The 121,896-nt window shown below is 40.9% G+C and overlaps 2 protein-coding genes and 2 pseudogenes across 10 annotated transcripts; 1 reads left to right on the plus strand and 3 right to left on the minus strand.

The window, feature by feature from the left end:
• Positions 1-22,471: 22,471 nt before the first annotated feature.
• SLC22A24 (solute carrier family 22 member 24) lies at positions 22,472-49,082 on the minus strand. Of its 2 annotated transcripts, XM_007526365.3 has the most exons (10): positions 48,485-49,081; positions 45,553-45,656; positions 40,748-40,902; positions 40,480-40,648; positions 37,918-38,041; positions 35,504-35,619; positions 29,526-29,740; positions 26,249-26,357; positions 24,677-24,880; positions 22,472-22,634 (listed from the first exon to the last, which is right to left on the minus strand). In XM_007526365.3, the coding sequence occupies exons 1-10, from the start codon at positions 48,884-48,886 to the stop codon at positions 22,580-22,582; spliced, it is 1,653 nt and encodes a 550-aa protein (XP_007526427.1). In that variant the 5' UTR covers positions 48,887-49,081; the 3' UTR covers positions 22,472-22,579. The 2 variants fall into 2 exon arrangements, with proteins under 2 accessions (XP_007526427.1, XP_060032334.1); XM_060176351.1 differs by lacking the exons at positions 22,472-22,634; positions 26,249-26,357 and having other exon boundaries at positions 24,795-24,880; positions 48,485-49,082.
• Positions 49,083-56,768: 7,686 nt separating this feature from the next.
• On the plus strand, positions 56,769-121,627 carry LOC103116469 (organic anion transporter 7-like). Of its 8 annotated transcripts, none has more exons than XM_007526366.3 (10): positions 56,769-57,547; positions 59,363-59,466; positions 66,314-66,468; positions 66,574-66,742; positions 67,453-67,576; positions 68,090-68,205; positions 75,796-76,010; positions 80,892-81,000; positions 81,952-82,155; positions 83,277-83,780. In XM_007526366.3, the coding sequence occupies exons 1-10, from the start codon at positions 57,146-57,148 to the stop codon at positions 83,335-83,337; spliced, it is 1,659 nt and encodes a 552-aa protein (XP_007526428.2). In that variant the 5' UTR covers positions 56,769-57,145; the 3' UTR covers positions 83,338-83,780. The 8 variants fall into 8 exon arrangements, with proteins under 8 accessions (XP_007526428.2, XP_060032357.1, XP_060032360.1 ...); XM_060176374.1 differs by lacking the exons at positions 67,453-67,576; positions 68,090-68,205; positions 75,796-76,010; ... (1 more) ...; positions 81,952-82,155; positions 83,277-83,780 and adding exons at positions 107,500-107,623; positions 110,462-110,595; positions 111,859-112,073; ... (1 more) ...; positions 115,458-115,661; positions 119,806-121,627 and having other exon boundaries at positions 56,798-57,547; XM_060176373.1 differs by lacking the exons at positions 56,769-57,547; positions 59,363-59,466; positions 66,314-66,468; ... (5 more) ...; positions 81,952-82,155; positions 83,277-83,780 and adding exons at positions 98,993-99,465; positions 103,681-103,784; positions 106,964-107,118; ... (5 more) ...; positions 115,458-115,661; positions 119,806-121,627.
• LOC103116468 (cofilin-2-like) lies at positions 61,231-61,733 on the minus strand (annotated as a pseudogene).
• LOC107522699 (solute carrier family 22 member 25-like) lies at positions 92,239-93,050 on the minus strand (annotated as a pseudogene).
• Positions 121,628-121,896: the final 269 nt, after the last annotated feature.

The following is a 121,896-nucleotide window of genomic DNA, read 5'->3' on the forward strand; positions in this document are numbered from 1 at the left end:
TCTGTCTGTCTATCTATCTATCATCTGTCATCTGTCATGTTGCAACCACATCCAATTCACTTTCTGGAAAACTCTCTGGATTCTACTCCCAAGTGCTTCCAAAGGCAGGGGGCATGTTTGTGTACATTTCTCAGTCAGTAAGGAGAAGTTGTAACCTGGGCAGAGTTTGTCTTGCTCAGATCTTGGCTTGCTTGACCCCCTTTATCTTCTTTTTACCACTTTATAGGACTTTCTCCAGTCTGTTCCAAGGTAAGTGACCTGCCATGGGGTTGAGCAAACAGCATGTAACAGTTATGTAAAAAGATTTTCATGTCTGAGGCTCTCAGGTCCCAGGCTCAATCCCCAGCACCACCATAGACCAGAGGTGAGCTGTGCTCTGGTCTCTGTGTCTCACTATTTCTCTCATTAAGATAAATACAATTAGCAACTGGTAGCACAGCTATATACAAGATGCTGGGTATTATACCCCAAACCCTAACAAAGGGACTTTTCAAAGTTAACCCAATCACCAAATAATGTGATGATAACATTAACTATCCATTATCTTCTTGAACCCTAAGACAGCAGGAACCTTACATTTCCACTATAGAGCCTATATTTCCCCCAGTCCTGGAACCTTAGGGTGCAGCCCACTTTCCTGCATGCTTCTCTCAATTCATATCAAATAATATTGCATCCGCGGATCATAACCCAATCAACGCAACAAGTGCTACCCCAGCATGCTTCACTTCAGACTGTGTCCAGAGACTTCAGGTGTGGACCCTTCAGCTTCATCACTTGGGTGAGACCTTTCTTTTCATAGTATTCTCTAATTCCATTCCAGGTGTTCCACTCCCCGATAAAGTCCCCAAACCTAGATATAGTCCAGGTCTCCTGAGATAGAGCATATGTTCACACATGCCCATAAACTAGGGAAAAATATATACCTGAAAGCTGAAGTACACAAGAGCTTGTAGGGAATACCCCCCAACTCTTCATCTGCACTATTCTAGTCTTTAGGTCCATGGTCGTTCAACAATTTGTTTGGCTTTGTATGCTAACTCTCTTTTCAGCCACCAGGTTCCAGATGCCAGCATGTTGCCGACCAGACTTCCCTGGACTGACGACCCAACCAATGTGTACTGAGCTCCACTTCTCCAGAGACCCATCTTACTAGGGAAAGAGAGAGGCAGACTGGGAGTATGGATCGACCAGTCAATGCCCATGTTCAGCAGGGAAGCAATTACAGAAGCCAGACCTTCCACCTTCTGCAACCCACAACGACCCTGGGTCCATAATCTCAGAGGGATAGAGAATGGGAAGGCTGTCAGGGGAGAGGATGGGATATGGAGATTGGGTGGAACTGTACCCCTCTTATCCTATGGTTTTGTTAATGTCTCCTTTCTTTTTTTTTAAATTTTTTAAAATTTATTTATTTATTTTTCCTCCAGGGTTATTGCTGGGCTCGGTGCCTGCACCATGAATCCACCGCTCCTGGAGGCCATTTTTCCCCCTTTTTGTTGCCCTAGTTGTTACAGCCTCGTTGTGGTTATTATTGCCATTGTTTTTTTTTTTATATTTATTTATTCCCTTTTGTTGCCCTTGTTGTTTTATTGTTGTAGTTATTATTGTTGTTGTCGTTGTTGGATAGGACAGAGAGAAATGGAGAGAGGATGGGAAGACAGAGAGGAGGAGAGAAAGATAGACACCTGCAGACCTGCTTCACCGCCTGTGAAGCGACTCCCCTGCAGGTGGGGAGCCGGGGTTCGAACCGGGATCCTTATGCCGGTCCTTGTGCTTTGCGCCACCTGCGCTTAACCCGCTGCGCTACCGCCCGACTCCCTATTATTGCCATTGTTGACGTTGCTTTGTTGTTGGATAGGACAGAGAGAAATGGAGAGAGGAGGGGAAGACAGAGAGGGGGGGAGAAAGATAGACACCTGCAGACCTGCTTCACTGCCCGTGAAGCGACTCCCCTGCTGGTCCTTGTGCTTTGTGCTACATGCGCTTAACCCGCTGCACTACCGCCCGACTCCCTCTCTTTTTCTTTCTAAAACATTTCCTTGGCCTTCAACTTTACTTGTCTATTGTCCACTCAAGAAAGTTCAGTCTGACTTTCATTATCTCAATTTTGTTCTCACTTACTTTGATTCATACACATACTCAGCCTTTCTTTCTTTCTTTTTTCTTTTTTTATTTAAGAAAGGATTAATGAACAAAACCATAAGGTAGGAGGGGTACAACTCCACACAATTCCCACCACCCAATCTCCATATCCCACCCCCTCCCCTGATAGCTTTCCCATTCTCTATCCCTCTGGGAGCATGGACCCAGGGTCATTGAGGGTTGCAGAAGGTAGAAGGTCTGGCTTCTGTAATTGCTTCCCCGCTGAACATGGGCGTTGACTGGTCGGTCCATACTCCCAGCCTGCCTCTCTCTTTCCCTAGTAGGGTGGGTCTCTGGGGAAGCAGCGCTCTAGGACACATTGGTGGGGTCTTCAATCCAGGGAAGCCTGGCCAGCATCCTGGTGACATCTGGAACCTGGTGATTGAAAAGAGAGTTAACATACGAAGCCAAACAAATTGTTGAGCAATCATGGACCCAAAGCTTGGAATAGTGGAGAGGAAGTGTTAGGGAGGTACTCACTGCAAACTCTAGTGTACTTCTGCTTTCAGGTATATATTTTGCAGTAGTTTATGGATACGTGTGAACATAAGCTCTCTCTCACAGAAACTGGTGTATATCTAGGTTATGGGACTTTGTTAGAAAGTGAACTACCTGAGATGAAATTAGAGTGTACTATAAAAGGAAAGGTCTCACCCGAGTAATGAAGCTGAAGGGTTGTCATTCCACACGTGAAGTCTCTGAGCTAAGTCAGAAAGATAAAGATGAGTATAGGATGATCCCATTCATGAACAGAAATTGAGTAAGAAGATCTGAAAGGGAAACTAAAAGCAGGACCTGATCAAATTGTAAGTAGGGAACCAAAGTAAAAACCCTGTGGTGAGGGGTAGATATGCAGCTTCCTGGGCCAGTGGGGGGTGGGAGTAGGTGGGAGGGATGGGTCACAGTCTTTTGGTGGTGGGAATGGTGTTTATGTACACTCCTAGCAAAATGTAGACATATAAATCAGTAGTTGATTAATATGAGAGGGGGAAAATCAATTGTATGTCTCAAAGTTTTTCAAAACACAAACTGAATCTTTTTAATATATAGGCTGTGTATTTGATATGCGGACTCTCTGAAAAGCCTAGACCAAGTAGATTAGAAGCATCCAATAGCACAGCTATATACAAGATACTGGATACTGTACAGCAAACCATAACAAAAGGACTTTTCAAAGTTAACCCAATTACCAAATAATGTGATAATAACATTAACTATCGATTGTCCTTTTGAACCCTAAGACAGCAGGAACCTCACATCTCCACTATAAAGCCCCTACTTCCCCCAGTCCTGGAACCCTTGGATAGGGCCCACTTTCCCGTATGCCTTTCCCAATCCATATCAAATAATATTGCATCTGCCGATCACAACCTAATCAACGCAACGATTGCCACCTCAACATGCTTCACCTCTTTCTTTCTTTCGTCATCCAGGGCTATTGCTGGGGCTCGGTGCCTGCACCATGAATCCACTGCTCCTGGACACCGTTTTTATTTTTTCCCCTACTTTTGTTGCCCTTGTTGTTGTTATTATTGTTATTACTGCTGTTGTTGCTGTTGTTGTTGGATAGGACAGAGAGAAATGGAGAGAGGAGGGGAAGACAGAGAGGGGGAGGGAAGGATAGATACCTGCAGACCTGCTTCACCGCCTGTGAAGTGACCTCCTGCAGATGGGGAGCTGAGTGTTCAAACCAGGATCCTTATGCTGGTCTGTGTGCTTTGCATCATGTGCGCTTAACCCACTGTGCTACTGCCAGCCCCCCCCCCATACTCAGTCTTTCTATACATTTTTCCCCCTCCAAACCCTTACCCTGTTTGGGTCACACTCTCCTGAAGCCCCAAGACCATAGACACAGTGGTGAGCTGGTCTGACCCAAGAGTCCTCCTACTGACTTGGAGCAGATTCTGCACAGTGAGTTTTCTCTGCCCAGTGCATACATAAGTCCTAACATAATGATATGAGCTAATGGAGTATAGAAGTGTCTTAGAGGGCTTCCCCTGTGACCAGGGGAGTACTTGTGCTCATCCAAAAATGAACTTAGGAATGACACAATTCCAACAAGACAAAATATAGCCATGAAAGAATTCCCCCCCCCCAGGTACTGCCAGCCATTTCTACACATTCTTAATCCCTTTATTTTCGGTTATTCTGTTCTGTTCTGTGTTGAGATCTTCTTACAAACACATCACAATCATATTATAAGCACATATGCTGAAGATAAAATTTTGGGAATTTCCCTATCAGGTCCACAAACTCAGAGACTTTTTTTGCTCCGCTGGGTAGGGCATGGAAGTCCGAGGCAGAAAGCAATTTTTCAGAGAGTGATGCTGTCTCTCATGTTTCTCCTTCTTAGCTTGCCATCCAGGAATTTCACTTTCAAGGCAGGTCAAATGGTTGTGTTGGAGGGCAGTTTAGGGAAAACTACACAACTCCTTCCTGCTGTACTCTGCAGGAAGCTGAAAGAAAGGCCTAAGGCAGGCAGGGCCAGAAGCACATCCTGTCCCAGCACTCACTTCCTCCCTGCCCACAAAGGTCATATAATACAAATGAAGACAGGTATGAGAATATGGAGAACAAAGGCTGAAGCACATCCCTTGAGCGTCCTGCTCTTCCTCTGGAGAGATTTTAAAACTTGAAAGACCTGGAAGCTCTGGACCTGTCATCTATCTATCTATCATCTACCTATCTATCATGTAGCGATTATCTACCAATCATGTATCGATCATTTATCTACCTACCTATCATCTATCTATCTATCTATCTATCTATCTATCTATCTATCTATATATTCATCTATCTATCTATCTATTCATCTATCTATCTATCTATCTATTATTTCTTGGGTCTACACACCTACAGGGCTTGTATTTTCCTCTCCTTTTTTGTCTTTAATTTCTTTCAATAAATGCTCATGATGGTCACTCTGATTTTTCCAAGTAGGAGACAGTCTAGAAGCCCATGGGAGGGAACTGGGGAATGGCCCCAGTTAACAGCGCCTCTCAGCTCTCCCCCTTCAGCAGTTACACTGTCTATGCTATTGCACATCTGGGCTTGGCTCATTGTCTGTGATCCTGCAGCTCCCTCCAGTGGCTTTTCTCTGTGGCTTGTTCTCATTGCTGCTCAATAGAGCTCTGGCTGACTCACAGACAAGCCAGGAATATATAAAAATATTTACTTATTTTATTAATTTGTTATTATTATTATTTATTTTTTGAATAGAGACAGCTAGAAATTGAGAGGGAAGGGGGTGATAGAGAGGGAGACAGAGAGACACCTGCAGCCCTGCTTCACCACTCGCAAAGCTTTCTCCTTGCAGGTGGGCATGGGGGCTTTGAACCTGGGTCCTTGAGCACTGTAATGTGTGCTCAACTAGGTGGGCCACCACCTGGTCCCCTATTTATTTTATTTTAATGAGAGAGAGAGAGAGAGAGAGAGAGAGAGAGAGAGCAGAGCATTGCTCAGTTCAGTCTTATGGTGGTGCTGGGGGAGTGAACTTGGGACCTTGGAGTCTCAGGCATGAAAGTCTTTGGCAGAACCATGATGCTGTCTCCCTAGCTTGCCAGGAACATATATTGCATAGAGAGAGAGAAATTGAGAGGGGAGGAGAGAGACAGGGAGAGATACAGGAACACCTGCAGTATTGCTTCACTGCTTGAGAAGCTTTCCCCTTGCAGGTAGGGACCAGGGTCTCGAAACTAGGTGCTTTCTAATGGTGACATGTGCTCAACAGGATGTGGCACTGTCTATCTGGCCTGAATACACACTTACTAAGGATTTCTGCTGTTCTCAGCCAGGTCCAGGGTCCTCTGAGCTGTTTTGCTGGCTGTGGCAGCCACGTGAGCTATCTCTGCATCAGCGTGGCTCAGCCTGGCTATTTCTGGAAGCCCAGGGCTATGAATCAGCCTACTGTCGTGTGGGAGATGACCAACACTCCTTTGTAGTCTCAGACTTTATTTTTGGTCTGGCTCATCAATCAGGGTCTTTATCAGAGAAAGCAGCTTAGCAAATCCAACACCAGGACTCCTCCGGCTGCTTTCTTGTCCTGATAACTATAATTTTGGATCTCATTCTAGGAGCTGAATATCCTAGGTTGGTGTATCTCAGATTCTCATGTGCATGTGAACTGACGCTGTTAAAATACAGATTTTGATCCCCAAGGTAGATGGAGAGCTGAGATTATAAACACCTTTTAATTTTTTATCTTTATTCATTGGAATCAGAAATCAGGGAGATAGAAAAAGAGACACCTACAGCACTGCGTCACCACTTGCAAAGCTTTCCCTCTGTGGGTGGGGACTGGGGGCTTGAGTCTGGGTCCTTGTACATTGTAACATGTGCACTCAACCAGGTGCACCACTACCTGGTCCCAACACCTTTTTTATTTTTTAAACTTTTTATTAGTGATTTAATAATGATTAAGAAGATTGTAAGATAACAAGGTTACAATTCCATATAGTTCCCACCACCAGAGTTCCATATCCCATCCCCTCCATTGGAAGTTTCCCTATTCTTTATTCCTCTGGGAGTATGGGCAAAGATCTCTATGAGGTGCAGAAGGTAGAAGGTCTGACTTCTGTAATTGCTTCTCTATTGGACATGGACATTGGCAAGTCGATCCATAACTTAAGCCTTACAAACAATTTTTATTTCAGGTAAATTAAACTTTATTGAAAACAAAACATGTTAGGAGAGAGAGAGAGAGAGAGAGAGAGAAAGAGAGAGAGAAAGAAAGAAAAAGTGTGAGATTGACTTACATATTGCTCACATGGTAGTCCCAGAAAGAGCAAGAAAGAGCAAGGGAAGAGATTGTGGTCAGGGCCAAAGCACCAGAACGCTCTTAGGCTCTGGCTTTTAAATCAAAACCCTGTTTACACCTTCTAAACCAGCCCTGTAACCACTAAGATGTCTGCATGGTACCTTCCTCCTTCAGCATTCCAGCCACACCTGTAACCACTCCCATTTTTGGATGGTGCCTTTTCTTACTCAACATCCCTCCCACCCCCAGTATGGAACCAAAATTCTTTTTGGGATGTTGAAGGACGGAGCTTCGTGCTTCTGTAACTGCTTCCTGCTGACAATGTGGGCAGTTGCCTGGTCAATCCATACTCCTAGACACACCTGTGCTGTCCCTAATATTCCCCTAGTAGGGTAGGGCTCTGGAGAGATGAGGTTTCTGGACACGTCACCATGTGGTCATCTGAGTAGGGAGGTCAGGCTGGGGTCGAGGCAGCATCTGGGACATGGTAGCATGTGGAAGCTTGGTTTTTCATGAACTTGTCACAGCTGTAGTCATTCATTTGTGACCAGCAAGAAATACACAAGACCAGGACAAACAAAAACTTGTACCAAGTTAGAAGTGTACTTGAACTAACTAAAATATCTTTATATATAATTTTAGAAGGTCTTTATTACAAGTAGGTGTACCAAGGTACTATCTTAGGTCAATACTCAAGATAATGACATGATAAAATAATTACCACCTCTTTAGTATGATTTTAAGGCCGCTTAAACAATTTAATCACAATTATTAGAACTTAGTTTACTGCTAGAATTTTAGCTTTTTAAAAAATCTTTATTTATTTATTTATTTATTTTGAATAGAGACAGAGAGAAATTGTGAGGGGAAGGGGAAATAGTGCGGGAGAGAGGCCGAGAGACACCTGCAGCCCTGCTTCACCACTCATGAAGCTTTCCCCCTGCAGGTGGGGACCAGGGGCTTGAACCCAGATCCTTGCACACTGTAATGTGTGCGCTCAACCATGTGTGCCACCACCTGGTTCCTTACTGCTAGAATTTTAGTAATTCACTCATTTATAAAGCTAACACAAGTTTATTTACTTGTTTACACTCTTATTTAGCTGTGTTTTATCTCTCATGTAACACCCTTGGAGGGCTATGACTAAGTCAGGGTGGATATAGTAGACTAGTATTAGATTTTTACATTTTAAAACTCTGATATGGCAACTTAAGAGTCAGTAACAGAAAAAAAATTACAGTACAGTAAATCTCATATAGTTGCTTATGTGTGGAAAAAAATCTTAAAAAATTTTTTTTTGCCTCCAGGGTTATTGCTGGGGCTCAGTGCCTGCACCATGAATGAATCCACGGTTTCTGGAGGCCATTTTTTCCCCTTTTGTTGCCCTTGTTGTTGTAGCCTTGCTGTGGCTATTATTGTTATTGTTGATGTTGTTCATTGTTGGATAGGATAGAGAGAAATGGAGAGAGGAGAGGAAGACAGAGAGGGGGAGAGAAAGCTACTCCCCTGCAGGTGGGGAGCCGGGGTCCTTACTCCGGTCCTTGTGCTTTGTGCCACATGCACTTAACCTGCTGTGCTACAGCCCGACCCCCAGAAAAAAACAAATCTTTTAAGTTCTTTCATTTTATACCAGTTTAAAATATCTCTCTTTAAAAAAAACTCTTCTCTTTAGACTAAATAATTTCACTCAATGGAAATGTGACAAATGTTAAGTTTTGTATGAGAATAGAAATGCACAAAACAGCCTTAATTAAGTCTTAAGATTGAGACACATCTTAAGTGGGAGTGACATACTTCCCTGGTGAAAAAGATAAATTCAAAAAGAAAAGAGAGAGAGAAAAAAATCAGACTGTGGGAGCAGTTTACTTAGAATACACACCAGTGCTGGATCATACACAGATCTCTGTATGGGAAACTAAATCTAGGCTGGGAAGTTACCACATGCAACTGAAGAACACTGATTGAACACTTCAGACTTTAAAACTTTTGATGAAGTTATACTTAGACACAATTCATAATTACCTTTTATTCTATACATTTCAAAATACAGGCTTTTATGGCATCTAAACTAGATATAAGAGCTTTAAAACAATCTCTGGAATTTCTACATTAAAAAACTCAGAAGAAGTGGGCAGAAGATATAAATAGACAGTTCTCTAAAGAAGACATACACACGGCCCACAGACATATGTGGAAATGCTGCAATTCATTCATCATTAGAGAAATGCAAAGTAAAACCACACTGAGATTCCACCTCACATCTGTGAGAATTGCCTCCATCAATAAAACAAGAGAAGAAAAGTGCTGGGGAAGGTGTGGAGAGAGAGGAAGTCTACTACACTGCTGGTGAGCGTGCAAATCAGTGCAGCCATTATGGAGAATATCCTTAAGCAAATACAAATGGAAATACCTTATGATCCAGAAATTCTACTACTAAGCATATACCCAAAAGATATAACAACACTGACTAGAAGGGACATATGCACCCCATGTTTATAGCGGTTTTATTCACAATAGCAAAAACTTGGAAACAACCAAAGTGCCCTTTTGAACAGGTGACTGGATAAAAAATTTATGGGACATAAACTCCATACAACATTTTAAGCAATACACAAGCCATGATTTTGTGTTCTTTGGGATAAAATGGATGGAATTGGAGAAGATGATTCTTAGTGAAGCAATTAAGGAGGTGAAGGACAACTACAGAATGGTTTCACCCTTGTGTGGAATATAGAGAACTGAGCATACAAATGTGAGAAAAAAATCAGTCTGTGTTGGGAGTCGGGAGGTAGCACAGTGGATAAAGCACAGGTGGTGCAAAGTGCAAGGACCGACATTTAAGGATCCTGGTTCGAGCCCCTGGCTTTCCACCTGCAGTGGGTCACTTCACAAGTGGTGAAGCAGGTCTGCAGGTGTCTATCTTTCTCTCCCCCTCTGTCTTCCCCTCCTCTCTCTATTTCTGTCCTATCTAACAACGATGATATCAATAAAACAACAATAATAACTACAACAATAACACAACAAGGGCAACAAATAGAACAAATAAATAAATATTATAAAAAGAGGAAGCTTCATGAGTGGTGAAGTAGAACTGCAGGTTCTCTCTCTCCCTCTCTCTCTCTCTCTATTGCTCTATTTTCCCCTCCTCTCATCTGTCTTTATCCAATAGTAAATGAAAAAATGTTTTTTTAAAAAAATCAATGTATGTCTAAGACTGTGGGAGGACTATGGTGGTTATCTATGGGACTGGGGACTGGACACAGACCTTTGGTGATGGGAGTGGTGAGAAAAGAAAAAAGAAAAGGTGATATAGTGACGATCTACAATATTCTTCAGTATTAATTGTATTTTAGCAGTGATTTTTGAAACATAAACATTATAAGTAAAATCTACATTTGAAATAATGCAAAAATTTTTGCTTTTACAGTGGAAATTTTTTTTTTGGTAAAAAAAGATGAAAAAAATGCAAAAAAATAGACCCGGAGGTGATTCAGTGGGAGAGCACAGGACTTGCAAGTTTGAGTCTGAGCTCTGACACTACAGTGCCAGACTGACTGATGCTCTGGTTGTCTCTTCCATTAGTAAACTAAACAAATCTTAAAGAAAATAATTGAAAAACGCAGTGAAAAGCCAAATGGCTGATATTAGTAGTTAGACAGTTGTACACCTAAATCATGAAAATAGATGGTGTTTTCTTTCCACTGCAGGTGTGGGTAGAATTAATTCTCAGCCAATGAAAAGGCAAATTGTATGTAATTATTTTTGTGTTTTCTTCTCAGAATTTGTGTTTTCAAAGTACTTAGGACATCTGGATATGTGTTATGTAAGAATGTTGTTTAGATAATTTCAATGAAGATCTAGTTAAAATCATCTTGAAACCAATTTGCAAAATTACTATCATTATCATTCTCCTTATTAACTTGTGCTTCAACACCAATCTCTTCAATGCTTTCTGTACCATTAGTCAATTATGTGCACAAATTAAACAAGGTATGATTAAGGATAAGCAAGTTAAAAATTCTAAGCATATTGGAAACTGTCACATCCAGGAACCTACTAGATCATGAACACAGTCGTTTGCTCTTGACCAACTTTGTTGTTCTTTTCTCCCATTAAAGATACATTCAGAAACCAAAAACTGTCTTGTTAATTACACAAGAGGGAAACGAAAGTAGGTTTCCAGCTTTAGACAAAAGTTGAAATGACAGTTTTCCCTCAAGCTAACCCTGGAGGGATCGAAGAAGCTAGACATCCTGGACAAGCCCCAGTATGACCAGAGAGAAATCTTTGAGTAGGCAGAGGGGACTAGGACATAAACTGGGAGCCAGGGGGCCCAGGTTGTGGTGCACCTGGTTGAATACACATGTTACGATGCACAAGGACCTGTGTTCGAGCTCCTGGTCCCCACCTGCAAGGGGGAAATTTTACGAGTGGTGAAGCAGTACTACAGGTTTCTCCTTACCTCCATTCTCCTCTATCTCCCCCTTTCCCTCTTAATTTCTGGATGTCTCTATCCAATAAATAAATAAAGATAATAATAAAAAATAAAAAAGAAAGTCTTAAAGAACAAACAAACCAACAGTAGCCAGGGGGAAAAACACTCTAGATAACTTATTCCTCATGTGTCATTTGTTTTTCTTTTAGGGGAGGTGGGGGCACAGATCATTACTTCATCTTTTGCTATCTTACTGCCCTTCCTCAAACTTTATTGAGAAGCAGTCAACACGAATCACTGTGTAAGCTGAAGGCTTACACCACACAGTGTGGTCATTTGATGCCTGTCACCCACAATAAGGTCGCCATCTTCTCCACCTTATACAAACTCTCTTGTGCTACTGTTGTGATGACAACATTAAAGTCCTATTCTCACAGTGACTGCCAAGTGTACAATACTAGTCCTATAGTTTCCCTGGGACTTATCTTCTCCCTGGATGCTTGTATATTTTGATCCACATCTTCCCACTTCACCCCCCCCCCCGGCTGCTGGTAACTACTATTGTATTCTCTGTTTCTGAGTCTGTTTTTTCAGATTTGCACATATGTGAGATAACACAGCCTTCATTTTTTTCTTTGCCTGCTTTATTTTACTTGGCACACTGTCCTCGAGGTTCTCTCTTATTGTAGCAAAGTAGCAGGATTTCCTCCTTCTTGTTCTATGGCTGAATAGTATTCTAGTGTGTGTGTGTGTGTGTGTGTGTGTATGTATATATTTTGATTTTGTTAAATATTTTATTTTATTTCTTTATTGGGTAGAGGCAGAGAGAAATGGAGAGGAAAGGTGGAAAGATAGAGGGAGAAAAAGAGACACCTGTTGCACTGCTCTATGGCTTGGTCTCACCATGAGCTGGAGCTGATGGGCCTGCTGTAATATAACTAAAATAGGCCTACTAATTATCTACAAAACAGAGACCCCCAAATATTCCTCTGCACTATTCCAGTATTTAGGTTCATGATTTCATGAACAACAATTTGCTTGGCTTTATATGTTAACTCTTCTTTCAGCCGCCAGTTCCATGTGCTACTGTGATGCCAACCGGACTTCCCTGGGAAGACGACCCCACCAATGTGTCCTGGAGCTCCACTTCCCCAGACCCCTGCCCCACTAGGGAAAGGGAGAGGCAGGCTGGGAGTATGGATCGACCTGTCAACGCCCATGTTCATCGGGTAAGCAATTACAGAAGCCAGACCTTCCACCTTCTGCATCCCATAATGACCCTGGGTCCATACTCCCAGAGGGCTAAAGAATGGGAAAGCTGTCAGGGGAGGGGATGGGATATGAAGTTCTGGGTGTGGGAACTGTGTGGAGTTGTACCTTTCTTATCCTATGGTTTTTGTAAGTGTTTCTTTTTTATTAATAAAATTATAAAATAAAAAAACAAGGAAATCATAATTGGGAGCTACTCTCTGCCCTAGTCCAGCTTTCTAGTCCTATTCTCAACTCTGACACCATCTTCCTAGACAATAATTTTAGTCCACCTGCATGCTAGCTATCAGGCTCGGGTGAGAATTAAAGTCATGGGCCCATTAGAACATACTTAAAATAGACTTCTTAGCTTCTTCTTACAGGAAGACCTCTAATTTCATCTAGTCTATTCCTACCTTTTGGTTCTTGTTTATTCAACAATTTGCTTTATATTTTACTGCCTTTCAGTAACCAAGTTGCAGATGCTACCATGATGCCATCTTGACTTCCCCTGGGCAGACCACCACACCAACTGTGTCTTAGAACCTCACCTACTCAGACCCTTACCCCACTATGAAAAGCTAGAAATAGTTGTGGTTATGGATTGACCTGCCAATGTCCATGTTCAGTGGAGAAGCAATTACAGAAACCAGAACTTCCACCTTCTGCTTCCCTTAAATATTTTTGTCCCAGTGATCTAGAGGTGGCACAGTGGTTAAGACATTGGACTCTCAAGAATGACTCTCAGTCACTGGTAGCACATGTACCAGAATGATGTTTGGTTCTTTCTCTCTCTCCTTCTGTCTTTCTTATTAATAAGTAAATAAAATGTTAAAGAAAAGATTTTTGGGGGTTGGGTGGTAGTGCAGCGGTTTATGTGCACGTGGTGCAAAATCCAAGGACCAGTGCAAGGATCCTGATTAGAGCCCCCAGCTGCCCACCTGAAGGGGAGTCTCTTCATGAAGCAGGTCTGCAGGTGTCTATCTTTCCTCCTCTCTGTCTTCCACCCTCTCTCCATTTCTCTCTGTCCTACCCAACAACAATGACACCAATAACAATAACAATAATAATAACCACAACAACGATAAAACAACAAGGGCAACAAAAGGGGAAAAAAACACCTCCAGGAGCAATGGATTTGTGTTGCAGCCACCGAGCCCCAGCAATAACCCTGGAAGAAGAAAAAAGATTTTTGTTCCATACTCCAAGAGGGATAAAGAATAGGGAAGCTTCCAATGGAGGGGATGGGATATGGGACTCTGGTTGTGGGAACTATATGGAACTATACCCCTGTTATCTTACAATCTTGTTAATCATTATTAAATCACTAATAAAAAAAAAGGAAAGAAAGAAGAGAGGGAGAGACAGAGAGAAGAGATACATTGACCCACCACTCCTGAAAATTCCTCTGTTCGCCCCTAGGTGGAGCCCAGGAGCTTGCCCACGGTCTTCATGCACGGTAATGTGTTTGCTCTACCAGGTGAACTACCACCCAGCTCCTAGTTTTGGGGTACCTCATCTGTGCCAGTGCTTGTTGTAAAAACAGTGACAAACAGAACATGGTGAGTGTTATTAATGGTCTCATAGTTCGTGGAAAGAGAAAGAGTAACATCCAAAGTGCTGTGTGTGCCATGCCATGACAGAATTCACGAATCAATGTTTAGTGCTACCAAAGAAATAGCACAAAGCAGGAACATCTTCATGGTAGAGAAGAAATTTCAGCCAGGTGTTGGAGAGTGAATAGATCTGCATGAATTAAGAAGGGGGTAGGTAGGGTTTTGGGATCCTGATGCACGGTGGTGGGAAAGGACCTAAATTAGGAGTGAGAGTGTTTTGCAAACATCTACCACGGGGAGATGAGAAACCGTACTCAAGTTTCAGTAAACCATTAACCCCCAACAAAATGGTGAAAGAAAACAACAACAACAGCAACAACAAAGAAGAGATAGGTAGGATTTGATGGTGGTAAGAGATGGTTTCTGGAGGAGTGAATAACAAATGACCATGGATATAGGAATGGAGGTTCACTGAGGATTCACCACATATTCTATGTGACTAGAGAGCAAAGGACTTGCATAATTGGAGGAGAGAGGATTTATAAATACACTGTACATCTATGTTCATAGCTGTACCATTTGTAATAGCCAAAATCTGGAAGCAACCCAGGAGACCAACAACAGATGAGTGGCTGAGCAACTTGTGGTCTATATACACAATGGAATACTACTCAGCTATTAAATATGGTGAATTCACCTTCTTTACCCCATCTTGGGTGGAGCACAAAGATATAATGTTAAGTGAGATAAGTCAGAAGCAAAAAGATGGATGAATATGGGATGATCTCACTCATAGACAGAAGTTGAAAAACAAGATCAGAAGGGAGAACACTAAGCAGAACTTGGACTGGAGTTGGTGTATTGCACCAAAGTAAAAGACTCTGGGGTGGGTGGCGGGCAGGGTTCAGGTTCTGGAACGTGATGGCAGAGGAGGATCTAGTGGGTGTTGAATTGTTATGTGGAAATGTTACACATGTAAAAACTATTGTATTTTACTGTCAACTGTAAACCATTAATCCCCCAATACAAAATTAAAAAAAAACAGAAATAAGAGATTGGGACTTTATTCTGTGCATTAATTTTTTTAAAAACTATCTTTATTTATTGGATAGAGACAGCCAGGAATTGAGAGTGAAGAGGGGAGATAGATAGACATAGAGAGACACCTGCTACCTTGCTTTACTACTTGAAAGGCTTTCCTCTTGCAGGTGGGGACCAGGACTTGAACCTGGTTCCTTGCACATTGTAACATGCACTGTCAGCCAAGTGTGCCACCACCCAGCCCCCTATCCTGTGCACTTTAAGTCTTCATCAGTTTCATCATTAGTTTCTTCTAATCATAGTCAGAGTAGAACACAGTCAGTTCTAATGAAGATTCTGTTCAGTAAATTATTCAGAGGTAGGAGGTTCCAAATTCAAGCTTGAAGGATCATTGCTCTAGATCATGGATTGATCATGGGATTTCTTCTGTAAGGTGTAACAAGTGAATTTTTCATACAGTAAGTAATTTAGGACTTACAGACTACGAGGCTTCTGTGTAGGCTCTTATGAAACAAGAGACAATGAAAAAAAAAAAGATCTAAATTCTTGGGTTGGAAAAGCTCAAATTTTAGTAATAGCAATTGAGTTCCAAGAGTTTGTAATATGGGTTTACCAATGAGAATAGAAATCAGAAACAGAAGGATGAATATGGGATGATCTCACTCTCAGGCCGAAGTTGAAAAACAAGATTAGAAAAGAAAACACAAGTCGAACCTAAAATGGAATTGGAGTATTACACCAAAGTAAAAGACTCTGGGGTGGGTGGGTGGGTGGGGAGAATACAGGTCCATGAAAAATGATGAATGAAATAGTGGGGGTTGTATTGCTAAATGGGAATCTGGGGAATGTTATGCATGTAAAAAAAAAAAAAAGGAAGAAGAAGTAGAAACGCAAAGCAGAAATTGACTGAGTTTGGAGTATGGCACCAAAGTAAGAAAGCAGAAGTATACTAGAGTTTGTAGTGAGTACCTCCCTAATACTTCCTCTCCACTTTTCCAAGCTTTGGGTCCATGATTGCTCAACAATTTGTTTGGCTTTGTATGTTAACTCTCTTTTCAGTCACCAGGTTCCAGGTGTCATCAGGATGCCAGCCAGACTTCCCTGGATTGAAGACACCACCAATGTGTCCTGGAGCTCAGCTTCCCCAGAGACCCATCCTACTAGGGAAAGAGAGAGGCAGACTGGGAGTGTGGACTGACCAGTCAACGCCCATGTTCAGCGAGGAAGCAATTACAGAAGCCAGACCTTCCACCTTCTGCAACCCTCAATGACCCTGGGTCCATGCTCCCAGAGGGATAGAGAATGGGAAAGCTATCAGGGGAGGGGGTGGGATATGGAGATTGGGCGGTGGGAATTGTGTGGAGTTGTACCCCTCCTACCCTATGGTTTTGTTAATTAATCCTTTCTTAAATAAAAAAAAAAATAAAAAAAAATAATAAAAAAAAAGAAAAAAAAAGAGAATAGAAATCTTTAAAAATGTAGAAACATTTTAAGGTAGAAACAGAGAAGAAGACAGAGAGGGAGGGAGGGAAAGAGATAGAGATAGAGATGAGAGAGAGAGAGAGAGAGGAAGAGAGAGGAGCTTCCTTTAGTGTGGTGGGGGCCAGGCTTAAACCTAGCTTGTATGCTGGCAAAGCAACACTATCCAGGTGACCTACTTCACAGGCCCAGAACACACACACACACACACACCACACACACACTCTCTCTCTTTTGAGATAACATTTCACTTAAATAGAGTTCAAAGTTCGTTCTAGTGATTATTAAACTTAATTGTAAATGCTGTTTATTAAAGATGATCTGTAATAAGACTTTGCATATTTCATCTTAAAATGGTCTTTTCCCCCCACACAAGCAAGTACTGCTAAATATTGATATGAATCTATGAGTCTATGGTATTAAATGAGCATATTCATTGCTTGGAAGGCATTTATAGAATACTATTCAACCAGCCTCTTTTGATATTAGGTTTGGTGGCAACTCTATGCTTAAATATAGGATTCCCCTTAGCATGGCAATGAGGTATTGAAGATGCAGCTGAGCTGTAGTTTGAGTTCATCTGCTGAAAATTCACGTGATGAAATAATGCTGGCTTTAGGCTTTCATGTTTGCTGGTACGGAAAGTGTTTAAATCAGGTTGGCACTTGTGGTGAGTCAGCCAGTGTTACTTGTATAAGAATCCCTCTCCTTTCACTGCCCTGTGAATTCACCTATAAATGATGCCTCACTTTGTACTTCTAGGTCGAATGGGTGAAGAAGCCCTGTCAAGTCTAGAGGACAAGCCACTTTCCAAAGACATTTGGTGTCTGATAATGGAGGATGGTTCTTCTTCATTCAGAAAACTTTCATTCTTGGGTCTGTGCTCAAAGACCTGTAGTGAAAGATCCGACTAAATCCATAGACAAACCTTGGTCAAATTAGTAGGTAGCAGAGGGAATCTAGCTCAACACTAGCACTTGACAGATTCTAGCACTTGACAGATTCAAATATAAATATATATTGAATTTTTTATATTATCTTTATTTATTTATTGGCTAGAGATAGTCAGAAATCAAGAGGTAAGGGGGAGATAGGGAGAGAGAAAGAGAGACACCGTCAGCCCTGCATCACCACTTGCAAAGCTTTGCCCCTACAGGGGGGGACTTGAACCTAGGTCCTTGTGCATTGTAACATGTGTGCTTAACCAGGTACACCACCATTTGGCCCCAATAGATTAGAATATTTATGTAACATTCATCATGATGAACAATAGAATTACTGAGCATAAACATTCTTATTTATTTATTTATTTATTGCTACCAGGGTTATCACCTGCACTTTGAATCCGTGACTCCTGGAGGCAGCCATTTTCTTTTTCTATTTATTTATTTATTTATTTTCCATTTTGTTGCCCTTGGTTTTTAAAATTATTGTTGTAGTTATTATTGTTGTTGTTATTGATGTTGTTGTTGTTAGGACAGAGAGAAATGGAGAGAGGAGGGGAAGACAAAGACGTGGAGAGAAAGATGGACACCTGCAGACCTGCTTCGCTGCTTGTGAAGTGACTCCCAGGCAGGTGGGGAACTGGGGGCTCAAACTGGGATCCTTACACTGGCCCTTGCATTTTGCCCCACGTGTGCTTAGCCCGCTGCGCTACCTCCTGACTCCCAGCTATTTTCTTTCACACACACACACACACACACACACACACCCTTTCTCCTTTCTTTCTTTCTTTCTTTCTTTCTTTCTTTCTTTCTTTCTTTCTTTCTTTCTTTCTTTCTCTCTCTCTCTCTCTATCTCTCTTCCTTCCTTCCTTCCTTCCTTCCTTTCTTTCTCTCTTTCTTCTCATATGATAGAGACAAAGACAAATAGAGAAGGAGGGGGAGAGAGAGAGTGAGAGGGAAAAAGACACCTGCAGCATTTGTGAAGCTTCCCTACCCCACTCCCATAGGTGGGCATGGGACCTTGAACCTGAGTCCTCGAACAGATTAACACCAGGTGAGCCACCACCTGGCCCCACTGAATATAAGCTTTAAATCTATTTTCATCACCTTTGAAAATTTTTCTAACTCATTTGGTTTTGGGCTCATTGATGTTTTATAAGCTTCTCTGTACAACATCTTAGCTATAGTGTACTTTGTGTTGTGTCAGATTAATGTTTTACTTATTTGTTTGAACATATTATTGCCTTGTCCAATGGACAGAGATTGGAAGGATTTTGAGGAATGTGAACCCCAAAATGTAGATGATTTTGAAAGAGTGTTAGCAGAGATGTTACTTAATGATACTTTGGTTAATGATACTTCTGGTAAGCACTCATAAGAAAGTGAAAAGATAGTTAACATACAAAGCCAAACAAATTGTTGAAGAATCATGTACCCAAAGGTTGGAATAGTGGAGACGAAGTGTTGGGGGGGGGTACTCACTGCAAACTCTAGTGTACTACTGCTTTCAGGTGTATATTTGCCTTAGTTTATGGATATGTGTGAACATATGCTCAATCTCCTGGAACCTGGTCTGTATCTAGGTTTTGGGACTTTGTTAGGAAGTGAACCACCTGGGATGGAATTAGAAAATACTATGAAAGGAAAAGTCTCACCCGAGTGATGAAGCTGAAGGGTTGTCGTTCCACACCTGAAGTCTCTGGACACAGTCTGAAGTGAAGCATGCTGGGGTGGCACTCGTTGTTGCATTGATTAGGTTGCGATCAGCGGATGCAATATTATTTGATAAGAATTGGGAGAAGCATACAGGAAAGTGGGCCCTACCCTAGGGTCCCAGGACTGGGGGAAGTTTAGGCTCTATAGTGGAAATGTGAGGTTCCTGCTGTCTTAGGGTTCAAGAAGACAGTGGATAGTTAATGTTATCATCACATTATTTGGTGATTGGGTTAACTTTGAAAAGTCCCTTTGTTAGACATACAATCAATTTTTCCCTCTCTCATATTAATTAAATAGTGATTTATGTGACTACAATTTAATAGGTGTGTACAGAAACACCATTCTCATCACCAAAAGATTGTGTCCTATCCCACCCCCCCTCCCCCCGCTGGCCCAGGAAGCCGCATGTCCACCCTCCCCCTCACCACAGGGTTTTTTACTTTGGTGTCCTACTTTCAGTTTAGTCAGATCCTGCTTTTAGTTTCCCTTTCTCATCTTCTTGCTCAACTTCTGTTGATGAGTGGGATCATCCCATACTCATCTTTATCTTTCTGACTTAGTTCACTTAACATAATTCCTTCTAGCTCTGACCAAGATGGGTCAGAGAAGGTGGGTTCATTGTTCTTAATAGCTGCATAGTATTCCATTATGTATATATACCACAGCTTTCTCAGCCACTCATCTGTTGTTGGGCACCTGGGTTGTTTCCAGGTTTTAGCTATTATGAATTGTGCTGCTATGAACATAGGAGTACACACATCTTTTTGGTTGGGTGTTATGGAGTCCTTGGGGTATATCCCCAGGAGAGAAATTACTGGGGCATATGGAAGGTCCATGTCTAGCCTTGTGAGAGTTTTCCAGACTGCTCTCCACAGAGGCTGGACCACCAGGTTCCAGATGCCATCAGGATGCTGGCCAGGCTTCCCTGGACTGAAAACCCCACCAATGCGTCCTGGAGCTCAGCTTCCCCAGAGGCTCACCCTACTAGGGAAATAGAGAGGCAGACTGGGAGTATGGACCGACCAGTCAATGTCCATGTTCAGCGGGGAAGCAATTACAGAAGCCAGACCTTCCATCTTCTGCATCCCACAAGGACCCTGGGTCCATGCTCCCAGAGGGACAGAGAATGGGAAAGCTACTGGGGAGGGGATGGGATATGGAGACTGGGTGGTGGGAACTGTGTGGAGCTGTACCCCTCCATCCTATGTTTTTGTTAGTGTCTCCTTTCTTAAATAAAAAAAAAGAAAATAAAAGAAACAGAGAGACACCTGCAGCCCTGCTTCACTACTAGCAAAGTTTTCCCCTTACAGGTGAGGGGACCGGGGGCTTGAACCTGGATCCTTGTGCACTGTAACATGTGCTTAATCAGGTGTGCCACCACCTGCCTGTGCCACCACCTGCCCACCCCCACCCGCTCCAGTGATTTTCAAATTAAAAAAAAGAAAATGAGGAAAACCATTCTAGAATAATAGTAAACAACTTATACCCACCATGGCTTTTTCCTAGGGAGTCTAATGCTTTCAGGTGTTAAATATATCTGACCCATTTAAAGTTGACTTTTGTATATAGTACAAAGGATTCAGTTTCATTCTTTTGTCTATGGCTATCTGGATTTTCCTGTGCCATTTATTAAAAGATTGTCTTTACTGCAAAAAAAAAAAAAGAAAGAAAGTGAAAAGATGGTGTATTGCACCAAGTAAAAGACTCTGGATTGGGGGTGTGGGGAGTAGAATTATGTGGAAGATTGAGAAATGTTACACATGTACTATCTACTTTATTTTACTATAGACTGTAAACCATTAATCACCCCAATAAAGAAAAAAAATAAAGTGAAGAGAAAGAGAATGAGAGAGAAAGAGGGAGAGAGAGAGAGAGAGAGAGAGAGAGAGAGAGAGGCTACAGTACCAAAGCTTCTTCCAGTGAAATGGGGACTTCAACCTGGGTCGAACACACTGCAAAGCAGGCACCCTTCCAGGTGTTTATCTCTCTGGGCCTGTCTCATCACTACTACTACTTCTCCTCTTCCTCCTCCTCCTCCTCCTCCTCCTCCTTCTTTTTCCTCCAGGGTTATTGCTGGGGCTCGGTGCCTGCACTATGAATCCACCGCTCCTGGAGGCTATTTTTTCCCCTTGTTTTTTTATTATTATTGTTGTTATTGCTGTTGTTGTTGGATAGGACAGAGAAAAATGGAGAGAGGAGGGGAAGACAGAGGGGGACAGATAGATAGACACCTGAAGACTTGCTTCACTGCCTGTGAAGCAACTCCCCTGCAGGTGGGGAGCTGGGGCTTGAACTGGGATCCTTAAGCTGGTCCTTGCGCTTTGTGCCACATGCGCTTAACCCGCTGCACTACTGCCCGCCCCCCTGTCTCATCACTTCTATTCTACACTGTTCTGGAATTGGAAGGAAAAGGGAAAATTAGTTGCCTATGACAAGAACTAGCATAGTAGTTTGGACAAATTCCGTAAGTGTTTGTTGGATGAATAAATGAACAGACATTACATGGAAACTTTCATTTTTTCCCTCTGCCAACAGGGTTATTGCTGGAGTTTGATGCATGCACAGCTCACTGTTCCTGGTGACCATTTCTCCCCTTTTTATTTATCTTTGATAGAGAGATACAAAAAGATCTATAGACACCTGCAGCACTGCTTCACTGCTCATGAACTGCCCCCATCCTTGCAGGTAGGGGCTGTGGGCTCAAACATGGGTGACCCCATACATCGTAATAATGTAAGTGCTTTATCTGGTGAGATAAATCTGCTATTCTTTTATTATCTTTATTTATATTGGATAGAGACAGAATTCAAGAGGAAGAGAGAGATAGAGAGGGAGAGAGACAGAGGGACACCTGCAGCTCTGCTTCACCACTTGCAAAGCTTTCCCCCTGCAGGTGGGGACTGGGTCCTTGTGCACTGTAACATGTGCACCCAACCAAGTGCTCTACCAACTGGCCTCCCCACCCGCTATTCTCTTACAACTACTGTTACCTGGGGCTTGAACCTGGGTCCTTGTGCATTGTAGCATATGCACTCAAACAGGTTTGCCACAGTCCTGCTCCACTTTTGCAATTTTTTTTCTGAAATCAAAATGAATGTTGTATGCAACTACTTACTGAAATAATTTTGGGAGATAGAACTATAGTCACAAATAGTATCCACACATCCATTTTATTTCTAGCAACTTTTGCAGTTATAAAGGTGTAACATTCACCTCCTCCTCTGTTTTGCTATGATTGTGATTAGCTCTTGGGGACTCCTTAAAATTGGGTTATTTTCATATCTTCTTGCCTTATTTTTCTTGATTCTCTTGTACTGTGAAAAAAAAAGTAAAAAAAAAAATCAAGAGACACACAGAAAAGATCTTGTATATACACAACATAATACATAATTCATGCCTTCGAGGGCAAGATGGTCTTTTAACCAGCAGTTTTGTAACCCAAGGTCTCCTATATAATGACACAATCATGCCAAAAAAACCTCAAAGACCTCATATAGTTAGGAAAGCAGTTTTGAATGTTGTTGCTCTCAATAGTCTCTCTCTCTTTTCTCCAGGGTTATCGCTGGGGCTCGGTGCCTGTACTATGAATCCACTGCTTTCCTTTAGTTGTTGCTGTTGTTATTGTTGCTGTTATTTTTTTGTTGTTGTTGGACAGAGAAATCGAGAAAGGAGGGGAAGATAGAGAGGGGGAGAGAAGGACAGACACCTGCAGATCTGCTTCACTGCCTGTGAAGCGACTCCCCTGCAGGTGGGGAGCCGGGGGCTCGAACCAGGATCCTTGTGCCGGTCCTAGTTCTTTGCACTATGTGCACTTAACTCGTTGCACTGGTGCTCCACCACCCAGCCCCTTCAATATTATCTCTTAAGGCCCTTGACCAAAGACATTTTAGGGAAATAATGGAGAACTGAACATTCAAGGATACTTACTTATTTTTCCTCATTTTCAAACTCTTTTTCCTGTGTCCTTAATTCCTTCCTGACTCCACCCCCCACCCCCCACCCCCAACTTCCATGACTTGTGGCAGAAAATTTAAGTAAGTTCTGTAGGTCTCCCAAAGATCTGCTTTCTCTAGACATGCTATCATATTTGCAAGAAGGAGCTTGTGTAAGGCTGATGGTCTCCTCCCTTTCTTCCTTCCTTCCTTCCTTTCTTTCTTTCTTTCTTTCTTTCTTTCTTTCTTTCTTTCTTTCCTTTTTTCTTTCTTTCTTTCTTCCTTTCTTTCTCTCTCTCTTTTTAAACCAGTGTTGTTTGGATTATGTATGGCGATGATGTGGATTGAACCTGGGACTTCAAAGCTTCAGGCTCACATGAAAGTCTTTTTGCATAACCATTACACTACCTTGCAAGCCCCTTCTCACCATTTATCAGGTAATCATTGGGACAAAACTGTGGGAGATGAGAATGGATCTTAGCAGTTTTTTTTTTTTTTTGCCTCCAGTGGCTGGGGCTTGGCACCAGCACTAGAAGTTCACCATTCCCTATGGTCATTTTCTCCATTTTTTTCTTTTCTCTTTATTTTACCCAACAGGAGAGAGAGAAATTGAGAGGGTGAGGGAGAGAGAAAAAGAGCCACCTGGGAGTCGGGCGGTGGCGCAGTGGGTTAAGCGCACATGGCGCAAAGCACAGGGACCGGCGTAAGAATCCCGGTTGGAGCCCCCGGCTCCCCACCTGCAGGGGAGTCGCTTCACGGGCAGTGAAGCAGGTCTGCAGGTGTCTGTCTTTCTCTCCCCATCTCTGTCTTCCCCTCCTCTCTCCATTTCTCTCTGTCCTATCCAACAACAAAGCAATGTCAACAATGGCAATAATAACCGCAAGGAAGCTGCAACAACTAGGGCAACAAAAAAGGAGGAAAAATGGCCTCCAGGAGTGGTGGATTCATGGTGCAGGCACCGAGCCCAGCAATAACCCTGGAGGAGAAAAAAAAAAAAAAAGAAAAAGAGCCACCTGCAAACCTGCTTCACCACTTGTGAAGTGTCCCTGCTGCAGGTGAGGAGTGGGGGTTTGAACCTGGGTCCTTGCACATTGTGCCATCTCCCTCTTAGAAGATTTTTGAAATAAACAACCAGAAGTCTGAAGCAGAGAACAGGCCCGCCAATGACAAAAAGGGACCCATCTTTAAGGTTTCTGCTACTAAGCCTACTGGGGCTGAGTGGCCACTGCCATCTAGGCTGCCCCAGGAAGGGTTGGACACCATGGTGAGAAGGGGGTGAGCCTCAGACTCAGCTGCAGGGAACATAGGGAAGTGGCCCAGGTCTGAGCTTGCAGGCCATCCCAAAGGGCCCTGGCATCTTCCTTATCCTAGAATTGTCACACACATCCCTTCCCCATCCTGGTGACAGCTCCAGGTTCACTCACTCGTTTTCCATATCTTGGATGGTGTTAGGGAGAGGACAATCCTTGGTTTCAGGAAGAGCTTGGGAAGCAAGGCCAGCAAGGATGCAGATGACTCCATAGATGATCCAGGGCAGGTGGAGTGAGTATACCCCTAAGATCATCACCAGGGGAGCCAGCGCTGCCCCTGTCCTACTGGTCAGTACTTGAATTCCTCCGGATGTCAACCTGCGGGGACAAGTTACCAGACAAAGAGAACGCTGCCAAAAAGTTCTTAGTTCACATTTTCATTTAATTAATTAATTAATTAATCAATCAATTTTTTTGGGGGGAGCAGGGACCATATAGCAGAGTCGCTAAAAAAAATGTGTGTGTAAAGATGGATTTGACTTTAACTGGACATGGGCTACCCAAACATGGATCTTGACAGCAAGCCACAAGTTTTTCCCTTCACTATTTATTAATTCCTCTTTGATAGTATCTTGTTGGCCACAACTTTTGTTGGCCACTGCTTTAACCATAAACTTCATTGTTAGGAAATAGTGGTGTCTGGGAGTCGGGCGGTAGCGTAGTGGGTTAAGCGCACTTGGTGCAAAGCGCAAGGACCAGCCTAAGGATCCCGGTTCGAGCCCCTGGCTCCCCACCTGTAGGGGGGTTGCTTCACAGGCGGTGAAACAGATCTGCAGGTGTCTGTCTTTCTCTCTTCCTCTCTGTCTTCCCCTCCTCTCTCCATTTCTGTCTGTCCTATCCAACAACAACGACATCGATAACAGCAACAACAATAACTACAACAATAAAACAACAAGGGCAACAAAAGGGAATAAATATTTTAAAAAATCTTAAAAAAAAGGAAATAGTGGTGGCCACAGCACTGACCTTGTAGGGTGGTTCCTGGGACCAAATTAAGGATTGCATGAAAGGACCAGTCACAGGACCAGCTGTAAAGTCATCTTTAATGATTATTGATTATCGGGAGTCAGGCGGTAGCACAGCAGGTTAAGCTCACGTGGCCCAAAGCGCAGGGACCGGCTCAAGGATCCTGGTTCGAGCCCCCCGCTCCCCACCTGCAGGGGAGTCGCTTCACAAGCGGTGAAGCAGGTCTGCAGGTGTCTGTCTTTCTCTCCCCCTCTCTGTCTTCCCCTCCTCTCTCCATTTCTCTCTGTCCTATCCAACAATGACGACATCAACAACAATAATAATAGCTACAACAACAATGGAAACAACAAGGGCAACAAAAAGGAAATAAATAAATAAATATTAAAAAAAGATTATTGATTATCAACTGCTATCTTACTTTTTAGGTTTTTTTTTTTTTTAAGACTTAGTTATTTATTTGAGAAAAAGAAAGAGAGAGAGAGATAGAGTCGAATTGTCATTCTGGCCCATGAGATACTGTGGACCAAACTTGGGACCTCCAGCTACAGAGTCCAACATATTATCTACTGCCACCTCCCAGACTATCGGTATCTTAATTTTCATTGCAATTTATCCCTCTAATGATTACAGAGTTTCCATTTCTCCCCCATTCTCCACCAGTAGATTTCAGTTTGTTCAGAGTCCCGTGGAATTAAACAGATAATCATTACATTCAGGTACCTGAGTATCGTGGGAATGAGTTCATTGTGATGAAGACAAGCAATGATATTAATGATAGAAATAACACTGATTCCAACAGTTGCTAAAACTGCACACGTGGACGGCATTTCTGGAGAGAGGAAGAGCCGTGAGAGTCAGAACCAAGTCACTAAAGAAACCTGATGCTTCCAACCCCGCCACCCAGTAAATAATCTGGTCCCATGTTACTGTGAAGAGATTCTGTTGGAAGGATCTGTAAGGATGAAGACACGGTAGAGAAAGAACTTCATGCCAAAGATTCTAAGTGAGAAATGGAGACAGGGCTTCAGTATGGAACAAAAGGATTCTAAGTGAGAAATGGAGACAGGGCTTCAGTATGTGTGAATGGTTCCAACTCCCTTCATATGTTTGAGTGTTTGAGGATGAAAGGGAAAACTTTGTCCTAAGAGTCCATGTACATAACTTATAGAACATAGAACAAATCTGTGAACAGTATCTGAGGAGTTAATGTTTTTTTTTTTTTTTTTTTTTCTCCAGTCTCTGGGGCTTGGTGCCGGCATTACAAATCCACCATTCCTGGCAGCCATTTCTTTCTCCCTCCATCATTAAAAAGAAATTTAAAATCACCTTTATTTATTAATTAGATAGAGAAAGCCAGAAGATGAGAGGGTAGGGGGAAAGAGAGAGACAGAGACACACCTGCAACTAAATGCTTCACCACTCACAAAGATTTTGCCCTGCAGGTAGGTGGGGACTGGGGGCTTGAACCTGGGTCCCTGTGCATTGTATCATGCATACTCAACCAGAAGCACCACCACCCAGCTCCTCCCCCATGATTTTTTATTCAATAGGGCAGAGAAATTGAGAGGGGAGGGGAAGACAGAGAAGAGAGGGCTGGGGAGACAACATAATGGTTCTGCAGAAGAACTTTCATGCCTGAGCCTCTGAGGTCCCAGGTTCAATCCCCAGCACCACTATAAGTCAGAGTTGAGCAGTGCTCTGGTCTTTCTCTCCTTGTATCTTTCTCATAGTGCATCTCTTTCTTTCTCTTTTTAAAATTTATTTATTGGGGAGTTGGGCAGTAGTGCAGTGGGTTAAGCACACATGAAGTAAGGCATAAGGATGCTGGTTCGAGGACTCAGCTCCCCACCTGCAGGGGAGTCGCTTCACAAGCTGTGAAGCAGGTCTGCAGGTGTCTTTCTCTCCTTCTGTCTGTCTTCCTCTTCTCTCTCTATTTCTGTTGGTCCTATTCAACAATAACGGCATCGATAACAACAACAATAACTACAGCAACAATAAAAAACAAGGGCAACAATAAGGGAAAATAAATAAATAAATATTAAAATTTATTTATTGGGGGATTAATGGTTTACAGTTGACAGTAAAATACAATAGTTTGTACATGTATAACATGTCCCAGTTTTCCATGTAACAATGCAAATAATGGTGCACCCAGGTTCAAACCTAGAGCCTCATGTCTGGTAAGATGTGGATAAAGAATAGGGAAGCTATCGAGGGAGGGGACTGGATATGGAGCTCTGGGGCTGGGCAATGTGTGGAAATGTGCCCCTCTTATTCTATGGTTTTGTCAATATTTCTATTTTATAAATGAAAAATAATAAAAAAAGAAATGATAGCACCTGAAAAAAAAGATGTGTGTTCTACTAAGTGGACTATATCCTGGACCTATTCCTTGACATTTTCAAGATAAATGTTTATGAAGGTGTATGTATTGATTTGTTAGCAAAAGACAGCCAGACCATCACTTCCCCACATGCCAAACCCACTAGGTCCTCCTCTGCCATCCTATTCCAGGACTTGAATCCCCCTCCCCCACCCAGAGTCTTTCACTTTGGTGTACAGTGTATCTTTTTTAAATTAAATTAACAAGTAAATAATATTTTTCTTTTATTTTATTTTTTGCCTCCAGGGTTATTGCTGGGGCTTGGTGCCTCCATCATGAATCTACTCCTCCTGGAGGCTATTTTTTCCCCCCTTTTGTTGCCCTAGTTTTTTTTTTATTGTTGTTGTGGCTATTATTATTATTGTTTTTACTGATGTTGTTGTTATTGGATAGGACAGAGAGAAATGGAGAGAGGAGGGGAAGACAGAAAGGGGGAGATAAAGATAGACACCTGCAGACCTGCTTCACTGCTTGCGAATCAACCCCCCTGCAGGTGGGGAATATGAAGGGAAATAAGCTCTAGAGTTACAACAACATCAGTTACAATTCAGGACTCAAAAAAAAACACCTAGCATTCAAACTTCTGTTTGGAAATAACAAGTAACATCATACTAGGAACCACTGAGACTGAAAATTTCAAAAGGTGCTTTTGCCTAGTGCATTGCTGGTTGTCTCTTTGTTTTAATTACCTTTCATCAACTAGAGAGAGAAGTATAAGAAAATGAACAAAGGTGAATCACCCTTTTACCCAAATGCTCATTATGAGGAATGTTTTAATCTTGAACACTTCAGTTTTTATTTTACATGAGAAGTTTCAGAGCAAGCCAAATACATCTGGCCAATTTTGGATTTTGCTGGGTGGCAAGAGAGGTATTCTGTATTCAATTCAAGCAATATAGTGCGTTGAGAGGGTAGAGGGCACAGAACTCTGGTGGTGGGTACAGTGTAGGACTATATACCCTTTAACCTTACGATCTTGGAAACCACTATTCATTTCCAACAAAAAGAAAACGCTGAGGGAAAGTAAGAAAAACAAACAAACAAACAAATAAGAAACAATACAGCAGAGGGGGGGTTGGGATAGTGATAAGAGTATTTAAATGCATGAGGTCCAGGGTTTGATCCTTAGTACTGCATGTAAGGAAGTGCTGTTCTGGCTCCCTTTTGCTAACAAATCAATTACACACACCTTCATGAACATTTATCTTGAAGATGTCAAGGAATAGGTCCGGGAGATAGTCCAGGCAGTAGAACACATATCTTACTGGGCATGAGGCCCTAGCTTTGAGCCTGGGAGCACCATGGCTGATGGAGTGGGATAGCAGTACCTCCTCCCTTCTCTCAGAATATGGGCCCCAGGTCACATCAGTTTGATGGGGTTTACAGTCAACAATATTTATACACCTTTCCCATATTTGGGAGCAACTCCTTACTTTGCAAGGCTTAGTCCCTCCCTGATTGTTATTCAAAGTATGATCAGTTTGAAAAACCAGAGGTTAGGTTTGTTCTCAAGAAAATCTTAGGTGTAATTGGCACTGATGTCCTATCTAGTCTTACCGTGGATGTAATGATAACATGCAAACTTTCCTCTCCCTGAGTTTTTGTCTTTCTCACCTTGGAACAAGAAGGCAATGGCCAGAAAGCAAAGTCCTGATGTGAAGAACAATAGTAGCTGGCTTGTTCGGCGACCAATGTGGTTTAATGCTGGATAAAAAACACATCTGCTTGCCAGGATGACACTACCAAAGAGAATTTGGGCCAAGAAAATACTTTTTCCAAAGTATTGCACGTTGAGTGCCAGACCATAGAAGGTTAAACCAGTAGCAAATCTGGAATGAGTAGAAGTAATGACATTACATTGTAGAGGGTGTAGAGTTTAAGAAATGTTCTGTTTCCTAAGTCAATTTTTAAAGTTGGTGGCAATCAGTTCATGACTACAGGGGACCTGCGTTCAGTGTTAAGAAGGAAAGGTGCATCCCATTTCATGGAACATTTTCTTTAAGGCAATGACCTGATCTGAAATGAAATCACTTTTATTATTTTATTTTTGCAAAACAAAATATGTGGAGTTGTACCCCTCTCTTATTCTGTGGTTTTTGTCAGTGTTTCCTTTTTTTTAAAAAAAATTTTTAAAAAATATTTATTTATTTTCCCTTTTTGTTGCCCTTGTTGTTTTTCATTGCTGTTGTAGTTCTTATTGTTGTTGTTGTTGATGTCATTGTTGGCTAGGACAGAGAGAAATGGAGAGAGGAGGGGAAGACAGAGAGGGAGAGAGAAAGACAGACACCTGCAAACCTGCTTCACCACCTGTGAAGTGACTCCCGTGCAGGTGGGGAGCTGGGGGCTCGAACCGGGATCCTTACTCTGGTCCTTGCACTTTGCGCCACCTGTGCTTAACCCACTGCGCTACCACCCGACTCCCCAGTATTTCCTTTTTATAAATAAAAATTAAAAAAATGGAGTTTTAATAAAATATTATTTATTTAACTTTTTTAAAAATATTTTTTTATATTTATTTTATTTATTTTTCCCTTTGTTGCCCTTGTTGTTTTATTGTTGTGGTTATTGATATCGTTGTTGTTGGATAGGACAGAGAGAAGTGGTGAGAGGAGGGAAGACAGAGAGGGGGAAAGAAAGACAGACACCTCAGACCTGATTCACCACTTGTGAAGCGACTCCTCCTGACGTGGGGAGCCAGGGCTGGAACTGGGATCCTTAGCTTTAGTCCTTGAGCTTTGCGCCACGTGCACTTAACCCACTGTGCCACCGCCTGACTCCCTATTTATTTAACTTTAATGAGAGAGATATAAAGGAGATAGAAATAGAGAATGAGAGGAGTCGGGTGGTAGCACAGCAGGTTAAGCGCACATGGCACAAAACGCAAGGACCGGCATAAGGATCCCGGTTTGAGCCCCCGGCTCCCCACCTGCAGGGGAGTCACTTCACAAGTGGGGAAGCAGGTCTGCAGGTGTCTGTCTTTCTCCCTCTCTCTGTCTTCCCCTTCCCTCTCTATTTCTCTCTGTCCTAACCAACAATGATGACATCAATAACAACAACAATAATAACTACAACAACAATAAAAAACAACCAAGGAAACAAAAGGGCAAATAAATAAATAGATAAAAGAAATTCATCAGATAAATATTAAAAAGAATGAAATAGAGAATGAGTCACTACAGTAGCTCTCATCTCTGGCTTATAGTGGTGTTCAGGGATTGGACCTGGGACTTAGGAGTCTCAGGCATGAAAGTCTCTTTGCAGGGGGCATGGTGGTAGCACAGTGGGTTAAGCACACATGGTGTGAAGTGCAAAAACTGATGTAAGGATCCCGGTTGTTGGAGGTGAAGTCAAGTCTGCTGTCTGACAAGGCCTGGGCAGGCTGGGACTGCCTGCAGAGCGGGAAGTCCTGGACCAAACTGAAGCTATTCATCCTTTTGTAAAGACCTTCTTACTACAATATCAAAAAAGGGGAAATGGTGGAGGTGAAGTCAAGTCTGCTGTCTGACAAGGTCTGGGCAGGCTGGGACTGCCTGCAGAGCAGGAAGTCCTGGACCAAACTGAAGCCATTCATCCTTTTGTTTTCAATTACATCAGTAGTTTGAGGACTCATTGGCTATATTGGAAATATACAAATATTACCTGGGGACAGTAAAAGGAGATCCCCAGGGGAAGTACATAGTGACAACAATTATGGCAGTGGGTGTAACGAGACTAAAAAATGGCCTAAGAGCAGAAGCTGCTACACTCATTAAAAGACTTGCAGAAGAAGAGCTATTTGCTCCACAGGATGTCACCACCACAGCTCCTCAATTGGATGGACTCAGACAAATAGTAGAACCATGGGTTCTTCCCATGGCACAAGGGCCTCCATGGTATGTGCTTACTTTATAGCAGACGATTTCTCTAGGTTGACAGTTTACTAGATATTATAAAAGGCTTGATATGAATGATTTAGTTAGAACCGTTCAAGAATGGGCTAAGAAGGAAAGCTATTAGATTGAGTTCCAGGAAGGAATGTTGATTCACACAGATGGTCAAAACAGGGAGATGGTCAAAACACAGATGGTCAATTCAAGGTTCAAGGGAAGAGTAGGTTGTCCTAAACCAATGTAACTTTCAAGGGGAGATTAGGCTGTCCCAGACCAAGGGAACTTTCAAGGGAAGATTAGGATGCCCCAGACCAAGGGAACTTTCTAAGGAAAACATACCTAGAATAATAATAATAATGTTTGAGGTTATTTTTGCTGATGTTAATAAAAATAATCTTGCAAGATGTCAACTGCAGCCATTTTTTTCTTTCTACTTTATTGTTATTTGACAGGATAGAGAGACATTGAGAGGGGAGGGGGAGATAGAGAGGGACAGAGATAGACACCTGCAGACCGGCTTCATAGCTCATGAAGCATCTTCTGTGCAGATGGGGAGCTGGGGGCTTGAATCCAGATCCATGTGCATGGTGATATGTGGACTTACTGAAGTTAGACATTGCTGGCTGCCCTGTCTAGATGCTTTACTTGTTGATAAAAGTAAGGAGTTAAAATCCTTGACTGTTGAGTGGTCGGGGGTGGGGTAGTGCACCAGGTTAAACGCACATAGGAGCCAAGCAAGAATCCTGGTTTGAAGCAGGGGGGTTGCTTCACAAGTTGTTTCCTCCCTTCCCTCTCAATTTCTCTCTGTACAAAAACAAAAAAAAGACCCTGAAAAAAAATGGCCACAGGAACAGTGGATTCATCGTGTGGGCACCAAGCCCCAGAATGATATAAAGTCCATCCTTGCTTCTTGCTGCTGCAAGTCTATTTTACCTGATGTGAGGATAGCTGTCTCCGGTTTCCTAGTTGCTTTTAGTATTGATTTCACCCTTTTCCTTGGAGTCTTTGGTTATACTGAGAACTTAGATGAGTTTCTTGGAGTTAGCAGATAGCTGGGTTTTGCTTTTGAATCTGTACTGCTTGCTACTCTGCCTTTAAAAATGTTACTTCTTCTTTTTTTTTCTTCTTCATTCTGTCTTTTGATTGGTGAGTTCAATTCACTCAGGGTAATTATTGGTATATAAGTAATTCATTTGTTATGTGTTTTAATTTAATTTATACTTTTTTTTAAAATTGCCACCAGGGTTATTGTTGGGGCTCGGTGCCAGCACTATGAATCCATTGCTCCCACTGGCCATTTTTTTCTTTTCTATTTTATTGGCTAGAGACAGTGAAACTGAGAGGGCAGGATAGATAGAGAGGGAGAGAGAAAGAGAGCAACCTGCAGATCTGCTTTACCACTCATGAAGTGTCTCCCTGCAGGTGGGGAGTTGGGGCTCGAACCAGGATGCTTTTGTATACATGATAACATGTGCGCTTCACCAGGGTGTGCCACCATCCTGCCCCCACAGCTTTATATCTTATCTGAGTGTTTTATATTCTCTCTCTATATGTCTGGTTTTCTCATTCTTTTAACGTGTATCTTGAGACCTTATTTTGGTATCTATTTGGATTTCATTCATGTTTTCTCATGCCAGCAGGTCTTTCCTGGGAGCCATGGGCTAGAGTTGACCTATAGCAGTAATTCAGTCTTCAAACAGGAGGCACGGGGAGGGGTAAGTTCTATAGATTTAAGTTACCTCCAGGGCTGTGAGCAGGTGCTGTGGATTGCTGTTGTGGATGAGTGTGGCTGCTGGTACCTGAGAGCTACTGAGTGCAGAGTTTACCTGGCCTCCTAGCTATTAATTTATTATTTATGAAAGACAGCTACAAAGAGAAAGAAAGATAGTTAGCTAGCTAGCTAGCTAGATAGATGGAGACAGAGACCAAAACCCCATTCAGTTCTAGCTTACAGTGGTGCAGGGAATTGAATCAGGGACCTCAAGAGCTTCAGGCATAAAAGTCTTTCTCAGAACAATTATGGTCTTTCCCCAGACCCCCCCTCCCCCGCCCCAGTGTTTTAAATTGATCTTGCAAGTTGGTGCCCCCTTTTCACTAGCACAAGGCTTGCACGGGGACCCTAGACCCATGCCTGCTAGCTTTGTCTCCATTCAGAGAAACAGTTGCCCCCTTTCCTGCTTCTTTGGCTGATGTTTGCCATGTCTGTAAGAAATGCAAATCCTGGGGGCAGGGTGGTAGCACAGCGGGTTAAGTGCACATGGTGCGAAGTGCAAGGACGGGCATAAGGATCCTGGTTTGAGATCTCGGTTCCCCACCTGCATGGGGGTTGCTTCACAAGTGGTGAAGCAGGTCTGCGGGTGTCTATCTTTCTCTCCCCCTCTCTGTCTTCCCCTCGCCTCTCCATTTCTCTCTGTTCTGTCCTGTCCAACAATGATAACAACAGCAATAACAACAGTGATGGGCAAAGAAAGGGAAAAAATGGCTTTCAGGAGCAGTGCATTTGTGAAGCAGGCACTGAACCCCGGCAATAATCCTGGGGGCAAAAAAAAAAAGCCACCAGGAGCCATGGATTCTTAGTTCTGGCACTGAGGCCCAGTGATAGCCCTGGAGGCCAAACAAAAAAAATATACCCCAGTCCTGGTCATTCTGTCCTTCAAAAAACTAGGTCCTGGGAAGAACAGTTTGTATTTAACCCTTTACCTGTGTATCTTGGAGCCAGATCACCTGATGGGCTACCTGCAGGGTCCTGGAGGTGATAACATTCTGTTAATTTCTTTCCACTTGATTCTAGCCCGAGAGAAGGATTACTCCCAAGCTGGATAGAGGACCCCGTTTTCAAGGAAGGTATTGACTTAGCAAAATTGACCAACTCCTCTTCCAACCAGGGAAAGTCAGTCCCCTTGGGAGGTGCCATGACAGCTGAAGAAATCAGATGTGGTGTGTCTCCTCTTTGCTTTGTCTCTCTCTCTTTCTCTATCTGATTGAATCTCCTTATAACGCAGGGAGTTCTCGTCTAGAAACCAGGTTCTATCCTTGAAACCAGGTCAATAAACAAACTTTTCAATAAGTGAGGAGCCACCCATAACTGGTATTAGATGTCATCGCTGCATCATTTATAACACTGGAAATACATTTAAAAATGAATATTCAGTAGTGTACCTGTATATCGTACTGTTGTGAAATAGAGTGCTCTCGGGTGCACAATAAGGTACAAATATACAGAGGAAAAACATGAGTACAGTGTACACTGGCCAAACTGTGGGAAGGAGTTGAAATTTAGAGTGGTAATGTGAGACGGGATGCTTGAAGTTGTCTTAGTGCCGCCATTTTTCAAGGCCAAAGCTCTCATATCACAATACTGATCTGGTGTTTTTTTTTTTTTTTTAATTTTTCTTTAGAGAACTGTTCAGCGCTGGCTCATAGTAATATTGGGGATTGAACTTGGGACCTTTGGTACCTTAGGCTTGAAAGATGTTTTACATAACCATTATGCTATTTTCACAGTTTCCACAATACTGACTTAGAAGAGAACCAATCACAAAATGAGGACTAGACATATTGGGATTTCTTAAAATGTAGCACTTAAGGAATACCCTTAAAAAATCATTTCCCCTCTTCATCAGACACTAATTCATTTTCCAAGGTGCTGGTGATTATTTTCCAAGAAGAAATGGATTTGCATCTTCTGTATTTTCAAGTTCACCATCACTAAGTGGTGCTTACCTGAGAAGCGATGTGAAACAGACTCTTAGACGTAGTTTGGGTGCACGGAATAACTCAAAAACTGATATTTTGACCTGAGGTGTATCCAACTCTTTCTGCATGGTGGACTTCACAAACTTAAACAACAACAATAGCAAAAAAATAATGATAAGGTTTTTAAGAGAGGGTAAAAATTTCTAGTATAGTGGTACTAAAGGGTATCATACTAGAGGGTAAATTAGGATTACTATTCTCTATCATCAAGGACATTTCCACTGAGTGGAAGTATGGATAAAAATAATTAATCCCAAGTCCAGGGGTGGGGAGAAATGAGAACTCAGAGAGCAATTACATAGGGACAAGGTCAGTTTCAATATTGATCTGATGGGATGTCAGAAACACTGACAAAATTATCTACATGGTAAATTGGAGTCAATAAGGTAGTTTAAGGGCTCACATTTTCTTTTCTATCCAGGGAACATGAATAGAAGTTTCTTTTCCTTGTTGGAATAGGAGTTTGTGTACCTTTCTAAGTCAATACCTTACTGAAAAGCTGGATTGCCTCTATGGTTTGTATTGACCAATAATCATTCTTTAGGTCTGGAGTGTGTGAAGTAGTTGCTTCACAGGCAGTGAAATAGTTCTGCAGGTGTCCCTCTCTCTGTCTTCCCTTCCTCTTTCCATTTCTCTCTGCCCTATCTGACAATGATGACATCAATAACAACAATAATAATAACTACAACAACAATTAAAAAAAAAACAGGGGCAACAAAAGGGAAAATAAATAAATATAAAAAGTTTTAAAAAAGGAACAGAAAAATAAAGAGAATGCTATTAGAATAAGATTATGAACAGGAAAGGCAACGTTTAGTGGTTGGAAAGGAGTTGGTTTTAGGGATGTACACACTGGTTTGGATTTTTTTTTTTTGTCACCAGGATTATAATTAAAGTTTGGTGCCTACATAACTTCATCACTCCTAGTGAGCACTTTTTTTTTCATTTGATGGAGGGTGAAAAAAGAGAGGGATAGAGAGGGGAGGCGAGGGGAGAAGAGAGGGAGATAGAGAGGGAGATAGAGAAAAGTAGAGAGACACTTGTGTATTGCTTCACCCCTCTCAACAGGGCTAATTAAAAAAAAATTGCCAACCTGACTTCCTGGGCGATGACCTCACTAGTGTGTCCTGGAACCCCACTTCCCTAGAGCCCTACCTCACTAGGGAATGATAGAAACAGGCTAGAGGGCTAGAGGGTATGAATTGAACTGTCAATGCCATTTCCAGTAGAGAAGCAATTACAGAAGCCAGACTTCCCACCTTCTGCACCCCATAATGATCCTGGGTCCATGCTCCCAGAGGGAGAAAGAATAGGGAAGCTTTCAGTGGAGGAAATGGGATATGGTGGTGGGAATTGTGTGGAATTGTTCCCCTCTTATATTTTTTTTCCTTTTTGTTATCATTTTATTATTGTTGGTGCTTATTTTTTAAAATTTCTTTATTGGAGAATTAATGTTTTACATTCGACAATAAATACAATAGTTTATACAGGCATAACATTTCCCAGTTTTCCATATAACAGTACAACCCCCAATAAGGACCTCATGCTTTTGTGTTCCCCTCTTATCTTACAATCTTGTCAATCATTATTAAGTCAACAAAATCATTAAAAAGATCTTTTTTTTTTATATGGACAGAAATTGAAAGGGTATGGGGAGAGGACAGAGAGAAAGAGATATCTGCAGCACTGATTCACTGCTTCCCTGCAGGTGGGAAGCAGTGTCTCCAACCTGGATTCTTGCATATGGGAACATATGTGTCACTGACCAGCCCACACCCCCACATAAAAGGTCTTGCTCTGCAGAAAACACGACCTCATCACAGCAAGAAAACAGGTGGTCAGAGCAGTTCAGTTCTGTCCATTCTTTCTCTGGATACCATTTTTAATAAAGTCTGTCTGCAGTGGTCCGACGGGAGCGCAACGAGTTAAGCGCAGGTTGCGCAAAGCACAAAGACCCGTAAGGATCCTGGTTTGAGTCCCAGGCTCCTCACCTGTAGGGGAGTGGCTTCACAGGCGGTGAAGCAGGTCTGCGGGTGTGAGTGTCTGTCTTTCTCTCCCCTTCTCTGTCTTCCCCTTCTCTCTCCATTTCTCTCTGTCCTATCCAACAAGGATGATATCAATAACAACAACAATAATAACCACACACAAAAAAAGTCTGTCTTCACTTTTTTCTAACTTTGCTTGGATGATCTTTCACTCTTCCCACCCCACACAAATCACAACAGTGACTCCGTGGGGACACCAATATGGAAGTCCCCAGTCACAGTATTCTAGCTCTGATCAGGCAGTTACCACAGGAGCCCAGGCTAATGTGATTGGTCAGAACAATCTTCCCTCCATCCCAATAAGCAATACCACCCATCCCTTGCTTCCAGATTTACCTCAAAGGTCAGGTTCTCTTCAGCATGAAGTCTTCCATTGATGCGCGCAGCTCTTCTGAGTTCCTTTACGCCTTCCTCTATACGGTTGCTAATAATTAGCCACTGTGCAGACTCCACCAGCTTCCTGATGAGAGATGACAAGGCAAATGCAGGGAATGCTCAGTTCTCTTGCAAATAAATCTTCAACCTGAGGGAAGTCTGGCAGTAGTGCAGCATGTTAAGTGCACGTGATGCAAAGCGCAATGGCCAGCTGAAGGATCTCGTTTGGAGCCCAGGTTCCCCATCTCTAGAGGGGAGTCACTTCACAAGCGGTGAAGCAGGTTTGAAGGTGTCTTTCTTTCACCCCTCTCTGTCTTCCCTTCCTCTCTCCATTTCTCTCTGTCTGATCTGTGAGGTTAGAGAAAAAGCCCCGAATATTGAAAACAGCCGTTAACCCGAAATCAACTGTTCCATGTTCTGTGTGGGTATTTCCACCTGTACCCATCCTGTGATAACTATAAAAGGTGGGATGAAAAATGATTATCGTCACAGACTCTCCCCTTGCGTGGAAGGAAGGGTGTCTGCGGCCCAAGCTTAAGCTTGCTAATAAAGGCTCTTGTTATTGCATGTGATTCTGGTCTTCTTTGCGTGAGATCAGGACTCGAACCTCTGGGCATAACGCTATACAACAACAACTACAACAATAAAAAGAAACAACAAGGGCAACAAAAGGGAATAAATAAATAAATATTAAAAAAGACTTAAACCTGAGATCCCTTTCTCCTTTCATCTAATACAGGCTAATACTTAAGTTTCTTTCTTGAAAGAAACTCATGTTCTCATTAGGAAAAGCAAACACTGGGAGAGAGTCTGACCAGGGGACACGACTGGGGATCCAGACAGCGTATTCTGAGTGGGAGCAGCACCATCACTTCCAGCCAGACATATGGAACAAAATTAAACAAAAACAAAACAAAAATCATCATAGTAGATTTGGGAGGTTCCTTATTTTTACAACACCCTTTTAATGATGTAAAAAGAATGATAGTGAATTTAGGGTCATCTTTTGTATTATTTTTTCTTAAAGAAGGGCTTCCAGATTATGCAAATGTCTGCCCTATAAACTTGAAACTTATGTAAAATGATGTATACTGAAAGAGAGAGAGAGAGAGAACACTAATGTACCACTCTGTCATATCTGGTGCCAGGGACTAAACTTGGGACCTTATCCTAGTAAGTTTTGCATGCAACAGAGTCCTTTTTAAGCAAAACTGCCTCTATAACTGTATCAATTTCTTTTAAAATGAGAGATTTATTTGATCATCTAATAAGTGTTTGTTAAAAGTAATTATAGAGAATACATAGTAATAAGTAAATGAAACATATAATTCATTTACATTTCAGTATTTACATTCTGGTATTGATATGAAATTTTAATACCATAATTTAATATTTTGCAAAGGACACAATTCAGTGTTTTTAAAATATATTTACAATATTCTATACCTATTCTAGACTACCTTTTTTTTTTTTATCACCCTCTAGAAACTCATCCAGGGCTGGACAGATAGCATAATAGTTATGCAAAATGACTTTTTTTTTGTAATTTTATTTATTTATCTTCCCTTTTGTTGCCCTTGTTGTCTTTTTATTGTTGTTGTAGTTATTGTTGTTATAGTTAATGTCGTCGTTGTTGGATAGGACAGAGAGAAATGGAGAGAGGAGGGGAAGACAGAGAGGAGGAGAGAAAGACAGACACCTGCAGATCTGCTTCACCGCCTGTGAAGCAACTCCCCTGCAGGTGGGGAGCCGGGGGCTCTAACTGGGATCCTCATGCCAGTCCTTGTGCTTAGCGCCACCTGCGCTTAACCCGCGCAAAACGACTTTTATGCCTGAAGCATTAAAGATCTCAGGTTCAATCCCAGCACCTCCATAACTCAGAGCTGAGCAGTATTCTGGTAACAAAACAAAACAAAACAAAACATATTCTCATTCATCCTTTCTTCCAGTCTATGGAAACTATTTATCTACTTTCTTTGTCTATAAATTTGTCTATTATACCTCCTAAAATGTAATTTTTGTGAGAGTGGAGGTATATAGTACACTTGTTATGCAAAGAGACTCTCATGCTTGAGGCTCCAAAGTCCCAGGCTCAATGTCCTGTACCATCACAAGCCAGAGCTGAGCAGTGCTCTGGTTAGCTAAAAAGGTAATTTTGTGTCTACTTATGTTGTTACACATGTCACTTTTTTCTGACTGATTAACATTTTGCATTTAGTGGATGAACACTTCAGTTTTTTCCACTTTGGGGAGGTTATGAATAAAGTTGTTATACAATTTGGGATGTTTTTAACTGCAGCAACTTTAATATAAGGTATTGGAGCTGGAATTACTGTAGCTTCTGGCACCAGAAGATCCAACCATGAGATTTTTATCTGCTGAAATATATATATATATATTTGTGTGTGTAATCACATTTCCAATGATTTTTGAATTGAAATTGTGTCCTATGACAACTACCTCCCCTCCTCTGTCCTTGTTACAGTCTCCCTGATAGGTGAAGAATACAGAGATTGTTCATACCTGGAGACCAAGAAATTGACAAACAGGGGAACAGAAAATATGAGCATCAGTGTGCGCCAGTCTTGAATGGCAGAAGCCAGCCCTCCGAGGAGGATTTGTCCTGCACTGCAGACATTTAACATCAGCATAGTTACCAGAGCTCGTGACTGGGGCTGTACCCACTCCAACACTAGGAGAAAAACAGACCACAGTGGTAACTTCAGATCCAGGCCATCTCAAGGTCAGCTAAAGATACAGAGACAAGCCAAGTCTTAAATTATTGACTTACTCAAAGCACAAGAGTTTGAAACAATCACAGTGATGCAAAACCCTGCCAGAAACCGCAGTGAGCTGTAGATGAGGAGGTTGGGGGCCATGGCTGCACTGGTACCTGTGATGGCCAGTTGGAGAATACTCAATCTGAGTCCCAGCTTCCGTCCAAACCTAAGAAATATTGAACCAGATTATTCCTCCTCCTCCTCCTCCTCCTCTTCACCTTCTCCCCCTTTTCCTGCTCCTTTCTTTTTCTTATTTTTAAATGTGGTGCCTAGGAGTGAATTTGGGGACCTTATCATATATGATAATACCCTTGCCAACTTTCCTCCTTGGCCAAGTACTTTTTAGATGAGTGATTTTATCAAGGATAGAATCTACTTGCTATCATTGGCACCTAGCTGTACCTCTTTCCTGAGTGACCTCTCCCATGGTCATAACCATAATAATCTCTTCATGATAATAATAGCCAGCCTTGACTTCTGTAATTTTAATACCCATATATATACACACATCTAACCAAATCTTCATATATTTAGTTAATGGACAACTCCAACTAAAGGAGTCAAAACAGACATCTTGATTTTTCTCCCAAAGTTCACTTGTACCTAAGTCCTCTTCCGTTTTGTATAGTAGCACAATCTATTCATTTACATGAGACCAAAAGTCTGTATTTCCTTTTACATATGTTCCAATAGTGAAAAATAGTCTGAAGTGCCAAGTTTTATTTCCCAAGTACATCTTATCATTATCAAGACTAACTTTTACATTTACACTATCAGCTCTCCTCCAGACAATCTCACTAGCCTCATCGACGGTTTCTGCTATCCTTCTAGGACAATGTATGGCCTTTAAAATTTATGTTATCAGCAGCTGGGGCCCTAATCAGGGAGTCCTGAGATTCCCAAACAGACATGATGGGCCTAGAACTCAAATAAATCCTGCTCTCCATTGTTACCAGCCATTTCTATCAGGAACAACAAAATAGACCCCTTTGTGGGCCCCCATAGGACCTTACCCTCAACTTGGATCAACAATGGTAGAGACTATTCCACCCTCTGAAGGGAGGCTGGACAGCATACACTATGCTACACCTGAGGAAGATGGGTCGATACTTGGGCAGCTTGGAATGTTCCTACTCATGACCACAGAATGTGAGCTCAGATCTACAGGGATGCAGAAGTCACACAGGCTCCTAAGCTAATTATGGGCCCCAGATCACATCAAATCAGTGGGGTTTACAGTCAACAATATTTATACCCCTTTCCCATATTAGGGAGCTACTCTCTTCCCTGATCCAGCTTTCTGGTATTTTTTCCAGCCATGACATCATCTCCCTAGACAATAACTGGGATCCACCATGCATCAGATTTCAGGCAAAAGCAACAACAAAAAAAACCCACTAGTATAGCTACTGGCCTTTTGAAATATAACTAAGATATGCCTACTAGCTATCTACAAAATGGAGGACCCCTAAACACTTCATCTGCACTATTCCAGCCTTTAGGTCCATGATTGTTAAACAATTTGTTTGGCTTTGTATATTAACTCTCTTTTCAGCCACCAGGTTCCAGATGCTAGCAGGATGTGACTAGGCTTCCCTAGACAGACAGCCCCACCAATGTGCCTTGGAGCTCCACTTCCCCAGAGTCCTTCCCCAATAGGGAAAGAGAAAGAAAGGCTGGGAGTATGGATCGACCTGTCAATGCCCATGTTCAGCGGGGAAGCAATTACAGAAGCCAGACCTTCAACTTTCTGCATCCCACAATGATTTTGGGTCCATATTCCCAGAGGGTTAAAAAATAGGAAAGCTATCAGGGGATGGGATGGGATACAGAGGTCTGGTGCTAGGAAGTGTGCGAAGTTGCAGATCCTTGTGCTTCATGCCTTGTGCTCTGCACCATGTGTGCTTAACCCTTGCGTGCTAGTGGCCGCCCCCCCCCCCCCCCGCCCCGTGGCTATAGTCTTTTCTTGACTATTGCTGAAGATAAGAACACCACTTTGGCATATGTGGCACCAGTAGTGATTGGGACCTCATGCACACAGGTCCTGTACCTCACTACTGGGTAACATTCCTGGTTGTTCATTTTGCTATTTGTATTTAACCATGATAAACTCAAGTAACACTTTATTACATTTTTTTTTTTTTTGCTAAGGCTACCAAATGATATTGGGATAAGAAATATCTATGCATAAAATATCCCCTTAGTGTCATCATGGGACACATACTTGGGTGACATTAATGCTTCTTTTTTTTTAAATATTATTTTATTTTATTTTTTTAAATTTCCTTCCTACCAGATCACTATTTAATTCTGGCTTACAGTTGTTGCAGGAAATTCAGCATGCAACTTCAGAGTCTCAGGCTGAAGGTCTTTTGCATAACTATCATCCTGTCTCCCTAGCCTTTAGAGACTTTATGTCCTCCGTAGAGCACCACTCCAGCTCTGGGTTATGGTGGTGCAGAACCCAAGACTTCAGAAGCTCAGGAATGAAAGTAGTTTTTGCAGAACCATTATTCTATACCTTCTCACCCTTCAAAGACATGTCACCCTACATTCTTTTTTTTTTTGATAGTTCCTTTTTAAAAATTTGTTATTTATTTATTCCCTTTTTTTTTTTCCTCCAGGGTTATTGCTGGGCTCAGTGCCTGCACCATGAATCCACCGCTCCTGGAGGCCATTTTTCTCCCTTTTTGTTGCCCTAGTTGTTGCAGCCTCGTTGCGGTTATTATTGCCATTGTTGACGTTGCTTTGTTGTTGGATAGGACAGAGAGAAATGGAGAAAGGAGAGGAAGGCGGGGCGGGGGGAGAGAAAGACACCTGCAGACCTGTTTCACCGCCTGTGAAGCGACTCCCTTGTAGGTGGGGAGCAGGGGGCTCCAATCCGGATGCTTATGTTGGTCCTTGCGCTTTACGCCATGTGCGCTTAACCCACTGCGCTACTGCCCGACTCCCGTCACCATACGTTCTTAATATTATTTGCTTCATACTATAGTTAGTTGTGTATTAACAACCAGGTCACAGCAACAATGTATTACTAGACATTCAGTGCTTCATTGATACACAGCCCATAGATTTTTATTATGATGTGTTGTTGTGACCCTAACAGGGTTTGGGACAATTAGCACAGGAATGATGTCAGCACACTCACAAGAGAGTGTGGGTGCAGGGACTATATAAAGGAGGACTGGTAGCAGCTCACTGTCTTGATTGGATTACCTTCAACACTGCACTCTCCTGTTGGTGTGGCACTGGATTGATTCTGATCTCTTCACGTGGTGGTCTTGGGTAGCTTAGTTGCGGACTTTGGACTTTTGCCTATTTTCTAAGCTAGACTTCTCCCCTCATGTTTACAGTGATTTTTATGAATAATCCTCTCACACTTGTTTAACCTTAAACGAAGCCACATGCTATTTTACAATGATTATTACTCATTACACATGTGGATCTAGATTGCAGATTTGAAGTCATGATGTGCCTAAAATTGTCTATCTACACTTGTCTCTCAGAGACCTCATAGGGCTTTCCTGCTACCTATTGCATGAGGGAAAATTTCTTGCAGAAATGTTTGAGATAGTATCTGAAAAATGAGTGTAAAAGGATCCTAGTTCCAGTTTTCAGCTCCCCACCTGCCGGGGAGGGAGTCAAAAGTCTACAGGTGTCTATCTTTCTCTCTTCCTCTCTGTCTTCCCCTCCCCTCTCAATTTCTTTCTGTCTGCTCCAACAACAACATTAGCAACAATGACAACAATAATAACAACAACAAGAACAACAACAATGTAAAAAAAGATGGCTGCCAGGGGCAGTGGATTTGTAGTGCAGGCACTGAGCCCCAGCAATAACCCTGGAGGAAAAAATTTTTTTTTTTTTTTTAGCCTCAATGTGGTTTACGTAGCTCGGAACATTGACAAAGTCTGTAGCACTGTTTCACAGATTTACTCTTTCAAACACGTAGGTGGTCTCAACATCGAAATCCTTTCTTTTCCTTGCAGTGAAATAACTCACTTATAGACCTCATTTCTTGGCACATCCTCTGAAAATTCCTTCTTGAAACTTCCTGGCATCTGATTTGGATGTCTTTTTTTTTTTTTGGATCATCTTTCACTTAATGCGACAACTGGAAATGATGATGCTTAGTGAAATAAGTAAAGAGATGAAAGTCAGACACCCAACAGCTTCACTTATAGTGGAATCTAGAGACTGGATACATGTGAACAGAAGAAGGGCAAGCAAAACAGAAGCAAGTAAACTTGCTTTTAAGACTTGTGAGAACTAGGGGGGTTTATCTTGGGAGGTAGGAGGGTGGGATCTAGAACTCTGGTGGTGAGTGTGTTGTGGAACTATACACTGGGACCATATACTCTTGTAAGCTAGTATTAATCACAAACAACAAACATAAAAAAACAATTGGACCAGGCAGGAAGGTGGCTCAGCAGTGTCCTGCGTACAGTACATGAAGTCCCGGCTCCATTCCCTGTTACTCCATGACTATCTCTCTCTCTCTCTTTGAAAAAAATATTTTATTTATTTATTAATTAATGAGAAAGGTAGGAGGAGAGAGAGAAAGAACCAGACATCACTCTGGTATATGTGCTGCTGAGGATTGAACTCTGGATTTCATGCTTGAGAATCCAGTGCTTTATCTATTGCGCTAACTCCCGGACCACACTTCATGAATCAATCTCTCTCTCCCTCTCCCTCTCCCTCTCCCTCTCCCTCTCCCTCTCCCTCTCTCTCTCTCTCTCTCTCTCTCTCTCTCTAATAAAGCAATGAACACAGTGGCTCATAAATGCCCAGAAGAAAGTGAGGTGATACTCACCTGTCTGAAAGATAACCATACACAGGGGATCCCAGCAATGCCCCCGTCATAAGTACAGACTGAACCACAAGTCTTAGTGACTGAGATTCACATACCAGCTCCCACTGGAAGAGAAGCAAAGCAGCACAAGTTTTAGAAGAGTTTAAACCCTATACCGGAAACTCATTTCAGACTTTTACATACAATAAATACTATCTTCTGCTATGTGAGCTCTGCCTCCAATTTTTTTTTTCCGTGCCTGCACCACAACTCCACTGCTCCTGGAGGCCTTTGCTTTTCTGTTGTCCTTGTTGTTTATCATGGTTGCTATTATTACTGTTGTTGTTATTGCTATCGTTGTTGTTGGATATGATAGGAAAGAGAGAAATCAAGGAGGGGAAGACAGAGAGGAGGAGAGAAAGACAGACACCTGCAGACCTGCTTCACCGCTTGTGAAGAGATTGGGGAGCCTGGGACTCCAACCGGCATTCTTAAGCCAGTTCCTTGTGCTTTGCTCCATGTGCGCTTAACTTGCTGCGCTACCACCCGGCCTCCCCCTGCCACTTCTAACAGCCTTCCTCCAGTAACCCACACTTTAAACATTCTGAATTGAGGGCTGAGAGGTGGCTCACTGGGTAGAGCACACACGGTACCGTGCACGAGGACCTAGTTGGGGATCCTGCCTTCACATGAAAGCACCTGAGAGGGGGAGCTTCCCTAGTGCTGGAGTGGTGCTGCACTGTCTGCTTCTTTCTCTGTCTCTCCTGCTCTATCACTGTCTGTCTCACCTTCTATCTGAAAGGAAAAGAACAGTGACTTCTGCGAGTGGTGGAATCATGCAGGTACCAAGTCTCAACAGAAACCCACAAACACCTTTCTTTTTTTTTGAATTTTTTTCTTTTTAATTATCTTTGTTTATTAGATAGAGACAGCCAGAAATTGAGAGGGGAGGGCGAGATAGAGAAGGAGAGAGACAGAGAGACACCTGCAGCCATGCTTCACCGCTTGTGAAGCTTTCCCCCTGCAGGTGGGGCCTGGAGGCTCGAACCCATGTAGTTGCACATTGTAACATGTGCGCTCAACCAGGTGTGCCACGCCCGGCCCCACAAACATCTTTCTGATAGCCCTAGAGCTTTATCTAGATTTCCTACTCTGGGAATCAGTTTGTATTTTCTTCCTTACTTTTTAAAACTGGTTTTTACATCAGTATCAGATTTCAGGAGTATTTTATTTTCTTTAAAATATTTTATTAGTTATTTTTAATGAGAGAGAGAGAGAGTACTACTGAGCTCTGGCTTATGGTGTCACTGGAGGTTGGACCTGGGACATCAGGGCCTCAGGCATGACAGATTTTTGCACAACCGTTACGCTATCTTACCAGCCCTTCAGGAGTGCTTTCATTTTCACACTTAATGCATGTAAGTTACTACATTCCCGGTAAAGTTCTATGTCTCTCCCAACCAACACTTTCCTTTCTTTCTTCCTTCGTTTCTTTTTTTCTTTCTTTCTTTCTTTCTTTCTTTCTTTCTTTCTTTCTTTCTTTCTTTCTTTTTCCCTTTCCTTTAGTCATCTATACTTCACATATGAGCAAAAACATCTGGTAGTTGTAGTTTTATATCTTTGCTTATTTCACTTAGCACAATACAGTATGACTAAGGCACTTTGTCCTGAATTTTTGGAGATGATATCATAGTTCTTCCTTTCCAGTCTCTGGACATCAGAGTATTTCAATGAGTATTATGAATCACTGAACTAGGTTAACAGTCCTAAAAAAAAAAATCAAGGGGCTGGGAGGTAGCACAGCAGGCTAAGCGCACATGGTATGATGCACAAGGAGCCACTGGTTCCCCACCTGCAGGGAGGTCGCTTCATGGGAGGTGAAGCAGGTCTGCAGGTGTCTACCTTTCTCTCCCCCTGTCTTCCCCTCCTCTCTCAATTTCTCTCTGTCCTATCCAACAACAACAATAACAATGGCAATAATAACAACAACAAGGGCAACAACAACAAAAAAGGGAAACATCCCTCCAGGAGCAGTGGATTCGTAGTGCAGGCACCGACCCCCAGCAATAACCCTAGAGGCAAAAAAAAAATTAATATATATATCCTAAGGAACCAAACACACCCACCCAAAAAGATTTTCATGTATCTATGTTCATAGCAGCACAATTTGTATTAACCAAAACCCGGAAGCAACCTAGGTGTCCAACAACAGATGAGTGGCAGAGCAAGTGGGATACTACTTCGCTATCAAAATGGTGACTTCTGTTATGCATGTACAAACTATTGTACTTACTGTCGACTGTAAAACATTAATTCCCCAATAAAGAAATAAAAAAATGGTAACTTTACCTTCTTCACCTCATCTTAGATGGGTCTTGAAGCAATAGTATTAAGTGAGATAAATAAGAAAGAGAAGAATGAATATGGGATCATCTCACTCATAGACAGAAGTTGAAAAACAAGATCAGAAGGGAAAACACTAAGCAGAACTTGGACTAGAGTTGGTGTATTACATCAAAGTAAAAGACTTTGGGGTTGGGGGGCAGAGTTTGGGTCCTGGATCATGATGGCACAGGAAGACCTAGTGGAGGTTGAATTGTTATGTGGAAAATTGAGATATGCTATGCATGTACAAACTATTGTATTTTACAGTCAACTGTAAACCACTAATCCCACAATAAGGGAATTAAAAAAAATTTCTAGTCTTTATTCCCAGGTTAAATGTTGTGATAGCAGGTTTATGCTTCACATGATTCATTTATTAACTTCTGTGCTAATGCTGCTATTTTAATGTCACCGTACAGATAATAGATGACTGTCTGCTCAAGGAAAGAAGAAAGGGCTGACAGCACTACCGATCTGGGAACTAAATGTATTAAGCAAGTCCATTGTCTGTGTGTGCCTTGGACACTCGGATCACATCTGAGTAGAAACTATAAATGGACCTTCTTACCTCAGTCACAATGGTGGAAGAGAAGGTGCTGCGGTCATACACCCAGCCATCCACACAGGGCTCCGTGTCCAGCTCTGTCACATTGGGAAAGGTGCCATTCTGGTGAAGGAGCTGCCACTGGGGGTGGATGAAGCGCCGGCACTTCTCTGGCCTCAGGCTGGAGTCCAGGGGGATGGAGACTCTCAGGAGGTCCTCTTGGCTGAGGGTCCCAGTGTCATTAGCTGAGATGGTGTCATTGTCAAGGAGGTGAACCCAGCAGCGGTGAGCAGGGATGGCTGCTGTGAAGTTCTCCAGGAACAGATGGGGGTACATTATGATTATAGTGGTGCAAAGGAAAACTATCTGAAGGATCTGGAATCTCCCCAGGTTTCCCACTTGATCCAGGAGCTCTGCAAAAGCCATCTGGGCTAAACAAATGTTCTTCAAGAGGGGGCAGGATACCTTTTTCAAGAGAAGTTCAAATGGGAAAAATATTTCCTCTCAGGAAATTGCAGCCAGTGCCTTGGTTTTGCTGCTACTTTCTCCTTATCACCCTCTCTTACTGCCACAGAGCAGGTATAGGAGTTGCTGACAATATTGTTGAGTTTATGCAGTTAAAAAGCTTGAGAAGACTCACAGGTTTACTTATTTGTCAGGGATTTTCCAGCCACTGACATTTAAGAATGCTTAATGTGTTACTCAGGGAATGAAGCTGACCTTTGAAGCATTAACATTACTAGAAGATTGAAACATGTTTCAAAAGGTGGGAGGGAGGAACAGTAAGGGAGGGTCAGGGATCTAAGTCTGTATGGTAGAACAAGATGATGGTTTGCTTGAGCTTGAAATGTACTTATATCTATCTTAGGGAAAAGGCAGCCATCACACCAGCTTCCACTTTGACTTACTGAAAGCAAGAGGATTGTATATATTGATTATTTTATTCTAAAGTCAGCACTAAAGAAAAATGATTTCTTTTTTTTCAAGAGAAATATCATAAAAACAGCTCAAAGTAGCACAGCTATGTACAAGATACTGGGTACTGTACAGCAAACCATAACAAAGGGACTTTTCAAAGTTAACCCAATTAACAAATAATGTGATGATAATATTAACTATTGATTGTCTTCCCTAAGACAGCAGGAACCTCACATCTTCACTATAGAGCCCCTACTTCCCCCAGTCCTGGCACCCATGGATAGGGCTCACTTTCCCGTATGCTTCTCCCAATCCATACCAAATAATATTGCATCCGCCGATCACAACCTAACCAAAGCAACGATTGCCATCTCAACATGCTTCACCTCAGAGTGTATCCAGAGACTTCACGTGTGGAATGACAACCCTTCAGCTTCATTGCTCGGGTGAGACCTTTCCTTTTATAGTACACTCTAATTTCATCTCGGGTGGTTCACTTTCTAACAAAGTCCCATAGCCTAGACGTACACCAGTTTCTGTGAGAGAGAGCGTATGCGCACACGTGTCCATAAACTACTGCAGAATATATACCTGAAAGCAGGATTACACTGGAGTTTGCAGTTCCAGATGCCACCAGGATGCTGGCTAGGCTTCCCTGGATTGAAGACCCCACCAATGTGTCCTGGAGCTCAGCTTCCCCAGAGACACACCTTACTAGGGAAAGAGAGAGGCAGACTGGGAGTATGGACCGACCAGTCAACGCCCATGTTCAGCGGGGAAGCAATTACAGAAGCCAGACCCTCTACCTTCTGCAACCCTCAACGACCCTGGGTCCATGCTCCCAGAGGGCTAGAGAATGGGAAGGCTATCATGGGAGAGGGTGGGTTATGGGGATTGGGTGGTGGGAATTGTGTGGAGTTGTACCCCTCCTACCTTATGCTTTTGTTCACTAATCCTTTCTTAAATTAAAAATTTAAATAAAAAAAAAAAATAAAAAAAATAAAAAAAATAAAAAAAAAAAAAAGAAAAAAAAAAAAACAGCTCAAAGAAATCATGGCTGAAATGTTCTCCACACCAAAGAAATATTCAAAACATAGATATCCAGGAAGCTGAATGCACAGACAACAATGACAGAGACCCCAAGTGACTAGACAGACACAGATTTAGAAAAAAAATGATGGAGAGGGAGTTCAGAAACTCATTATGAAATCAATTCAAGAAACTAAAGTTAAGGTTCAAGAACTCAGTGATCATTTTACTAAAGAATTACAAAGTCCAGAAATAAACAAACAAACCTACAAACAGAACTGCTGGGCTTAAAACACATTTTGAGTGTAGTTTAGGTTGAGGTAAGAGACCTCGAAAGTAGACCTATCTAGGTGGAGGAGGAGAGAATCAACACTAATAGACAAAGCCACCACACTCTGTGAATTTAAAACTGTTGAAAGGGAAGGTTTAGGGGAAAATGAAGCATTTCTCAAGCAAAATAGCACATTTCATCAAAAAAGACGAACACTAGAGTTATTGGGATCCCCGAGGAAGGAGAAGAATAAGAAAGAGAGAGAGAGAGAGAGAGAGAGAGAGAGAGAGAGAGAGAGAAAGAGACAGAGAGAAAGTAGAGGACATATTCAAAGAAGTTTTAACAGAGAATTTTCCATACCTGAGCAATGTTCAAAATATAGAAATCCAAGAATGTGAATGCACACCTAAATTCTTGAATCCAAAATAACACACACCAAGACACATTACTGTCAAACTACCAAAAACCAGAGACAAAGAAAAAAATATTGCTGGCTGCCAAGGAAAGGAAGAAAAATAACATACAGAGGCATAACAACCAGACTTTCAGTAGATTTCTCATCACAAACTCTAGAGGCAAGGAGGGAGTGGAATGGTATGTTCGAAGTATTAAGAGTTAAGAATTGCCAGAAGAGTATGGATCGACCTGCTAATGCCCATGTTCAGCGGGGAAGCAATTACAGAAGCCAGACCTTCCACCTTCTGCATCCCATAATGACCCTGGGTCCATACTCCCAGAGGTATAAAGAATAGGAAAGCTGTCACAGGACGGGATGGGATATGGAACTCTGGTGATGGGAATTGTGTGGAGTTGTACCCCTCTTATCCTATGGTTTTGTCAATGTTTCCTTTTTGTAAATAAAAATTAAAAAAATAGTTTATGCTGGGGGCCAGGTAGTGGTGCACCTGGTTAAGCACTCACATTACAGTGCACAAGGACCTGGGTTCAAGCCCCCAGTCCCCACCTGTAGAGGGAAAGCTTCATGAGAGGTGAAGCAGGGATGCAGGTGTCTCTCTTCCTCTCCATCTCCCCCTTACCCTCTTAATTTCTCTCTGTCTCTATCTAATAGTAAATATACAAATAAATATAAAAAAAGTATTGTGGGGTTGGGTGGTAGTGCAGTGGGTTAAGCACACATGGCACAAAGTGCAAGGACCAGCCTAAGGTTCCCAGTTTGAGCCTCAGGCTCCCCATCTGCAGGGGGTGGATTGCTTCATAAGCGGTGAAGCACTTCTGCCAGCGTATATCTGTCTCTCCCCCTCTCTGTCTTTCCTTCCTCTCTCTATTACTCTCTGTCCTATCCAACAACAATAACAATAAAAACAAGACAACAAAAATGGGAAAAGTGGCCTCCAGGATCAGAGGATTCGTAGTGCAGGCACCAAGCCCCAGCAATAAGCCTGGAGGCCAAAAAAATTTGCTAACCATAAAATCTGTATTCTGCTAAATTATCCTTCAAATATGAGGGGGGAAAATAAAGATCTTTTCAAACATTCAAAAACTGAAGGACTTTGCCACTACCAATCCTGCCTTGCAAGAATCACTGAGAGGAGTCCAACATGAAAAGAATAGGCAAAGGAAATCCTAACTTAGACATAATAAAGACCTGAAATACCTTAAAAGATAGAGCATCATAAGTGGTGGATGCTTTCCCTCAATAAAAAGTGAATTTGGGGGATCTGGGCAGTGGCGCAGCGTGTTAACCTCACATGGTGGAAAGCGCAAGGACCAGTGTAAGGATCAGGTTCGAGACCCCAGCTCCCCACCTGCAGGGGAGTTGCTTCACAGGCGGTGAAGCAGGTCTGCAGGTGTCTGTCTTTTTGTCCCCTTCTATGCCATCCTCTCTTCTCTCCATTTCTCTCTGTCCTATCCAACAACAACGACAGCAGTAACAACAACAATAACTACAACAAGGGCAACAAAAGGGAAAAAAAAGTGAATTTGGTCAAACAAGAAAATCTCAAAGTAAATCATACCACATAGATATAAAACACATAGAATGAAAGTATAGTATAGAAATATATCTCTAGTTTTTGATAATTTTGGCTTCTTTCACTCTCCCTTTCTTCGCCTCCAGGGGTTTGGTGTCAGCATTACAAAGCCACAGCTCCTGGCAGCCATTTTTTCTGTATTTTTTTTTCCTTCCCATTTTATTGGACAGGACAGAGAGAAATTGAGAAGGGAGGGGGAGATAGAGAGGGAGAGAGAAAGATAGACACTTACAGACCTGCTGCACTGCTTGTAGACGTGAATATATATATATATATATATATATATATATATATATATATACATACTTATTTATTTTTAAAATTTTATCATTTAATGGGGGATTAGTGGTTTACAGTACAGTTGCTGACAGATGGGCACAAATTCTCATCTCCTCATATGTGTTTGCAAAAACACTCTCACCGCCAGCTTAGTTTCTCCTCCACCATCATGTGCCAGGATCCTAAAGCCCCCTCCCAGCTAAGCTCCTCTTTGTCCTCCCTCCCCAGAGTCCTTTGATTTGGTTCAATACACCAAACCAAGGCCAAACTTTAGCCTGTGTTTTCCCTTTCTGCCCTTGTTTCATAAGTTTGACCTGTGAGCCAGGACATTCAGTGTTTATCCTTCACTTTCTGGCTTATATCACTAAACATGATTCCTTCAGGCTCCATCCAAGATGAGGTGAAGGAGATGACACCATTCTTACCAGCTGCGTAGTAGCCCATTGTGAATATATGTATCACCATAACTCTCTTAGCTGCTCCTATCTGAACCTGTGCTCTGTAGCTCTGGCTTATGGTGGCTTCCAGGGATAGATTAAATCTGAAACCTTCACTGCCTGTTTTTGGTTCCTTTGTGTAAATTACCCTTCAGTACCATTTCAAGAGAAGGACTCCTTCACAATAGATTTAGTGCCACTCAGGGGAACTGTTCCTTCTATTTTTCTCTTCGAATCTTCTACAGCACAGTGAAGGGTGCATCTTATGACACCAGAGAGCAATTATTTACTAGCTTGACTCACTGTATTTCTGACCTCTGGACTATAAAAACATGGTCTGAGGCTATCACAGAAAAACTCCACCCACCAAGTAAACCACTGGATTAGCCCCTTACCCTCCTTGATTACTCACTCTGCGCCCCCCCCCCCCCATTTTAAACAACCTAATTTCAATATGAATCTGTGGCTTGGTTTTGAAAAGAAGCAAAGCAAAACAAAGGGTTGTGCCATATTTAGCTTGCTTCAGTCTAATTCTGGATTGGTTTCATTCACACCTTTCATCAGAATTTTGCCTGCAGACACCAAAATATTTGTCTGCTGTTCTTAGCGGAGCAAATTCATGATGACTCACTTTTGTGATCCAGAAATTACTTTTTCTGGAAAAGAAGTCCGCTGCCTATGTGTCAAGTTTATTTTTGCTTGCAGAGAATCAAAGTTCAATGCTACTTTGAGGGCAGTTTTTACAAAGTAGACCTTTCTTCCTTCCTTCCTCCCTCCCTCTCTTTCTTTTCCACCTTGAGTTTTCTCCCTCCTTCCCTCCCTTCCTTCATTCCATTTGACAAGACAGAGAGAAATTGAGAAGGGAGGGGGAAGATAGAGAAGGAAAGATAAAGATAGACACCTGCAGACCGGCCTCACTGCTTGTGATATGTCCCCTTCCCACCTCTGAGCAGATGGGGAATAGGGCTTAAACCTGAACCCTTGCACATGGTAAGTACCTTAAACACAGAGTGAGTTGTCAGTTCTTAGCAGTAGCCCAAGCAAATATTTCTGTTATTTTAGTGAAAACTGTGACCTAATTGGTACCAAAGTGCCCTGGCAAAACCTCTTTGGTGACTCTGCTGCGTTGGAGGTGGGGTTCGTTGAGCAGATAATAGGCTCAAAATCAACATTAAGTTAATTGGATTTGGTGAGAAGCAAATTTTCTCTCCCCCATTGCATTTATTTGGAGGAGGCAGATTTAGCCTCTTACTGGAGACCAAAGCTGTTCAGCTCTGCTTGCCTTTCATAGCTCCCAGATCAAGTTGGCGACCTGGGGAAATTGCAGATTCTTTATTAGTTTTTTTTTTCATCATATGCTCAAATTTACAGCATCTCCTCTTATTTTTTATACTTTTATTTTATTATTGGATAGAGATAGAGAAATTGAGAGGGATAGAAAGGAAAGAAACAGAGAGACACTTGTAGCACTGCTTCACCACTTGTGAAGCTTTCCCCCTGTAGGTGGGGACCAAGGGCTTGAACCTGGGTCCTTGTGGACTGTAATGTGTGCACTTAACCAGGTGCACCATCACCTGGCTCCTGCATTTCCTCAACTACTGGGGAATTTACTTGCAGCCATCCCTTGTCAGCGCAACATCCCACTTCTTTGACAATGGCAACATATTTGCTAATGACACTGGGACTTTCAGTCAAGAAGACCTCCTCAAAGTCTCCATCATCCTGGACTCCAACCTGAGGCCAGAGAAGTGTTAGTGCTTTGCTCACCTCTAGTGGCATCACTTCACCTGAATAGGCTCTTCCCTTCCCTTCCCTTCCCTTCCCTTCCCTTCCCTTCCCTTCCCTTCCCTTCCCTTCCCTTCCCTTCCCTTCCCTTCCCTTCCCTTCCCTTCCCTTCCCTTCCCTTCCTTTCCCCTTCCCCCTTCCCCCTTCCCCCTTCCCCCTTCCCTTCCCTTCTTTTCCCTTCCTTTCCCCTTCCCTTCCCTTCCCCTTCCCCCTTCCCCCTTCCCCCTTCCCCCTTCCCTTCCCTTCCCTTCCCCTTCCCCCTTCCCCCTTCCCTTCCTTTCCCTTCCTTTCCCTTCCTTTCCCTACCTTTCCCTTCCTTTCCCTTCCTTTCCCTTCCCTTCCCCCTTCCCTTCCTTTCCCTTCCTTTCCCTTCCTTTCCCTTCCTTTCCCTTCCTTTCCCTTCCTTTCCCTTCCTTTCCCTTCCTTTCCCTTCCTTTCCCTTCCTTTCCCTTCCTTTCCCTTCCTTTCCCTTCCCTTCCCTTCCCTTCCCTTCCCTTCCCTTCCCTTCCCTTCCCTTCCCTTCCCTTCCCTTCCCTTCCCTTCCCCTTCCCCCTTCCCCCTTCCCCCTTCCCCCTTCCCCCTTCCCCCTTCCCCCTTCCCCCTTCACCCTTCCCCCTTCCCCCTTCCCCCTCCCCTCCCCTTCCCGTCCGTCCCTTCTCTTTTCTCTACTCGCTCTCTCTTTCTTCTGTTTCGATCATTCATTCATTCATTTTTTTTTTTTTTGCCTCTAGGGTTATTGCTGGGGCTAGGTGCCTGTACTACAAATTCGCTGCTCTTGGCAGCCACCCCCCCCCATTTTTGTTGTTGTTGTTATTGTTGTTGGATAGGACAGAGAGAACTTGAGAGAAGAGAGGAAGACAGAGGGGGAGAGAAAGATAGACACTTGCAGACCTGCTTCACTGCTATTAGAAATGATGGATTTGCCTTCATCTCATTATCTTCGGTGGAGATTTGAGGGAATCATGTTGAGTAAGGTAAGCCAGAACGAGAAGTATGAATCTGGGATGATTTCATTCATAGGCAGAAGTTGAGAATTACGAACAGAAAGAGGAAATACAAAGCAGAACTTGGACTGGCTTTAGTGTTTTGCACTGAAGCAAAGGACTCGGGGGCGGTTCGTTTCAGGTCCTGGAGCTTGATGGTGGAGGAGGAGCCTCGGCTAGAGGTGAAAGTGTTTTGCAGAAAATTGAGAAATTTTACACATGTATCAACATGTGTATTTACTGTAAACCATTAATCCCCCAATAAAATAAAATAAAAATAGACCTTGACTAAAACTTTGATATGTTCCTAGACAAACACAGAAAAAGTCCCCACAAATGTTATCCAACACGTCAAGAGGCTTGTAAGAACTAAACACATCTGCAGTGCCACTTCATGGCTAGTTGTGACCTGCAGGAGACAGTCACTCAAAGGGAAGAATTGCGCCATATTTCCTTGCTGTCATTGAACGTAGACCATTCTCATGAACTTTTTATTAGCTCTTTTTCAAAGTTCAATGCTATGCAAGCAAAGCTTTTGCCATCAGTCCTAATCACAGGCAAATCAAAAGCATTTTCCATTTGCATCTTAAAAATGATATGGTCTGGAAAGACTACAAAGACCATAGCATGTTTGTTAGTTTATTTACAGAGAATGTAGGGATCAAAGTCCCTTGCTATTTCTGGGTCTAGCTATCAAAAAAGAAGTTCGGCAGAGTAGAATTTGCAACGGTTTTACTTTTCAACTGCTAGCTATATCTCCTCACTACCTCTGCAACTTTAAAGAAAACAGCTGCTTTCCTGAACCCCAAAACAACGCGGAGAAACAGCATCCCCAGGACCCTCAGCAGAGGCAAGGCAGAAGCCCTGAGGTGAACCTAGAGTAACATCTGCACACACCAGGTGGGACACACTGGATGAAAACATTTTGCCACTTTGAATTTTTCTAGCTACAGTAACTTTTCGTCATCTTGGGGATCATCTCTTCGGCTCTGATGGGTTTTAATAGTCTCTTGAGTCTAGTTGGAGGCCTGGGGAAATTCCAGATCCTTCAGATGATTTTTATAGGTGGTTCTCTCCTCATAGTGTACTGTCATATTTTACTGGAGAACTTCACGGCAGCTGTCCCTGCTCACCGCTGCTGGGTCCACCTCCTTGACAATGACACCATCTCAGCTAATGACACTGGGACCCTCAGCCAAGAGGACCTCCTGAGAGTCTCCATCCCCCTGGACTCCAGCCTGAGGCCAGAGAAGTGCCGGCGCTTCGTCCACCCCCAGTGGCAGCTCCTTCACCAGAATGGCACCTTTCCCGATGTGACAGAGCTGGACACGGAGTCCTGTGTGGATGGCTGGGTGTATGACCGCAGCACTTTCTCTTCCACCATCGTGACTAAGGTGAGAGGGCCCATTTACTTCTTAAGATTCCTTGACCTGGGTGTTTAGAGAAAGCACAAGTAACGAACATGCATCTAGCTTTAAGTCACCGTATAGTGCTCATCCCACAATTTTTCAATAAATACAACTGGTTCTCTCTTAAACATCAGGTACTCTCATATCCTAGTAGACTAATGAACTAGAATATAGATGTGAGCTTTCTACTATTTCCTTCCTTTCTTCCTTCCCTCCCTTCCTCCTTCACCTCTTTCTTTCCTTCCTTCTATTCTCCTTCCTTCTTTTCTTTTTTTAAAAAAATATTTATTTATTTATTTGTCCCCTTTTGTTGCCCTTGTTGTTTTATTGTTGTAGTTATTGTTGTTGTCATCATTGTTGGATAGGACAGAGAAATGGAGAGAGGAGGGGAAACAGCGAGGGGAGAGAAAGACAGACACATGCACACTTGCTTCCCCTGCAGGTGGGGAGCCGGGAGCTTGATTCGGGATCCTTATGCCGGTCCTTGTGCTTCCTTCCATGTGCACTTAACTTGTTGGGCTACCATCTGACTCCCTCTTCTTTTCCTTCCTTCTTTTCTCTCATTTCTTCCTCCTTCTATCCTTCCTTTATTTCCCTTTCTTTCTTTCTTTCTTTCTTTCTTTCTTTCTCTCTCTCTCCCTTTCTTTCTTTCTTTCTTTCTTTCTTTCTTTCTTTCTTTCTTTCTTTCTTTCTTTGTCCCTTCCTTCTATCTTCCTCTCTTTCTTTGCTTCCTTCCTCCTTCATTTCTTTATTTCCTTCTTCCTTTCCTTTATTTCTTCCTCTTCCCTCCCTCCCTCCTTCCTTCTTTCCTTCTTCCCTTTCTTTTTTTCCTTCTTTTATCTTCTTTCCAGAACACTGGAGAAGCTCTGGTTTATGGTGGTGCGAGAGACTGAACCTGGGATTTTGGATCCTCAGGCATGAAAGTCCTCTTTTTCCACAGAACTATCATGCTATCTCTCCTGCTCTGAGCTTTTTGTTCTGACTTTTATTCCTAGAAAGATGAAAGGTTAAACAAGCCATTTGTGAAGCATGTTAATGATGTGTTAATATTGTACAAGTCAAGAATGCTCAGTTTTGCTTGAAAACTAGGGATATTGATTATACCTCCACTATGTCCTAGAGTGGTCATAGAAGAAGGTCAGGAGTCAGTAAATTTTTAAAGCTCACCAAATGTTTGCTGGCTGTGGCCATGGTCAAGAACCAGTTAGTATGGAGTCAAAACAAATTAATAAAACCAATAGGCAAAGGGGAGGCATCCCAGATGCGTAAGCTGAGATCTGAGTGATAAACAGAGGTCAGTGGAGGCTGAGCAATGGCATTCCTGGTTAAGTGTACCTTGTACTAACGACAAGGACCCACACAAGAATCTGGGTTCAAGCCTCCACACTGCTCCCCACCATGCAGCAAAACAGGTCTGCAAGTGTCTAACTTTCTCTCTTCCTCTTTGTCTCCCCCTCCTCTTTCAAATTCTCTCTGTCTTATCCAGTAAAAATGGGGGAGGAATGGCCACCAAGAGCAGTGGATTTGCAATTTAGGCACTTACCCTAGCAATAATCCTGGAAGGAAAAACAAACAAATAAACAAAAGACAAATCAAAACAAACAAACAAACAAAAAACCCCCACCACCACCCACAAAAAACAAATATCAGTTAATGCAAAAAAAAAAAAAAAAGGAAACTGGAGAAGATGGGCCTTAGATATGGAAAATTATACATCGCACAAGTCATTTTAATCCAGTTTCCACCGAGTGGCTATAAACTGTTGTGGAATTCTCATTTATTAGTTCCCTTCTCTTGCAGTGGGACCTGGTATGTGAATCTCAATCACTGAAATCAGTGGTCAGATTTATTTTCATGACTGGAATGCTTCTGGGAAGCATCGTTTTTGGCCAGTTATCAGACAGGTGAGTGTCTCTGGATCATGGCTCTTTTCACCCAGTTATTTTTCTGAACTCATGAATCATTCTTCCATTCAGAGACACTCAATGCAAACTGATCTGTTTGGGAGATGCCTTGGTTCTCAGGGGTCTAGGAGCATAAATAGAAGATTATAGAATGGTGAGTGCTGTTCTGTCAGCTGTAAGCACTCTGTGGGGAACATAGAAACAACATTTCTACCAAGCCTCTCTCTCTCTCTCTTTCTCTCTCTCTCTCTGTGTGTGTGTGTGTGTGTGTGTGTGTGTGTGTAGGGTATTTCAAGACAGCACTTAGAAGAGCTTCTACTATATGTAGGTTAGGAAGAGAAAGAGTTATATGGGAAGAGAGAGGAAAATGCTTCATGATGGGTGTGGGTGGGGTTCAGCTTATTTTAACACACACACACACACACGCACACGCACACGCACACGCACACGCGCACACACACACACACACACACACACACACGTAGGCTTTAACTAGATGGCCATGTTTAGTGCCTCCTCAACTATTTGAGCTGAATGCTTGTGGATTTCCAGAGCCCGTTTACTGTGTCCCTGTTGCCCAAGTAAGTCTGTTGTGGACATAGCAATGTGTCCTGGCAGTGCAAAGAAGAATTATTCCAATAATCTCAATCTTTTTCTCTCCTCTTCCCCCCCCCCCTTTTTTTTCCCTTTTAAGAGGATATGCAGGTAACAGAAATGAACACTAAGTACTAGGATAAGTTGATGACACCATTAACATAACTTACTTGGCATTCCTGTTGGGAGTGAGGAGTTAAATTCATTACAAAAAAAGTGCTCTCCATGCATAGTGTCATATCTTTGCTGCCACATCACAAAATAGGTTTACCAAGGCAGGTGAGGTGTCCAAAAGCTTGAGCCTCACAAAACTGTAATCAAATGCAACTATAAATAATACTGAATAAAGTTTACCATCTGATCAGTGGATAATACTTTCAAGGCATTCAGTTAGCTTACCCTTTGCAGTTATCTAAGCTATTCACATTGATAATCACATTCATTGTAGTGCTCGCTTCAAGGAAGGCATATAACCAGTCATTTTGGTTAAACTATGATGGGAAGGCACTCTTTGGATTCTATATAAAATTAACAGTCTAATGGTAATGACTGATAGACTGCTTATGTGAATGTTATTTCCTTCCTTCATTGTGTTGAAGGACCCAGTGGGAAAAAGAAGAAATAAAATACATGAAAAACACCAATACTATTCCAATTGACAAAGTTGTAGAAACAGAAGCTTCTTAGATCCAGATGGCATTAGACTGTAATTTTTTTTACATATTAATTTTACCCATTGGTCTGTGACTTTCTTGTGGTTAGAACATATATATATATATATATGTATATATGCATATATATACATATATATATATATATATCGCCTCCAGGGTTATTGCTGGGGCTCAGTGCCTGCACCATGAGTCCACTGCTCCTGGAGGCTATTTTTTCCTGTTTTTGTTGCCCTTGTTGTTTTATCTTTGTTGTGATTATTATTATTGTTACTGATGTAGTTGTTATTGGATAGGACAGAGAGAAATGGAGAGAGGAGGGGAAGACAGAGAAAGGGAGAGAAAGACACCTGCAGACCTAATTCACAGCTTGTGAAGTGGCCCCCCCTTGCAGGTGGGGAGCTGGAGGCTGGAACCAGGATCCTTACTCCGGTCCTTGTGCTTTGCTCCATGTGCACTTAACCCACTGTGCTACTGCCTGACCCCATAGACTGTCATTTTATAAGGGGTTTCCTTCAAGTGAAACTACGACATCGCCTCACAGTTTCTCTCCCAGTGTTGAACAACCCTTTACGTCACTCAATCCATTTACTTGCCATTCATGTTTAATATCTGTAAATTTCTTTTTAATGGTATCTTTCGAGCTAGAGTAAGTCATCTTGCTTTTTTAAAGGTGAACTCTCAGGGGCCCAGAATGTAAATACCAGGCTTTCCTTCATAGACTCTTTTGTTTCATATGTGGCATTGCACAAAGCTTGTAGGCAATTATCTAGAGGTAGCAACTTCACAAAAGGTGTGTAGGGGTCCTCTACAGTATCACCAGTGTAACCCACCAAGATCTGCTTCGCTTCCTCTACAATTATTTGTCTTTTGTCTTTGCATAAACAGAAAAGAACAGCTTTCTTTCTTTCCTTTAGATCTCCTCTTGTGTAGAAGATTTCCTTACATTCATATCATTAAACCTTTGATGATGTTATCATTCACTGTTACTCCAGAAGCCATAGTGCCTGTGGCTGTGGAGATTTTTTTTTTTTTTTTTTTTTTTTTTTGCAAAAGCAGTTTTTTAAAAGTCATGGGACATACACGCAATGGAATACTTCTCTGAGGTTAAGGAAAAGACTATCAACTGTCTTTTGGAAATAAATGAATGGGACTGGCAGTGATTATGCCTAGTGAAGTAAGTAAGGAAGTGGGGGGACAACTATATGATGATTTCACTCAGAAGTGCAGGACAGAGAATTGAAACATGTGAAAAAGAAAAAAAAAATATATATGTAGTCAACCCATAGCTCTCTTGGGAGAAGTATGGTGGTTACCCTCAAGGGGATTTGGTGTAGGAATGGTATGGAATTGTAGCCCTATTTTCTTATAATTTTGTAAACAACCTATTATTTATTTATTAATGAGAAAGATAGGAAGAGAAAGAGAGAGAGGAAAAGAACCAGACATGTTTTTGGGATTGAGCTCATGATCTCATGCTTGAAATGCCAATGCTTTATCCACTGCACCACCTCCCAGACTACTCAGTCAGCTTTTTAAAGGTAAGCTTTAGAATCATGCAATTAATGCAATCAATTCAATGACAACTGCTGTCCTCATGTGCAGTGTTAGAATCTATACCTGCCAGTACCACTGCTGAATTAAACAGTCAACCAGTCTCTTTCTTCACTCAGGAATGTCTTCTCTAGGGATATAGTTTATTGAATTATCTCATACCTTCTACCAGCAGAGGCCCATGTGTTATCTCAGCTGGGAAGTGTGAACTTTGAATGTATGGCAGTAAATACAACTTATAAAAGTCTTCACTGTTAGAGTGTTCACTCTTAAGTTTCTATATCACAGCTCGCTGTAGTTATGTAATATAAAAGTTCAAATAACATAGTTTCTGTTTGGATAATAAGGTTATAAATGGAAGGCGGAAACCTAAGCATGATAGATTGGTAGGTAGACAGGCATGTTTAAGAGCATCAGCACCGGCAGAGCCAAGATGGCGGCTTGGAGACAAAACCTGGTGTAAGCTCTGCAAGGAAGCTGCTTTCAACCAATTTTGGCTAAATCACTAATGATATTTTAAAAATATCAACTTGATAATGTTCCCTCAAAAAAAGTAACTTAATGTTTGCTTTAGGAGTTTTGATAGAGTTTAGTCCTTAGGTTATCTTGATCCCAATTTTATTTCATTTCATTGCCATCTTCTCTTTGACTCCTCTCCCCTCTCCCATTTCTTTTTTTAAAATTATTTTTATTTATAAAATGGAAATATTGACAAGACTATAGAATGAGAGGGATACAACTCTACACAATTCCCACCATCAGAACTCTGTATCCCATATCCTCCCCTTATAGCTTTCCTATTCTTTATCTCTCTGGTAGTATGGACCCAGGATCATTATGGGGTGCAGAAGGTGGAAAGTCTGGCTTCCCCACTGAACATGGGCTTTGGCAGGTTGATCCATACTCCCAGCCTGCCTCTCTTTTTCCCTAGTGGGGAAGGGACCTGGAGAGCCCACCAAAGTTCTATGCCTCTCTGTAGAATTGCTGTAATTCACACAAAGTCTGCAAGTCACACACTGATGCTTTTGAAACAGCATCATCTGAAATTATTAATATAATCTCAAATTTGGAAATAATGTGGAATTCTATAAATAATAGAATGGATGAATAGGTACTGGATGTTGACACAAGATATTTTTTTAGATAGCAATGAAAATGAGAAAAAAATCTCTGTGTGGTAAGATTGATGAATATCAAGACTATACGCTAATCACAAGGACAAAAAATTGATTCTAAATGTCACCATTCTCTCTAGTTAAGATAAAAACAGTCAACCTAAAAGAGTCAGCAGATGATTAGTAGGAATTTTACTGAGATTGTATCAGTCTACTAGAACATGTTGGTAAGATTTTAATTTAAAAACTATTGAATTTTCTCATCTACAAATATGGTAGAAGACTCCATTAACTTTAGATTTAAAAATTTTTTTTTCTTGTTTTCTAGCTTGTGAAAGATGTCATTTATTTCCTCACTAAACGTATTGCTAGTTAATTTAGTTTTGATGCTCCCTCCATCTTTTTCCTTTTATACTTGATAGGACAGAGAGAAATTGAGATGGGGAAGGGGAGAAAAAGGGGAAAGATAAACGCTTGCAGACCTGCCTCACCACTCATGAAGCACCTCCCTGTGGGTGAGGAGTAGGGGCTGGAGCCCCAGTCCTTACACATGTCGATATGTGCACTTAACTGGGTGAGCCACCACCCAGTCACCCTCAGCAATGTTGTTATATTTAATTTTGCATAGATTCATTTTTAAATTTCATATGAAATAGAGGGTTTTGTGAGAGAGAGAGAGAGAAAAGGAGGAGTAGTCAAAGGAGGAGAAAAAGAGAAGGAGGAGGGGAGAGAGAGACAGAGACAGAGAGAGAGACAGAGAGAGAGAGATTGGGAGAGGAGTCAGAGCAATATTCTGGAATATGCAACTCTGATTAGCCCAGAGACTGAAGCATGCCAGTTCTGCACTCTATTAACGGTTTCTAAATGGTTTTAGTATCACATTTTATCTCAAGGGTGTGTCCTTGAACAACTTCTGGAACCTAAAGAAGACAAGCACATTCATGGGGGCGTTACAATGAAGAGCCTCTAATTATCTGAGGTCTAGCTCTGGACAGGCTAACAGGCTTAAAGGTGGTCCTGGTTCTTTGGTTGCCTTCTCCTTTCGAGTCTCAGTAGAAAAGGAATAAATATTTTATGTGAACTCAGCACCCCTATGTTCATAGTTGCATCATTCATAATGGCTAAAGAGTGGAAGCAGCCTAAGTGCCATCAACAGATGACTGGCTAGAGAAGTTCTGGGATATATGGTCCATGGAATAGTGCTCTGCAATCAAAAAAGATGATTTTGTGTCTTTTGGGACAAAATGGATGGAACTGGAGGTGATTATGCTTAGAAAAATAAGTAAAGAGATGAAAGACAACTACTGGATAGTGTCATTCCTATGTGCAATCTACAGAACTGATATAAATGAACTTGCCAAAATCCAACTTAAACACACACACACACACACACACACACACACACACACACACACACACACACACACACACACACTCGAGCAAGCAACCTGTTTCTAATACTTGTGAGGACTATGATGGTTATCTGTGGGAAGTGACAGAGTGAAACAGAACTTTGGTGTCTGTGTGTTGTGGAACTATACATTATAATCTTCAAACATTGTAACCCACTATTAATCACAAATAAAAAAAGGGCACAGGGTGCTGGGTGGTGGTGCACCTGGCTGAGTGCACATGTTATAATGCACAAGGACCTGGGTTCAAGCCCACTGGTCCCCACCTGCAGGGGGAAAGTTTTGCAAGTGATGAAGCATTGTTGCAGGTGTCTCTCTTCCTATCACTGTCTTCCCTCTTGATTTCTGGCTGTCTCTATCCAGTAAATAAATAATTATAAAAAAGGAACAAAAGAGATTATATAAAGAAACAGTAGAAGAAAAATTTCCAAACTTGCTGAAAATATCCATCCACAAACCCAAATGACTCAGAGGAAATAAAAATATTCCTAGAGAAAATGGTAGAGATTGCCAGAATCTGAGGGGAAAAGGAAGAGGGAATTCTTATTGAAGAGGATACCAGAGCTCTTAAAACTCAGCAGTGGGAGAATGAACAAGCCAATTTCAAACTGGAAAAAAAAGAACATACATGCTATCAGAGAAGTTATACAAATAACAAGCAAGTATCTGAAAAGGTGCTAATAACACATATCATTAGGAAATTGGAAACTGGAATAAAATGAGATACTGGCAGGGGGAGATAGTATAATGTTTATGCAAAAATACTTTTTAAAAATTTATTTATTTATTTATTTAAATATTTATTTTCCCTTTTTGTTGCCCTTGTTGTTTTTCATTGTTGTAGATGTTGTTGTTGTTAGATGCGACAGAGAGAAATGGAGAGAGGAGGGGAAGACAGAGAGGGGGAGAGAAAGACAGACACCTGCAGACCTGCTTCACCGCCTGTGAAGCGACTCCCCGGCAGGTGGGGAGCCGGGGCCTCGAACCGGGATCCTTACGCCGGTCCTTGTGCTTTGCGCCACATGCGTTTAACCCACTGCGCCACCGCCTGACCCCCAACAAAAATACTTTTTTTAAACCAGTTTTTTCGTAGTTCTTATTATTTATTTATTTATTGGGGAATTAATGTTTTACATTCAACAGTAAATACAATAGTTTGTACATGCATAACATTCCCCAGTTGCCCATATAACAATACAACCCCCACTAGGTCCTCTGTCATCCTTCTTGTGTAGTTTTTATTATTGTATAGACAGAGAGAAATTGAGAATGGAGGGGAGATAGAGACTGAAAGAGACAGAGAGACCTGCAGCCCTGCTTCTCCACTCATGAGGCTTTCCCCTGCAGGTGTGGACCAGGGGCTCGAACCCGGGTCCTTGCACACTGTAATGTGAGCACTTATTAATACATCTATTGGATTTCAAAAAGTGTGCCTACCCTTCACTAATCTCTACAACAGGTTGTTACTATTCCCAGTAGCTGACCTGTCCCTGTTTCTCAGGTTTGGGAGGAAGTTTGTCCTCAGATGGTGCTTCCTCCAGCTCGCCATTGCTGACACCTGTGCAGCCTTTGCTCCCAACTTCCCTATTTACTGCTCACTGCGCTTCTTGGCTGGGTTTTCCACCATCACCATCATGACAAATGGCATCCTGATTCGTAAGTTAAAGCACCTTTGGATCTTTGGCCTTTTCCAAGCCTTCCCTTTGACTTTAAAATTCTAACTTTCTTAACAGTCAAAATCCTGCTTGTGTTTTCTTTCAGTTGTAGAGTGGACAGTGCCCCAATTCCAAGCCTTGGGGATAACAGTGCCAATTTCTTCTGCTTGTATTGGACAGATGATCATGGGAGGAGTAACTTTTGTCATCCGGGACTGGCGTACTCTTCAGTTGGTGTATTCTGTACCATTATTTGTCATCTTTTTTTTCTCAAGGTATAAATTTTATTCCTTCCTTTGTCTTAGAGAATTCTGGGATGTAAGGTACACATCATAGAACACAGGAATTCTGTTTGATCCCTAGTTGTCATCTGAGAACATACTCTTCACATCTGTAACCTACGCTCAGTTCATGAAGTTGAACAGCTAAAGTATCCAGGTGCTTTCCAAGACATTTTATTTAGATGGAATTTCAAATAAGGACAGTTTGGGTATAATATCCTTAATATTGCACAGAGCATAATTAAAACAAAATTATTTATCATCTACCTGAAATTTCCATCAATTTGAAAAATTTATATCTTTATTTACCAAATTGTTTTATGGAAGTAAACAACACATTTATAGTAGAAGTATTTCCAAAATACTTCATTGGACATATCTATTCTCATATTCACTATTTATTTGAATTCAAGTGTAACTAGGCACAATATTTCCTTATTTGCTAAAACTGGTACTATTCCCAGAATAAAAAAAGGATCTAGTATGACTCCTACTCTGTATTCACAGAGGGAAGGTAAGCAGTGTGGAAATGTCATTCTCACATTCGTCTAGTTATGTATGGCACAAGAGAATGTAAGTTTATATTTCCTGGTATAACCAAACAAAGTAAGGTATTAGATGGGAAGGGAGAAGCATTTCAGGATGAAAGTTTGTTGAAAAAGAGGCAAATGAGAGTTGAATGCGTCTCTGTCTTCTTTGACCAGGTGGCTAGTAGAATCTGCTCGGTGGCTGATTATCACAAACCATCTTGAAAAGGCCTTAGAGGAACTTAGGAAAGCCGCACACAGGAATGGAATAAAGAATGTTGGAGACATCCTAACCATGGAGGTGAACAGGAAAAGGAGTTGGGTATGGGATAGAAGGAAGGAGTCATCTGACTGAGATAGTAGTTGTTGTCCACAATGTGAAGAAGGGTGAAGATGCAGGTCTGGCTATGGACTTCTATAACTCATTGTCATGGTTCTAAATGACTATTAGGATTGTTTGAATGAAGGTCCAGCTACAGCTATTGCTGATAGGCCTGAACACAGAAATCTGTCCATGTTTAATGTGTACTACACGATGAATCTGGAGATAGGTACACATCTAAATATCATCATGTAATCTGCATAGAATATTGATTTGAAATATATCATATGTCAATAACTTTATATAATTCCCTCAGGTTCCTTTAACTTTTGAACTCATGTTTCACAACACATTTAGTCCTGTCATTGCATTTTTCATGTCTCTCTTCTAAGTATAACAGCAAGTTATCTTTCTTGTACTCTCCTGGGGACATTGTAATGAGTACCATTTTGTGACAGTTTAAATGCATTCTTGTTACTCCTGTTATTGAAGGTTGTGAGAACCGCCATGCAGGAGGAAGTGGAGGCAATGCAGAAACGGGCTTCTGTGCTTGACTTGTTTCGCACACACAACCTTTGCAAGATGATCTTTCTCCTATCCTTTGTGAGGTAGGTGACAGATCACTCACAAAGACTGTGAAAACAGTGGACATGCTAATCTGTTTCATATTAGAGGATATGACATGATGTAAGGATAGATGTGAGATAAACATGAGGAAGCTACATATATATTCTCTATGTTTCAAGACAAAAGGTTATGAAAAACACACTGAACTAGTACTAATTATTTGGTGAGTTTTGTTTATCGCATTATCCTTTCAGGCTGAAAATTTCAGTCACTGTACAGATTTTGATGTCAGATTTCCTTGTTAGTTATTTCTTGATTATGTCTTCATAGTCAAGTTGGAGCAAAGCTCTAAATACTAAGTGAACAAATGCATGCACCTGGCTGAATATTTCCATATATGAATATATAAATACCACCAAGGTATAAAAAAAATCCGTTAACGTCCTAGAAGGGGATACCCCTTCTATTCACAAGAACAGCATTTTCCGTTAATTAAACAAGCAAAACACCGTAACAGTGATGACTTCCATTATCACATGATATTTATAACAGTTTTATTTGTTTCATTTTAAATTTGTGATTAATAGTGGGTTACAATTTTGTAAGATTACAGTGTATAGTTCCATATTACACCCATACCAAATGTCTGTGTCCCCTCTCTCCCAGCTCTCAAAGATAACCAGCATAATTCTTACAAAGTTTTAGAAACGGTTTGTTTGCTTTCTCCTCCTCCTCCTCCTCCTTTTTTGTTGCAAGTTCATGTGTATTGTTCATGTTCTCTAGACTGCACATATAAATGAAACTATCTAGTAGTTGTCTTTCATCTCTTTATTTACTTTGCATTCTCCCCTCTGTTGGTTTCTGTAGCTCAGCTATTTTGTTAAACCCTGTTCTGATACTGCATTAGCTTGTTCAGCCAGTTGTGCTCTTAGCTCAGCTTTTTCTATTTCAGCTTGCAGCTCTCTAATTACCTCTAGATAATTAGTGTTTTCTTTCATTCTCATTTTCTTCCAGAGTCTCATTTGTTGTTTCTGCATTTCTGATGACAGTTCTTTCAAACTCTTTACTCACTCCTGTGATTATTTCCTTAACTATTGTTTGGATGTTGACCTCAGCATTTTGTGCTTCACCCTTTGGGGGGCATTTAGCTGGACTCTTGTCCTGGCTCATTTCTCTAATATTTCTTCTTGTTGGTTTAACCATTTTATATAATATGTTATGAGTTCCCTCTCTTAGTACTTTTCAAATTACTGATCACTATTGCCTGGATTGCCTTGTGTCTAAGTAAGGTAACTAAAGGGTTCACAGTTGTGGAAATTAACAGTTGTTTCAATAGTATTTTAATCCCTGATTTGGAGAGAAACACATCTGCTGCAGCTCATAGCCCTGCCTCCTGCTGCTCTCTCATTCTCATTTTCTGTTTCCCTATTTCTGATGACATTTCTTTCGAACAACTCTTTTCTCACTCCTATGACTAATGCCTCAATTAGTGTTTAGATGTTGACCTCATTCTCATGTACTTCTACCTTTGGGGGGCTTTCATCTGAGCTTTTGTCCTGGTTTATTTCTCCAATGTTTCTTCTTGGTTTAACCATTGTATATGCTGTGTTATGAAGTTCCCCTTTCAGTACTTTTCAATCCACTAATCACACATGGGTGGATTGACTTGTGTTTAAGTAAGGTAGTAAGAGTTCACAGTTTTGGAAATTAACGGTTGTTTTAATGTTATCTCAATCCCTAAAGTGAAGCACAAGTGGCTCTTTTGTTCTTATGTTCTTCCCTGCAGGCTATGGGAGCCTGAGAGCTTTTTAATTGAAAGTAGATTTTTTTAGCTTAATCACTCACTTCTAACCAAGAGATAAAACAGGGTGGAGAAAGGGACCAGGTGATGGCTCACCTGGTTGAGTGCACATGTTACAGTGCACAAGGACCTGGGTTCAAACCCCTGGTCCTCACATGCAAGGAGAAATCTTTGTGAGTGGTGAAGCAGGGCTGTAGATGTCTCTGTCTCTCTCCCTTCCTATCACTCCCTTACCTCTCAATTTCTGGCTGTCTCTATGCAATAAATAAATAAAGATTAAAAAACAGGGTGGGAGAGAGATAGCACAATGGTTATGTGAAGAGATTCACATGCTCCGAGGGTCCAAAGCCCCAAGCCCAATTCCATGCTCTGCCAGCAGTCAGAGATGAGCTGGGCAGCAGTTCTTGGCCCTGTGAGTTTCTAAACAAATCCTGTTTGTACTCCCTGGATTCTGAGGCAGTTACTCACTGTGTCTCCCAATTTATCAGGAGAACAATTTGGAAAATTTCCCACTATAGAGCCTCACCTCCAGACCAGCAGGAATGTAAATCTTCTCCTGACTTGCCTGGTCAGTTCTTTGGCCCCGAATATCAGTACAGGACCTACTCGCTGCTGTTCCATCCTCCAAGGAACAGCAGCAATGGAGACTCACAGTTTCAATTGGTGAGACTCAAGGAGTCCTCTTCTCCCCTCAGTAGTCTTTTTGTTGATAAAACTCGGACCGGAGGTGGTGTTTCATCTGGCAAACTGTCGGTCTGTTACCAGCTGCTTCCAAGTAGACATGGGCTTTTAGCCCAGGAATCTCTTCCTTAAGCTCCTCTCTGTCCATGTGACATACATGTTTGCACTCACCTGTGACTTGGTGGGTTCCCAAAGTGATTCTAGTCTTGTCTTTGTGCATTCTAAGGTGATCCTCTGTTTTTCTTCTTTACTTATTTTTCTAAGCATAGTCACCTCCAGTTCCATCCATTTTGTCCCAAAGGGCACAAAGCCATCTTTTTGATTGCAGAATAGTATTCCATGGAGTAAATATCCAATAACTTCTTTAGCCAGTTATCTGTTGATGGGCATTAAAGTTGTTCCCACTTTTTGGCCATTGTGAATAATGAAGCTATGAACATAGGGGAATATATGTCTTTTTGAATTTCTCTTTGAGTGTCCTTTGAATAAAATTCCTAGTGGTATTGTTGGAACATAAAGTAATTCCATTTTATTTGTTTAGAGACTGTCCATATAGTCTTCCAAAGGGACTGTACCAGTTCGCATTCCCACAAGTAGGGGAGCAGAGTTCCATTTCTCCACAACCTCTCCAGCATCCATCATTTCCTGATTTGTTGATGTAAGCTATTCTCAGATGTGAGATGAAATCTCAGTGTAGATTTAATGTGTATTTATCTAATGATAAGTGAGGTGGAACATTTCTTATATGTCTGTGGGCCATGTCTATTTCTTTTTTTAGAAAATAGCTCAGGTCTTTGGTCAATCCTTGTGAATGTATCACATATACTTGAAAAATGTATATTTTTTCTTTTGGGATGAAGAGTTCTGAATATATCTATTAAATTAATATCATTAAAATAATATCATAAAAATAATATCATAAAAATAATATCATTAAAATAATATTAATCCTTGTTAATGTATCACATATACTTGAAAAATGTATATTTTTTTCTTTTGGGATGAAGAGTTCTGAATATATCTATTAAATTAATATCATCTACTTCACTTAATTAATCTTTATCTACTTCATTTTATTGCATTGTTGATTTTTTATTTTTAATCTCAGTGATATGTCTTTAATATCATCTACTTCACTTAATTAATCTTTATCTACTTCATTTTATTGCCTTGTTGTTTTTTTATTTTTAATCTCAGTGATATGTCTTTTGCTGTGAGTGGTATGTTAAGGTCTCCTACTATTATTGGGTTGCTATTGATTTCTCCCTTGAGGTCAGTAAGTAATTGTTTTATATATTTGGATGCACTAATACTGACTGTGTATATATTCACGATGGTTATGTTTTTCTGTTGCATTGATTATTTGAATAATACGTTATATATATATATATCATCACCATCTTTGCCTGAAAGTGCATTTTATCTGATGATAGAATAGCTACTCCTGACCTTATTTTTGCACTATTGGCATGGAATATCTTGTTCCAGGATGTCACTCAGTGCTTATCTTTGTTTTAATTTTAGATATGTGTTTCTTAGAGACATAGAGTAAATGGATCTTACTTTTTAATCTTTTCAGTCACTCTGAATCTTTTGGTTGGTGAATTTAAACCATTCACATTTAAGGTGATTATTGCTAAGTGTTTTGAGAATGTTTTATTTTCTTGTTGATACTTTTCCTGTTTGCTTTTGCTTGTTACTTAATGTGGATAATTTTCTATGATGGTCTTGCCTACTACATATATGTTTTATATTTGTCTTTGTGCTATATTTTGTCTTTTGGCTACCATGAGTATTGTGTCTAACTTACTATATCTACAAGTCTTTTAATTTTTTTTAAAATTTATAAAATGGAAATATTGACAATAATGTAGGATAAGAGATGTATAATTCCAATCACCAGAGTCCCATATCCTGTCCCCTTCCTTGATAGATTTCCTATTCTTTATCCCTCTGGAAGTATGAACCCAGGATCATTATGGGATGCATAAGGTGGAAGGTCTGGCTTCTGTAATTGATTCTCTGTTGGACATGGGTGTTGGCAGGTCGATATATACTCCCAGCCTGTCTCTCTCTTTCCCTAGTGGGGCAGAGCTCTGGGGAAGCAGGGCTCCAGGACACATGGTGGGGTTGTCTTCCCAGGGAAGTCAGGTTGGCATCATGGTACCATCTGGAACTTGGTGGCTGAAAAAGAATTAAGATAAAGCAGAACAAATGGTTGACTAATCATGAACCTAAAGGCAAGAATATTGAAGATGAAGACTTGGGGGTCTCAAATTTGGAAAAAGCTAGTAGGTCTATTTTAGGTACATTCCAAGGGGTCCATGACTTTACTAGTTTTTGCCTGAGTCTCACAGCTAACGTGCAGGTGGACCCAAGATTTTGTCTGAGGAGATGGTGTCATAGTTGGAAAAAAGACTAGAAATCTGGATCAGGAAAGAAAGTAGCTCCCAAATATGGGGAAAGTATATAAATATTGTTAACTGTAACCTCCATCAATTTGATCTGGGGCCCATACTCAGCACAGAAGCCTGTGTAATCTCTGCATCCATGTAGGTCTGAGCTTACAATCTGTGGTCATAGCTAGTAAGATTCCAGGCTGCACTAATTTCAGGACCCATCTTTCTCAAGTGATAGAGTATGTTTCCTGATACAATAGTCTTTTTCAAAGTTAGCCTTGGTTCACTAATATTTGATCATATTACTCTGGCCATTTTGCTCTCCCTCTTCCTGTGTCTATGCTTTTCCCTGTTGTTTTTGTGTTTCAGGTTTTATTATACTGCTGATCACAGTAAAAATTGGATAGGACTCCTCTCAGTAATTCTTGCAAGGCAGAATTGGGAATGGTGAAGTCCTTGAGTTTTAAATGTTTGGATAGATCTTTACTTCTCCTTCATACTTGAAGTATAATTTATCAGGACAGAGTGTTTATTAATGGAAATTATTATCTTTCAATACTTTGAAGATGTCATTCCACTCCCTCCTTGCATCTAGGGTCTGTGATTAGAAATCTTATGAAAGCTTGATGGTCCTCTCTCTGTATGTAAGTTTATTCTAGCAGTATGTAACATTTTTCCCTGTCATTACTTTTGGATAGTTTTACTATAATGTGTCTTGATGTGTGACATTTTGTTTCAGGAACTTGGATGTTCATTCATCTTACTGAATATTTATGTTTTGAACATTTCCCAGGCAGGGGCAACTTTTCCGCTATAATTTCTTTGAATATTTTCTCTTCTCTTCTCTACTTCCTCTGGGACCCTAATAACTTTTACATTCAACTTTCTGTTGAAGTCTACTCTTTCACAGAAAAGGTTTTATTTTCCCTCAATAGTTTTAAAATAACTGAAGGTCATGTTATTATTGTAGCATAGATATTCTCTCCTCCACCTCTTTTATTCTACTTCTGCACATTTATCCTGCTATATGAACCTTAGTTATGACTAGAGATACACCTTGTAGTTCTGTTTAGAGTTTTTTCTTTTTGTGTTTTGTAACTGTATGGTGAAATGATTTGAATTCTTGAATTTGCATCTGTATGCTAAGTTTAGTTTCTTGAATTGCCTTCATCATGAGTTTTCTGAACTCTGTCTTTGTCATTTTTCTCCTTCTTTCTCTCTGTTTGGTTATCTGAGTTTCTAGCATCTCTGTGTGGTATTTCTCAGCTTACACATACAGCATGGTTTCCATTGATGTGTTAGGTGGTGGTACTATACCTACAGTGTTGAGTTTCCCTGTTTGTATATTTTAGTGTTGAGGTGATATTCTGTCACATGCCACTGGCTGGCTTAGTGCCTGTGATGTCTGGATTTCTATGTTGTTTCCATATTCTGGGGGCTAACAGCAGGGAAGAATTGTTTTCTCCTAAATGCTCAAAGAACAAATAGGAGATACTGTTATCTGAGTGCCAGTGCCTGGACATCCTACAGAAGTTTAGTACTAAAAAATGCTTAGTCATCAGCCATATCTTTCCATTAAATTCATGTGATCCTTGAGTACAGTTCAATATCCTATTGTCCTTGAGTTCACAAGCTAATTTCCCAGAAATTCTCCATTTTATTTCCCCTGACAATATGCCCCGCTGTGTAAATGCCAAAATGGCACCTGCTACCACTAAGCCTGGATTTTTAAGTCATGAGAAGCTATCTCACCCCTCTTTTTTCCCCCATTCACTGACCACACATGCCTACACCTACTCGTAGCTAAGAGAATTTCTCAGTAATTTACCATTATAAGTTGGTGATTTTTAAGGTGTTTGTATTGTTGATTTAATTTTTTCATCAGGGGAGTTAAGTGTTGCAGTTGCTAGTCTGTGGCCATGCTTCTCGAACTTGGTTGAGATTTATTTCCCTAACCTGCCATTGAGGTTGGAGTCAACCATTGGGTTTGAATTCTCAGCTCAATTTTCCCTTAAACATTGGTCAGTTTGTGTGACAGTTCAACATCATGTTGCCTCTGTGTGCCAATAATCTCCCCACCTCTCCACCCCTGACCATTTACTTCACTGAATATCTACAAAGGTGGTACCTGGTACTCCTAAGAGTGAATTCTTAAGTCCTGGGAATCTCTCCCCCTCTGCTTTTTAAAAAAATTTTCTTTTTTTATTATCTTTATTTATTGGATAGAGACAGCCAGAAATTGAGAAGGTAGGGGAGATAGAGAGATAAAGAGAGACACCTGCAGACCTGCTTCACCCCTTGTGAAGCTTTCCCTTTGCAGGTGGGGACTGAGGGCTCGAATGTGGGTCCTTGAACACTGTAACGTGTGCTTAACCAGATGTGCCACCACCTGGTCCCTACTCCTCCCCCCCTCCATTCCACTAACCACACATGCCTGCACCCAGTGGTGGCTAATGAGTTTCTAAGAAATATTAGTTGTACTTTGGCAAGTTTTCAGATTACTTTTCATTGTTTTAACTAGTTGATCAGGGGAGTGACATGAGGCAGCTGCTACTCCTTGGCCATGCCCCCCCCAAGTTTTCCTTATAAGTTTTAGACTTACCACTGTGAAAAGAAATGTTCTACAAAGTATACCATGATTACACACTAAAGCCAACTAGAAGTTTCATTGGCCAATATTTATTATTGTCATTTGTAGGATGTAGACCATAACCTTATCATATTTCTCTTCTTTCTTTTGTTTAACACAGATTTTCAGTCTACATTACCTTTTATGGCCTGAGTCTCCACCTCCAACACCTGGGGAACAATATTTTTCTGTTTCAGGTTCTCTTTGGCTTAGTCAACCTTCCATCCAATTTAATTGCACTTATGATACTGAATCATATTGGCCGTCGAGTAAGCCAAATATTTCTCACATCTTTCCTTGGATTCTCCATCCTCACCACCATATTCCTACCTCCAGGTAAGAAAAAGCCAAGGATGAAGAAAGGGAATATCTTCTCCCTACTTCTCAGGGACTGTAGCTACCTAACTAAGCTCAGAAGAAAAGGAAAAAATTTGTTGAAAAACTTTTGAGAGTTTAGGACAGATTCAGCTCAGTAGCTGGGAAAGACTGAAATATCAATAAAAGTTGGATATGATAGTCTTAATGACATCTGAAAAACATCTGGTAATTATTGCTATTTGTTACCATGGTTTCTCTAAGATAACAACTGATCATTTGCTTTTTTTGGCCAATCACACTTGTCATTGTACATGACAGTATTGCATTAGTCATATACAAATGTTTTTTCATCTGCAGACACAATATTATTATTTTCCCTGTCTTATTATTTCAGCTTCAGTAAGTGATTTTTATATATTCACTCACATGTTTCACATTAGGTCACTATAATGTCGTTTTGGTTAGGGAAGTCTTATTAACTTCAACTATATATAAAAAAATCCTTGTTTTCAAGCAGGCAAGTATATATAGAAACATGGTGCCAAGTCATTAAAGTCCCTTTGACTTAGTTTTCCTGAACTGAATGATCATATGAAATGAGTAGGTGAATAGAGGTGGTCCCTGTGTACCACTGAATGTCCAGTTTTAATTAGATATTTTACAAGAACTCTGATTGGTGGGCTGTACTCCAAATCTTGAATGTTAGTAATGATTCAGGTTTTCTACTTTACAACAGGCCCACTATAATACTGAAGCACTTCTGTTGGATTAAAAAAAAATTATTGAGGGGCCAGGTGGAAGCACACTTTGTTGAGTGTACATATTACAGTGTGCAAGGACCGAGGTTCAAGCCTTCAGTCCTCACCTGCAGGGGGACAACTGTGTGAACAGTGAAGCAGTGTTGCAGGTGTCACTCTTTTTCTCTCCCTTTCTGTCTCCTCTTCTCTTCCCTCTTCTCTCTGTTTCTATCCAATAACTAAAACATGTACCTAAATATTAATAATTAATTTTAATTGAGGTAATTTTAATTTGCAAATATGTTTGTATAACTAAAACTATATTTTAAAAGTGAATTTTTTTTATTCTTAAGATTAAATGTTAACACACTAAAGACAGTATTGAAATACGAATATCCCATCACCAAAGTCTATTGCATCCACTTTACTCTATCAACCAATTTATCTTTCCTTCTTTGGTAACCTTGGTTCTGCTGTATGTTGAAGGGTTTGTTTTCCATTTGACTTCGTTCCCTTGATGTGTCTCATTGTATACCACACCTGAATGAGATCATCCAGTATTTTTCCTTTATGGAAATTCCCTTATTTAGTCTTGTAGGGCCAACTTAATGGAAATGAAATCCTTTAACTGTTATTTGTTTGAAAAATCTCTCCTTGAAAGCTAAGTGATAACCTACTTGTAGGGTATTCTAGGTGGGGAGTCTCTTTTACTCAATACCTTGAATATAGCATACTATGACCTTTCATCCTGTTACATTTCATTGAGTATTCTTATTGTATTGGGTTGCCTTATATGTGACTCATGGTTTTTTATCTTGCTGCTTTTAGGATTCCCTCATTCTTCTTTGGTTATCTGAGTTCAACTATAATGAATCTTATTGTGTATTTGTTTTGGTTCATTTCACTTTGGAATATTTTGAGCTTTCTGGATTTGAGTGTCTGTCTCATTCCTTACTTTGGAGGGAATCTTCAGCTATCATTTCTTTAAATAAGAATGAAGTTTCTCATAGAAAGGGAAAATACATTGTGAAACTAATTAGCTATGCTCTGCTACAGCAGATGCATGATTTTAAGCCACAGGGGTTGGGGATGGAGATGGGAGTTAGGGCAGGACTGAAAGAAGTAGAGAACCTGATGTCTTATGATAAAGGAAGATGGTAAGTTGACCAAAAGTTTCCTGTGCTAAAAATTATCATGGGGATATAAAGGAGTAAATACACGTGACAACAACAGTTTTGTAAATCACCACTTCTCCTAATAAAGTGATTTAATTAAAAAAGAGAGAATAATACTGTTCCTTTATCTTTTATCCTTTAGGCACACATATGATGTGATGTTGTTCCTCTTAACGTTGTCCCATACCTTTCTTACGTTATCTTCATTTAATTTAATGTTTTTCTATTTTTTTTTGATGGTTTCCTCTACACTGTCTTCAAGCCCTCTACTTTAAACCTTTGGCTTATTTCTCCTCTTGAGCACCTCTGTTGTATTTTTAGCCCAATTACTATATTCCATATTTTGATGACTTCTGTTATGACTTTGATACTTTATCCAATTTTGCTGAGGTTCCTTATATTGATATCTTCATTTCAGTGAGCACCGTTAGGATCATTTCTTTGAAATTTTCTTTTTAAAAAGTACTTTTATTTAGTTATTTATGTTGGATAGAGACAGAGAGGAATTGAGTTAGAAAGGGTAGGTAGAGGGAGAGCTGGAGAGAGACACCTGCAGCACTATTTCACCATTCATCAAGTTTTCCCTCTTCAGGTACAGACTGGGGGCTTGAACCCAGCTACTTGTATGCTGTAATGTGTGTGCTCAACCAGATGTGCCATCACCTGGCCCCTGAAGTGTTCTTTGGGAAGTTTACATAGCTCTGGTGTATTTGTATTATTTTTTGTAACAAAACTTGCACATTTTTTCAGTTTTTAATTTAATTTTATTATTATTGATATTAATTTTATTTTATATATCATCTATGTCTATAATCTATCATTCATATATCTATCCATCTGTCATTTATCATCTATCTGTCATCTATCACCATCTATCATCTATCTATCTATCTATCTCTATTTTTTCTATGTTTTCCCTTCTCTTTCTTTCTTCAAAAAATTTTTTTATTTATAAAATGGAAACACTGACAAGACCATAGGATAAGAGGGGTACAATTCCACATAATTCCCACCACCAGAACACTGTATCCCATTCCCTCCCTTGATAGCTTTCCTATTCTTTATCCCTCTGGGAGTATGGACCCAGAGTTGTTATGAGATGCAGAAGGTGAAAGGTCTGGCTTCTGTAATTGATTCCCTGATGAACATGGGCATTGACAGGTCAATCCATACTCCCAGCCTGTCTCTCTCTCTAGTAGGGTGATGTCATCTTCATCTAGTATAGAACTCAATGCCTTCAACCCCTTTCTAGCCCCCCTAATCATCAGCTGGTATAGAGCAAGAGTTTATTCATACTTCTTACTTTAAAAAATATTATTGGATAGAGACAGAGAGAAATTGAGAGGGGAGGGAAAGAGACAGAGAGACCCCTGTAACCCTGCTTCACCACTCATGAAGCTTTCTCTCTACAGGTGGGGACCAAGGGCTTGAACCTGGGTCTTTTCATGCTGTGAGTGCTTAACCAGGTGCACCACTCCCTGCCCCCATTTCTTCTTCTCTACATTGTTTCCTAAATCCTACATGTGAGCGAGTGAGACCATCTAATATTTGCCTTTCTCCTTCTGACTTGTTTTACTTGGTGTAACCTCTTTTAGTTCTCTCCATGTTGTAGCAAAAAGACAAGAGCTTATTTTTCTTGATAGCTAAGTATTGTTTCATATAAATATGCCACATGGGATGCTTTTTAATTGGGTTGAAAACTGACTCCCAGGGGGCCAGGCAATAGTGTATTGGGATAAGCACACATAGTAGGAAGTGAAAGGACTTGTTCAAGGATTCTGATTTGAGCCCCCCGGCTCCCCATTTGCAGGGGGGTCGCTTCAGAAGTGGTGAAGCAGGTCTGCTGCTGACTATCTCCCTTCCTCTCTGTTTCTCTCTGTCCTGTCAAATAAAATGGAAAAAATGGCTCCCAGGATCAGTGGATTTGTAGTGCAGGGACCAAGCCCCAGCAATAAACTTGGAGGCAAAAAACCCCAGAAAACTGACTCTCAGAAACTTTTTTCCCAGAGGTTTCCAAATTTAAACAATTTATCCCTAATACAGGGCATTCACCTCCCCCCCCCCCGCCAATAAGCATGCTTAGCTCTAGCTTATGGTGGTGCAAGGGATTGAACATGGGATCTTGGAGCCTCAAACATGAGTATTTTGGATAACCATTATGCTATCTCTCCTGCCCTAGATTATTACTCTTGAGTCTACAAATAGTCTAGATCAAGCTACACTCTGGCATATTCAATAACATAAACGTCATTCTTGTAGTACTCTCTTTCTTTTTTCTCTTTTGCTTCCAGGATTATCTGGGGCTCAGTGTTGGCACTTCTAATCCATTGCTCTTGGTGGCCATTTTTTCCCCATTTTATTGGACAGGAAAGAGAGAAGTTGAGAGGGGTGGGGGATATAGAGAAGAAGAGAGAAAGACAGACACCTGCAGACCTGCTTCACTGCATGTGAAGTGTCCCCCCCTGCAGGTGGGGAGAAGGGGCTTGAACCTGGATCCTTGCACTTAGTACCATGTGTGCTTAACTGGATGTGCAACCACCCGACCCCCTTATCACTCTCTACAGCTACCTCCATGTCAATATTGCGCACACACTGAAATGTTAAACCCTCAAAGATATAGATGAGTCTTTCCTCCTCAGTGCTTCTTCATGCAGTAGTTCTCTCTTCTACTTGAAAGTCAAGGGAGATACTGAACAGAATAAGTTATAGCAACTATTGCTGGATTCATGTTCCATTTTTTTTTAAATCTCTGGCAAATCTCTGATAGGCACATAGATGCAATAACATAGGTGCTTGAATTCTTAAGCTGTAGTGTCTAAATAAGCTATATTTCTTGACTGTCACTGCACATTCTTTGCTGCCATGCACTTTCTCTTTAATATATTTGTCCTGTGCAGGCACCTTCAACAGTGTTCTTTTCACTATACTCTGGGTGATGGCGGTCCAACTCAGGTTTCTTGAGTTTTCATTGGTCTTCTTCTCTCCAGAAATGCAGACCCTACGCGTAATTCTGTCAGTGTTCGGAATTGGAACTTCTTCTGCAGCAATGATGTGTTCCATAGTTCATGGAAATGAACTAACGCCCACCGTGATCAGGTACACAATCTCATGAAAGCTCTACTGGGCCAAGATGGGCCTTTATTATTTATTTATTTCTAATGCATAGGCACTTATAGTAGCCAGAAATTTTAGTTATTAAAACTGTGATATTTCAATTACATTAATACTAACAACATTAATAGCCCAAGTGTATTAAGAACTGACTTTTGTCAGGCACTGTGTTACAGCCTTTAATGCATCAAATTTCGTTGATCCACTAAAGGGCAGTGGCTGTGAGTAAGACCTTTTGCTTGTTTGTTTGTTTGCCTCCAGCATTATCACTGGGGCTTGAGAATCCACTGTTATTTTTTCCCTTTTGTTGCCCTTGTTGTTTATCATTGTTGTTATTATTGTTGTTATTGCTGTCATTGTTGTTGGACAGGACAGAGAGAAATGAAGAGGGGAAGACAGAGAGAGGGAGAGAAAGACGGACACCTGCAGACCTGCTTCACCACTTGTGAAGCAACCCTCCCGGCAGGTGGGGAACTGGGGGCTCGAACTGGGATGCTTAAGGTCCATGCACTTCTTGCCATGTGCGCTTAACCCACGGCACCACCATCCAACCCCCAGGCCTTTTTTAAAAGTAATGAAAATATGTTTTTGTGCACTTGAAAAGAATTGAGAACCTATCTGGAAAGCAGGATACATTTTGGAATGCAGGAAACTTGTATACTTTCTGTATCTTTCCCAAAGACTCCTTTAGGTAGAGTTTGTTTGCAAAGATCAGAGTTGAGACTATCAAAGTTATTTGCCTAGATTCCAGATTCTACCCTGGAAACTTGCTCTTTTACTTCATAGAATTTACTCAAATCCTTGGGAGAGGGGTCCCATCCTTATCCTTCTTGTGCCCCCAACTCTGCCCCTCAGAATCAAGACAAGATATTAAATCGCAAATTGTATGTGTGGACTGATGCAGAATTCTTGTATGTTGTTGTTTGCACCCCCCAGGGCGACAGCTTTAGGAGTTGTGGGGATTGTTGGTCACCTGGGTGCAGCCCTGTCTCCCCTCTTCATGATCCTGGCAGTACATTCTCCTCATTTGCCTTGGATCCTCTATTCACTCTTCTCCATCCTGGTGGCACCTGCTGTCTACCTCCTTCCTGAAACCAGGAATAGACCTCTGCCTGACTCCATCCAGGCCATGGAAAATGAGTAAGCGGCCCCTTTGGCTATCTCTTAGGAGAACTCTGAACTTTTAGGTCTGTGATGAAGAAAGGAAGACAGTATTCAGGCTCATCATCCCCAGGAAGAGGTCTGATTCTTGGTTATTTCAACGTGGTCAGTAATTTTGGTGACCTCATCCATCCCCGCAGTGACCACAGACTTCCCTGACATTCCCTAGGTCACACAGAGACACTTGACCCATCCCACTTAAGTCATTCTAGTGGTGAAGAGCCCACTTTTCAGTGCTGTCTTGTCACACTCATACTCTTGGCGGCATTTGCAGAAACACACTGATCCAAGTACCTGATTCTTTTACCTCAGACTCTGGCAGCCTAAAGTCCAAGGTTGTGAAGCAAACTTCCTGGGTGACCTGGTTTCTAGAGTTCTGAGTTCAGGTCTGGATCCTGAAGAATTTGAAGGACAAGAGCTGCTTTCACAGATGAGAGCGTATGGGGGTGGGAAGTCCTATTGTACTGCCGGTTAAATTAAAACTATTGCATTTTCACGGGGAACAAAAGCACTGAGAGAAGGAGAGGGGGAGTGGCAAATGAGGGGATCTCTTTAATGATGAAGGGTTGGAAAAACTTTCTTTAAAATTTTTTTGTATTATCATTATTAATTTATTGGATAGAGACAGCCAGAAATCGAGAGGGTGGGGAGATAGAGACAGAGACAGAGAGACACCTACATCTCTCTTCACCACTTGCAAAGATTTCCTCCTGTGGGTGGGGACTGGGGGCTCAAACCTGGGTCCTTGTGCATTGTAACATGTGCATGCAACCAGGTGCACCACCACTCAGCCCCTGGAAAGGATTTCTAAACTTGTATACTTTTTGTACCTTTCCCAAAGACTTCTCTTGGTAGCATTTGTTCACAAAGGTCAGAGCTGAGACTCTCAAAGTTATTTGCCTAGATTCTATCCTGGACACTTGGTCTTTTACTTCATAGCATTTACTCAAATCCTTGGGAGAGGGGTCACAGTACTCACCAAAGATGGTGGACTAAGGATTAACTTCATCTACAGAAAACATGGCGTGTGTGTGTTTGCCGTGTATTTCAGTACGTTCTTTGGGTTAATTTGCTTGCTGTTTTCATTATGTCTGTTCTAGGAGGAAAGTCTCAGGAGAAATAAAGCAAGAAGATACTATTATGAAAGTGACACAGTTTTAAAGGAGCCCCACAAATTGTTGACTGAAGAGGAAGATAAAAGAGAAAACTGAAGTTATTAATAAGCATTGCTGGGGGCTGGGTGGTGGCGCACCTGGTTGAGCGCACATGTTACAGTGCGCAAGGACCCAGGTTCAAGTCCCCGGTCCCCACCTGCAGGGGGAAAGCTTCACGAGTGGTGAAGCAGTACTGTAGGTGTCTCTCTGTCTCTCTTCCTCTCTATCCCCCTCCCTCTTGATTTCTGGCTGTCTCTATCCAATAAATAAATAAAGATCATAAAAAATAAAAAAAATAAGCATTGCTAAAATATGAATGAGAAATAAAGAGGTGTAGTAAAAATGTTTCCCATTACAATTGCAGTAGTAAATTATATTATATACATAATGCCAATAATGAATCACAATAAGATTTTTTGGGAAAAGTTATAATGTTATTTAAGGAAGTATAGTGTATTTATATAATTATGGATGCCTAACCTCCTTTCTGGATAAAAAGATAGTAAGATTAAAAAGCATTGCTTTATCTTCAATTAATTGGTGTGATAATAGACTCAGTAATCATAGTGAAAAATCCTATAGTTTTTGGGAAAAACTTGAAAAAAGTTCAAGATCTTTCTAAAAATAAAAGAATCCTAGGAAAAGGTGGCTGCTTGTATAATACTTAAAGATGGATTATTTGAACATCATAAATCACTGGTAGGGATAAATGCTTATGAAATAAGGCTAATTTTGGAATAAACATCTAATAATTTAGTTTCATGTGCTAAAACAAACATGTTAAAGAGATAAAGGGGGCAACGAAACCACATTATTCAACAGAATGTGCGACTGTAAAATCTTGAGATTAAAAGACATGTTTTGGGTAAGTGTGACAAATTTCAGATTTAAAAAACAAAATTGTAGGGGACTGGGCAGTAGTGCACCAGGTTAAGCACATGGTGTGAAGTGCAAGGACCAGCATAAGGATCCCTGTTAGAGCCCCAGGCTCCCCACCTGCACGGGGGTCGCTTCCCAAGCGGTGAAGCAGGTCTGCAGGTACTTTTCTCTCCCCCATCTGTCTTCCTCTCTGATTTCTCTCTGTTCTAGCCAACAGCAACAGCAATAATCGCAACAATAACTATAACAACAACAAAGTAGAAAAATATGACCTCCAGGAGCAGTGGATTTCTAGCACAGGCACTGACTCTCAGAGAGAACCCTGGAGGCCAAAAAATACAGTCCTCCCCCCACCAAGCACTTAGGTTGGCTCCTAAAGTTATGGCAGTTATTAAAGGGAGATGCACTCACTCTTGCTGTGCCCCAGGGTCTAGTACAGGTGGAACAGAAAAGATCACCCTGTTTATCACAGTCAGTAATTCCCCACCGGTGCAGCTCTGAGTGAGGTGGTAGAGGTGTTTGTCTCTCTGTGTGTAGAGTGAAGGCTTTGGCTCCATATTCAATCATATTTGGTCCCTAATTTTTTTTTGAAAGCTTAAAAAAAATGTTGTGATGAACAGATGACAAGATTGAAGGGTTACAAGGTATAGTTTCATACTGTATCCACCATCAGAATTCTGTGCCCCTCACCTTCCCAAGGGTAACCTCCATAGTTCTTAAAAGGTCTTAGAGATTGTTTGCTTGCTTCTTTTTGTTCATATGTTTCAGTTCTCTAGACTCTACATATGAGTGAAATCATAGTTGTCTTTCATCTCTTTACTTATTTTTCTAAGTAAATTATTTTATCCATTTTGTCCCAAAGGACACAACATCACCTTTTTATTGCATAGCAGTATTTCATGTAATATATATATATATTCCATAATTTCTTCTTTTTATTTATTTATTTTTATGTATTTAAAAAATATTTACTTATTAATTATTGGATACAGACAGAGAGAAACAGGAGAGGGAGAGAGGCAGAGAAATACCTGCAGCTCTACTTCACCACTCATGAAGCTTTCCTCCAATGGTGGGGACCAGGGGCTTGAACCTGGGTCCTTTTGCACACTGTACAGTGTGCATTTAACCAGGTGTGCCACTGCCTGGCCCCATTTATATTTTTTAAAGTTTCTTTTAAAAAAATTTTTATTTAGAAAATGGAAATATTGACAAAACCACAAGATAAGAGGGGTGCAACTCCACACAACTCTTACCACCAGGACTCTGCATCCAGTCCCCTCCCCTGATAGCTTTCCTATTCTTTATCCCTCTAGGAGTATGGACCAGGATCATTATGGGGTGCAGAAGGTGGAAGGTCTGGATTCTGTAGTTGCTTCCCCACTGAACATGGGCATTTGCAGAGACATAGCAGGTCCCAGGCTGTCTCTCTCTTTCCCTAGTGGGGCAGGGCTCTGGGGAAGTAGGGCTTCAAGACACACTGGTGGTGTCGTCTGCCCAGCAAATTCAGGTTGGCATCACGGTAGCATCTGGAACTTGGTGGCTGAAAAAGAGTTAACATATAAACCCAAACAAATTTTTGACTAATCATGAATTTTTCAGATGAGGATTTGGGGTCTTCATTTTGGAAAAAGCTGGTAGGTCTATTTTAGGTATATTCCAAGGGACCCACAACTTTACTAGTTTTTGCCTGAGCCTGACATCTAGTATGCAGGTGGACCCAGGTTATTGTCTGAGGAGATAGGGCCATAGTTGGAAAAAGGACTAGAAAGCTGGGTCAGGGCATAGAGTAGCTCCCAGATATGGGGAAAGCATATAAATACTGTTAACTGTAAACCCCACCGGTTTAATCTGGGGCCCATATTCAGCAGAGAAGCCTGTGTAACCTCTGCATCCCTGTAGGTCTGAGCTCACATTCTGTAGTCACGGCTAGAAACATTCCAGGCTGCACTATTTTCAGGACCCATCATCCTCAGGTGATAGGTAGAGTAAAAATAGACATCTGCAGATCTGTTTCAGTACTTGTGAAGCACGCCCCCTGCAGGTGGGGAGGAGGTGGCTCCAACCCGGATCCTTGCACACAGTACTATGTGTGCTTCACCAGGTGCACCACCAAGCACCTCTCTCCCCGCCCCCCTCTTTTTTTTTTTCTATTTTGTGGAAGCTTGTTGGTTTAAGTGTCAGGTCCATTTCTGTGCATTTTGCCCCCCATTTTGGGTCTACCTTTACAGTGATTGTGGGAGGATGCAGACACAAATACTTCATACTCTCATCTTGGCTCTGCCATAGATTCTCTTATCTCTTTTTAAAATTACTTGTTTATTATTAATTTCTAGGTACATTTGTACCTAGCTTCTCAAGCTTTGCCCCCCTCAAAATTATGTGTATTTTCTTTGTAAACGCTACATCAAGCTTTCTTCTAGTTAATAAGGAAAATTGTTGTTTTTAACCTTTTATTCAGAGATATCTATCTATAGATCTTAGCATACAGTATACACCTTTTATGGGTTATAATAGGAAATCATCATCTTTTATATTTAGTAATTTTTCACCAAAATGAAAAAAAAGCATACTTTTTTCATGATCAGTTTATTTTATTAGTTTTCTTATATCTGGAGATTACATTGGTTTCGTCCACTATTTCTTGCTTTGGTCAGCATTTAATTCCCAGAAGTCCTTCAGATCATGTCACTTTCATGGAAGTAGCTTTCTGTTTTGCTTTGCTTGGCCTTATCTACTGGTAAAAACACAGCAAAAACAAAAACCAATAAACTCACACAAAAAATGAGAAGACATCAGACAAGTCTATACATCCTGCATGCCTTAGGGGAAGAGTACTCTTTGCCAGTGAGCCTCAATATAAACCATAAACTTTCCTGTAAACCGTGTGAAAAAAAAACAAAACCTGGATACAAGATGGCAAAACAACTTTACTAGTTTCTGTTCTCACCATTGAAGATCCTGGCATTTGAAAGCAACTTAAAAAATTAAAAAAAAATGCAGCTATCAAAAACAATGAACCCACCTTCTCTGACCCATCTTGGACAGAGCTAGAAGGAATTATGTTAAGTGAGCTAAGTCAGAAAGATAAAGATGAGTATGGGATGATCCCACTCATCAACAGAAGCTGAGTAAGAAGATCTGAAAGGGAAACTAAAAGCAGGACCTGACCAAATTGTAAGTAGGGCACCAAAGTAAAAACCCAGTGGTGAGGGGTAGACATGCAGCTTCCTGGGCCAGTGGGGGGTGGCAGTGGGTGGGAGGGATGGGTCACAGTCTTTTGGTGGTGGGAATGGTGTTTATGTACACTCTTAGTAAAATGTAGTCATATAAATCACTAGTTAATTAATATGAGAGGGGGAAAATTAATTGTATGTCTTGAAGTTTTTTAAAACACAGACTGAATCTTTTTAATATATAGGCTGTGTATTTGATATGCGGACTCTCTCAAAAGCCTAGACCAAGTAGATCAGAAGCAACCAATAGCACAGCTATATAAAAGATACTGGGTACTGTACAGCAAACCCTAACAAAAGGACTTTTCAGAGTTAACCCAATTACCAAATAATGTGATGATAACATTAACTATCCATTGTCTTTTTGAACCCTAAGACAGCAGGAACCTCACATCTGCACTATAGAGCCTCTACTTCCCCATCCTGGAACCCTTGGATAGGGCCCACTTTCCTGTATGCCTCTCCCAATCCATATCAAATAATATTGCATCTACTGATCACAACCTAATCAACGCAACGATGGCCACCTCAACATGCTTCACTTCAGACTGTGTCCAGAGACTTCATGTGTGGAATGACAACCCTTCAGCTTCATTACTAGGGTGAGACCTTTCCTTTTATAGTATACTCTAATTCCATCTCAGGTGGTTCACTTTCTAACAAAGTCCCAAAACCTAGATATACACCAGTTTCTGTGAGAGAGAGCATATGTTCACATGTATCCATAAACTACTGCAAAATATATACCTGAAAGCAGAAGTACACTAGAGTTTGCAGTGAGTATCCCCCTAACACTTCCTCTCCACTATTCCAAGCTTTGGGTCCATGATTGCTCAACAATTTGTTTGGCTTTGTATGTTAACTCTCTTTTCAGTCACCAGGTTCCAGATGTCATCAGGATGCCGGCCAGGCTTCCCTGGACTGAAGATCCCACCAATGTGGCCTGGAGCTCTGTTTCTTCAGAGTCCCAGTCTAGTAGGGAAAGAGAGAGGCAGACTGGGAGTATGGACCGACCAGTCAATGCCCATGTTCAGCGGGGAAGCAATTACAGAAGCCAAACCTTCAACCTTCTACATCCCACAATGACCCTGGGTCCATGCTCCCAGAGGGATAGAGACTGGGAAAGCTATCAGGGGAGTGGGTGGGATATGGAGATTGGGTGGTGGGAATTGTGTGGAGTTGTACCCCTCCTACCCTATGGTTTTTTAAATTTATCCTTTCTTAAATAAAAAGAAAAGAAAAAAATTAAAAAAATTATTTTAAAAAAAGGAGACATTAACAAAATCATAGGATAAGAGGGGTACAACTCCACACACTTCCCACCACCAGATCTCCATATCCCATCCCCTTTCCTGATAACTTTCCCATTCTCTATCCCTCTGGGAGTATGAACCCAAGGTCATTGTGGGATGCAGAAGGTCTGGCTTCTGTAATTGCTTCCCCACTGAACATGGGTGTTGACTGGTCGATGCATACTCCCAGCCTGCCTTTCTCTTTCCCTAGTAGGGTGGGGGCTTTGGGGAAGTGGAGCTCCAGGACACACTGGTAAGGTCGTCTGTTCGGGAAAGTCTGGTTGGCATCCTGCTAGCATCAGGAATCTGGTGGCTGAAAAGAGAGTTAACATACAAAGCCAAACAAATTGTTGGGGGGGAGTTACTCATTGCAGACTATTGTTTACTTTTGCTGAAAGCAACTTAAAAAAATTTTTTTATTACCAGAGCACTGCTCAGCTCTGGCTTAAGGTGGTGCAGGGGACTGAATCTGAGTCTTTGAAGCCTCAGGCATGAGTCTCTTTGCATAACCTTTATGCCATTTACGCCCACCCAACTTTTTTTTTTTAAAGAAAGTACAGAAAAAAAAATATGTGAGTGTCCTTTCCTACTGTTCATCACTTCAAAATGTTTTTTTAAACCTTTTTAATTGATTTAATTATGAACAAGTCCATTGGATAAGTTGGGGTACAGTTACACACAATTCCTCCACCCAGAGTTCCACATCCCATCCACTCCCCTCCCCTTCATTGGAAGCTTTCTTATTCTTTTTTTTATTATTATTATTGAATAGAGACAGAGAGAAATTGAGAGGGGAGGCAAAGATAGAGTAAGAGAGACAGAAAGACACTTGCAGCCCTGCTTCACCATTCATGAAGCTTTCCCCATGCAGGTGGGGACCAGGTGCTTGAACCAGGGTCTTTGTACACTCTAATGTGTGCACTTAACGAGGTATGACACCATCTGGCCTTGAAGCTTTCCTATTTTTTTATTTATAAAAAGGAAACACTGACAAAACCATAGGATAAGAGGGGTACAACTCCACACAATACCCACCACCCGATCTCCATATCCCATCCCCTACCCTGATAGCTTTCCCATTCTCTATCCCTCTGGGAGTATGGACCCAAGGTCATTGTGGGTTACAGAAGGTGGAAGATCTGGCTTCTGTAATTGCTTCCCCACTGAACATGGGCGTTGACAAGTTGATCCATACTCCCAGTCTGCCTCTCTCTTTCCCTAGTAGGGTGGGGCTCTGGGGAAGTGGAGCTCCAGGACACATTGGTAAAGTTGTCTGTCCAGGGAAGTCTGGTCGGCATCATGCTAGCATTTGAAATCTGGTGGCTGAAAAGAGAGTTAACATACAAAGCCAAATAAATTGTCGAACAATCATGAATCTAAAGGCTGGAATAGTGCAGATGAAGAGTTGGGGGGTCCTCCATTTTGTAGATAGCTAGTAGGCATGTTTAGACTGAGAGAAATTGAGAGAGGAGGGGAGATAGAGAGGGAGAGAGAGATAGAGAGAGAGAGAGAGACTTACAACATTGCTTCACCACTTAAAAAGCTTTTACTATAGCAACAAAAACAATAAAATATCTAGGAGTAAACCTAACCAAAGAAGTGAAAGGCTTGTATACTGAAAATTATGAGTCACTACTCAAGGAAATTGAAAAAGACACAAAGAAGTGGAAAGATATTCCATGTTCATGGGTTGGTAGAATTAACATCATCAAAATGAATATACTACCCAGAGCCATCTACAAATTTAATGCTATCCCCATCAAGATCCCAAGAACATTTTTAGGAGAATAGAACAAATGCTATAAATGTTTATCTGGAACCAGAAAAGACCTAGAATTGCCAAAACAATCTTGAGAAAAAAAGAACAGAACCGGAGGCATCACACTCCCAGATCTCAAACTGTATTATAGGGCCATTGTCATCAAAACTGCTTGGTACTGGAACATGAATAGACACACTGACCAGTGGAATAGAATTGAGAGCCCAGAAGTGAGTCCCCACACCTATGGACATATAATCTTTGACAAAGGGGCTCAGACTATTAAATGGAGAAAGCAGAGTCTCTTCAACAAATGGTGTTGGAAACAGTGGGTTGAAACACGCAGAAGAATGAAACTGAACCACTGTATTTCACCAAATACAAAACTAAATTCCAAGTGGATCAAGAACTTGGATATTAGACCACAAACTGTCAGGTACTTAGAAGAAAATATTGACAGAACTCTTTTCTGCATAAATTTTAAAGACATCTTCAATGAAACGAAACCAGTTACAAAGAAGACTAAGGCAAGTATAAACCTATGGGACTACATCAAATTAAAAAAGCTTCACATCAAAAGAAACCACTACCCAAACCAAGAGACCCCTCACAGAATAGGAAAAGATCTTTACATGCCATACATCAGACAAGAGTTTAATAACCAACATATATAAAGAGCTTGCCAAACTCAACAAAAAGACAACAAATAACCCCATCCAAAAATGGGGAGAGGACATGGACAGAATATTCACCACAGAAGAGATCCAAAAGGCCGAGAAACACATGAAAAAATGCTCCAAGTCTCTGATTGTCAGAGAAATGCAAATAACGACAACAATGAGATACCACTTCACTCCTGTGAGAATGTCATACATCAGAAAAGGTAACAGCAGCAAATGCTGGAGAGGTTGTAGGGTCAAAGGAACCCTCCTACACTGCTGGTGGGAATGTCAATTGTTCCAACCTCTGTGGAGAACAGTCTGGAGAATGCTCAGAAGGCTAGAAATGAACCTACCCTATGACCCTGCAATTCCTCTCCTGGGGATATCTTGTAAGGACCCCAACATATCCATCCAAAAAGATCTGTGTTACATATATGTTCTTGGCAGCACAATTTGTAATAGCCAAAACCTGGAAGCAACCCAGGTGTCCAACAACAGATGAGTGGCTGAGCAAGTTGTGGTCTATATACACAATGGAATACTACTCAGCTGTAAAAAATGGTGACTTCACCATTTTCAGCCGATCTTGGATGGACCTTGAAAAAATCATGTTGAGTGAAATAAGTCAGAAACAGAAGGATGAGTATGGGATGGTCTCACTCTCAGGCAGAAGTTGAAAAACAAGATCATAAAAGAAAACAGAAGTAGAACTTGAAATGTAATTGGTGTATCACACCAAAGTAAAAGACTCTGGGGTGGGTGGGTGGGGAAAATACAGGTCCAGGAAGGATTCAGAGGACCTAGTGGGGGTTGTATTGTTATATGGGAAACTGGGGAATGTTATGCATGTACAAACTATTGTACTTACTGTTGAATGTAAAACACTAATTCCCCAATAAAAAAAAGTGAAAAAAAAAAGCTTTCCCCCCTGCAGGTGGGTGCCAAGGACTTGAACCTGGGTCCTTGCACATGGTAATAGGTATATTTAACCAAGTGCACCACTATCCAGTCCCCTTTTAGTGTTTTTGATTTGCATTTCCCTGCTGAGTGATGTTCCCTACTACATTTATTGGATACTTTTTATACCTTCATAACCAACATGCTTCTCTGGTACCTTCCATTCATTCTCATTCCTCTTACCTCCATGGTTAAGGTGTTTTCAATATTCTTTATTCCGTTGTAGTATGCTATTTTTCTGAGTTCCTTCAAGCCCTTCTCAGGTTTGTTTGCAATAATCCTCCACTGAGCAGACTTTGCCAGCCACCTGATAAAGATATATTGCTTGGGAGAGAACTCTTATGTTCAGGATGCATCAATAATTTTATCAACTTTCAACAGTATCTCACAAGACAAAAGAAGAAAGAAAACTCTTACCTTGTTAACAGAAATAAGACAAATAATGGTATAGACACTACTAATTGGAGTGTCTGCCAGTCTTGAAATGCAAAAGCCAGACCACCCATGTTTATCAGTCCAATAGTAGTGGCAGAATATGACAGTGTCAGGGCCATGGTTTGGAACCTAGTGGGAGTTGTATTGTTATGTAGAAATCTGGGAAATGTTATACATGTACAAATTATTGTATTTTTCTGTTGACTGTAAACCATCAATCCCCCAATAAAGAAATGAAAAAAATGGCCCCCAGGAATGGTGGAGTCATGCAGGCACTGAGCCCCAGCAGTAACTCTGGTGGAAGAAAAAAAAAAGCTCTAGATAGAAATGCCGACTTACTGAGCAAAAAAAATGTTTGTCATCATAGTTATGGCAGAAATTCCAGATAATAAGCGCAGTAAGCATCAAATGGGCAAGTTGTGAGCAAAGGTCACACAGGTTCCAGCAATGGCGAGCTGAAGGAGATACCATCTGAGGACCAATCACCTTCCAAACCTGGGGGAGAGAGAGAGAGAGAGAGAGAGAGAGAGAGAGAGAGAGAACCAGGTTAGATGACTGGGCTAATGATAGCCTGTTGCAAAAATTAGTAAAACAGTAACACTCTGAATCCTTAAAGAATCATCATATAATTGCATAATTCTCCCAGAAGCAACACTCCATATATGTAAATTGATACTGTGTCAAAAATTTCAGTCTAATCTATTAGTAGTAGATTTGACACCAGCAAAAGAAAACTTCACAGTACTTTACAAGCAGTGACGATCCAAATATCCCCTTTAGCATGTCTTACAAAGTGCAGTATCAGCATATTGCCATTTCCAGCCTCTCTTTTCTTAGTTTTATCATTCAAGTTTCAGCTTAAACACAAATTCCTCAAGGAGGTCTCCCTTAAACCTGCTGGTTTCATGAATAGTTGACATCAGAGGAAATGGGGTCAATCTTGGGTACACAGTGTGATTGCTTAAGGAACTTTTAAAAAATTACTGAGAAGGTTAAATTTCAAATCCAGATCTCCTGCTTTTTGCCCTTTCCTTCCTGCTTCCCTTCCTTCCTCTTCCTGTTTCTTTTCTTCTCTCTCTCTCTCTCTCTCTCTCTCTCTCTCTCTCGCCCTCTTTCTTTCTTCCTTCCTTTCGTCTTTTTAATATATATTGAATAGATAGACACCACAGCAGAAAACCTTCCTTCAGTGGAATGGGGGTCAAGTTCAAACCCAGGTCATGCACAAGGTTAAGCAGCACAATATCCAAGTGAGCTCCAGCTCTTTTTTTTTCTTTAAAGATTTATTAATTTATTCTTATAAGAGAGAAAGAGAGGAGAGAGGATAAAAGAGATAAAGAAAAGGAAAGCTTTCAAGGGGGGGGGAATTGGATACAGCGTTCTGGTGGTGGAATTGTGTGGAATTGTACCCCTCTTATCCTATGGCCTTGTCAATATTTCCATTTTATAAATAAAAATTTAAAAAAAGGAGAGAGAGATAAGAGAATTGTTCAATTCTGGCATATGTATTACTGGGTTTCAGAGGTGGAGCTCAGGTTTCCAAGCCCTGTGCTCACCTCTGAGCTATCTCTCCTGCTCACACCTTCTGATATGATTAATCTGAGGTATAATCTAGTGGTTGCAAACTTTTAGCACATTTCCAGCTATCTCTAGTCAGCTATCAAAGTCTGAACACTACTGAATTAACATATTCCAACACTTCACACTGCTTTATCTCCACTTAATGATAGTGGAGAACACCCAAGTAAACCCGTAATTAGTTGAAGATCTCTTAAGGGAAGCTCAGCATCAAGAGTGATGATCATACTATCTAACAAATACCTTTTTTTTTTTTAAATAGGATTTTAAAAAATTTATTTATTTATTATTGGATAGAGAAATTGCAGAAAGAAATAGAGATGGGAGTGGGAGAGAAAGGGAAAGAGACTGCGAGACATCTGCAGCTCTGCTTCACCACTCCTGAGGCTTTTTTTCTCTACAGGTGGGGTCCTAGGGCTTTGAACCCAGGTCCTTGTGCACTGTAGTGTGTGTACTTAACCAGGCACACCACCGCCTGGCACCATGAATACCTCTTTATGCCATTTTAAAGTAAAAAAAAAAAAAGTCAAACCATTGAAAACCAGGGGCCTTCTAGATATTACTTGTTTTACTCAATTTCCCTTAGGATAAAAGTATTGTGATAGCAGGGTTCATGCCTTTCAGAATTTTTAAATTTAATTTTATCGGTTTTTAAACTTAATTTTAGGGCCCAGGCAGTGGCACACCCAGTTAAGCACACACATTACAGTGTGCAAGGACCCAGGCTCAAACCCCTGTCCCCACCTGCAGGGGGGAAGCTTCACGGGTGGTGAAACAGAGCTGCAGGTGTCTCTCCATCTCTCTCCCACTCTATCTCTCCTCCACCACTCTTAGTTTCTCTATCTCTATCCAATAGTAAATAAATAAAATACTTTAAAAACTGTCTTTCATGGGTGATAAAATACTGTGAGATTAGTGTTGATGATTGTGCAATATTATAAATAAACAAAAAATAAATTTAATCTTATTAGTTTTATAAGACAGTTGTTTCGTAGGTATGATTTTGCATCTTTACAAAATATTTCCCAGCACACTTTACCATTCACAAAAAATACTATCTCCCTTGACTTTTTGTTATCCCTAGCCCCTTTCACACTTTACCCCCAGTATATCTTCCTCTATGATAACCTATTGATGAAACTTTTCATGCTATAGCCTACTTTTTCCCTTGCTTTGCCTTTTAAAACTCATGTGGGAGTAATATGATCTTGGATCTGTCTTTTTTCTGTCTTATTTCACTGAGCATAATCCTTTCCTATTTCATTTAAAGTCAATAGCATCTGTGTGGACTCTTGACATTTAGTAAAGAAATAATTAATATTGCCAAAAGAAAAAAAGGAGTATCTATGGGATTATTAAAAGCCAGAAGTGTGTTCTTTTTTGTGGCTATCTCTAAACTCTCAAAGCAAGTGAGTTGGAAGAGATAAATGGATCCACTCACCTGAGTCACGATGGTGGAAGAGAAGGTGTTGTTTTCTGATTTTGGACATGTGAAAAAAAAAAAAAAGAAAGTGACTTGCTTTCTGATTATGCTTTGAAAGATTGAAAGTAATGTTTTGCTAAACAGAAACTATTAAACAGAATATTTATTTTATTTATTCCCTTTTGTTGCCTTTGTTTTATTGCTGTATCTATTGTTGTTGCTATTGATGTCGTCATTGTTGGATAGGACAGAGAGAAATGGAGAGAGGAGGGGAAGACAGAAAGGGGGAGAGAAAGATACCTGCAGACCTGCTTCACCACTTGTGAAGCGACTCCCCGGCAGGTGGGGAGCCAGGAGCTCGAACCGGGATCCTTAAACTGGCCCTTGCACTTTGCGCCGCCTGAATTTAACCTGCTGTACTTCTGCCCGACTCCCCTTATTAAACAGAAATTCAATTAAAAGCATTAATTAAAAACAGTCCTGACTTGAGTTAAATGAAGTCAAAAGTTGAATCAGGTTCAGTTCTTCCCTCTTAGTTAATGGCATTTAAACCGTTGCTTAAATCATTTTAGAAACTCTCATGGGCGTAGTTAGCATAATGGCTATGCAAAGAGACTCTCATGCCTGAGGCTACAAAGCCCCAGGTTCAGTCTCCTACAACACCATAAACCACAGCTGAGCAGAGTTCTGGTTAAAAAAACACACACACAAAAACTGAAAGAAACTTACTTTGAAAACGAATTGCTGGAGCTAGGCCCCAGCACCTGGTTAAGTACACATATTACCAACCTTCCCATCTGCAGGAGTTCTGCTTCATGAATGGTGAAGCAGGTCTACAGATGTCTATCTTTCTCTCCCTCTCTCAATCTCCCTGCCATCTCTTAATTTCTCTCTGTCCTATCTAGTAATAATAATAATAATAATTGCTCAAAATGGACTCAGAGTGAGAAGTGATGGAGTGTTAAGGGGTAAGTTAGGGATAAACTCATGTAGATGTTTGTGATTCTGCTTTATTGATTAATTTATACAATAATCTTGAAGACCTTTTATGTGCTAGTTTCAGGAAAACAACATTAACCATACATTTGTCATGACTCGTGTAGCCTTCATGAGTAAGCAAATAGTTATATTCTGATGTCCTAAGATACATATCTATGGCAGACAAGCAGTATGCTTTTTAAAGAATTATTTATTTCTTGGGAGAGGGAAGAGAACCAGAGCATTACTCTAGAATGTGGTGCTTGGAAGCAAACGCAGAGCATCATACTGGAGAGTCCAGTGTCTTATCCACTGCACTGCCTCCTGGGCTTCTACATTATACTTTGAAAGAATTTAAGACAAAAGTGTAGGAGAAAGTGTCACCTTAAATAGGACTGAATCCTCTTTTAAAAATTTGACATTTTCCACATTGGCCAGTAGAATAGAATTGAGAGCACAGAAATAAGCTTCCATATTTATGGACATCTATATTTTGACAAAGGAGTTCCAAATATTAAATTGAGAAAGGAGAGTATCTTTGATAAGTGTTGAAGACAACTGGGTTGTGAAATTTAGGTGATGGGAAAATTGGGTTGAAATGTGAAGAAAAATGAAAATGGACAACTACACTTCATCACATATAAAAAGTAAACTCCAAATAGATCAAAGATTAGGACAGTAGACTAAAGCCATAAACTACTTAGAGGAAGACATTGGCAGATTGGGATGTTAATGGCTTAGAAAACTTTCTCATATTGCCATAGCTAGGCGGCATCTATAAAACACTCTCGCCCACAAAGTAGGTCCTTTTCCATCATCCTGTATCCAGACCTGAAAGCCACCCATTACCCCACCCTTTTCCTTGTCTTGCTTCCCCAGAGTCCTTTGCTACAGCGCAACATACCAAACAAATCCAAGTTTTACTTTGTGCTTTCCCTTTCTGTTCTTGTTTCTCAAGTTATGTTCCTAAGTGACATCTCCCCATATTCAGCCTTCTCTTTCTGGCTTATCTTAACGTGATTCCTTCAAGCTCCATCCAAGATGAGGTGAAGAAAGTGACTTTATATTTTTTAATAGCTCAATAGTATTCCACGGTGTTTATTTACCACAACTTTCTTGGCCACTCATCTATTGCTGGACACATAATAGCCCAAACTTGGAAGCAACTTATAAGTTTTAAAAAAGACATCTTTGGTGACTCAAACCCAATCATAAGGAAAGCAAAACCAAAAGTAAGCCATTGGAATTACATCAAACTGCAAAGCTTCTGCAAGGCAAAAGGAACCACCATCAAAACAAAGACTCCTTACAGAATGGGAGCTCTTTCTATGCCATACATCAGACAAATGGTTAGTAACTGAAATATATAAAGAACTCACCAAATAAAGTAATAGAAAACAAATGAACCCATCACAAAATGAGGAGAGGGTATGAAGAGAATATTCACCAAAGAAGAGATTCATAGGGCCAACAGGACCTTTGAAAAGGACTGATGAAAAATGCTCAAAGTCACTGACTATCAGAGAAATGTATCTTTTTTTTTATTTCCTTGAATACTGACTCAAAATTTTCAGTATTCTGGGTTCCAAGGTTTCCAGCATGAACTTTGGATTGAGTGAATTTGCTTCAAACACCACTAGTAGTGAGAGAAGAATCTGGAGTGGTGGACATCAGTATACGTCATCAATGAGATTTCACTGAATATCATGCTTTTTTTTTTTTTTATTGAGTATATCCACATATGTCAAAACAGCAATGCAAGCATAAACATTTTAGGAGAGTATATATCTGAATAATCTCTTTCTAGTGTGTAAACCATTCTGTATCAGACTTTTTATCTCCAACTCCAATGAGAACATCAAATTCTGTGCTAACTCTACAACTCCTGATCTTATCCTAAGAATGTAGACATAATTCAGGGATATCAGATAAGGTGACTTTGGCCTTCATGACCTTTTGACGAATTATTTATGTTTGTCCTCATCTTGGTCAATCATTCCTGGAGCTGGAGATGACAAGAGAAATCAAAGAATTTCTAACATGACTGATTCTAATACATAGCTTTTAATAATTAGAGAAACAGGCATTATGAATCACAAGGTCCCCAATGTCAGTATACGAGTCTTTCATTGATTTTAATCGACTTTTAAAATCAAATTTCTGTTTAAATGAGCCAAACAATGACTTTCAACTTTGAAAAGAATATTTGGAAAGCTGTTCATTTTTGAAGTTCACAGACAACATTTTCAAAACGGACTGCGTTCATGGCCCGTTGGTGAGTTTACCCACCAGAGGTGCAGCTCAAAGTGCACTTTGCAGGCTAGGAGAATTTAAACAAAGTTCACCTTTAATGGACTCAAATGTCAAGTGCAAAACACTAACCTTAGTAAATATTTCTCTTGGACTGAAAGAACATAGCTATTTACCTTGACCTAAGAAGACCTGGAGAGACAAACTCCATATTCATGCTGCCAAGGGGAGGCAGGACTTTTGAATTCTCTAGAGACTAGTTTTACTCAGCTTGGCATTCAGTTCTAATGGCTTTTCAAAGCCTCCTTGAACAAGCTGGAGGTCTTGGGAGATTCCAGATCCTTCAGATGGTTCTCCTTTGTACTGTCATTATATTTACATTTCCTCGTAGTGTGTTGGAGAACTTCACGGCAGCTGTGCCTGATCACCGCTGCTGGGTTCACCTCCTTGACAATGACACCATCTCTGCTAATGACACTGGGACCCTCAGCCAAGAGGACCTCCTGAGAGTCTCCATCCCCCTGGACTCCAGCCTGAGGCCAGAGAAGTGCCGGCGCTTCATCCACCCCCAGTGGCAGCTCCTTCACCAGAATGGCACCTTTCTCGACGTGACAGAGCTGGACACGGAGCCCTGTGTGGATGGCTGGGTGTATGACTGCAGCACCTTCTCTTCTACCATCGTGACTAAGGTGAGAGGGCCTTTTATTTCTTATGAACACGTGGCCTGGGTGTAAGAGGAGACACAGCAAATATTTTGCTCTATTTCAATCATTATGTGGGTTCTAATTCTTCATTTACTATTAATTACATCTCTATTAAATGTGAAGAGTCTGCATAGATTAGACTAGTGAATTAAAATGTAGATGTGAATATTACTCTTACAGAGGCTGGGTGGTGGTGCACATGGTTAAGAGCACATATTATCATGTGTAAGGATCTGGGTTCAAGCCCCCCATCCCCACCTGTAGGGGGAAAGCTTCATGATTTGGCAAAGCAGTGCTACAGGTGTCTTTATTTTTCTCTCCCTCTCTGTCTCCCCCTTTAGTCTTGATTTCTCCCTGTCTCTGTTAAATAAAAAAAGTTATTAAAAAACATTACCACTATAGTACTTTTATTTTATTAAGAACAAATAATGCAGGTAATGTACAGATGGTTTCCACATGATTGCTTGACTTACAAAGTGTTTTACTGGTATGATAGCTGATATAAAGGAGAGAGCTATACAAGCCCTTAGAGGTGGAGTAGTAGATAGGGTGTGGGATATACAAGCATGAGGTCCTGTACTTGATCCCTTCTTCTTCTTCTAGCGTTTGCCCTTCTTCCGTAGCCAGTCAACAGCGTCAGGTTGAGCCTGATGTAAAGTTTCGAGAGCTCCTTTGAATCTGGAGAGGAGGCAGTCGTTGACTGTAGGTCACTGAGATCACATCACACTTGCCAGAATGATACTCTGGTCCTCTCTTTCCTCTCTTCTCATTCTTAAATAATAAATCTTTCAAAAAGATAGGTATTTATTAGAAATAATAGTATGATACCTCTTCATGATACTGAAGAGCTACCAGTGAGCATTTAAAACATTGTATTTGTTTATTTATTTACTTTTATTTGCTAGGACAGAGAGACATTGATAGGGAAGAGGTATAGAGAGGGAGAAAAAGAGAGAGAGAGAGAGAGAGAGAGAGGGAGAAACCTGCATCCCTGCTTCACCACCTGTGGATTTTCCCTCCTGCAAGTAGGGACCTGGTCTTTGAACATATGTCCTGGTGCATGGTAACATGTATGCTTAACCAGGTGCATCATTGCCTGGCCCCACTGAACCTTTTTAAAAGGAGGAAACCAGGGTTCTGATTTCCTTCTTTTTAAAAAATATTTTATTTATTTATTTGGATAGAGACAGAGAGAAGTTGAGTAGGAAGGGGAGATAGAGGTAGAGGTAGACTGAAAGAAAGATAGCCCATCCAAAAAATGGGGAGGGGACATGAACAGCCCTACCCTACTAGGGAAAGAGAGAGGCAGGCTGGGAGTATGGATCGACCAGTCAACACCCATGTTCAGCGGGGAAGCAATTACAGAAGCCAGACCTCCCACCTTCTGCATCCCACAATGTCCTTGGGTCCATACTCCCAGAGGGATAAAGAATAGGAAAGCTATCAGGGGAGGGTATGGATATGTATCTGGTGGTGGGTACCCCTCTTATCCTATGGTTTTGTTAATGCCTCCTTTTTTAAATAAATAAAAAAAACAACAAAAAAAGAAGAGATCTGAAAGGCCAACAAACATATGAAAAATGCTCTAAGTCAATTATAGTCAGAAAAATGCAAATTAAGACAACAGTGAGCTACCACTTAACTCCTGTGAGAATATTATACATTAGGAAAGGTAGCAGCAACAAATGCTGGAGAGGTGTGGGGAGAAAGGAACTCTCCTCACTGCTGGTGGGAATGTAAATTGGTTCAACCTCTATGGACAGGTCAATCCATACTCCAAGTCTGGAGAACTCTCAGAAGGCTAGAAATGGACCTACCCTATAACCCTGCAATTCCTCTCCTGGGGATATATCCTAAGGAACCCAACACACCCATCCAAAAAGATTTGTTTATACCTATGTTCATGGCAGCACAATTCATAATAGCTAAAATCTGGAAGCAATCCAGGTGTCCAACAACAGATGAGTGGCTGAGCAAGTTGTGGTCTATATACACAATGGAATACTACTCAGCTATTAAAAATGGCGATTTCACCATTTTCAGCCCATCATGGATGGAGCTTGAAGAAACCATGTTAAGTGAGATTAAGTCAGAAAGAGAAAGATAAATACAGGATGAGCTCACTCATAGACAGAAGTTGAAAAAAAACAAGAGCAGAAGAGAAAACACTAAGCAGAACTTGGGCTGGAGTTGGTGTACTGCACCAAAGTAAAAGACTCTGGGGTGCGTGGGGAGGAGGGTTCGGGTCCTGGAACGTTATGGCAGAGCAGGACCTAGTGCAGGTTGTATTGTTATGTGGAAAATTGGGAAATGCTACACATGTATGAACTATTGTATTTACTGTCAACTATAAAACATTAATCCCCCCCCCCAAAAAAAAATAAAAATAGATTGGTAGACCTGCAGCACTGCTTCAATGTGTGTGACACTTACCCCTGCAGGTGGGGACCTTGTGCACTGTAATGTGTGTGCTCAACCAGATGTGCTACCACCCTGCTCCCTTGTCTTTTCCTTTTTTTCTTTTTTTTTTCTTTCTTTCTTTCCTTCTTTCTTTCTTTCTTTCTTTCTTTTTTTCTTTCTTTCTTCCATCCTTCCTGCTTTCCTTTCTTTTTTAACATAAGAATACTTTCAACATACTGTGGATTTATCAGGGCATAACACCAAGATAAATCAGAGAGCTTGTATATAGTGCTGTAAATGTGCTTTGTCAGTCTTTGGTTGCAAATTGGAAACACCTAGGAGTTTGATAGAAATGTTCAACTGTATCCTAGTATAGTTGTATGAAATCTAAGGTCGAGATTCAGCCCAATGAATATTTTTTTTTAATATTTATTTTATTTATTTATTCCCTTTTGTTGCCCTTGTTGTTTTATTGTTGTAGTTATTATTGTTGTTGTCGTTGTTGGATAGGACAGAGAGAAATGGAGAGAGGAGGGGAAGACAGAGAGGGGGAGAGAAAGACAGACACCTGCAGACCTGCTTCACCGCTTGTGAAGTGACTCCCCTGCAGGTGGGGAGCCGGGGTTCGAACCGGGATCCTTATGCCGGTCCTTGTGCTTTGTGCCACCTGCACTTAACCCATTGCGCTACAGCCCGACTACCCCAATGAATATGTTTTTAATTGATTTAATTATGACCAACAAGTCTGTTGGATAAGAGGGGTAAAATTCCATACAGTTCCCACCACCAGAGTTCTGCATTCCATCCACTCCATTAGACACTTTCCTATTCTTTATCCCTTTGGGAGTATGGACCCAGGATCATTATGGAGTGCAGAAGGTGGAAGGTCTTGGCTTCTGTAATTGCTTCCACTGGACATGTGTGTTGGCAGGTCAGTCCATACTCCAAGCCTGTTTCTTTCTTTCCCCATTGGGCAGGGCTCTGGAGAGGTGGGATTGCAGGGTACATTGGTGAGGTCACCTGCCCAGAAGTCAGATTGGCGACATGGTAGCATCTGCAACTTGGTGGCTGAAAAAGCATTAAGATATAAAGAAGAATAAATTGTTTAATACTCAGGAACCAAAAATAAGAATATAGCAGATGAGATTTGGGGTTTCCATTTTGGAAAAAGTTATGAAGTCTATTCTAGGTATATTCCAAGGGGCCCATGACTTTACAGATTTTTTGCCTAAGCACCAACAGCTAACATGCAGGTGGGCTAAAGGTATTGTCTGAGGAGATGGTGTCAGAGTTGGAAATAAGACAAGAAAGCTGGATCAGGGAAGAGAGTAGCTCCCAAATGTGGGAGAAGTATATAAAACGTGCCAACTGTAAATCCCATCAATTTGATCTGGGGCCCATATTCAACACAGGAGCCTGTGTAACCTCTGCATCTTTGTAGGTCTGAGTTCACATTCTGTGGTCACAGTTAGGAACATTCTAGGCTGCACTCATTTCAGGACCCATCTTCCTCGAGTGGCATGAGTATTTCTTAAAGTTCTTTTTAACACACTCTGGGCCAAGATTGACAACCATTTACTGTGGAGTTAAACTACATTTAAACAAAGCTAGCAGGTTTAGGTGAAGTTCCCTTGAGGAAGTTATACTCCAGTTGATATCTGAATGATAAAATGTCAACAAATCCAAAAAGTGTCATAAGGACTTGCTCAAAGGAATTTTAAAAGTCATGCTAAAAGGTTTAGATTGATTTCCACAGAGCTGTGCTGAGAATCTCTCCTTTGCTGATCCTTTCTCTTCTAGTGGGACCTGGTATGTGAGTCACAGTTATTGACATCAGTGTCAAAGTTCATATTCATGGTTGGAATGCTGGTGGGAAGCATCTTATGTGGCCACTTAGCAGACAGGTGAGTGTAGATCACAGCTCTGTTTATACTCAAGTATTGGCATTGATTATGGAAATCAATCATTATTTCAAAAATACTTATCGTAAATTATAGTGTCCTGGAGTTGCCTTTGCTGCCAGGGATTACAGCTGTTTTTTTAAAAAATATTTTTATTAGTGATTTAAATAATGATTAAGAAGATTGTAAGATAACAGAGATACAATTCTCTTTTTTATTGATTTAATAATGTTTGACAAGACTGTAGGATAAGAGGGGTATAATTTCACACAATTCCCACCACCAGAGTTCTGTATCCCATCCCCTCCATTGGAAGCTTTCCTGTTCTTTATCTCTCTGAGAGTATGGACCCAGGGCCATTATGGGGTGCAGAAGGTGAAAGGTCTGGCTTCTGTCATTGCTTCTTCACTGGACACGGATGTTGGCAGGTTGATCCATACTCTCAGCTTGTCTCTAGCTTTCTCTAGTGGGGCAGGGCTCTGGAGAGGTGGGGTTCCAGAGTACATTGGTGAGGTAATCTGCCCAGGGTACTCAGGTTGGCGTCATGGTAGCAGCTGCAGCTTGGTGGCAGAAGAGGCATTAAGATATAAAGCAGAACGAATTGTTGACTAATAATGAACCTAAAGGCAAGAATTTTGCAGATGAAGATTTGGGGTCTCCATTTTGGAAAAAGCTACATGGTCTATTTTAGGTAGATTCCAAGGGGCTCATGACTTAACAGATTTTTGCCTGAGCCCCACAGCTAACATGCAGGTGCACTAAAGGTATTGTCTGGGGAGATGGTCAGAATTGGAAATAGGACTAGAAAGCTGGATGAGGGAAGAGAGGAGCTCTCTAATATGGGAAAAGTATATAAATATTGTTAACTGTAAATAGGGGTACAATTCTATATACAGTTCCCACTACTAGGGTTCCATGTCCTCCACTGGAAGCTTCCCAATTTTTTATCCCTCTCTGGGAGTATGGAGCAAAAATATTTATAGGGAGCAGAAAGTGGAAGGTTTAGCTTCTGTAATTGCTTCTTCACTGGACATGGGTGTCGATAGGTCGATCCATGTCCCCAGTCTGTTTCTATCTTTCCCTGGTGGGGTAGGGCTCAGCAGAAGTGAGACTTTGGGACACACTGGTGAGATCATCTGCCCAGGAAAATCACAACCTGAGAATTCTAATGATATTACCAAAGCTTCTTTAAACTCAATGGATTTATCACAATGTAATAATTATTTTGCATATATTTTAATTCAACTGTTATGAAATGCGTTACTAAATCATGCTTTTACTTTTGCATAATTACCACGTTATTACATACATACACTTTGGGTGCTTCTAGATAATTTTTCTATTTGCTACAAAGTGTTTCAATGGGGAGAAGGCAATCTGATTATTTGATTTCTTTTTTCTTTTTTATATTTTCTTTTTTTATAATATTTTAATTATTATTGGACAGAGACAGAGAGAAATTCAGAGGAGAGGAGGAGATATAGAGGGAAAGATTCAGAGAGACACCTGCAGCCCTGCTTCATCACTTGTGAAGCTTTTCCCCTGCAGGTGGGAACCAGGGGCTTGAACCTGGGTACTTGTGCACTATAATGTGTGTGCTTAGCCAGATGCGCCACCACCTTGGCCCAGCAGTCAGATTACTATCAAAAGCCCTGGAAATCCAAATAATGTATATATGAAGTTCTCCTGTGAAGCTATTAATGACATTTTTTTACATATGGATTTTTTTGTTCTGACTGACCAAACTTTCCAAACAAAGCTACAAAATAATTTTTATGATTTTTCAGTTTGATGTAGTCCCATTGGTTTGTTTTCATCTTAGTCTTCCTTGCAAGTGGATTTGTATCACTGAAGATGCCTATGAAATGTAGATTGAAAAGAGTTCTGACAATTTTTTTCCTCTAAGTATTTGATAGTTTCTGGTTTAACATCCAAGTCTTTGATCCATTTGGAGTTTACTTTTGTGTGTGGTAAAATGTAATGGTACAGTTCCATTCTTCTGCACGGTTCAATCAGTTTTCCCAACACCACTTTGAAAAAATTCTTCTTTCTTCATTTAATAGTTTGTACTCCTTTGTCAAAAATTATATGTCCATAGGGATAAGGGCTTATTTATAGTCTCTCATTTCTATTCTACTGGACAATATGTCTATTTTTGTTCCAGTTCCAGAAGTTTTGATTACAATGGCCCTGTAATATAGTTTGAGGCCTGGGAGTGTGATGTCTCTAGTACTGTTCTTTTTTGTCAAGCATGTTTTGGGGATTCTAGGTATTTTCTGGTTCCAGATGAACTAGATTCTATTCAATAGTGACATGTATTTATACACCAAGTATATGTTATATTACTATTCAAATATTAGGAATTCAGTTTCATTATAAAATCAGTATGATATGATAGGAAGTCACAGAACTGTTGTCCATTTGATAACATTAATGGTCACATTGAATCACCACAATCACTTTTACTAAGGTGTTTACAGGAAGTTCATATTTCCCAGAAATAGGAAACACAATTCACACTCCTGCTAAGAAATTGACTTCCTTCTAATATGTATTCATTCTACATCTTACACATTCTTTCCTCTAAGAAAGTTCTGTAAGTCCCTTTGCCTGGTACATGGCTGTCCTATAGATTGTTCCCAAAAGAGTCATGTGTGAGACAAACAAGCCCAAAGTCAGCAGACTCTCATGTAATCCAACAGAAACTGTAATGGGTTTTGAATACTGTTTCTTTTAAATCATCTTTGCCATAAGCAGTGTGGTCAGAGTCTCAAATGCAAATTTGGTTTCTTTGCATTGTAGACTCTCTTTGCATCTTACCTTATTTTTATTATTTATATACATTGGGAGGATAATAGTTTTTATACAGAGTCTCTGTTATGCCAAATGCAGGTACCAGTATAAGGGAAATGTATAGTCTTTTAGAATTTCCAATATTATAATATTGTAAAATTTTCTGTCTTATGTAGTCTGATATGCAGTCAAATGTACTAGTAACAGATCAGAAAAAAAGAAAAAGGCTAACATTTGATACCCTCAATGTCAATGAACACACAGGGAAGCTAGCTTCTGAGATCTTCTGCATCTATTTCTTGTTTCTTTATAATTTCAGAATGCTTTCACCTTGCTGAATTTTACAAGAATTACTGTTCCTGTAATATGGCCTGGTCTTTCTTTTTCAGGTTTGGGAGGAAGCTGGTCCTCAGATGGTGTTGTTTCCAGCTCGCCATTGCTGACACCTGTGCAGCCTTTGCTCCCAACTTCTCCATTTACTGCTCACTGCGCTTCCTGTCTGGGATTTTTACCATAGGCATCACCACAAATTGCAATATGCTCAGTAAGTCATTTACTAAGCCTTGCATTTCCAAGTCAGTGTTTTCCAAGCCTTGAATCTGACCTTGGTATTCCAGCTTTCCTTGATGGCCAAATCGTGTTTGTGTTTTCTTTCAGTTATAGAATGGGCAGTACCCCGGTTCCAAGCCATGGGGTTGGCACTGTCACTCTCTGCTATTAGTAGTGGACAGATAGCCTTGGGAGGCCTGGCATTTGCTATACGAGGCTGGCATAGACTACAACTAGTGATGTCTGTGCCGTTATTTGTTTTATTTCTATCTACAAGGTATGAGTTTTCTTCCCCTTTTGTTTTATGGGAAATTTGTATGAAGTTAATGATGAAATCTGAACACAGGAATTCTTTCCCACACAATCACCTTGCTAGATGGCTGGCAGAATCTGCTCGGTGGCTAATTACCTCCAATAGACCCGAGGAAAGTTTGAAGGAACTTAGGAGAGCTGCACATTGCAATAGAATAAAGGATGCTGAAGACATCTTAACCATGGAGGTGAGGATAAAGGGAATTGGTTATGGGATGGAAGAACCCAAACAGACATTTTTTTCCCAAAGAAGACATGAAATTATCAATATGTATATGAAATACATAGCATCACTTACCGTCAGGGAATTGCATATCCAAATCACAATGAGGCATTAAACTTTACTTGTTAGTGTGCTTGTTAAAGACAAGTGATAATAAATGCTCACATGGGATTTCACCTTCTTCTCCCCATCTTGGATGGAGCTTGAAGCAATCATGTTAAATGAGTTAAGTCAGAAAGAGAAGGATGAATATGGGATGATCTCACTCATAGATAGAAATTTACAAACAAGATCAGAAGGGAAACCACTAAGCAGAACCTGGACTGGAGTTGGTGTATTGCACCAAAGTAAAAGACTTTCCGGTGGAAGGGGAAGGGTTCAGGTCATAAAACATGATGATGGCAGAGGAGGACCTAGTGGGAGTTGCTATGTGGAAAACTAGGAAATTTTACACATTCACAAACTATTGTATTTTACTGTCAACTGTAAACCATTAATCCCCCAATAAAGAAATAAAAAAATTAAGTATTCACATGGGTGTGGAGAACAGAAAAACTTTATACACTGTTGACAGAAATGTGAACTGACATAGCCAGATACTGAAGCTATGAAAAGTAAACAAAAAAATAAATTGACATAGCTGTGCAAGACCCATCAAAAATTATGGAAATGGGAACGAGCAGAGCTGGTGTCCCAGCACATCCTTATCTGGGTATGTGGACAAAGGAATAAACTCAGTATCTCAGCTACACACCCGGGTCTTTATTTATTTATTTTTTACTATTAGTGGTTTCACTCTGGTTTACCAAACTGTAAGTCTTCAGGGGTTCAGTTTCACATTCATATATGTGTACACATCCATGCTAATTCATAATGGCCAAGATGAGAAAATAATGTAATGTCTCTTTCTCTCTCATCATTACCAGGTCCCCACGGCTCTCTCATTCCAGAGAGAATGAGAGAGAGGGAGAGAGAGAGAGACTGAGAGAGAGAGAATGAGAAAGAGAGAGATAGATAGGGAGAGAGAGAGAGAGAGAGAGAATGCAAGATCAACCATAGCACTAAATCATCTTCCTATACAATAGGGGTTGGGCTTGAACCTGTATTCTGCACATGGCAAAGCAGTACAGTATCCAAGTGAGCTATTTTCTTGACTGGACCTAATGTCCTTTTATGAAGGAGTGGACAAAGACAATATAATATATATGAGTATGAAAAAAAAATATATATGAGTATGCACATATATATGCGACAAAACCTTATCAAAACAAAAAAAAAGAAGATTCTGCCATTTACAGCAATATGAAATAACTTGGAGGGAAATATACTAACTGAAATATGCCAGAAAGAGAAAAATATATAAATGCTGTATGGTATTATATGTATATTTTTAAAAAGAGAAAAATGATATTATGAAAGCATAATAAAACAGTATTTTGCGGGGAGTCGGGCTGTAGCGCAAAGCTCAAGGACCGGCATAAGGATCCCGGTTCCAACCCCGGCTCCCCACCTGCAGGGGAGTCGCTTCACAGGCGGTGAAGCAGGTCTGCAGGTGTCTATCTTTCTCTCCCCCTCTCTGTCTTCCCCTCCTCTCTCCGTTTCTCTCTGTCCTATCCAACAACGACGACAACAAAAATAATAACTACAACAATAAAACAACAAGGGCAACAAAAGGGAATAAATGAATAAAATAAAATATTAATAAAAACAAAAAACCCCCAGTATTTTGCATGGTGTAAGGGATAGGAATTGGGGAGAAGTAGTTATGTGCGGAATACGTTCTAGAATAATGGACTGCCTGTGTCTGTATTTAATAACAGTATTGGATACCTGAAATTGACTGAGAGTATATCTCAGACATTCTTATCACATACACAAGAATAGGAAACTATCAACAGATGAAGTGATGTGTGTTCATTTTCTTGACCTTGATAACACAATATATCGCCACATGGAACACCTTCATTACACACAATTTCGTCTGCCCATTTTGCCTCAATAAATTTGGGCAACCAAATAAATAATACATCCTTAACAGCAATTGGCTCCATAACATTTCCTCCATAGCTGACCATGCTCATGAGTGAGAGTTCTCCTTCAGATATAGAGGCTGCCTTGCAAAATACAGTGTTGTCTAAAAATCAGAATTGAGTATAATTTGTCTCTCTTTCATTTTTTATTGGGGGGCTTAAGGGTTTACTGTTGACATATGGGCAAAATTTCTCATTACACAATGACAGGTGTCTGTGAAACACTCTCACACCCTCCACCAACATGTACCAGAACATGAAAGCACCTCCCCTCCACCTCCCACCCCACAGTCCTTTGCTGTGGTGCAGTACACCAAACCCAATTCAAGTTCTACTTTGTGTAGAAAAAAAAAGGAAGCAAATATAGACATATAGTTATTGAAATAATAGCTAACTCATACCTGAAACTTTAAGAGAACAGCTGTAGTTTCCAATGAAGGGAATGGGGATTCAGAACTCTGGTGGTGGGAACAGTGTGGAGTTGTACCCTGGTTATGTTGTAATTTTGAACCTGCTATTAAATCACTAATAAAATAAAAAAAGAAATTCAGAGACAGATAGATGGTAGACAGACAGATAGATAGATAGAGAGAAGGAGACCTGCATCACTGCTTCACAGCTCATGAAGCTTCTTCCCTGCAGATGAGGACTAGACTCCTTGCTACCATCTGGCTTCCTGTGTCTGTGTTTTCTAGTAGTCAGAAAAGACAATCTTCTACCTTATCCTCTGTTGGGGTCTTAACAGCATATACTGTCTTATGACAACTGAACAGTTTTGTTTGTTGTTGAAGATTTTGACATCCACCATGCAGAGAGAGTTAGAGTCCACACAGAGGAGACCATCTTTGCTTGACATGCTCCGTTCACGCATCCTGCTTAAAAGAATCTGTCTTGTGTCTTTTGTGAGGTAAGTGTCGCACTGAATGGGGGAATATTACAACAGTGGAGACACCAATCTGTCCCTTATTGAGGGTAGGGGTTATAACATGTAGGGACTTTCTCTGTAGGGACATATTTGAGATAAACTATGTGGAAACTGTAAAGGCAATTGCTGTGTTTGGAGGTCACCAAAGGTTTAGGGCAGAATGATATGTACTAACTGTCCCACAAAGAGTACTGTTTATCACATGACTTTACAAGGCTCACCCCTGGAGATTATCCTGAGGGCTTAAATCTTTTTGCTTGATTCTATTTTTTTTTTTTTTTTGCCACCAGGGTTATTGCTGGGGCTTAATATCTGTATGACTTCACCACTCCAGTAACCATTTTCCTCTTTTTTTCTGAAAGAGAGAGAGGCAGGCACTCCCTGTGGCAGCTGAGGGCTTGAATCTGGCTCATGCTTGGTAATATGTGCATTCTATAGGGGAAGTCACCTCTCAATCCTGATTTCATTTTTCTTGAGGTAAAATTACAAAGAGATAAAATGTTCAAACATTCACAGCTCAATTGATGTGTACATCTGTGAATATATAACCACCACAAGAACAAAGTATAGAATAGGCAAAGAAGATAATTCATGTATTAGATAGACCACAGGACCCTAGAGGCTCCAGGTTCAATCTCTGGTACTACTATGACTCAGAGATGAAGAGTGACTTTCTCTCTCCTTCTCTCTCTACTTCATATATATTCTTCTTTCTCTACTTCATATATATTTTAAAATCCAGAGGGGCCCCCACAGCAAGCACCCTCTGCAAAAATTTTAATCATTATGATTCTCGTCCTCCTATAATTATTTTATGATCATTTTATTATTTATTTATTCTCCAGGGTTATCGCTGGGGCTCGGTGCCTGCATTACGAATCCACTGCTCCTAGTGGTGGCCGTTTTTTCCATATTTTTTTTTATTGGATAGGACAGAGAGAAATTGAGAGAAGAGGGGAAGATAGAGAGGAAGAGAGAAAGATAGATACCTGCAGACCTGCCTAACTGCTTGCGAAGTGACCTCTTTGCAGGTCGGGAGCCGGATCTCCAGCGCTGCTCCTTGTGCTTCGCGCCACGTGCGCTTAAACCACCCGACCCGCTATGATCATTTAAAAACAATAATCTTATAAAGAAATAGTCCACCCAGTATTCTGTGCCACTGGCTTCCTGGGTCAGTATTGTAGCATGTAAGGATTGCTAGACAACCCTGATGACCTGTGTCTTGGATCTTTTTGTTCACCACAGATTTACGTGCGTCCTCTCCTATTTTGGCCTGACTCTCAACCTGCAGCATTTGGGGAGTAATGTTTTCCTGTTCCAGGTTCTATTCGGTGTAGTCACACTCCCAGGAAATTTTGCTGCGTTTCTGATACTCCGTTACCTTCCACGTCGAAGTAGCCAACTGCTTTTATTGTCTCTGCTGGGAATCTCCATATTGGCGACTATCTTCGTGCCTCAAGGTGAGAAAAGACAAGTTGCAAGACAGTATTTTCCTAGAAAAAAAAATACATATATTTGAAATGCAAGATCATAAATTTCTTAAATTTTTTATTTAGTTATTTTTTTTTATTGAAGGGTTAATGGTTTTCAGTATAGTCTTCCTCCCTCACCACTTTCATCACCAAAGGTCTGTGTCCCCACCCCCACCCCTCAGATAACTATAATTCTCACAGTCTTAGATATAAGTTGACTTTTTTCCCCCACATTCATATGTTCAATTCTCTACATTCCGTATATGAATGAAACCATCCCACAGTTCTCCTTCATCTCCTTATGTGCTCCACTAAGCATATTCTCCAATTCCACCCATTTTATCCCAAAGGACACAATATTATCATCTTTTTTTTTCTTACTTATTTGTCATCAGAAAGTGAAAAGAAATTGAATTCAAATAGTTCCCTCAGTAAGTAAGGCTGTAGGAACAGAGCCAAAAAGATGAATTAGACCTGTATCTGCTAAAGTGTATTCATTAAAAGTGAGATCTGACTTTTTTTTTTTCCTGACACTTTCTCCAGGGCAGCAAATGGTCATTGGATTTAGGCCAATCACACTCAATAGATTAAGTGTACCTTAGTCTGGTAATTCCATGACACGTATAGACACAGTAGTGTTGCTTTTATGTCCAAGGTTTCATTTTTCTTTTATTTTTTATCTGATTCCTGCGGGAAAGTTTATTCTTGTGTCTATGCCACAGCTTTTTAAATGATAGAGGTCATAGATTAGTTTGGCATTTCTGAGTAATTGCCAGCATGAAAGGCCTATATTTCCTCTGAAGGGTGTAGGAGACACAGAATGAAGCTGAGAGAGTATACCTGATGAACTCCCCTTCTCTCATCCTTTAATGGAAATTCTCACTTATGCAAGGAGAGTTGATAAAATTACTCATTATTTGTCTACCATAGCCCATAAAACACAGACAAGTAAGTTTTCCCAGCAACCACTGCTTACTGTCTGCTTCTATGTCCCCAATGCTATGCCTACCTCAAGTACGGTCTCCTTTTATAGTTTTGGGTATGCTGATTTTTTAAAAATAATTTATCTATCAGTAACATTTATCTTTCTATTTCTTGATTGGTTTAATAACAATCAGTTCGACCATAGGATAAGAGGGGTACAATTCCACACAACTCCCACCACCAGAGCTCCATATCCCATCCCATGCTTTCCTATTCTTTATCCCTCTGGGAGCATGGACCCAGGATCATTATGGGGTACAGGAAGTGGAAGGTCTGGCTTCTGTAATTGCTTCTCCATTGAACATGGGTTTTGGCAGGTTAATCCATACCCTCAGCATGTCTCTATCTTTTCCTAGTGGGGCAGGGCTCTGGAGAGGTGGGGGTCCAGGGCACATTAGTGAGTTCATCTATCCAGGGAAGTCAGGTTGGTGTCATAGTAGCTTCTGCAACTTGGTGACTGAAAAAGTGTTAAGATATAAAAGCAGAACAAATAGTTTATTAATCGAGAACATAAAGCAAGAATATAGCAGATAAGATTTGGAGTTTCCAGCTCATGATGGATTTGCTTTTTTCTGATGATGTTAGATGTTATAAAAAAAAAAAGATTTGGGGTTTCCATTTTGGAAAGAGCTAGGAAGTCTATTTTAGGTGTATTCCAAGGGGCCCATGATTTTACTAATCTTACTTGAGCCTGACAGCTATCATGCATGTGGGTTATTTATTTATTCATTTATTTTTTATTGACAAATCCATCACTCTCGGTGGCCAATTTTTTCCTTTTTTTCTAATTTTTATTAGATAGGACTGAGAGAAATTGAGAAAGGATGGGGAGATTGAGAGAGGGAGAGAAAGATAGATATTTGCAGACCTGCTTCACTGCTTGTGAAGCAGATCCCCTGCAGTGGGGGAGCCAGGGGCTTGAACCTGGGTCCTTGTGCTTGGTAATATGTGTGCTTAACTGGGTGCACCACTGCGCAGCCAGAATGCTGATTCCTCAGATCAGATTTTCTGAGCACAACCGGTCTTTCTCTTTCCAGAAATGCAGGCTGTGCGTGCTGCTTTGGCAAGTTTTGGAATGGGACTTTGTTCTGCCTCTATCATTTGTTCTCTTACCCATGAAGGTGAACTAGCCCCCACTATAATCAGGTACAAATCTAATAGATATTTTTTGCAGGATTGAAATATGTCTATCCCAAAACAAAGCAAGGGCAAAGACAGGAATATAAATAAACTATTGGCGTCCGACTGCAGATCTGAGGTTACTTAGGAGGGGAGAGAGGAGAGAGGACCAAGGAGATGGAGTTGAAAGAGCAATAGAAACACATTCTCAATGGTGGAGGGAGACTGGTATTGTGACAAAGGGATGGGGGAGCTGTGCTTATTTATGGAGAGATGGAGTTGTAAGCCTGTGACAACACAGTCTTCTAAAGCAGTGTTTCTTCAATAAATTAAACCTTTAAAATAGAGCTTTTCTAGTTAATTGGCTTGTAGTAAAGGAAGAAAACTAGGATTGGCTATTCATCCAATACGGTCCATTAAATGATAATAATTGTCAACCATGTTTTTTTGAAAGGTGACTTTTTGCTAGGTACTGCTTTAAGTAATTTGATGCAACAGCTCATATAATCTTTTCTTCTTTACCTCCAGGGTTATTGCTGGGGCTTAGTGCCTGCACTTTGAATCCACTACTCCTGGTGGCCATTTCCTCCCTTTTAAAAAAAACTGGATAGGACAGAGAGATATTGAGAGAGGAGGGGAAGATAAAGAGGGGGAGAGAAAGATAGACAACTGCAGACTTGCTTCATTGCTTGTGAAGCAACCCCCCTCCACCCCCCCCACAGGTGGAGAGCCTGGGACTTGAACCAGGATCCTTGTGCCCGTCCTTGCGCTTCCTACTATGTGCACTTAACCCAGTGCACCACTGCCCGAACCCTGAAAGTCTTTTGGAGCTCTGCTACCTCAGTCTTGAAGGCCCTAGTGCAGAGCCACTACACTAGGTCAGCACTCTTCATATAGTCTTCTAAATACAAAGGACTAAGGGATAATTCATGGGGCAAGACATGCGTGTTGGATGGGCGTGGCCTAGATCTTCAGCCTTGGTGAATGGGAGTGGCATGATTCACAAAGGAAACTTGAGTGCAGTGGTATCTCTCCCTCCCTCTCTGTCTCTGTATGGACAAAAGTCAGCCTAGGAGTGATGAAGTCATGTATGTGTAAGGTCCTGGATCCAGAAAAAAAAATATATATATGTTGCAAATGAAAGGTAATTTCAGAAGACCAAATTTGTTTTCCACCTCCCATACTATTGTGAGGCTTCCTATACTTAAAGCAAAATACTCAACTCCAGAGTATAAGTGCACATTTTCAGCATGTGTCCTTTCTTCCTAGGGCAACACTCGCAGGAATTTCTGGACTTTGTGGTAATATTGGGGCAGTCCTGGCCCCCCTCTTGACAATCCTAGCGGTGTATTCTCCCAGTGCGCCCTGGATCACCTATGGAGTCATTCCCATCACTGGAGGCCTTATTAGCTTACTCCTTCCTGAAACCATGAACCAGCCTCTGCCTGAAACTATCCAAGATCTGGAGAATGAGTAAGTACTCCCCAGTGACCTCTCAGAGAAGCATCTGCTACAGGTCTATGGCCTTGAAGGCAGAGGAGATGAGACCTCGCTGCCGCCAAGCAGTTTAAACCAAGGATTGGGTCTGGGTTCTTTCTACGTGTTCAGTACCTTTTGATGAGCTACAATCTTTCTCTCCATGGTGATTTCAAATACCTTGAGCCTCTCTAGTCCACAAAGTCCCACTCTGTCCAGAATGCACTTGTTTTCGTGATGAAGAGGCCAAAATTTGGCACCCTGATGTGATATAACATGCCCAAGCATTTCATAAATATACACAGATCCAAACACTGTTTTTCCCCAGACCTTAGCAGCCTCAGTTCAGGAAGCGCTGTGCATTTTTTGGGGCCTATGATTTCCCTAGGCCTGCAAGAATCTTAGCTTCCAGAAAATAAGAGCCAATAGAATGGGAGTTCATTTGCTGTGTGTGTGATTGTAGCCCCAGTCAAGAGACACAGCTATTTGTTAAGATACTGGTTCAGTGGGGGGAGCCAAGAAGGTAGACTAGCATGTTCTGTTTTCCTTTGTCTCCACAACAGTAGAATACAACAGCATACATAAAAACACCAGCGAAGAAACTGGCTTAGATTTTACAAATGACAACAACAAAGGATGAAAGCCCAGCCTTCACAACTGGGGAGTGGGAGTGCTCAAAGACACATGCTAAAGGCAAAAGGCCACTCCCTTTATCCTTGGCGCCTGACCTAACTCCCCTCATGGCCTGTAGTTCCCCAAGTCATCATATTGCTGGGTCTGATCCCACTCAGCTCACCTCGCCTAGCTAAGTGTGGTCACCTGCTACCTAGCAGCCCTGGAGTTTCCATCCACCACTGTAGCCAGTGATCATACCAACTCCACCTCCCAACTCTGTACTATGCCAGATGCTCCAATTCTGTCACAACTTCATGTCCATGAATATCCAAAGGAGAATCTGTGAAGCATCCAGAGATAGAGGCAGCAGTTAGGAAGTTAGTAATCGAAAACAGCAAAGAACATTTCAGATAAGCAGCAGTCACAGGAATTAACTTCCATTAAAGCATCTTACAAGTAATACAAAAGGGGGACCAGGTGCACACATTCCTATGTACAAGGCACAGGTGGGTACTGGGTGACAGGTGGCCATTATATTGGAAAACACTTTCCAAGACAATGGATCCTGGGCTTCGAGCTTCAGAGAATCCCTCAAGTTACTGCACATAACCTACAAGTCTGTCTCCTCTCTCTCTCCCTTTCTTTCTTCCTTCCTTTTTTCCTTCCTTCCTTTTTCCCTTCCTCCCTTTTTTACTTCCTTCCTTTTCCCTTCCTCCCTTCCTTCCTCTCTCCCTTCCTCCCCATCTCTCTCTTCCTCTCTCTTTCTCTCTTTCTTTTCTTCCCCACCAAGGTTATCACTGGGACTCAGTGCCTGCATGATGAATCTGCTTCTGGCCACCATTATTTTTGTCCCTTTTTATTATTTATTTATTATTTATTATTTTTGCCTCTCTCTCTGTGTGTCATATAGGGATCGGGACAAATTGAGAAGGAAGGGGCAAATGGAGATGGGGAGAGACACCTGCAGCACTGAAGCTTCTCTTCTGTAAGCTTGAAGCCAGGTCCTTGTGCATGCCCTTACCAACTCTCACCTCCACAAATCTCTTCTTATCCCAATTTGTAATACACTAAAACCCCCAGATTTTTGATCTGACAGAACAACACAGACAGCTGACCCTGATTATGGTGTCTCGCTGTGCCTTTATGTCTCTGCCTCTCACCCACTTTGAGAAAGGAAAGGAAAAAGGACTGCCTGGAGTGCTAGAGTCATGTAGGCACTGAGCCACAGGCATAACTCTGGTAACAAAAAGGATTAGAAATTACTGGCACAATATATCTAAATCTTTGAGTGGGAAAGACCACCACCCAAGATACTCTATCCAGTTAAGAAATTAGTAATCGAAAAACAATGAAGAACATTTCAGATAAGCATCAGTTATAGGAATTAACTTCCATTAAAGCATCTTACAAGAAATACTAAAGGGGGGATCAGGCAGTGGCACACCTGATTAAGTGCACACATTCCTATGCACAAGGACCAGGGTTCAAGCCCCTGGTCTCCATCTGCAGGGAGAAAGCCTTATGAGTGGTGAAGCAGGGCTGCAGGTGTCTCTCTGTCTCTTTCCCATTATAGATCCCATCCCTTCTCAATTTCTCTCTGTCTCTATCTAATAAGTAAATAAAAAATTAATACTAAAAGAACTTCTATAAATGTTCTCTTTCATATGAAAGGAGATACATAGACAAAGTATGGGCATAAGAGAAATCAAATGAAGACATGTCTTTAGCCTCAAACTTAGAGTTATTAAGGGAATTGGAGGAGGGGTTTTGCAATGCAAGTGTACAGGGTGGGGGGGAATCTAATGGAAAGCTTATTCATGGAAGAGTAGCCACGCTTCAGTGTAGGCCATGGTGTGGTAGTATGCCTTGAAGAGATGTGAAACTGTACGTCTGAAACACTGATAGTTTTGCAAACCAAGGTAACCTCAAAATAGGTAAAAAAAAAAAAAAGTAATAAAAAAAGAAATGAGGGAGTGAGAGCTGCCCAGCCCAAGATCTATAAGCCAGCAGCAATCTGGAGACCTGGGAGGACTTAAACAAAATAGGTTTATTCAGTAGAAAGGAAATCTGGAGGTATATCTCCCTCCCACTTTGGGGAAGTTATCTTTTCCCCTTAAGACATTCAAAGCCTTCATCTTATTAAAAGGAACACATATGTCCACACATGCAAATATGCATACACACATTATAGATGTAATACACTTCACTTAAAGTTAACTGAGCTAGTATTACTAATACATGAAGAAAATCCTTCACAGAAATATCCAGAATGGTTGAGTTTATGACCAAATATATGAGTAATGTAGCATAACTAAGCTGTCATATAAAATCACCCTCTGAAGATCTGATGACCAACCTGTTGAGTGAAGAGTGGGGGTGGGGAAATTGAAGAGAGAAGACTAAAAACACCTCCCACGGATAATGCTGTATCTCAGGGAAGGGTTTTGTGTTTTGTCTGCAAAATTAAGATGGAAATGAAAGCACTGAAACATGAAAGAATGTTGACAAATAAGGGATTTTTAGATGATGAATAGGGACACATTTTAAAACTTTTCTGTACTTTCCTTGGCTTTTCCAAGCAGCTCTTTCCAATGCCATTTTACCATAAGTGAGAATAGAAACTATCAAAACTGCCTTCCCATGTTGTATCTTGTAACTTGCTCTTTTTTTTTTAAATTTCTATATTGGGGGGCTAATGGTTTACAGTCAACAGTAAAATACAATAGTTTGTACATGCATAACATTTCCCGTTTTTTCACATAACAATTCAACCCCCACTAAGTCCTCCTCTGCCATCATGTTCCAGGACTTGAGCCCTCTCATCCCCACTCCAGAGTCTTTTACTTCGGTGCAGTATACCAACTCCAGTCCAAGTTCTGCTTAGTGTTTTCCCTTCTGTTCTTATTTTTAAACTTCTGTCTATGGATGAGATCATCACATATTCATCCTTTTGTTTCTGGTTTATCTCACTTAACATGGTATCTTCAAGCTCCTTCCAAGATGGGGTGAAGGTGAAATCACCATTTTATAATAGCTGAATAATGTTCCATTGTATATATACAACTTGCTCAGCCACTCATCTTTTGTTGGACACCTGGGTTGCTTCCAGGTTTTGGCTATTATACAAATTGTGCTTCTATGAACATGGGTATACACAAATCATTTTGGATGGGTGTGTTGGGTTCCTTAGGATATATTTGCAGGACAGAAATTGCAGGGTCATAGGGTAGGCCCACTTCCGGCTTTCTAAGAATTCTCCAGACTGCTCTCCACAAGGGTTGGAACTAGGTCTTTTTTTATAACAAGATTTATTTATACTGTATGGGAAAGCATCATAGTCTATGTTAGGAGTGGGGAACCTTTTGTGTTTGTAGTCTGTAGGCCTCATTTACTCACCTATGGTCTGTACCAAGTTTGTTAGTAAAGGATAAACTTATTATGATAAAATAAGTGGTTATATATACTTGTTTGGTGGCTTCTTACGTTTTGTGTTTAATTCATGTTGGTTTTCTTATGTTTTCAACAGGAGTAAATGCTCAAGAAAAGCAAAGAGGGAAGACATTTGTTTGAAAGTGACTCAGTTTTAAGGGACCCTGAGCTAACTGCTGGTCAAAGAATGAAATAAACAAAGAAACCAAGAGAACTTCTAGATATTGGGAAAATTAGAAAACATACACAAAATGTAGATGGGAAGGTGGTTTCTTTTTTCAATTATGGTGCAAAATTACTAATTATAAAATAGCAATAATTAATAATGAGAGCCATGAAATGTGAATAGCAATATTATTTTAAGAGAAGCTTCAGGCATGAAAGTTTCTTTGCATCATCATTATTTATACCCCCACCCAGCAATATTATTTTAAAAGGACTTAGAATATTTGTATAATTTTGGTCATGTTTAACAGATTAAAGTTGATACATTTTGCAACAGGAACTGTAGAGACAAATTCTGGGAGCCTTCTACCAACCCTGACAAGTAGTTGATATGACTGAGGATTAGGAAGATTTATCAAGAGTCTTAATTCAAGGCACACAAAAACCTTGCCAACCAGTGCCTGACTATAAGCAAGCAAGTTGTGTATTGTATCCAATAAGCACCTTGGAACCCATAGATTGCCAGACTATGCTTCTTTCCAGCCCTGGATTGTGTGTTTCATCAACCCCATAAACTGAGACTCCAACCAACTTTCAGGCTTGAACACATGCCCAAGGCAACCAAATGATGACAGGCACACATGACCTTGAAACCATAGCTATTCATTGTCTAGACCCCTGGCCCAGGTGCTCAGAGTACCAGACATGACAACAAAGGAAATAATAGCAGGCATTATGGATCATGATAAAAGCCCGTGTGTGTGGTGGGGAGGATACAATAGAGATATGTAAATCTCCTAAAGAAGACTTCAGAACATAGATGCCTACTGAAATACCATCAAATAAAACAAACTTGATAAACTCAGAGAAAACTCTTATCAGAAATCAAAGAACTAGAGAAGACAGTAGCTGAACTAAAAACTCTTGTAGAGGTTCTCCACCGTAAATACAGAGTCCAAAGATCATAACACTGAGGCCAAGGATGGGGTAGAAAACATCATGAAAAAGGAACACTATGAGGAGTGGGCAGGGGAGCACCTGATTGAGTGCACACACTACAAGACACAAGGACCTGGATTCGAGTCCCCAATCCTCACTTTTAGGGGGGATGCTTCATGAGTGGTGAAGCAGGTCTGCAAGAGTCTATCTTTCTCTCTCCTTCTCTGTTTCAACCCCCTCTCTCAATCTCTGTCTGTCATATATATGAATAACATGAAGAAAAAGTCAATGAAGTAAATATAAGAGAGTTATCGAGCAACATCACAATGAACAACATTCTTATTATAGGAGTCCAGAAGGAGAAGAGCGAGAGAAACGGTAGAATTTTCATTTGAAGTAGCTAAGAATTTCCCCAAACTGAGGAAGGGTACAGACACTAAGATCCAGGAAGCTCAGAGAGTTCCAAAGAAATAAACAAAGAGAAAAAAAAAAAGTCACACCAAGACACAAGAGATAATTGTTTGTCAAAACAAAGGGTTAAATAAGAAGTGGTACTTGCAGAACTCTGTAAATGAATAAAAAAAGAGGATAGAATAGTTTAAAAATAGACACAAGGTAAAGAAACTCAAGGTTTATAAAACAACAACAACAAAACAAAAACAAGGAAGGAGATGTAGGGAAGATTAAAGCTTATTATAAAATAACAATTTAAAAAGATGATTGTATGAATGTTAATATGTTATACATAAAAGCACTATGTGTACTTTATATTTAAATGTACTATAAACACATCTAAGAGTCTCTTTTAAAACTGCCTTTGTCTCACCATTCTTTGCAGAAATATTATTTGAGCATTTCTTCTTTTCATACTTTAAAATTGTCTCATATTGCTATGACTTTTCCTTTTGCATCTGTTTTTACTTTTTTTTTTTTGAAAGTGAAATGTTCCTTGTTTCTTACTCTGTGGCACTCCTCTCAGTAACTTGCAAGGCAAGTCTGGTAATGGCAAACTCTTTTAGTTTTTGCACATCTGGCACCATTTTGATTCCTCCTTCATATGTAAATGATAGTCTTGTAGGGTAAA

Source organism: Erinaceus europaeus, chromosome 17, assembly GCF_950295315.1.
Source record: "Erinaceus europaeus chromosome 17, mEriEur2.1, whole genome shotgun sequence".
NCBI classification, from domain to species: domain Eukaryota; kingdom Metazoa; phylum Chordata; class Mammalia; order Eulipotyphla; family Erinaceidae; genus Erinaceus; species Erinaceus europaeus.

Excerpts from the sequence above, each read along its gene's own strand:
- SLC22A24 (XM_007526365.3), bottom strand. The coding sequence starts at position 48,886 with ATGGCTTTTGCAGAGCTCCTGGATCAAGTGGGAAACCTGGGGAGATTC. Across the intron at positions 45,657-48,484 it reads CTTCCACCATTGTGACTGAG|TGGGAGCTGGTATGTGAATC; the intron begins GTAAGAAGGTCC and ends CTTCTCTTCCAG. Across the intron at positions 40,903-45,552 it reads TATGGTTATCTTTCAGACAG|GTTTGGACGGAAGCTGGGAC; the intron begins GTGAGTATCACC and ends AATATTTCTTAG.
- LOC103116469 (XM_060176374.1), top strand. The coding sequence starts at position 57,146 with ATGGGTTTTAATAGTCTCTTGAGTCTAGTTGGAGGCCTGGGGAAATTC. Across the intron at positions 59,467-66,313 it reads TTTGGCCAGTTATCAGACAG|GTTTGGGAGGAAGTTTGTCC; the intron begins GTGAGTGTCTCT and ends CCTGTTTCTCAG. Across the intron at positions 112,074-114,106 it reads GACTATCTTCGTGCCTCAAG|AAATGCAGGCTGTGCGTGCT; the intron begins GTGAGAAAAGAC and ends TTCTCTTTCCAG.